The sequence below is a fragment of the Oxyura jamaicensis genome, chromosome 1 (genome assembly GCF_011077185.1).
Source record: "Oxyura jamaicensis isolate SHBP4307 breed ruddy duck chromosome 1, BPBGC_Ojam_1.0, whole genome shotgun sequence".
Taxonomy (NCBI): Eukaryota; Metazoa; Chordata; class Aves; order Anseriformes; family Anatidae; genus Oxyura; species Oxyura jamaicensis.
The window spans coordinates 80,797,346-80,932,192 of NC_048893.1; the positions used below are offsets into that span (position 1 = coordinate 80,797,346).

Sequence of the window (134,847 nt, forward strand, 5' to 3'; positions counted from 1 at the left end):
CTCCATCTCGTCCCCCAGATATCAATGTGGTCCTGCGAAAAGTGGTTTGCCTCCTGAAGCCCGATAAGGAGATCATCCACACGGGAGACCACATGGTCATCCGCACGATCACCTCCCTTCGGGACTACGTTATGGATTTCGACCTGGGAGTCCAGTTTGAGGAAGACCTGGGGCCTGTGGATGGACGCAAGTGCCAGGTGAGAAGCCCACGCAGGGCTGGATGAAGGCGGACTGGGGTGTGCTAGAGCTTGAGGGACTTGTCTAGCTTTTGGGTCACAAACAAGGTGAGAGCCCAGGTCAGAGCTGGCCTGCCCCAGCAGGTCCAGGAGTTACTGGTTCTATGAGTAAATCACAGCAAAGGGGATGAGCACCGTACAGCCAAAGACCCAGTACTTTGGGGTCCAGATGATCTCTTGGAATAAAGCCCTTAAAAAGACAGAAACTCAGCCCACTTGTCAGCACTCAGTTACCAGTGGGAGGCAGAGGGCCATCCATTCCCTACAAAGCGTCAGTCCTAAGGACTACCAGAGTGCCAAACTCCTACCATCAGTCCTAAGGAGCTACCAAAAAGACACCAGATCCGGGATTGCATTTGAAAACATGTCTGACGGGAACAGTCGATGTCACCGCTGGAAATCTGTATTGTCAGGTCCTGCTTTTGTTGGGACCGTGCCTTCCTCCTTTTTTTTTTTTTTTTTTCCAGACAACCGTGTCCTGGGAGGGTGATCAGCTGGTGTGCGAGCAGCTAGGAGAGAAGAGGAACCGGGGCTGGAGGCACTGGCTGGAGGGGGACCGGCTGCATCTGGTGAGGAGGCAGCGGCGGTGGGCGCACTAAGTGCAGGTGCTGGGGGCCCTGGGCGAGCCTGCGCGGCCTCCTTCCAGCTCCTCCCGGGCGCCAGCAGCGGCTCCGCGGGAGCAATGACCACCTCCCATAAACATCCGCCTGCAGGGTTCAAAAGTTGACGGCCGTGCCCCTTCCCAGCCCGCGGGATGACCCGGAGGGGGGGCGGGCAGGGCCGCAGCCTGAGCTCCGTCCCCTCCTTTTCCCCCCCCAGCGCATGACGGCCGAGGACGAAGTCTGCGTTCAGGTCTTCCAGAAAGTGAAGTGAAGAGGATGCCCGGGCCGGACCTTGGCTCTCGAGTGCGAACCGCGGCGGATTAAAGCAGCAAAACACGGCGGGAGCCAGCCGAGCCATGCGTGGCGACCTCCTTCCTTCTGCGGGGCCCCGCGGGAGGGACGGGGCGGGACGGGACGGGACGGGACGGGACCGGGGGGGGGGGGGCCGGGGCCGGCGGTCACGGCGGGGCCAAGCCCGCGGGAGGGGAGGGGGAGGCGGCGAGGCTGGGGGGAGATGGGCTGGCGGGGGCACGGAGGCTCCTTTCAGAATAAGAGCCAGGAGGGAGGGAGGGAAGGAGGAAAGGAGGGAGGGAGGGAGGGAAGGAGGGAGCGGGGCGGGGGCCGCCCCGCCGCCCGGCACTGCGAGTCCCCGGCGGGCGGCTGCGGGCACTTGGTGCTGCCGATCCCGTTCCGGCCCCTCGCAGCCCCCCCTTGTTCCCCTCCTGCCTCCCCCGGCCGAAGCAGCGCCCAGGCAGCCCCCGGTCCCCCTGCGGGAAGCGGCTGTGGTGCCCCGAGGCAGCGAAGATGGCTGAGGCTGCCTCTGCTTGCGGACATCACGTTTTTTCTCAGGGTACCAGGGCCTTCAAGCTATAAAAGAGAAATGGGGCATCGACGGCAAGGATGTTGGTGTGAATTCCAAGGTCTGGAGCAAGGGGGACTAGTCCCGTGTTCACCATGTTCGAGGCACTCTTGAGAAAGTCCATAGGGGGAGGGAGGATCAGACTGACTGCCAGGTGTAAGAAACCACTGCCTCGAGTCCCAGTACTCCTGGCTTTCCTTGCACTGCCCCCCTTGGCTCTCATATCTCCACAGCCCCTCTCTGCATTCAGAGACCAAGGGAGAGAATCAAAGGAGGTGAGGTCCCCTGTAAAGAGGGACCAGTGCCAGATACAGAGGTGTCCTTTAGTGAGGACAACTGATGGGATGTACAAAGACAGGGAAAAAAAATCACATACCCACATGTATAGAATCACAGAATCATTAAGGTTGGAAAAGACCTTCAAGATCATCTGAACCAACCATCACCCTACTACCAATGTCACCCAAAAGCCCTCGGGGAGTTATTTCTGAAAGAAACTTGTGGCTTCCTCCAAACAAAAGATTGAAATGTTCACTTGTGGTGGTTTTGCTCGGGTGGGCGGCTGAGCTCCACCACAACCGCTCTCTCACTCCCCCTCCTCAAAGAGGAAGAGGGAGAAAATACGATGAAAGGTGCTCAAGGGTTGAGATAAGGATGAGGAGATCGTGCAGTAATTATCGTGACGGGCAAAATAGACTCAGCAAAATAGGGAGACACTAAGATTTATTGCCTATTACTAACAAGCTAGAAAAGCGAGAAACAAAGGAAATAAACTAAAAGCACCTTCCCCCCATCCACCCTCTTCCACCTCCTACCCCCAAGCAGCACAGGGGAATGGGGGTCAGTCTATAGCAATTCTCCACTGCTCCTTCTCGGTCACTCTCATCCCCTGTGCTGTGGGGTCCCTCCCACGGGATGCAGTCCTTGCTGAACTGAGCCTGCGTGGGCTTCCCACAGGCAGCAGCTCTTCAAAAACTGCTCCAGATATGGGTCTGTACTACAGGGTCCATCCCTCGGGAGCAAACTGCTCCAACCTGGGTCCCCCACGGGCAGCAGCTCCTGCCAGGTCACCTGCTCCTGCGTGGGCTCCTCTCCACGGGCTGCAGGTCCGGCCCGGAATCTGCTCCGGCAGGGGTCTTCCACAGGCCACAGTCTCCGTCGGTGCAGGTCCACCTGCTCCACCGTGGTCTCCTCCATGGGCTGCAGCGTGGAACCCTGCTCCACCGTGGTACTCCATGGGCTGCAGGGGGACATCCTGCTTCACCATGGGCCTCACCACAGGCCGCAGGGGACTTCTGCTCCGGTGCCTGGAGCACCTCTCCCCCTCCTTCTTCATTGACCTTGGCGCCTGCAAGGCTGTTCCTCACTCCTCTCACTCTCCCAGCTGCTGTGTGGCGCAGCGTGTTTTTTTTCCCTGTCTTAAATCTGCTCTCACAGAGGCACAAACAGCATCACTTACTGGTTCAGCTCTGGTCAGCAGTGGGGCCCTTACCTAACATGGGGCAGCTTCAAGATCCTTCTCACAGAAGCCACCCCTATGGCCCCCTGCTACCAAAACCTTGCCATGTAAACCCACTACAGCACTACTCAGAAATACATAGCTACTGACACTGACACTGAGGAAATGCCTTTTTTTTTTTTTTCTTTCTTTCTCCAACAGCTTACCTAAAAACTAGTATTTTAGAAAGAGCTTTTTTTTCTTTTTTCTTTTTTTTTCAGGGAAATTAAAACATGACTGTGATGAGAAAAGGATTGCTTAAGAACATGCAGTAATGCAAGGTGTCAGGGAGCTGCAGCTTTGCCTGCAGGTGTTGACCTCTGGCTCTTCAAGGTAGTCTCTGAGGACATCCCAGGCAGAAGCACCCTGTCAGTATCCACAGTGCAAGGGTGCCACAGGTTGGGACACAATCAAACACAACAGGCAATCATAGCCAGGCCATCCAGGATGTCATTCGTCTGCTCCATGCACGCCTCCATGACACATCATTCCTTCTATCATCAGGATCCTCTGTGTTATCTTTGTTGCATTGTGAGCTCCCAAGAGCCAGGGCTTTGACTGCCAGTGACGGAAGCTGGTTGAACTGCTGCCCTCTTCCCACTCCTACATACAAGGAGTCTTTCCTAGCTGATTCTGATCCTCAACACCAAGCTCACTTCACCACATCCAAACATATCCTCCAGGCTGTGCAATCAACAGCTAACTTCAGACTCTGCACCAAAAGCTGGCCAAACCAGGCATGTCTATGGGGCATGTACCTCACTGCTCCAGATAGACACATCTTAGGCTATACACCCGTGCTTTACCAGCTGAACTTCTCTCCTCATACCCCAGATGGTGTCACTGGGGTGGGGGGCAGCAAACACATGGGCTATTTGCAATGAAAGTGCCACCAGGAACTCCTAGTAGTGCCCCTTGGATATAAGATTCCTGTCAAGAACACACTGAAACGATCAGCTTCCTTAAAAATGATCCTAAACCACTTCTGTCCATCCATCCTTTGCACGTGGACACCCTCTTCCCACCAGTGACCTGCTGGTAACACATCTCTCAGTAGTTTCTGGTGCTTCCCAGGTTCTTTCCAGATACGGTGGTCTCAGAGTAAAAGCTTCCCTCCTGGTGGGACAGTAAGCCACAAGAACCTGCTCTACTGCAGCACAACAGTGAGGCTGCCCTAGAGTGTTCATCAGGCAGGGGAAATATCTGGAAATCAGGAAGTACCAAAGTAATGTCCCCTGCTTAATCTTAATTCTGATGTGTGAGGCCATGCGCTATTGCAGGAGCACCAATTACATGTTTATTTGCTCTTTTCCAGATAATAATTCAAAGACATTTTGATGAACACGTTTTCGAGTCTTCAGTACACTTCCATAAATATCCTGGGGAAAAAAATAATAATAATAATAATAATAAATAAAAATCTTCATTCTTTTTAACACTATTTTCAGATCCATATTCAACATGTTTTTGTAGCTGAGGATTATTTCCTATAATTTCAAAGCAAGAATGTCTTTAACTTCTCTGTATCCATAATTCTAAGGGAAAACACTAGAATGGTGTTTTACCTGTTACACCAAAATCTGAAAGCCATGAAATTTTAAAATCCATGAAGTTGGTGGCACACAGTACAGGGCTTGGGCACTGTCCTGTTAAAAGCCTGAAATATGTTTGTAAATTGCTATCATTTCTCATTCCCTCATTAAATAATGAAGGCCTTATCTATCTTGTTTCTCCTAAAAATGCTTCAGGCTTTTGCAGAACATGCAGCAAAGAGGCCTTGAAAAATAACTTGTTATCAGAACGTTTATAATTCTACAGGTCTGTTCATTTCTATTAATACCTATTCAGCTCAAAAGCCTGAAGTTTCTTGCTTTCCCTGAAGAAGCTCCCAGTTCCCATCACAAAATAATAATAAAAATAATAAATGAAGTGCTCTTCAGCAAACCAGAGCAGAGAAGACTTGACTTTTTGATGGTTTGATTTTTTAAAATTTAAATTAAACAAATAGTACTGTAATTCTGTAATTTCTGGACTTCTTCCTATACCAGAAGACTTCCAAGAAGGAGTGGGAGAGGATATAGGATGACATCTTTAAGAGCAAACTAACTCTCAATAGCTGCTAGAATGCAGATAGAGTCATGGCCAAAGGTCTCCGGTAATCATTTTTTCTGCCTTTTCCTGTAGAAGGGAAAGATGGCATCTTCTTGGCTGGGAGTTAACAGCCCCCAAAAGCACTCTGCATGTTTCCCAGGTCGGTGTCCGCACCGGAGCTGCAGCAATTCAGCAGCAGAGGGCAGCAGGCGCCAGGATAAGAGAGCCTCGTCCAGGCCAGGCTGTGTGCCTTCCGACTTTTCTCTTCCCACCCTCTGCCTCTTCCCACCTCTGGCGGGGCGAAGGGCTTCCAGCCGATCGGAGCTCCGGCTCGGACAGCAGGCAGGACGGGAGAGGTGTGGGCACCGCGGAGGAGCGCATGGAGATGTGAGTGTGGCCAGCTTGGGAAGGGGGACACACGGTGACATCGTTCCGGGAGGGAGCTGGATGATTAGGCTGTTCCAGGAAGGAGGGTCAGAAAGGCTAAACACATGCTCGCTAGCCCTCCATTAAAACTTGGCTAGCATGTAGGGGTTAGGATCGTCCTGGCTGGTCTTTTCATGAGGTCTGAGCAAGGAGTGTGTTTTGGAGGAGCACTGGTAGTCCTGCTCTCCAGAGAGGGAGAGGGAAGGTCTGCAGGCTGAGAAAAAAGATGAAAGCCAACTTCTGAAGAAGGGGGGCTCAGACATGACCGGGTAGTATTGCTCCTTAGCAAACTGAGCTTTAGATCTTCAGACCCTGACAAAGTTAACTGGGCAAAGACTCAAAGCTGTATATCAATAATCAGAAATGACCCACTGGCCCAGAGCCAAGGGGAACCACACTTGGAACCCAGCCCCATGACTGGGAAATGACTGAGAAACAGCCATTGCTCAGGGAAATCACCTACGTTTCTTCAAACTGCTTCTTGGGCTGATGAATCTCTTTGGCTTGGATCACACAGCCTAGCTGGAATTAAGTGCTGTTGTCTTCGTTTCAGTGGTTCTGCTCGGTCCTGAGTGATCCAAGCCAAAAGCTGGACCTGCAGCTAGGCCTCCCATGTTTTTGCATTCTGCAAGACAGTGTGCAAGTCACTTGTGAAGTCTCCCCTGATTTCAGATGACTGAGTTTTGTGCTATGTCATAATTTAGTTGCCATGTTCACAGGCACATTCCTTCGCTCCTGTGGGCCATCCTCTCTTTTGGAGTGACCAGTTCCAGTCCAGTGCCAAGAAAACTTTTTGGGGAAATCAGATCCCCAGGTTATCCCAAGCCATACCCCAACAATAACATCAGCAGCTGGGATATCATCGTCCCAAAAGGCTATGTGGTGAAGCTGACCTTCAGATATTTTGACCTGGAGCCGTCTGAGTCCTGCTTCTATGACTATGTTAAGGTATGTGGATAGATCCCTGGGCCAGTGGGGAGCTAGAAGTGGGAGTCTAGTGACCCCTGCATGAAACCACTGCTCATTCACAAGGCCTCCTCTCATGCTTCCCACAGAAGGAAGGAGCTAAAGGTGGTAACAGGGGAAGGAGGCAAGCTATGGCTGGGTAACAGTGATGCATGGAGCAAATTGGCAACTGGCAAGTTGTGGCTGGGTGATAGTGATGCATGGAGCAGACTCTTTTGAGGCTACAGAGATTTCCCCTTAACCCTGACAGATCAAAGCAGACAAGAAGAACTTGGGCCGATATTGTGGACAGCTGGGGTCAACCACAGGCAATCACCCGGGAAGAAAGGAGTTTGTATCTCAGGGAAACAGAATGCATCTGGAGTTTCACTCTGATTTCTCCAATGAAGACAACGGCACAGTCATTCCCTACAGAGGCTTCCTTGCCTATTACCAAGCTGTGGGTGAGTAGGAGATGTCTTATCATGCCTATGTTGGTCCTACTAATTTCCCTCCTTGACAGTCAAATCAAGAGAAGGCTTGAGCAAGGATATGGATCTCTGTGTCCTTTCAGTGTCCATGCGGACAGCTTTGACACTTCCCCTCCTTATCCCAGCATCTCTTATCTCTTCAGATCTTGATGAATGTGATCCTAACAATGCTGCTGAGGACAGTGGGGGGCCTCGGTGTCAGCACATTTGCCACAACTATATGGGTGGCTACTTCTGTTCTTGCCGGCCTGGCTACCAGCTCCAAAGGGACCACCGCTCTTGCAAAGGTAAACCGAAAGCTTCAAAGATCAGATGGGCTAAGGAGGGTCCCAGGGCAGGACCCGTTCATCCAGGAAGGGTGGGAGAAGTGTCTTGGGGCACAATTAACAGGGCAACAGGTGGTACAGCCCCACATTGTTACCTCTGCTTTCTTCTACCCCAGTGGAGTGCAGCAGTGAGTTGTATACAGAGGCATCTGGGTACCTGAGCAGCCCCGAGTATCCCCATCCCTATCCTGAAGACCTCCGATGTAACTACAGCATCCGCCTGGAAAAAGGCCTGTCTATCATCCTGAAGTTCCTGAAACCCTTTGAGATTGATGACCACCAGCAAGTTCACTGTCCTTACGATCAGCTCAAGGTACTGGTCATTAGCAAACCCACCTTCCAGCCCTGATGCCAGGCCTGGGCAGGAACTGTGAGGACACCACTACTGGCACAAGAAATTTAGAACCAATAGAAGAAGAATGCCCCATAACAAGAAACTAATCTGTTCCCTTGTCCCTCCCTCAGCTCTCTTAATTGCCATTGTCCTGAGATCAAGAGGCCCTGGGTCACAGGTTCCTGTGAATGGAGCCAAAAATATCACCCTTCTTCCAGTTTTATCTTCCTTTGCTTTAGTCTCAGGATTCAAAGGGCTCTGATTCCCACATAAAGGAGAAGCAGAGACTGAGGTAGGCCAGTCCTTTGTTCTGATCTGACAGTGCAGACATCAACAAAGATGAGTCAGACGGCCAGCCCCGTCCAGCATCACGGGCACTTTGGCAAACTTGGTCTGGACTGAGAGAGGGGAACCAGAGCAAAGGTGTGTATGTTTCTGTCCCTGTGATATGTGTCTTCACCACCAGATCCAAGCACGAGGGAGAGAGATTGGTGAATTCTGTGGCAAGGAGTCACCCGGCAGCATTGAAACCAAAAGCAATGAGGTGGACATACTCTTCCTCACCGATGAGTCAGGGTTCAGCCGTGGCTGGAAGATCCACTACACCTCAGAGAGTAAGATGTTCTTCCCCAAAGGCTACGACAGCCTATGTACAGCATTTGTTAATACCCACTCACCTCATCCCATTTTCTAACAGAAATACAGTGCCCACAGCCTGTCCCACTGGATCAGTTTACTGTCATCAGAGACATGCAGCCTGTGTATCGGTATCAGGACTATTTCATCGTCAGCTGCAAGACTGGCTATAACCTAATGAAGGTGAGACCCCCTTCTCCACTCCCTTCAGCCATTTCCTGGCATCTCTTCAGTCTGTGCAAGTCTTTAACTTCCAGTAAAATTTTCTCTGGAGATTTCACTCCTGGCAATCTTTCGGTTTCTGTTTTCCCTTGCCTATTCAGTTTTTTTTGTTGTTTGTTTTTGTTTTTTCTCCAGTGCTTTCTCTTTTCCTAGCCCCCTTCTTTGTGCATTTACTTTCTCACAAAGAGGCAAGCTCTGGTAGATGAAAGAACAAAGATCCCAGGAAATACTGGTAAGCAAGAGTCTCTCTTTGGAAGGATATGAAATGAAACTGGAAGCAGAAAATGCTGCCTGCCTTCCTACCGTTCCTAATGCCAGGACTGGGTAGCACCCCAGACTTGTCACGTTTTTATGGTTGCTGGCTGCTTTTACCTTGGCTTACTATGAATAATTTGTAGCCTGTGGCAAACAGGATGGAGAAAAGGCAGCAAAGGGAGAGGCCAGCAACTAGAGTGGAGTGCTGCAGGGAAACTGTTGGACAGCTATGGAAGATGGATAGATAGGATAATATATCTATGTGGAGAAGGGAATATAAGGCTCTGCACATCCAGCAATGCTTTTTTTTTTTTTTTTTTCTCTTCCATGCAGGGCCGCCAGAAACTGCTGTCTTTCACTGCTGTCTGCCAGGCTGATGGAACATGGCATCAATCCATGCCCCGCTGCGAAAGTGAGTGAGCTGGGAACTGGGATACTGCCCCTTGCTGTGTTATTCTCCCAAGTACAGGGGGAGTTCAGCCTCAATGACACAATTTGTCTTCAGACAGAGACCCATTCTGATTGGAAGGACCTGTGAAGTTCGTCTAGTCCACTATTAACTTTTGTTACACCTCCTGCTTGCAAAAACTTAAATGTTTTCCCTCCCTTACAAAAAAGCATAACATAACACAAAATAAGTCCATGCAATGTTATAACATTTAAAAGCTAAAGATCCCAGTTTGGGATCCGTTTCGGAAAAGCCACTCTCTGCCCCCTGTACTAACTTCGTACCTATGTACCATTCTTCATATTATGGCCACAATCCAAGTCAAGCCTAAACCTGCAGGTATTAAGTCTGTCTATTTCATCTATTATTTTTTTTTTTTTTGTAGTTGTGAAATGTGACAATCCTGCAGAATTGACCAATGGGGTATTCACCTATGTTAACAAACCTGCAAACAACAACTACCAGTCAGTGATCGAGTACCAGTGCAATGAGCCATATTACCACATTGTCACCAGAGGAGGAGGTGGTGAGTCCCAGTCCCACACAAATACTGAAATATGTTTATGAAAAGCCTGCCCATACATCCAGTTAGAATTGTCCTAATCTCTGCTCCCCAGGTTTAGGGCTCTTGATTTCCTCCTGCGAACCTCTCCAACCTTTGCTTGGCTCTGCAGCATAGGTCCTAAGGCTTGCTGTCTCAGCCCGTTCCTACCCCACTTCATTCCCAGAGACCTTTGCATCCCCCCTCCAGGCTCTTGTTAACTTTCGAGGAAGGTCTTAGTCATGATTCTCATAATAGCCACCTATAGTCATGATTTATTTTTCTCTGTTGGATTTCATTCTTTCACTGAAATTTGAGGTAATCAATAATACGCTGAAACTTGATCACAGAAGTCCAAGTTGCTACAGATGCAAATAAATAAACTCCACTCCACTGTAATGCTGTTTACTCTCTTTGGAAAATTGTCCAACAGTAGAGATATCTAGGGACTAAATAACATGCATGCAGAAAAATCTATTTTTATGTAGCATGTCAGGAAAGTTAAGGCAACATTCAAAACCATTCACTTACCTTCTTTTTGCACCTGAGACATGATTTGATGACACAGGAGCTTAGGTTACAAGAAAAGTATAAAAAGTTCATGATTTCCTCACCCTGACTTCTCATGTAGCCTCCACACACACACACACAAAATAAGTAAATTTTTAACCTGATGCAGTTCCTGGATGTGGTTGCCAGCACAGACTCACAAACAGTTGTGCAGCATGCCTCAGAGAGCTGCACACTGGCATTGGGGACAGGATCAAGCAGCTAAGTGGTGCTTTAATTTGGTACTAATGTTGAATTTGATTATTTTTGCATCTGAGTTTAACTCCTTACTATAGAGTCAGAGCTCCATCTGAACAGGAGCAAGTAAATAACAGCCCTAGCACATGTAAAATTCTGAGAGAAAGTGATTGTGGTTTAACCAATTTTCAAAAAGAGCAGCAAAGAGTTTCTTAAAAACATTTAATACAGTAAACATTATATAAATGGCATATAAACCATTTTTAGTCACCAACACAAACTTTCTAAGAAAAGCAATAATTTTGGAGTTTGTGGAATTTGCTTTGAGAGATGACCTGCAAGTTAGCTGACCTGCAGTATTGCCTCAGAAGTAGCTACTGATTGTGTACAGTAACAGATTAATCTTTTTCCTGGTTCTGGAACAAAACACTCTATCCTACTCTCTTGCAAACAGCAGCAACCAGAGACTTGAATCTGATATCCACGTCTCTACTTCTTCTCTCCCTTCTTTGGGCTAGATAAGGTCAAACAGTGCTCCATAAGCATGTGAAGTTCACTCAGCTGTCTTTTTAGGCATTTCTTCTCTAGAAGTGGTGCCTGAATTTTCCTGTTTTTCACTTGGAAACGAGGTGCTTCAAGATACACAAGCTCTTCCATATGGACACGTTTCAGACTATGGCACAGGCAGCTTTTCCTGGGAAAGGGTGCCTCTGGGACTTTAGGGCTGAGTGGGACACCTTGGAGAGAGGAACCCCTTCGTTCTTCCCATCCTGTGCCTACAGGCCTGGGTCTCATTCACTCCTGTCTCATCCTACAGGCAGGTTCACCTGCTCTCCTGAGGGAACCTGGGTGGATCAAGCTGGCCAGGCGAGGATTCCTGTCTGCTTGCCAGGTTAGTAAAAAACTATGATTTTTGACTGGTGTTTACTAGTCCATACTTATCATCAATACCAAGCAGGGACAACATGCAGGGAAGAGAGTGCAGATAATGTTGTCACTGAGGAAGGACAGGGAAATTCATCCAGGGAGGCAAAAGTAAGGTGATGTGGAACAGTGATGGGGTAGGAAGGAGAGAGACAAGCCAGGACAACAAAGGGTATCATGATCTCCTTGCCTTTCTCCACAGTGTGTGGGAAGCCAGTCAATCCTGTTGCTGAAATCCAGCGGATCTTGGGCGGCAAGCAAGCAAACAGAGGCAGTTTCCCTTGGCAGGCTCTGACTGGCATCCATGGACGTGGAGGTGGAGCACTCCTGGGCGATCGCTGGATCTTGACTGCTGCCCACACCATCTTACCCAAAGCATCAGGAGGAAACAGTATAAGCCTAGACCAGCTAGCAGAGGAGGCTAACGTTTTCCTCGGCCACACGGACGTAGAAGAGCTCCACAAGATGGGTAACCACCCTGTGCGTAGGATCTTTATCCATCCAGATTACAACCCTAAAGATGAGCACAACTTCAACGGGGACATAGCACTGCTGGAGCTGAAGCACCCGGTAACCCTGGGCCCTGCAGTACTGCCCATCTGTCTCCCAGATACTACCAACACCACTTTCTACATGGATGGGCACATGGGCTATGTCAGCGGCTTTGGTGTGGAAAAAAACTTCCTTTCAAATCATTTGAAGTATGTGAACCTACCAGCTGTTTCCCGGGAGAAGTGCCAGAGCTGGCTGGATAGTAAGAGTGGACGGATGCCTATGGTTTTCTCTGAGAATATGTTCTGTGCTGGCTTCCTCACAGTCAAACGGGATACCTGCCAGGGGGATAGTGGGAGTGCCTTTACAGTGTTAGACTCGGGAAGTGGACGCTGGGTGGCTACGGGTATTGTTTCTTGGGGTATCGGCTGTGCCCAAGGTTATGGCTTCTACACCAAGATCCTCAACTATGTGGACTGGATCAAAGGGATAATAAGGGAGGATAGGCTCTAAATATTTCTGTGTAGCTGAAGAATCACTCTTATCCTATAGATTTTCAGACACAGCAAATCATATCCAAAGCTTTCAATGATGTCCTAAAGGCTTTTCAAACACAGAGACCATGTAACCTTCATCATGAGCACTTCTGAAAGCCACCGTATTGTTTGATGAATTCTTGGTGGCACTGTCAAAAGATACCAAAGGTTCTGTCCCATTAGCAGTTTGTGGGTGTTCTAGTTCTTCCAAAGACAATCTTATTGTTGGATGGAGTATAGTATCAGAAATCTCATGACAGCATACATGCTATTGTGTGAAGTGCTGACAATATCATCAGACTACTGCAGTCTACATTTGTAGTCCCCATTGTGTGGGAAGTTTGCAGTGCAGCAAACCTTCTTGAAGGCTGTGGTACTTTGTGCTGAGTACAGTATGTATATGCCCATTGGCATCAATAAGATTCTATGAATATTAAAATAATTGCTGGAGAAACCAGGTGTGTTATGTTTTTCTGTCTTTGCTTTTAACAACTACTAAATATTCCCCATACCTGAGAGCAACTGATGGACTTTATCTGTATAGGGACTGCTCTATCTACCACTAAGGTGATTCCAGCTCTGCAAAGGGAAGTGGCAGTTGCTCACCTCTCACAAAGCTACCATTATCTTACCCAGTCTGAAACTCTAGATGGCTCCAAGGGAGGCAAAAGTCATCTGTCCAATGACACGTTCAAAAGGCAAGGAATACAACAATCAGTCTTGTGGATAAAAGATCCCGGGAACATCTCCTGATCAGAATTTGCCAATCTTTGTTTATGCTATATGAAGTAAAGCTCTGACTGCAGGACAGTAGCTCTAAACCAATTTTGACTCAGAGAGATGTGTCTACTGTTGTGGGTATTCTCTGCAGTTGTGTTTAACTAGTTTTGTTACTGCAGAACAACCTACCTTTTTATTGTGACAGAAGAACTCTGGGTGTGAGGTCATAGTTGCCTTCTTGCTCAGTTTTCTGTGAGATCCAGCTCCAGATCTTCTCCAGTGTCAGGATTTCTCATTTGCTTTTAAGATAATATACCCTGGGGAGTGATCTGTGAAATTCACACCTTATATAAATCCACCTGTGATCTCCAGGAGTCAGTACTTTGTTGATTTTGACATTTGTATGGGCAAGAGGGAACAAGCACATGTAAACGTAAGGTGTCCAGTTGCACAGGAGCAATGGATAAAACCCAGTCACTGGGGGCAGAAGGGAGACGGAGGCATATGCAGCTGGGGCTATTCCATATTCCAGAAACAGAGAATTTCTGGGATGGTTGGTGAGTTCAAGTGACAAAAACATCAAAATACTCAACACTTCAGTCCATGTAAAAATTGGGAAAAAATATGAGAAACCATCTTAAGAATCTCCTGCTTTGCAATAGGCTAGGAAAATTTGGGATCTGAGGCATGGAAAATATACAATTTGCCCCAAGTCCCTGTAAAAACTGTGACTCTCCTAGGAATAGCAATCCCAGCTAAATAGGTTTCTTTCCTGTTTCCTGCTCCTGGATCATTCAACCACACTTCTTTTTCTCTTCTCATCTGCTCTCCTGAATTGATTTCAGCAGTTTGTCTTCTTGTCCTTTTCCAAAAAGATTGGAGTTAATCAGTGGGCTAGGGAATAATCATGCAATGTTGCTTGCCTGAGTAGTTTTGTGGTCGTAGAAGCTAAGAAAATGAAGCTAAGAAAACCTTAGAAGCTAAGAAAACCTTATATTGAAGGTCACTTTTTCAGAGCTTCTACTGGATTAATTTTTCCTGTATTGTACATTATTGGGCTATTTCTTAGGCTACTATTAGGCGCAGAACCTTTCCCTAACCCCCAGCCTGAACCTCCCCTGTCCCAGCTCCATGCCATTCCCTCGGGTCCTGTCGCTGTCCCCAGAGAGCAGAGCTCAGCACCTGCCCCTCCGCTCCCCTCGTGAGGGAGCTGCAGGCTGCCATGAGGCCTCCCCTCGGCCTGCTCTGAACAAACCAAGGAACCTCAGCCACTATTCATATGTCTTCCCCTCTAGACCCTTCACCATCTTTGTTGCCCTCCTTTGGACACTTTCAGAGGACACTGTTAATTCGTGTTCAACTTGCCATCAACCAGAACCCCCAACATGGGCTAAGATTGCAGCCTGAATTGTCCAGGATGGACAATTCCCTTTTGTGCTCCAAAAGATGAAAGCTGAGATGAGCCCACCCACCTAGCAACATGGATAAATGTCTATAAAACTTCATACTAGATTAAAGTTGGCACATACAGATATACAAATAAAAAGCAATCAACATCCTGTAGGTCAAAGGATTGTGGTAAAGGATACTTGGTTAAAAACCCAACAAAATAACATTTTGCTTGTTACACATATTAAGAAATTTAAGGTGTCTGACTTGAATGTAAGAGTCTATATCAAGTATCACAAGAGTTGCACACATCCTCCTCACTATTTCCTAGACTCATAAAAATTTAGGCTGGAAGACAAGGTCTCCAATCCAGTCCTGTGCTGACAGTAAGAACAACTTCAGAGCTTCAGGGCCTTGCCTGGGCAAGTTCTGAAGATATCCAGGGACAGAGATTCCCCAGTCTTTTGTAGTACTTGTTCCAGTTGAATGAACTTTCAAGATCTTACGCTTAGCTTGATTCAGGAGTCTGAAGTCCTTGTTGCTGGTAATGGTTGGTCAATGAGCTGCAACCAGCTCAGAAGAACTTCATAAAGACTCAGGTAGAGAAGTAAGGTAGCAGAAATAACAGCTTGACAAAAGCTGTCAACATGTTGGTTCAATATGTGACTGGACTCTTGATTTAGGGAGTTGCAATGAGAAATAGGTCTAGATTGAGAAGAAGACAATACACACATGGGAAGCAAATTTGGTCATTCTTTAATGCTGTTAGATATTCTGAACAATACAGGAAATAAAGAAATCAGAAACCAGACTTTGAACCTACCCTGGAAACCAACAATTATTCTCTCTCATCTTCATTGTAATCTCCCTGTCAGGCAGGGCATGAGTAGTTCTTCTCCAAGTGGGAAAAACTGGATAGTAGAAATGAGAGGAAGCAGAAGAAGGAGGCTCCTTATGCAGAATAGCATCTTCATGTTATGTTACTATGAGTGGAAGAAGTAAGAGAAATTCCTTTCCCAGTCACGATGACAGTGGGGAAAACCAATACAAATTCCTGACTCTCCACTCAGCATAGACAGAATGAGTTGTCTTGTTATACACAAAAAGTGAACAGGATTGTAGCCAGACTTCCTACCAGAACAGGTAACCATCACATTTAGGAAGTGTGACTGTGCTAAAGGGAGAAAGAGCTAATCCTGTAAAGGTTCTGCATTCTCATGCTTACTCATGGTCTCTGTAATCCAATCCAGGTAACGTACTACCTTGGTGTAGAGACCAAAAGTGCCACATCTTGGTCCCCAGGAGATCAGCCCAGCCACATAGTACCGGCTACTATCAAGAGGATCTTGGATGGAGTAGGCTCCACCACTGTCCCCCTTACAGCTGTCCTTGTCACCACCAGCACAGATCATGTTGTCAGTGAATCGGTAAGCACTGGAATCAGCAGGGCCCTCTGGTTTCACAGAACGGCACTTGTCCATGTCCACCACAGGAATCTGAGCCTTCCAAAGATAAATAGGTAGTCTTCCTCTCTCTTTCTGTCCCCAGCCAGCAATATAGCCTAGAGTCCCTTTTTGTAGCTCATATTCAGGTGATTTACCAGGAAGACAGAGGGGTGAGATGTTTGGGCCCATCTTCACAGGATTCTTCAGCTTCACTAGTGCAATATCATTATCAAAATCGGTCCTGTGGGAGTCTCTGGACTGCTTCTTCCAGCCTGGATGGATGAATGAAGCCTCTGCAATCAGCTGCTGGGCATCCCGGTACAAAGACTCTCTACCAACATTGATTACACCAACAAACATGTCAGGCTTATCAAATCCCTCCAGCACATGAGCTGCAGTCATCACCCATCTTTCAGAAATGAGCACACCAGCTCCTCTTGGGTATTCAAAATACACCTGCCAGGGAAAGTTGCCCAATTCTGCACGGGTGCCTCCAAAAATCTTTGCTGTCTCTCGGACGGGATTACTGGGCACCCCACAGACTAGAAGGAAAAGGAAAAGAGAGGAACCAGATGAGAGAATTAGCAGTTACAAATAGGTTTTCTTTGGCACTACTAAAAAGCCCGTAGTCTCCTCCTTCCTCTGTCTTCTAAATTATTCTGATGCTGAGTAGCCTTGTTTATATTCTATGTCATAGAATTTGCAACAAGCATGTACAGAGAAATTCAAGAAATTTCAAGGAAAAATCCTATCAACCTTCAATTTAGGCTGAAAATGCTCGTTCTCAAATTCTTGTTCTGGAAAGTCAAATATTCACACTGTTGTCAAACAGCAAGTGTTGGGTATGCCAAAGCTCACACTTTCATTGCACTCTACTTAGCACTTTTACTTTGCTGAGTTACATTCCATAGGTATAGGTAAATATTCTTCAAATATTAGAAAAAAAAAAATTGTTCAAGTTCTTAGAGCTATGACACTACTATTTAAAATGATTTTTTTTTGGGGGGGGGAACTACAGATAGTCTCAGTTTAAGTGCTCAGATTTGTTATTGAAGCTTTACCATTTTCTCTCCATTCTTTTAGTGTGTAAAATCTTAAGCAAAGGGTCAAAGGAGATCCTATCTGTGAGTCTTGTTGGTGCAGAGGTGCTCTGTGCCTTTTGAGTAAAATGTTCTATAAGGTCTTGCAGAATGTGAGCATGAGGGTAAGTATAAGGCTGATCATTCTTACATAACTAGGAAACTGATTGCTTTACACATCTGCTGATTTACATTGAACCCTTAGTCATATTGACAGAGATTAAGGAATTATAGCTGGTAGGTAGCTTCCAACTTAAATGAAGAAGGGACCTCTCAATGTCTCTAGTTTAACCCCGTGCTCATCCCTAACTGCCATTACCCCACCATTCCATCTGTAAACCAGGTTGCTCGGGGGGGTTGCCAGTTGCCTTGTGAGCATCTCCAACGATGGTGATTACCCAGCTTCTCTGGCCAACAGTTCTGGTGCTTTGGGGGAACATTTTTCCTTAAATACAGTCAAAATTTACTTCATTGCAATTTGTGCTCATTGCCACCTATATCACTGTGTCTTTCTAAGGACACTATTATATGTATCACTAGATTGCCTTATATCATTGTGTCCATCTAAGAAAAGTCTGTCTGCACACTCTTTGTAGCCCCCTCTTAAGTTGTAAGTTCCCTGAGTTTCATTTTTCAATTTGTCTTTTGCACTGTGCACTGTCATAGTCCAAGTCATCTTCAGCTGAGTCTTGTACTTTAAAATGCCCATGAGGTTTTGGGGGTTTGGAGTAGCAAAAACGCATCACATACAACTAGCAGTACGGATGCTGCCTCCTCTAAGATTGGTTGATAAACTGAACAGTGTCCAGAATATATAAGATATTAAATCATCTTTATGAGCTGGAAGTTAAGCCCCAGCCATAACTACCAGCAGTCAGGAGCCGTAGTACCCATGCACTTTCCTCCTCAATTTCCCTCATGTGCACAAAGAGAGGATGAGAAAGTCCTGGATAGGGATATTGCGTTAAGTACTCAGACCTACTGAGTGCTGCTAAATACTGAAGGACATATGCTCTTTTAAGCATTTAGGCTTCAAGTGAGAGCATTGTAAGTCTTTTCCTTGTAGTGCTGCATCATTAGTGCCCAGTGGACAGCTGAACACAGGAAGGGTTTGAAGAGAAGCTACAGCTCTCAGTGTAGCTTAGAAATGACTGAAGAAAGAAAGGTCTGACATTGTCGGACATCTCTTTTGACCCCTAAACCTTTTTGATACCTTCAAAACTGTAAGAGATCTAAAGCACTGAACAACTTGAGAATGTGCACAATTGAAGGAGGAAAAACTCTTGCAGGAACAGAAAAATGAACAAAGTAGTGGTCTTCACATATTACATGCGTATATGCACAGGTTTTGGTAGTACCTGCAACACATTTTGGTAGCTCTGTTCCCATTTCTTCATGGATCCATTGTCCACTGGCTGAGCATTCATACACCACTTGGAAAACACAAGAAAAAAGTGCAAAAATTGAGATGAAGAGAGGGTAAACACTGTTACTGTCTAAGATGATGTATTAACCTTCTCAACTCCAAAGAAAGCACAGCTTGGTAAGCATTGCTGAGATCTCTCTAGAAGCTGACAACCCCACCAGGGTGCTTCTGTCCCTGTTTTGGAGAGACCTCATCTAATATGCTTCTTAAGTCCTTTCTTTCTCCCCCAGAAATGTGTGGCAAAAATCTCCATGGTTCATACACCAGGCAAATGGAGATAGGACTTGCTAATAGATCTAAGGTCAACAGCCCAACCACAGACATTATGACAGCGTATTGAACACAAAGGCAAAACAAAACTACTGCCTGCAACCCCACACCAATAAGAATCTTTGTCCAGTCTTGACCTGATGGGATATAATCCCAGTCCCATGGCAATGCCAGTACTATTTCTTACACCTTTCACCAAATAAATTTGTTTATGTAGCAGACACAATACGTACCTTCCCCTTCGTTTTTTAGGGTATAATAAGGTGTATCACAGTGATACCGGACAGCAGCTTTGTACAGAGGCTCATGAATTTTGGAGATGTATTCAACTTGTCCATTTTCAATAGGAAGTGGTTCACCACAGTTCACAGCTGTAGAGAAGTAAAACAAATGATCAAAGACAAATGAAGGGGCATTTCACCCAACAATCTGATTATTCTGTAGTATGGGGAACTACTCAGCTCCTCTGGTCCCTGTATGGTCATCCATGCTTACTTCCTCTGTTCTTTCAGCATGCTTACATTGCAGTCTTTCACTGTCCTACTAGTGTGGAGATGTGCCTAGCGCCTAAAGACTCCATTTCAGTCTGCTTCCTACAATACAGAGAGAATTCACTTACGAACACAGCTGAAATGAGAGTTGCTCCATTCACCATTGTCCTGACAGCTGGAGTGAAAAGTCCTGAGGCTGTCTTGTTTCTAGGGAAAAGAGTATGACCTATGTAAGTAACCGGCCATGAAATATACCTGAAATGGACACTTCAGAGAAGGGTCTTCAGAACGCTGCAGTGGCTGGAAGAAGTTTCCACTTTCTACAGGTGTGGCAAAACCTTTGAGTACCAAAGGTGCCCAGGACACCTGATGGGAAATGGCAGCAGGAAGCTGCTGAGAAGGGCAAAGAGGGTATGTGTTTTTTTGTGTAACTTACCACTACAATTTCATAGCCTTCTACACAGGTCACCTTTACACTGTCCTGGAAGGTATACCTGTCCTTCTTTGGGTCAAGAACAGAGTTGGAGATGACACTCGGGGGACAGGTTATGGCTTTGAAAAGACAAGAAGAAATCAATGATTAAATGGTTCAAGATTTACTCTCCTTCAGTTCCCAACTTCTTTCCTCCCAGTGCTTATCTGTTATCTATATATAGTGCTTATCTATAGTGTTCTCCCTAGTTAACAGACATCCTCAGTTTAGTTAAGAGCTTCTTAGCTCTGACTAGCAAACCCAGCACCTGTGAACATGTTAACATGATGTTGTACCACGAATCTGATCTGGAGCAAGGTCTCCCTAACTCAACAGCAGAAGGAATACTTTCCCAGGTGTTTACTCACGATCTGAATAGTAGCGTATTTTCCAGCCTTTATGCTGTACTGCCTGGTCCGTCTGGAAGATTATGTCAAGAATGTTGTTCCTAGTCTTGATTTCAGAAGGGCCTGGGAATTTGCTGCCACAATAGGGACCAAAACGCTTTTCTCCAGAGACAAGCTGGGAAAATAACAAACAAGAATAAATGAAAAAATACCAAACGTATTCTCAAGAACTTCAAAAGGCAGCGTAGATGAAATTAAAGTTAAGCAGAGCGTCTTCTAAATATAAGGACATTGAGACCCAGAGCATCCTGTCTCCCACCCTAAACCTACCGTTAAGCTGTCATGGCAACTCCCTTTTGAGTCAGCTGGCTCCACATCAAAGTCCTCACTGCGTATGGTCAATGCCACAAAGTAGCCTGGCCTCAGAGCCACTCGGTACTTGCACCGCGAGTTCTCTGGGTACTGATTGGGATAGTTTGGGCTGGCAATCTCCCCTGATGACTCAGTGAAGACATTTCCACTGCAGTTCACTAAGGAAGAAACACACTGAGGACTCAGAAAGGAAATAGTTCACCTATGAAGCAGACAAGCTTTCCTTCTTTCACTGCTTCTCCAATCTACCCAGTCACCTGCATTAACCACATCTTAACACGGCATCTTTCCAAGAAACTGAACACCAGGGCAGCTCCCTATCCAGTTAGCCAGGGACCTTAAGTTCTAGTGGACTGAGCTAACTTCCCTTCCTGTCAATCCTTTGGAAGACAACTTCTTGGTGTTCTGAATACTACCGAACAGCTTCAGCATATCATTAATTTTGCTCAGTCTTGCATAATTTATTTTAATATCCTCTATTTCTCCCTCCGTTTTTTTTTGTTGTTGTTGTTTTTTAACCTTCCATCTGTGATTTAGGCTCTCTTCTCTCTTGTGCAGGTTCTCATTTTATACCCCTTTCAACATGTCACATTTGTGACTTTGCAATTTTTTGACTTGAGCCAACGAGCACCTTGGCCATTTTTGTATCTTCTTTGAACTACCCTGCTTTGTCAGGAATTAAAAGATTCACAGATAGCAGTATGCTAAGAAGGGTTGCCATCACAGACTTTAGAGAATGTCATTTAATAGTTTCTTGATTCTCTTGATACAAAAAAAAAAAAAAAAAAAAAAAGTTAAGAATATGTTAATAGAAATTCACAAAGTCTACCTCCAGTTCAGATTTGCATTGGGATGTTCTTTTCTTTAAAATATACCTGTCATGACTGGTTGAGAAGGTTGATACAGAACATCTTCCAAGTACAATATCTCACTTGGCCTAAGCTAACTTGCTGTTGGCCACAGTTCATGTAGATCACTCACCTCCACATGTTTTCTTATCCTCATAGAGGAAATACTCTGGTGGGCAGGTGCAGAAGTAACCTCCAATATAATTATTACAGTAATGACTACAAGGTTCCTCCACAAAATCCGTACACTCATCCAAGTCTGCAAGTATGAAAAGAAAGGATGTCAGCCAATGTTAGTAAAATGGGAGCTAAGGGCAGAGGGAAGGTGAGAAAGTGAAGCAAACAATAGTGACCAACAAGAAAAATGGATCTCTAAGGCAGCACTTAGACTGGCCATATTGGAAAGCAGTCTTGCCTGCTTGGATTTCTTTTAAATAAGGCACTCCTGTAAGGAACCCCTTCTGACAGTTTTCCTCCTCCTCCTAGTCCTAGACACTAGAGAGGTTCAGAGGATTCTGTTTTAACCTTACCCACTGCAACATAGTAGGCTGCAAAACCAGTGAAATGCTCCTCATTGGAAAAGTCTGACTGGAAGGTCACAGTCAGGGTGTTATAAGGGACATGGAATTCCTCCACAATCAAGGAGCCAGGGACACGGGGTTTCTTTCGCCCACAAAGCACACCTTCAACATGGCCACTAGACAGGATCTGTGGAAGAATGCAGAGAGACCTTATCTTGTTACTGGAATATGTGTAATTACCAGTGCTTGAGTCTTTCAGCTTATAAGCAGCTAGCTGTAGGCTTCTAAATTGCATGCATTTGCCACAACATTCATGTAGATATCCCAGGGCACAGTGATGTCACACAGTTAGCAGAAGGGTCCAAAACTACTGTGTAATCCACAGATCTGGCCAAGGTTGGAAGACAGGCAGACAGCATTCAACTGAACAGAGTCCCTAGAGAACAAGTTTTGTGCTATTTGAAAGACGCTTGGGGTGTGCTCCCTATAACTGACTTCACAGCTCTGAAATACCTGTCTTCATTTTCCAGATACAAATTAAGCCAGAGAATTCTTTAACGGCCTTTCCTCAGGCCTACTTTTACAAAAGAAAATTGAACACTTTGTTTCAAAACCCTTCACTGGCAGGCTGCAGAGCATCCTAACAGGTACATTGGTTTGTTGCAAATGATATGTTATTGCATCTCCCAGCAGAGCCCATTCATCCTGCAGTCCCACCTTGGTCCTTCTCCAATGTCTCTTCCTGGTGCTGCACCTGATCTTATTGCCCCTTTTCAAACTTAGCTATTGCAGCTGGGATGGTTTTGTTTTTGTCTTTTTGTGTGGAAATGGCTATGTTTTGTGTCCTGTAGAACAACATGGAGCAGGCACAGCGGAGCTCTAAGTTTTAAGAAAACTGTGGTGCACAGATTGTGGAAACAGGCCACTGCACTTTGAGTACCCATTATCCATACGCAGATCTCATGATTGTTTTTAACTTCAGTCATTCCCAATAAATACCCTCTTGCACTGAATTGTCTAGGTTTACTCATGGACTTATTCTGAATAATTTCATGGACAGAAAATCAGTGCCCTTTCTACAAAAATTGGCATTGTCATGGGCTTTCATAGCTATGGCTCACTGACCTTGCAATAGGGAGGTGTCAGTGGAAAAACATGGCGATGGTGACATAGACAGAACACTCAGAAGGCAGACAATGCTCATGTAGTTAGGAAGCAAACTCAAGTCAATTTAGGGGTGGCTAGTGCACAAATATTCAGTCATTTAGGCTTCTTTGGGCACACATCGGGAAGGATATATTTCTTCTTCCAGCCCTGAGCTTTGTACACAGCTTTGCTGATGTATGCTATACCTCACCTTCTTGTCTTTTTCTCACTTGATGAGAATAGGGACAGTACCTTCACAGAGTCGTATTCACAGTTCTGAGATGGTTCGAGATCCATATGTGTGAAATAAAGGTGAATGCCATATCCTGGAGGGACTTCGATTTCCCAAGATTCCTGCAGATCATTTGGATACACCTGAGGATAATTGGGTGACAAGATCTCACCATACATGGAGGCTGCATCAGCCCAGACAGGGAGACAGAAGAAGATAAGGTACCTGAGAAAAGAGGAAGATGATATTGTAGAAGTCTTCGTCTGCATATGAACACAGTCCCTAATGAAAAGGCTAGTCTTTGGCTGCATGTAGCATGCAGCATGGCTCCTGGCTTTGGAGTTTTAACGACCAGTGCTGTGAGTGTGTAGGGTTTATCTTTCTCCTGTAGCCTTTCAAACAGGACTACATTCTCCATCCTGCTCTCTGCTCCTCTCCAGCTCTAGAGGAGCTAGTAATGCTGCATAAATTGAACATAAGGGCCTTAAACGCTATCTATACCGTACTTCACTACCTTGTTCTGGAAGCTACATGGGCTACAGACACATTCAGATTTGAGAATCAGTACAATACTACAGGAGAATCACCTAATTTATAAAATTAAATTATTAATAAAACTGAGTTCCCTGTGAAGATTCAGTAACTCACCACATCTGGAAAAAGCTGATCTTCCTTTCTGAAAATTTTCAGGAATTGGACTTTGGAGTTATGGTCTGGGACAAAAAAACAGTGTGATTGATTAACGTTGCCTGTGCTTCTGTGTGTCTGCTAGGCAGGTCAAAGGCCCTAACACCCCAGCTTGCAGAGAATTCACCAATGATTTGCCTCAAAAGCACATTTATATCACTGCTCTTTCATGCATACAGCAACCCCAAGCTTCAAGGAGGGATGCGAGGCTCAGTGCTGACCAAATAGAGCAGGTATCTCCAGCTTGTTCCTCACTGGTACTCACCTTCTCCCCTTACGTTCATCAGTGTTTCCAAAGATCATGTAGGTGTACAGCAAACTGACAGAAAGCACCTCCCCCCGCGAAGTACCCAATTCGTTCTCCCCAGCACCCCAAAAATTATGCTAAGACCCTGGGCATGGGGGAAGCATGCACTGCCCCTTCTAGCTGTCAGCAGCACTCAGGAATATTTTCCTTTCCCGTTTCTAATGCTTGCAATATTTACCTTCTCGCCCTAGTTCGTGTCTGTTTTTCTTCTCTCGTGCCTTCTCTCTTTCTCTCTTTCTTTTTTTCTTCCTGTTCACACCCTCCAAAAGGATCCAAGCCTGTCGTCTGGGTGAGAGAGCCGTAATCTGCAACAGCGCAGCACCCCCTAGCAGCAGGACGTGGCTTCCAGTTTTCTGTGTGAGATGCGATGCGGGGAAAAAAGCTTGCCGGCTTTCGGCAGAAAGGGGAATTTCCAAAACAAGTTAGTTGCACAACCTCGTTGGCTCAGGCTACGTGGGGGCGTGCACCGATTTGGTCTATATTACGGATTTTCGGGGAAATCAGATGACTTTGGGGAAAAAAAAAGGAGTTGAACGGAGTTTTTGTCTGCCTCCCCTCTCTTCCTCTTCCCCCTCCCCTTTTTGAAAGTTATGAACAAAATTCAAGGGGTGTAGCAAAAGGAAAGACCACTTGAGCACATGAGAACACGCCTGATGCTTTTGCATGGGAAAAAAAAAAAAAAAAAAAAAAAAAAAAAAAAGTTTAATCACCCATCCCGGAGACCACCTCGCTGTAATCCACTCTGGGACTGCAACCTCGTGGCCACAGGGCTGCTGCCATTGTTCCTCATCTTATGCTTGAGACCCATTTGGGGGGGGATAAAAAATAAATAAATAAATAAAAACAGTGGCCCTTCAATATTGTGCCTCTCTGAGGCTACCAACAGGAGTTAGGATGCATTGCTTGGCTATTTATTTATTATGGCCTCACACGTATAAGAACTTTACTAAGAACACCTAACCATCTCTTTATAACTGTTTACCAAGTGAATTTCATGTAAAAACAACTGTTCATCAGACTGAGCCCTGGAGCAAGTTAGATCTAAGACTTTTAAGGAAAGGAGATTCACAATTTGTGCCAGGTAGAACCCTTAAATCAGCCAACGATCAGAAACCAAGCCAAGACCAAAATACCACTGTGCAAGCTGAAAGACCTGTCAGTAATACTCTAGAAATCCCCTCCTCCTCACAAACCAGCTACATTGGGACAGGACTATAAATGAATGTGTAAAACTCCATTACACACTCTATACTTTACAAGCAGCACATCGTGCTCCAGAGCTTGTTTTGGCCAAGAGAAAAAAAAAAAAAATCAAGTTTCAACAGGCCATGGGTAAAGTGTGCTAGCAAAGCTCATGTGAAAGACTCCTTTATATTGTCAAGGGAGAGAAACACCTACAGATGAATCATAATTGACTTCATTGTAGTCAGCAAAAAGGTTTTACTTGAATAACGTGCCTAATCTGTTTTCTTTGTCAAACTGAGAATAGGTAGAGAAAGAAAATAATTTGTCATCTCACCTCTGATGTCTCTTGGGATCATATCATGATGTTTCTAACTGGAGTTTTGAGAAGGGGGAAAACAATGATGAAAGACACACAACAAATATCAGGGAGACATTTTCTCCTCTGAACTGGGCAAAGACACCGCCAGTGACTCTTCAAGTCACAATGTCATTTTAAAATGGCATGGCAGAAGTAAAACAAATGAGTGCTGATATATTTTGCATGTTATTTAACCACAAGGGAATTGTATATTTTCATAAGAACCTGACTCAACCGGTCTGTAGCAGTGGTAAATTGATTTGTGTGTGAGTATTAATAATTCTTAGAAAGCCAAATACCTATTAAAAAGAAAAAAGATTGTTAAAGTTAGTTAAATAAAACGGCAGCTGCACTTTGTATGGGTAGATGTCTTTATAATGCTAACTATTTATGCAGAAGAGCAGTGATATTGATGTATATATTTAAATTGAATAAACATAGAGCATTTGTTTGCGTTTGCCTTGGTCTGCATTGTTGTAACAATTCATAAGATGAAACAGCTAGGTAATACATTTTACAGTTCACTGAAACTATGTCAGAAACTACATTAAATAATAGTTTAAAAGAAGCAAAATCATAAAATTGAGGTCAATAAATGATGCTATGAAGGTTGCCAATGCACTGTGATTCTGCTCTGAGGCACATGCATTCTTTTAAATTCCTAAATTACATGACCACATACTACTTTTCCCAAAGTGCTGCTGCTTCCTTCATTGTGCAAGACAAACCTTTTCTGAAGATGAGTCAGAGCTGTGCAGCTATAACTTTCCTGCCAGCAGATGCTCTGAAGAGTAGGAATGTTCATGTTTTCCTAAAATTACTGTCTCAAACAGGCTTGAACTGGCTTGTTCACCACCACTGCCCCCCCAGGAAGGCTGGAGGAAAATAAATAAATAAATAAATAAATAAAGTTTTTCCCGATTTCTTAAGAAAAGCCACATTTTTTTCCATTTGCAATCACTGGGTCAGTACATAAAACAGAGGGAGTAAATATTAAAAGCGAACACCTAACATTAATTAGGTGAAATCCATCAGCTGGGAGCCAAGGATACGCCAGTCCCCGAGACGGGCCAGCCCCGCGAGAGGGCAGCAGAGACCGCCGGGTGCATCCCCGGCTGGGCACAGCTGCTCCGAAGACCGGAACGCCGTCGATGGAAACGAATTTGCAGAAGCTTCAGCAGCTACATGGCTTTATCAACGACTGAGCTTACGTGAACTTGAGGTTTGACGCTGGTGCCAGTGTAGCGTCATGAAATCGCTATATATTTTCAGGTTTTTTTAGGTTACATTTCCTCCTCCCAAGTGCAGCGGTGCCTTGACTATTAAAAGTAATAATAATAATGAAAAATAATGGCACTCGTTGTGATCTGAGTCTCGAAATCCGCTACTATGCTCTGCCCCAAAGTGGTTATCTAGCATTTAATCTAAACAGGTCAAATGTAGTTAGTTTCAAGCAACTAAAAACAGAACTTTCCAGCGGAAACTGTTAGGCAATCTCAGGAGCAGATGCTGCTTCTGAAACCCTTCTGTGACAACAGCAAATTGCAGAAACAAGTCTAAATCTCACCACACATATAGCTAACTGAATACAAGCCTATTTAAACACTAGAGTGATTTCTTTTTATTTTGCAAAGAGTGGACATCTCAAATAAGTTACTCTGTGCACTAAAGGCGTGTTTCATAAGTTTGTTTCCCAAGCTACTTCAAGAACATGAAGGACCTAGACCAGAAGTTTCTCCAGCCCAGTACACAATGCCTTAATGCTCCTTCTGTTTGCAATTGCAGGCCAGAGTTGTAGATGGACTGACAGAAAACTTCAGGACAACACCGGTGGAGAGTGACTGCAGTCCAGAGCCATTTTTGCTGGCTGCAGATGTGGCCTCCAAAACCAGAAGGAGCAGCTTGCCCTTCTAAAAGCAGGGGTTTGCATCTGCCGGGAACAAGAGTTCTGTCTGGTCAGGAGATGCAGTTTTGTGTGCAGAAAGCTAAACTCACCATTGCAAGCCCAACTGGTACGCCCAGCAGAGTACAAGTGGCCCAAGGGAAGGTAAGGCATGCCACAGAAACAGTGGCATCGTTGGTGCCGAGTTACAGCCTGACCTCCATAGCGAGGCCATTGCCACAGAATCTGCAATAATCCTCCGTGTATGATCTCTGTTTTTATGGAAAGGGGATGAAAAGGAGCAAGGAAAAGGAAGGAATGAGGAAAAGGGAAGGATGAGGGGAGGGGAAGAGAGAGATAGGGATTGAAGGATGGAGTTTAAAGGGCTAACAAATGGTTATCTTTCCCTGGGATATTCTCCCATTTTCAGCTATATAAAGCTTAAAGACTCACTGAGCCAGAAGTCATATTTGCATCTTACTGTTTACATGTCCTCAGTGGGTCTTTCTTACATGAATGTTCTCATCACTTTTTAACTCATTCATGGACTTTTAATGACTTGATAATAGCAATCCCTTATTGGTCAACAGTACAGTCAAGAAGGATGGAAACTTTAAGAGGTTATAACCCCAGAAATGTTGAATCTGTAGGATAATTTAATTTTATCAAACATTGGAGGAACTTTGCTTATGGAGTGGATTCATTCAGCAGTGATGCCAGCAGGCCCTCCTCTCCAATTTGTCTCTCCATTTTCATGAAACTTCTACAAACACAGCAGTTTGAGATGCACATTCCTTGTCAAATATGACCAGGGGTGGGACAGAGTCAGCATGTCTACAAAGACCTCATTGACTTGAGAAACCAGTCTAAAAACCATAAACGTGCAATTAAACAGTCAGTTCCTGGACTTCGCAAAATGTTTGGCTAACAGTGACCAGGTAGAGTGAACAAATACGGTAGCCCGTTTGTAAACTCGAAATTTGTAAACCCAAATAGGCTACCCAGGAGTTTCTAAACACCTGCTGACCCTCCTGACCTGCTGCTCCACACCTTATGCTGCCTTCAAGGGACTTATGGAAGCCAGGGTCAAGATTTTCCCTTCTTCACACGCTTTCTTACTGCACTGATTACTCTTCATTTCCATTTTTCTCACCTTCTGTCAGCTTCAGAGTCTTGTTGAGGTGTCTTCTGTACGTCTCCGAGGCTGAAGACTTCCCAGTCTCTCTAAGCACCTGTTCTGCTGAACCACTCTTCAGTCCAACCAGAATTTCCCGTGTGGCAGTTTGAAGGCATTGCATCTCAGTTTCACTGTGGACGCCTGAAGGGAGTCTGGCTCTAAGTTCCTTGTGTTTACAAGACATCATGTCTTTTGTCTCAGGCCCACGGCATTATTTTTTCTTGAACTTTGTGAGGTTTCTGTTAAACCATTACTTCATTCTTTGCATTCCTTATCTGTGCTAGTTTCCGCGCTCTCACTAACTTCTGCTGTGCTGCCCGTTCTTTGGGGAAAATTGCTCTCTTTCATTATTCTTCCTCTTCTGGGCCTCTACCTTTGCCACTGTGGTGCAAAGAAAGGAAGACACGAGGGGGGGAAAATATGTATTTTTAAAGTGAAACCCTGGTGGAACAGGTGGAGCAGAATGGTTATTCCCTTCCACATGGCACAGATAAAGCTGTATCGGGACGGCTGTGCCCATTATGGGCCCTACAGTGCAAGAGGGCTGGCAGCAAACTGGCCACCGCCCAGCAGAGGACCAGTGAAGCAGTCAGGGGACTGGAGCATATGACAGGACATGGCAGGACTGCAGTGCATGGCCTGTGTACGATACATGATACATGATACGAGGAGGCGCCCAGCCTGCCCTACAAAGCACACGAGCACGTCGCCTGCTGCTCCCCCTCCCAGCCGGGCCTGGCGAGGAGCAGGACCCAACGGGCTGGCTGCTGAGGGGCTGGTGGTCGTGGGGATGGAGACAGGCTCTGCCCCTGAAACAACGGGCCTGCCCCTGGCCCTGCCCCTGCCCCTGGCCCTGGCCCTGTTCCTGGCCCGGCCCCCGCCCCGGCCCCCCCCCCCCCCCGGACCGTTGGCCCCGCTCCGCGCGCAGCGTGCCCGCCAGTAACCCCGCGGCCGCCTCACCCCGCCCCCTCCCCGCCCTGCTCTCTCCTGTCCCGCCGCAGCCAATGGGGAGGCGCGCTCCGCCCCTCCCGCCCCGCCCCCCCGCGGGCCGAGCCCCGCCCCGGAGCCGCGCCGTCCAATCACCGCCCGGCGGGGACATCCCCGCGGCGCCTCCCACCCGCGGGGTAACCTTTGCCTTAGTGAGCGCGGGGCCCCGCCCCGCCGCCACCGGCCGGCCAATCGCCGCGCGCCGCGGGGGCGTGGCCGCGCGGGGCGCAGCCAATGGGCGGCGAGCGGCACACGGGAGCGGTGCGGGGGCCGCGGTGGCTTGGTGCCGCTGCCGGGTTCCAGGAGCAACCGGCCGGCGGGGCGGCCGGCGGGGAACATGGCGGCGGCGGGCTGGGGCCTGGCCCAGCTGGCGGAGGCCTTGGGCTCGTCGGAGCAGGCGCTGCGCCTCATCCTCTCCATCCTCATGGGTAAGGGCGGGCGGCCGGGAGGGGCCTCCGGGGGGCGACGGGGCCGGGGTCGGCGCCGGTTGGAGCCGCGCCCGCGTCGGGGCCGGGCCGTGGGCACATCGCGGCGGGAGCTGCCCGCCGGGGCGAGCGGAGCCCTGCCGCCTCGGTGGCCGCGAGGGCTGGCGTGGTGCCCCGTGCCCCACCTGCGGCCGGGAGGGCAGCGAAGCGCACCGCTCCTCGCGCTTACCGGTGTGGGGTCAGAAGTCGCACGTGAAACGGGCGAGGCGGGGGCCGGGGCTGGGGTGTGGGCTGCCGGCCGCTGGGGGGGGGCGTCGCGGCTCCCAGCGCAGCCGTTCAGGTGTGCGTGTGCACGCCGTCGGCGTAAATTTCTGGGAATGCCCGTGAAACCGCTTCCAAAAAATGATAATTGGCGGCGTGGTCATCCAGCAGAAAGGCGGCGAGAGCTTTTCTCCGAGCCTGAGAAGTGTCCGCGAGCCTGTGGCGCCCACGGCGTGAGCTGTCCAAATACAGCGGTTTGTGCTAACTAAAGGCACGCGCTTTAAAAGAAGAGTCACTTCATTTCATAACCGTGGTCTAGACCGGACTCACCTATGCTTGATTTAATTCACCGTGTAAACGAACTGAAACATCCTGTACATCGGCGGTAGGTACAACAGGCGGAACTCAACTCAGACTTTAGTTAAACCAAACATCTATTATTTATTTTTTTTTAAATAAAGTAATAGGAAACACATATAGGACATGCATATAGGTCAGCGTGAGTTAATGTAGCAGCTCTCCACATCTGTCTCTGGCACTTTAATTACGAGCTGATTCAATTTACTTGCCTGGCAGAAACCTAAACCAGAAAAAGCAGACGGGTTACTACTGGGCTAGTCAACTGAACCAAACAAGGGACTAGTCCAACGAGAACAGATGCAGAATAGGTGTTGGGAAGTGTGTGTGGAGGCAGATGCACGCTGTAGAGTGATGCATTTGTAGCATGTGCACTGAACGTGTTCTCAGTGTCTTCTCACTTTTGGAAGCAGTAAGCTAGAATGTGACATCAGGGGGCTCTGTTTTCTGCTTGGTGTCCCACGGGTAAACAAAATCTCTTACCGCTTTGAAACGAACAGCAGTAATTACCATCTTAATGGTAAGAAGAGATGCCCGCTGCAGTCAATAGATTGAGCCCAAGATTTGTGGGCATCACTGGAAATGTTCCATGCGCAGTTGCATCAAGTCTCAGAGAGTCTTTCTAATTTGCATTAAAAGTCTTGGGATGGGGAGCTGGGAGCCCCCTCGCGTCTCTTTTCCCTGCGTACCCAAAACGATTACCAAACAAGAGTCTAGAGTTGCACATCTCCCTCTCCTTTCTCCCTGCCTCAGTGTCTCATAATTGCATTCAACTGAAGACATAACTTCAGACAGAAGGCTTAAGGGCATGCAAAACAGCCTAGCCCATGGATTGGTACTCATGCAAGTCAGGTAGGCAGTCAGGCAGAGAGGACTGGCTCCAGCTTTGCCACTTAATGGATAGGTAGTAAAGCATTACACTACTATATTCAGAGTGCCAAGCACCACCCTAGAGCAGCGTGAGAGTGAGAAGAGTTCCTGAACCTGTCACGAGCCTTTCTTTTAATGCCAATTTCATTGCAGCTTAGCTTACAGCCCTTTTATTGTGACTTACGGCTTTAAGCCTCTTGGTAATGAAACTGGCACTGGTGACCACTTCATAGGAGGGGGCAAAAATGAAATGCATTTCAAAAAGCTGGAAATTGTGTTGGAACAGGCAAAGCTCTGCTTTTTCTTGATTTCCTCCATTTCAGGTGTGTGCACGGATTCAGGAAGAAAGTTATTTTTATTGCCTGCAGCTAATACTTTGCAGATCTGCAAAGGACTTTGCAACTTCTTACATTCATTTCCAAAGAAAGCTGAATTGTCTTTGAAAACATATTCTGAATGGACTCCCGTGATTCACAATAAGAGTATTCACTTAGGTGTGATCTGAAATAGCCAAAAGATGTCAATTAAAACTTTTAAAAATCTATACCTATTGGGGAAAAAAAAATAATAAAAATAAATAAAGACAGGACAGAATGAGAAGGAGGAAGGAAGAGCAAAAGAGAACAAAAATTTGGGTAGCCCTAAAGGGCAGGACACTTTCTCAGCAGACAAATGGAGATTGTAACAGCACGTTGCTGAGTAAACTACAGGGATTTTAGTCAAAGCACTGTATGTAAATCAGAGGCACCTTTTTTACGTCATACACATTTGAAACAAAGACTAAAACTAGAATGGGGTCCATTCTTTAGGCTGTACAGGATGAAAAACAAATTTCAGACTTAGTCTGTAAAAAAGAGTACGATCCCAAAGAACTGAAGGTGCTGCTCTGGCCATACAACCACACAGCATCTTGCAAGCTACCTGGCACATTCTGCTGCCTCACATGGAGGGGGGCCAACATACTGTTTGCAATCCTGAACCAGAACTGACCTGCTGATCAACCCAGACCTGCCAAGAACAGTACTGGGGAAAGGTTTCCTAATCTACACACATAGCAGTGACCTGCAGAAATCAAGATTTTTCTACAGGCGCCAGAAATCAGCAGCTTTGCTTGCAAGCAGGTCTAATCTCCTCATCTTCCACCTCTCACCAATTTTTGACGTCCTCTGCTTCTGCCTGCTTCTATGAATCCTGAAGATTTTTAGTCTCATCGATACTTCTGTGGGTCGTTCGTAGCTGACGTAACTTATCCCAGATCAAGTCCCCAGCTGGTCAGCCAAGCAAGAACCTTACTGAAGGGGAAGCAAACAGCTGGCTTCAACGTGTAAAAGCCAGCACCATCCCATCGTGGGTGCTGAAATTTATTCTGTCGGAGTATACTCTCGCCCTGCCTTTGCAGTGCAGTTTCATTTTAAAGGAATCCTGTTCACGTGATTAGCGGTAGTTCTGCTGTGTACACACTGAAGCATCACAAGTGGACGTCAAAAGTACGCTCCAGTGCTGGATTAAACTACTCATGAAAACGCACTCATTGTTAAACAAGATGTGTGATTTTTGCAGTATTATAGGCAAAAAAGAGAACACCTCTGAAGTCAAAATACTAGGAACAGCTTACTTTTGAACGCGCCTTTTTCCCATTGTCCCCTTCCTTTTAGTTTTGGCGTTCTTACAGGAAAATTGAGACAATTGGTCTGCTCAGTTTTAACTAAGGTGGAGTTAACAGATCAGCAAAGGGGAAAAAATTGAAAAAAAAAAAAAGTATCCTCTAAAGTCTTGAAGATGAAATGGAGTTAGGACTTACCATAGAGAGAAAGGGAAATAAAAGGAGCGGACAAAAATGTTTCTGGCTTTCTTATTGGCAGCTTCATTTCTGGAAAAAAAGTTGGGCATCTTAATCACATATTCTACAACACAACAAACTTAACAATGCCGTTCTTGCTTGTAATTAGTCCTCCTGCCTAATCCAGCCTCTTGATCGTTTACTTTGTTTGCTCAATTATGTTTGTAGATAACCTGGATGTTGCGCAGCAATCCATTACTTTCCCAAATGCCTGTGGCAAAGAAGCTGTTTCATTCCTGCTCCAGGGTTCTCTTAACCATAGATTGTCCTCTTGTTCCTTTTTTTTTAATAGAAAGAAAGAAAGAATAGAGGAATTTATCATCACAGGCATGTCTTGGCTAACTTGTCACATTTACATCAATTGCTAATTCTCTGCTATAAAAAGTCTACCTGGAGGCAAAAATCATCTCTGTGTGCAGGCAGCTTTTCAACCCCGTGTTGCACAGAAAAGGAGAATTACCTTGGACCAGAAGGTCACCTTCTGTTTTCTCCAGGAGTATTCCAGCTGGTTTCCTGCCTCAGTCATCTCTGCCTGAAAAAAGCCATGAACAATGAATTTGGCAGGCTGGGAGCTGGTACTCGGGATCTCTCGACAGCGAGGAGCAGGGATTCTATTCCTGTTGTTTCTGAAGGGCAAACGAAAAGCTGCGCGGCGTCCTGAATCTGAGACATCTGACAGCAAGCTTTCCACATGGCAGCAGCAACTTCAAAAACGGCTCTCTGGCTTTTCCTGTGCTAATTCGTGCTCTTTCAAGGATGCTGTGGTGGGGAGGGAATACTGCCATTGTGTCAGTGGGAATAACTGATTATTTAATGGCTGGTTTGGGAGTGCTCCGAAATACGCAGACCACAATGGAACGTCCATTGACATTCAGTGTCCGCTGCCTCGTGCGAGTTAAAGTTAGTATCTGCAGCGTGGAACTGGTGCTGTTGTAAAACCGAGAAAACGATCCGCGTGCAGCAAAGCTGCAAAGTCCAGAGTGCCAGCAGGTTGCTCTGGTTATCAGAAGAATGTGGGCTGACCTTGTGACTTTTGGCCTGGAACAGCGCCCACGTAGTCCAGGACTGAACTTTAAGAGTGGAGCTTTCTTGAAACCTACACCCTATGCGTATCAGTCGCTCTCCGTTTCCAAAGGCCCGTAATTTTTATTTTTCTTTGGAGCAACATTACTCAAACCATGATACCATTTCCCATGTGGAGTTAAAGAGGAGTAAGTGTGACAAGTGAGACAGTTTGTGCTTTGTTTTGTTTGTTCGCTTGTATTAAACGGTAGGAACACTAGCTGAGGTTGAGAAAAAATGGATAACGTTTCTGGCTTTTAGAAACTGGAGGTACGTTATGGTGTTTAATTTTGTCTATAGAGATGGATGGAGCCCCCAAAAAAACATTTTTTTCAAATTAAAATTGAGTAGTTAGCAGATTGCACTGATTTTTGAGAGAGAAAACATTTTAAACCCGTATGTGTCAGTGAACAGCAATAAATTGTACTTTGTCTATATTTCTGATGTGATTTTTCTCCCTCTTTGCTCAAAAGGGGAAAACATTTCTCCGTGGTAAACTTCAGTATTTTAACTTTCATTCTAAAGCAAGGGTAATGCTTCTTAATTTTTTTACCACTTTCCGTTTTACAAAGCTGTGGGCGGTTTTTAATATATTTATCAGACTTCAGCTAGTATCTGTCCCAGGAAAATTGAATGAGGAAAAAGACTCCACCTATATGCTTCTGAGTATGAGGCTGATAGGCAGTACCTTATCTGTTTTTAGTCGTGTGAATCGTTCTAGTTGTTTGAATTACTCTTGTATCTCAGAGAGCCTACGTGACTAACTCTTTGATGATTACCTCTTTCCTCCTCAGCTGGCATTCAGGGATCGTGGAGGAGCGTGCCTCAGACTAGTGCTGAAGGGTGAATGCCATGGTGGAGGGGAGTCAGGGCTGGAGCAGGACAAAAATAGCTGGTCACCCTGGGACATGGGAATAAGGGGTGAAAGAGGTGAGAAGGGAAACAGGTACTAAGAGCAGAGAGTCTAGAAAGGCTGAGAACTGGGGAAATAGGCAAATGGGGGGGGGGGAGGGGGAAGAGGGAAAAGGAAGCTCTGGGTAAGGCATGGGAATTTGGAGCTGTTTTGGCAGAAGGGAAGAGGAAGACTGAATGAGCATCCAGGAGCAAGGTTGCCAGGGTCTGTGGGCAAAGAGTTGTGGAATGTGGAGACTGGACAGTCATTCAGCTCGATAAAGAGTCTGCAGAGTGGAAACTGGTGCAGGACACAAAAGGAGGAAGGAACAGGAAAAAAAAAAAAAAAAGGAGGAAAGGAGGACCGAAAGAGAGATGGCAAGAGGCTGAGGAAATGGGGAAAAGCAGTTTAGTTTCAGGAAGAAACAGGTATACATTTGGGCTCGGTAGAGCATGCTGCCCTCTAGGATCTAGAAGAAGCCCCAGAGTCCCAAACGCTGTAATTCCCTCCCAGCAGATTTGGGGGAGAAGGGAAGGACCATAAAATGTCTCTAGTTACGGCCTGCCAGCCCATTAGCACTGACAGACTGCAGTATGTATACTTGACATAACATGACAGAGTTTCTCTTTTCCTCTTATAGTAATGACTAGTTTGGGCCTTGCCCATTGGAAAGCTTCCATCCATCAAACACTGCTCAGCAAAGCCTGCATTTCATCACCTTTTATTATTGCTGCATATAAAACAGGACTACCTACTGCTGCTATTACTCCATTAGCTCAGGTAGCAGACAGCTGTCCACTGCTACAGACTTCAGCGCGGCTAATAAGCAGCGTGGGTGCCAGTATTGTGCAAGGTCGCTCCTTTTATTTTTTTGGTAGGACAGATTTTGTTTTGTTGAACACAAGCTTGCAAAGTAAAGCAATCCTACGCCATGAAATGCCAGAATTAAGGTTGCTTCTGCTATTCCAGCTCAGCTCCCTTACACACACACACCTTCAGAAACACTAACTGCATGAATAGACTTCAGATACTCATGAGATGGACAACACTTGCTGCATCAATACGTATTAAAACATAATATACTTATTGTCTAATGCGGCAATGTTTATTGCATGCTTCATGAACCTCACCTAAACCCTTAAACAACAGAATTTAATTTACTTATGGGATTCTGTGGGGCACTTCTCACCAACCTACCAGAGTGCTTCACAAATGTTTACTTCTCTCTGGAGCCACAGATGAATAATCCGTAGGCATTCCTAAATTGGGTCAGGATCTAACGTGCAGAAAATGCAAGGAAAAAAAAACTCCTTCCACTTTGCTGCTCACCATGAAATGCTTCTAATTTTTTTACAAAGTGCTACATGCATAGTCCCAGTGGATTTTAGTTACAGCTTTGTGTGCCTAGTACTTAACAAATCAGATGCAAAACAGAAGTGGGAGAGTCAGAAAAAAATAATAGACTACTGGAGGTCACTTGGGGAGCACTGGGCTTAAAGTTACTCAGCTCCTTGAGGGGGGAGCAGGGGTTGAATTTTGCAGGACAGTGTGATGTTCTAAACTATAAAATTTCCTTCTTTTTTTTTTTTATGTCTTCTTACTATAGTCACTGTGAATTTATAAATGAGTCAGAGTAGTCCACTGAAGTCTGATTCATGTATTTCAGCATTACCCATCCTCATGTATTCACTAATCCTGGAATTTCTTACACTTCAACACAAACTGTGATATAACAATGTTCCTGTTAAAGTATTCTGTATATCTTACTGAGTAAGTCATCTGGCATTTATTCCCTGAGATGGAAATAAAGTATCAGGAACGTATACTGTGACCTGTATGGATGATGTATCTCTGTAAAGTACACGTTCCTAATAACATGCTCAGCGAAGTTATAATCTGGACCGTTACAAACATTGCTGCTTGTCTACGCTAATTTACGACTCTTCCATCTTTTTCCCCCTTCTCCTCAGGGTATCCTTTTGCCTTGTTCCAGCGCTATTTCCTCTTCCAGAAGGAGACCTACCTCATTCATCTCTACAATGCGTTGACAGGACTCTCAATTGCATACTTCAATTTTGGTAAGATGAGCTTGGGAAGAGAGAGCTACCAGTCCCAGGGCTGGCTGCCTTTTGCAGGACTTGTAATGGGAAAATGTCATTTCTGCCTCATCCCTCTCACTCGCGTTCTCTCTCTCTCCACAGGGATGCAGTTCTTTCATTCCCTGCTATGTGTTCTAATCCAGTTCCTCATCCTGAGACTTATGGGCCGCACCATCACTGCTGTCTTCACCACGTTCCTCTTTCAGATGGTAAAATTCCCTTTCTTACTGCATCCGTTTGTAGAAGAGAGCCCTCTGTTCAGTTTTGCGCTTCCCAGTAGTGAATGTTGGTGGAAGAGTGGAAACAGATCAAAAACAGCTGGAGGAATTAGTTTAAGTAACGCAAACAATGGTTTCTTTCAGACATACCTTATGGCTGGGTATTACTTCACAGCCACAGAGCATTACGACATCAAGTGGACAATGCCACACTGTGTCTTGACTCTCAAATTGATTGGTGAGTTGATACCTCCTTCCTATCTTTTGGACTGTGCAAGCCATGGCTCAGGTAAAAGAGGGCTGCCCGCTCAGTCCATCATAGGTCTTCAAATGGTTGTTTCTCGCCTCCAGGTCTGGCCATCGATTACTATGATGGAGGAAAAGATCTGGTGAGTAAAACACCACTTCTCCTTCACTCCTCCTTCCTTCTTCTTTGCTGTTCCAGTGGTCTAGAGGTCAGAAAATCAGGTTTAAAGGATATAAGTTATTAAGCTGCATCCATTGTTTGGTAAAAGCCATAGCTGAGAGGGAGAGCATCTGTGAGAATCTGAGGGCACTGAATTCCAGAGTGGAAAGAGATAATTTGGAACAGTGGGAGTAGTGACTACAGATGGACAAAAGTTGTTTCAGCACTGAATTGTGTCAGAATACTATTCTGCCCCCTTCCAAATTCCCCAACATCTCCTCCTTCCATATCTCTTGCTTTAGATCCCTGATCCCTAGTGCTCTGTCTCGTGGGTAGTATTCCTTTAACTTGCAGAGCATCAGCAGTAGACTTCAGTTTCCCTCTTCCTTTCTTTTGTCTAGTCATATCACATCCTTGTGGATGGTTGCTCTTCACCATTTGTTAGGACCCTGTTATTAGGGCAGATGAAATGGTGAGAGAAGTCACACAGTACAAGGTGTGGGAAAGGACAGAACACTTGTTAGAGTTTCTCAATCCTACTTCAAGTATCTGTGCTCCCCACCTTCTGTTTGGAGCCTGACCCAATGTTCAGCATCCATGCAGTCACTAATGACTGCAGGAAAAAAAGGGTCATCTGAAAATTTCCTAAGCTGAAGTTTCACGTATTTAATGGCAATGAATTCTTGCATCAAGAGGTGGGAACTGTAGGACGGTAAGGTCTTGGTACATGCCATTTCAATAAGGGACTGGAAAAGGGTCAGATACAGTGTTTTTTACTATGTCTGCTGTGCTGGAGGGGATGCACATTAATAGATCTCTTCCTTGTTTTGAGCTTTTAGGGGAATGTGTGCAACTGGTCTCAACTATTGGATCTTTTGGGTAATTAGAGGGGGCTGAGAGTAGAGAGGGGTGGGGAGAGGAAAGAACAATGAAGTACAAAGCCATATACATGGGGAATAAGAACTTAGGCTGAGAACATAACATCCAGAGCTAGTAGGAGATCCCCTAGGATGATGTTAATGCCACTCCCTTTGGTGCAGGAGTTCCTGACCCCTGAACAGCGGCGATTTGCTGTCCGGGGAGTTCCTACCTTGTTGGAAGTCTCAGGATTCTCCTATTTCTATGGTGCCTTCATGGTGGGACCTCAGTTTTCCATGACAGACTACCAGAAACTGGCAAGGGGTGAGATGACTGACGTTCAAGGCCAGAGACCCAATAGGTAATGAGAGCCCCTTAGTCGCTTGCTTTCCTAAGATCCCAGAACGCTGAATCCTCCATGTGCTCCCTGCAGCAGAGTGCCTTCTTACCTGGACACTGAAGTACTGTGACCAAAACTGATTTATGAAAGAATGCAGTCATTCAAAAGTTGCTCATAAGCTCTGCATGATGTCCTAGCATTGTTCCAGCATGTTCTAGCATGTATGTCAACAACCATTTGACATGTTTAGTACAGACTCAGTCCTGACCTGGCAACATTAGCATCCCATCTTACAAATGGAGGCATCTGCTGCAGTGGAATATGGCGACTCCCTATCACTATCTCCCCAAACTCCTCATCTCCACTTCTGTTATGCAAGTTATGAGTTTGAAGGTCTCTTTCCAGGCCTTTTCTTTGACCTTCATATTTTTCTTTCTCAGTTTTGTACCTGCTCTCAAGCGCCTCAGTTTGGGTCTCTTCTTTCTAGTGACCTATACTTTGTCAAGCCCGTACATCTCTGATGAATACCTCATCTCAGATGCTTACATGGTATGTATATATTTGACAGTTCTGGCGTGTGGAAGATTCTACTTCTTTGGAGGGAACTCGATCTACAAAAGTAGAGGAAGGAATTTATTTTTTAGGTTTGCTTCAGTTTAGAAAGGAGATAAGCCAGCAGCTAGTGAAATGCCTTCCCACAACTGAGTTGGCTTTGTTGCCTGTCCTGTGAATTCGATTTGATGCAGAACAGGAATGTGTTATGCTGAACTGAACCAAATAGAAACTTTTACAAATAGAAAATTCATCTCAGATGTTACAGTTGTTTTTGGAATCGTAACATACATATTTTGTCACTTTTAAATAACCATCTGTTTAACAATTGCATGCAAAGAGCTCTGGCAGAGTAACTTGCAAGGCATTTTAAAAATTGAAGGTTTATCTTGTAGACTTTGTAATGCGAGCTATCCTTGAGCACAGATCAGATTTAAAAGAACAACTAGATTTGTTTTTCTCAACAGTGTTATTTTGCAGCAGCACATTCTGCAGATTGACTTACTTGAATTAGAAACTTACCAAAATCTTTGAGGTTCTTTGAAAACTAACAAGCAGTTCCTGCCTGCAGATTATCTGTGTTTTTTCTGTCGGTATGAATAAATGAGTGTATCAATGCCAGCAATGATTATGCTAATCCCGGAGTATTCCCAAAGTATTTATTTCAGTGCAGCCAAATACTATCAAAGAAAATAAAATCATATATGAATCCACAAAATTCAGTAGCCTGGCAGTCCAGCCATTATCGTAGTCTCAACATATAGATCAGGTTAAAATGAAAAACAGTGTTGAGATCTCATCTACCCTGTCTCATTATAGCCAATAAACTCACTTATTTTGTTTCACTCTTATCCCTGCAGGAGAAGCCTTTCTGGTTCCGTTGCGGCTATATATTGATCTGGGGAAAAATTATACTCTACAAATACGTAACCTGCTGGCTTGTTACGGTGAGTCAAGTCTTTCCAGAAATAAGACAAATGAACAGATGTAGCGTCTTTGAAGCCTACATAGTACAGTCTTGGTCTTAGCAATAAATTGAAATAATCCAAATATCTAGAGATCAGTGCAGATCACAGAATGATTTTGGTTGGAAGGGACCTTTAAATATCATTTAGTTCCAAAGCCCCTGCAATGCACAGGGACATCTTTCACTAGATCAAGTTGCTCGCATCAGTGTAGTTGCTGTAAGTTAGCAGCTTACAGCAGGCATCAGGCTTTTAATCCATTTTCTCCATCTGCAGTGGCACTCTCCACTAAGCACAGAGTCAGAACTACCCCTCACCCAAAAATAAATAAATATTTTTTCCTCATCTTTCTTCTGTGTCTTTTTCTGTAGGAGGGTGTCTGCATCCTTGTGGGCCTGGGGTACAATGGCAAGGACCAGAACGGAAAGCCCATGTGGGATGCCTGTGCCAACATGAAGGTCTGGCTGTATGAGACAACACCTTTGTTCACAGGGACCATTGCTTCTTTCAACATCAACACCAACGCTTGGGTGGCCCGGTGAGCAGGAGAAACTTCTGCTTCTGAAATGTCAATAACATCTGTGTCAAGAGAACCAAGATCCTAGGCTGAGAAGGGAGTACTAGATGCTATTTTTCAGTTCTTACACTATGCCTTTGATGTTTTGCTACTGGCTGCTGTCCTGTTTGGAACAGGCTACTGCGTTGGATAGATTGTTTTGATCCAAGCTAAAAGGGCAGTTCCTTAACATAGGCACAAAGTTGAAGATGGTAGAAGCCGGAGGGCAGAGTTTAGAATGGAACTACAGTGAGACCACAGGGATATATGCAAAGGCCTATGTGCCCCTGGGCCTTGCATCTCTGACGTGGTGAGGGAAGGGCAGACAATAAACTAGAAGCACTCTCAGTTTGTTTCTTCTCTGCTCTAGCTACATCTTCAAGCGTCTGAAGTTCCTGGGGAACAAACTGCTGTCACAGGCACTGGCCCTGTTCTTCCTGGCCATTTGGCATGGACTGCACTCTGGCTACCTGGTGTGCTTCCAAATGGAGTTGCTTATAGTCATCGTTGAGAGACAGGTGCGCTTTGTCTGACCTACCAGAATGGGGTCGTCTGCATTAGCCTTTTCCCTTGAGTCTACTACACTGAAAGCTTTATTATCTGCTCACTTTGAAATTGGTGTTCACACACGGTACTGTTCTGTTCTCAAGGGTTCACTAGGTTGATGGCTTCTGTATGGGCTAGTCATAAGTTTCCTGTCAGCTTCTATGGTAAAAGTGGAGAACTTGGCACATGAGTAGAGGAGGGCAACCGCAGTGCTCGGCAGCTGGAAAGGCTGGAAGACAAGCACACAAGCCAAATACATCCACTCAATCTCCCACTAGTGAGAGAACAATATTCTGTATTTAAATCCTTTTCATAGATTATCTGAGTTGGAAGGGACCCACAAGGATCATTGAGTCCAACCCCTGGGTCCCCAAAGGACCACTCAATAAAATCAGACCATGTGTCTGAGAGCGTTGTGCAAACGCTTCTTGAACTCCGTCAGGCTCAGTACCACAACCACTTCCCTGGGGAGTCTGTTCCAGTGCCCAACCACCCTCTCAGTGAAGAACCCGTTCTTGATATCCAGCCTCTTTTCTGATTAAAGCTTCAAGCAGGTTACCACTTAATTACCTTTTTAGACTGACTGTTCACTAAGATTAATTTAACACAGCTAGATAGATGCTTTGGCTGCAGAGCATGCATATACCCATAGGACATCCAACTGAGAAAAAGCTTTCTTTTTCAAATTAGGTCATCAACCTCATTCGGGACAGCCCTCTCTTAAGCACTTTGGCCTCCATCACTGCCTTGCAGCCTCTTTTCTACGTGCTACAACAGGCTAACCACTGGATGTTTATGGGTTACTCTCTGGTGCCATTCTGCCTTTTCACGTGGGACAAATGGATGAAGGTATTTACGAGCCATAAACAGACAATCCACACAACCAACTTGTTTTCCTTGCCTTTCTTATTCTTCGTTCAACTCTGCTTGCTGATTCTTAACCATGCCTCTCTTTACAGGTGTACAAGTCTATTTATTTCCTTGGCCATGTGTTGTTCTTCACCTTATTATTGGTGTTGCCTTATATTCGCAAGTTAATTGTGCCACGAAAAGAAAAGCTAAAAAAAGCAGAGTAACAGCCAAAAGGTAAGGCTATTCTATGTGTAGGGACATGTGGTAGGAATCCCACCCTTAGACTAAGAGGTGAAGTGGTGCAGCAGTGTTACAGCCCAAGGTGAAAGGGGAATGTAGGAACAAATGAAACAAGTCTAACAGCTCTTTCTTTTCCAGATTGTACCACCTGTGCATTTGTAGGAGTTAATTTCACACTCCAGAAGCAAAGCATCACCTGCCAAGTTTGCTGTGTTGAAGTATAACTTTTTTCAACGCGAGGAGGGGGAAAGAGAAAGCACAGGGTCAGAGACCCAAAAGGAGGGGAATGGAGTCGGTCTCGTTCCAGAGCCTCCAACTTCTGTATGTTGCCTTATCTCTCTGCCGCCCTCCAATGGACACTCTCGTCTCCCTGCTGATACCAGATGATTGTAAGACACTCAACGCAGGCACTATGTTGGAATGGAGCCACCTTCTGACTTTTCTACGTTTGTCATCCAAGATAAAAAGTTGCTCCTGTTCTTTTTTTTCAAATCCGCTTCAGCTCCTTTCCTCTTGGGTACATCAGTGGGGGAGTTTAAAACCGTCACGCTGCAGAGCGAGAGCTGCGGTTCCATGAGGAATTGGGGCTGGGCCCCTGCTGTAAGCAAATCCAGCCTATTTCTGAAACATGAAGTACAGTACACAAACACTCTTATCAAAAGTTACCTTTAATAGGAAAAAGGGTTGCTAGGGCAGTTGATTTAAAGTCACATTGTCCCAGAAGCCACAAGGACAAAAGTGAAACCTTTTCCCTTCCAGGAGTCCAAAGTTGCACCAGGCCCACACAGAAGTAAAAAACCCTCTCCAAAATCTGGAGTCACTGTATAGTAGTCCACCATGACAGCAGTAGAGGCAGGAGCTCATACCACTCCCCAGACTTCCTCAAAGGCAGTAGTAATTTTAGCACATGTCAAGGCAGCAGAGAGAGGATAGTTGCTGATAGAAATCATCTTTTCTGTATAGTCAACCTTGACCTGGGAGAAAATAGGAGAGTACGTATTTATCTGTGTATCAAACCACATCTTATCACTTAGTCCCATCTACTCCCATTGCTCAGAGAGGCACACCATTGCTCCTACATGCCTGTGCTTCACCCAAGACTTGACATGGCCACAAGAAAGCACAGCAGGACAACTGCTTGCCCTCACTATTCCCCCTCTCTCCAGGGGTAACAAAACCACAAGCGTTAAATGAGTTGGACAATTTCTTGCCTGGCCTGCCTCAGAAAAGGGGCTAGGGGAGGGAAAAATGCCCAGACAGAAGATAGAGTAGGATAAACACTGAAGTCTATTCTAACAAAGATTTCTCCAACCCCAAGTAAAGAATACATGCACGTACCGAACCATGGGCAAAAGCTCCCACAACAATAGTTACTGGCTCCGCTGTAGGAACCAGTTCACGCAGGTCTGTCACATTTGGAACTGCAAAAGAGGTACCTATCTTCATACAGCCCACAGGGAGATGGTCACTGATTGGATTTTTAATCACCTAGATGATTAAAAGACAGAATGGGTCATGAGTGTAAGGGTGAGAGACCCTGTCGCCTATTTAAGTGCACTGTATAAGCAATGCACTTACACTACAGCAAATACGTTACTAGCTGCAAAGAAGGAACGTTGCACCATTACCCATAAGCAGTCCCAGAGTGTTTACCTTCAACAGCTTTTGAGGCCCATCAGCTGCTCGGACACTGAGCTTATGCAGCAACTGAACTGACAAGAGAAGAATGTTAGTTAAGCAACGTGTTCTCTGGCTGGAAGAATCCTATAAATCCTATACTCTACCTAGTGATGACAGCTAGAGAAGCAGTTCCCCATGTCTACTAAAGTAGTCTGATCCAAGTTTTATTTCTATAAGATCCAAAAAACACTGATGAGGGAGTTGTTTTGCCCATAACAGTCTCATGCAGGTAACTCCCCACTACGCTAAAGAACATATATTTGAAATATGCATCTAGAAACTCACAAAAGAGATGTTTTGTTTTCTTCTCTCATTTTTCCATTTTCTATATTGTTGCAATTTTTTGACTCTTCACGAAGAGTTGTTTCCATTCCTAACCGCCTTCCTGGATTATTTTGTGGCTGACAGAAAGCTTGGAATCACCTACCCATAAGGCCACAAAACCGATCAAAAGTTCTTGGGATCCTGGTCTGAGGATTGACCTCAATTAAGACATTCTTCTGGGTATGGATGTAAACCTGCAGAAGACCAGCCCGATTCAGGGGGCTATCCATGAGCATCAGGAGACTCTGGAAAAAAAATAAATAAATAAATGGGCAGTAGTTGAATCAGAGGAAGTGCAAGAAAGGCATCTTGGAAAAGTTTAGGTTTAGAATCCGTGAATGTAGAAGTGAGCAATGCTGAGGCAGGGAAGATACTATCTAGCTATACAAATTACTGCTGTAAAAACATAATTCCACGCACCAAGTTACAGAAGTTATTAAAGGTAAGCACAGTAAGGCCAAATCCACCCCTCATGCAAGTCCGCAGGCTGACCCCCCAGGCCCCAGGGGCCGCTTCCCCAGACACCTCGCTGCGCACAGCCCAGGCGGGCACACCGCAGGACGAGGCCCCCCTCGGTACCTGGTGGGTGATGTCGGGCCGCACCTCCCCGGGGTCCCGGCCGCTCCGCAGCAGCATCGCCTTGTGCTTGTCGCAGTTGAGGAGCTCGAACGTCTTCCCCACCTGCGGGGAGGCAAAGCACAGACGCACGCACCGGGCACCGCCAGCACAGCGGGACGAGGCACGGCGCCCGCCCTCACCTTCACGGTCTCCAGGCTCGCCCCCTCCAGCACCACCAGCAGCCGCCGCTGCCCCCGAGCCCGCTTGGCCGCCGGCGAGGCCTCCTCGGCCCCCTCAGCCGCCTCCCCGCGTGTCCCGCCGGCCGCCGCCATTTTGTGGCCGCCGCCCGGCGCCGCGCCGCCAGCGGCCCCGCCCCGCCGCCCTCGGTCCCCGCCCCGGGGCTGCCGCGGCCAAGATGGCGCCCGGAAGCGCCGCCGCCATCCCCCTCCGGCCTGCCCCGGTTCCGGAGGGGCGGGCGGGGGCGGCGCTCGGCGGCGGCACCTTCCGCTGTCCTTCGCGGCGGGGCGCGCGGCGCGGCCATGGCGCAGAACCTGAAGGACCTGGCGGGGCGGCTGCCGGCCGGGCCGCGCGGCGTCGGCACCGCCCTCAAGCTGCTGCTGGGCGCGGGCGCCCTGGCTTACGGCGTCCGCGAGTCCGTCTTCATCGGTGAGTGCCCGCCGGGCCGCTGAGCCCCGGCCCCGGCCCGCGCCGCGCTGACCGCGCTGCTCCCTTCTCCCCGCAGTGGAAGGCGGGCAGCGGGCCATCTTCTTCAACCGCATCGGCGGCGTGCAGCAGGACACCATCCTGGCCGAGGGGCTGCACTTCAGGTAGGGCACGGCTCCCCCCGCGCCGAGCGCGGCCCCCCGGGCGCGGCCCCCCGCGGCCCGGCCCGCCTGACGGGGCGCCCCCACTCCGCACCTCGCAGGATCCCCTGGTTCCAGTACCCCATCATCTACGACATCCGGGCCCGGCCGCGCAAGATTTCCTCCCCCACCGGCTCCAAAGGTAAGAACGGCTCCACGGGACGCATGTGAGGGCCCGGTGGCACCCAAGTGCTGCTAGGGGCCGAGGCTGGCACGCCAGCCCCACTCACGTCTTTACCTTTCTCCTCCACAGACCTGCAGATGGTGAACATCTCGCTGCGCGTCCTCACCCGCCCCAACGCCGCGGAGCTGCCCAGCATGTACCAGCGCCTGGGCCTGGACTACGAGGAGCGAGTCCTGCCCTCCATCGTTAACGAAGTGCTCAAGAGCGTGGTAGCCAAGTTCAACGCTTCGCAGCTCATCACTCAGAGAGCTCAGGTGACTCTTCCCGAGCAGGCTTTTACCCACGCTACAAAGGGATTTTTAAACCGTGCATGCAGGTGAAGGATAAATATATTAGATTGGTAGCAAATACATCCAAAAGGGAAAGGACGTGAATCTGTGTACCGATTACAGTTCAATTTTGGTACAAACGCTGAGGCTGTATCACCAGCCTCAGCAAAGAAAATTGTATTCATGATATATAGAGTGCAAAACTGCACCATAACGTAATACTGGGGGAGAGAGAGCTGACTTACATCACAGTACACATGTAACAGTAAAATTGGCTTTAAAAAAAATGATCTGGTCCTTCGTGGGTATCAGAAGAGCTGTCAGAGCAAATCAAACATTTTAAAAGGATCTGAAAAGAGAAATGGATGAACAGTTAAAAGAGTTGTAAACACTCAGTTATAGATGCTACAGAAGAGGGAAAAACATTTCTGCTTACAAAAAAATAGAGGGTAATCTGGGGGAGAGGGTGTTCAAAACTATAGAAATAATTCATTTTCAAAAGCCTATGCCTGAAACTTTATGTTCTGATAATTTAATTGCCAGGGATTCTGAGAATATCTGTCACCTATTCCAGATGAGGGAGAGAGAAGTTGCTGATCTTCTTTTAAAAGGCTTTAGAGGAGATCCTACGTGAGACTGCTAAAGAGGATAAGTTGTCGGAAAGATGAAGGACAAAGCACCTCTTAACTTGTTTCAGATCCATGACAAAAATACCAGAGAATAGCCATGAGTGTTTATTTTATTTATTTATTTATTTATTTATTTATTTATTGGGTGAGAATTCATTCATAACTTCAGGGTTTTGTCCTCTGCCATGTGGTCTCTGCATTGAGGAAAAGCTTTATTTTTTTTCATCTTGTATAAGGAGAATTAATGGAATGAATAATAAAAAAAATAAAGTCTGCAAATAATTTAGACATTGTGAAGTAAAGCAAAGAATAGGTAAATCTGAAACTCCTGAACAAACTAAATTGAATTGTATTCTTGTCATATTTCCAGCATTAGTGTAAAGTGATACGTATGGAAGTAGTTGATAATCAGAAGAAAATAAAGTGACTTTACATAGTTACACGCTTGCAATTCACGCAGTGAAGGGTTCTGTCATCATTTTAGAATTCAGCTCAGAAACAGCTGCAGTAAAAATAAAAGCAAATACTAGATGAGTCAAAGGTGAGATACCATAGCAATAAGTTTTAGTTAAATCATTATTTCGTGCAGGATTTATCAGCCTATCTGAAAATCTAAGGAGATAGTCAAATTCCAAACAGTGGCAAATTCAAGATGGAGAAGGAAATACTTATTGCCAAAACATGGATGAGAACGTGGAACTACACAGCATAGGATGGGAAAACAAAAAAAAAAAAACACTTTCAAGTTTTTTTTCCAATATTAATTCTATAGTATGTTTAAATAATAATTATAAATAAGCTGTGATTTGGCTTTGAAAGCGTTATAGCTGTGAATATGCAGTTATTTAGAAGCGACAGGTTCATAGAACAGGCATTAATGTCCACGTTTCAAGCTTTGTTTTAGGGAACGTCTCTCAGGTGCAGTGTGAATGAACTGTGAAGAGCAGTTGTACTTTGGTTTTGTAGTGCACAGGAAGGGAGAAACAGCCTGTGTGTGGAACTCTTTCTGCTATACTTGTGTTTCAGGTGTCTCTGCTCATCAGGCGAGAACTGACGGAGAGAGCCAAGGATTTCAGCCTCATCCTTGATGACGTGGCTATCACAGAGTTGAGTTTCAGTCGTGAATACACGGCGGCTGTGGAAGCTAAGCAAGTGGGTGAGTTCGATTTATGCCTGGAAAGGGTGGGTTGCTTTTGCCTTTGTATTGAGTTTTTAAACAAGGTAGCGAATTTCAGTTAGCATGTCACTGCTCTTGCATTGATACAACTACAGCCTTGCAAATCTCAGCTTCCTTAACAATGCAGCTAGCTAGGTTATTTCACTAGTATTATCAAAAAACTTTGGGCTGTAGCTCGTGGAATAGGTCAGTGGCGGGACTGTGTTCCCAGAGCTGTAGGATTCCTTGTCAGGGTGTGACTACCCTTTACTCTACGGGGAGGGTCTGGTTGCTGTTGGGTTTACTAAAGAAAAAAGTGTATGCGTGTGTATATATACACACATTTCTTACTTGTGAATATAGCCCTAGAATGCTGTCAGTTCTTTTGGAAGCATGACCTCCCCAGGCCTCAGATACAGAACACTGGTAGAAAGTTCAGGAGATGGGATCTGCTTCGAATGCTTTTGTCCGTTCCCTCTGTAGCCCAGCAGGAGGCACAGCGCGCACAGTTCCTCGTGGAGAAGGCCAAGCAGGAGCAGAAGCAGAAGATTGTTCAGGCTGAAGGGGAAGCTACAGCTGCTAAGATGATATCCTCTTTTGGGGTATTCTGTGGGATGTGTCTTGTGAGCTTGGCAATCCTGAGAATCTGTTGTATTGGGTTCATGTTTAGCAGACTGATGAGATGATAGCTTCAAATAGGTCGCTATTTGTTTTTTGTTTTTCTCCCTACAGTTGATTGGAATGGTATTTACCTGAGGTTACAGCTCAGAGCAGAGTAGACAATGAGCCTTCACTCCCTGTTGTAAGGTTTAACTTCTTTTAGCTGCATGTGACCATAACCCTGTTGTTCTTCATTTGGGAATGACGCTACCCAAGAGGCTCAAGTTACTGGAATAGCGACTGCATTTTTTTCCTCCAAGATACTTGTTGATATAGCATAGGAGGAATTTACAGAATGCAGGGGGCTTCTCTTAGCAGTTTTTTCCTTAACTTTTGCTCTCCTGTACCTCGGTGAAGCTCTGAGCAGGAATCCAGGCTACATCAAGCTACGTAAGATACGAGCTGCTCAAAACATTTCAAAAACGGTAAGTGGTGGGGCATAGAATGTCCATCTTCCTTTTGCAGTCATTCTGCTGTCCTCCCAGCGCAGTGGCCACATGGGCAAATTTAAGGTGAATGTGACCTGCCCTGTACTGATCTTTATTCCTGCCAAGCCCTTCTCTGCTCAGATAGAGCTACAGATTTAGTTGGCAGTGATCAGCACTTCAGTGTGGTGATAAGAGTTTGCGTTCCATATGACAAGGCCAGATCCAAATCGGATCCCATCACATACACCCAGCTGCAGCCACCAAATGCTCCTGGTTTCCTGCACGCTGAGAAAAGGGGACAGATAAGCATGGACTCAAAAGTCTGTGATAAGGAGACACAATACGAGCACTTCCTTTAAAAAGTCTGACAGCATTGGGATGGGAAGTCAGGGCATGCAGTGGATACCACAGAAGGAAGGGATGCTGTCAGAGGGACCTGGAGAAGCTTGAGCATTGGGCCCATGCGAACCTAATGAGAACCTCTTCTCTGCGGAAGAGAAGGCTCCAGAGGGGACCTCACTGAGAGCTTTCAGTACTTAAAGGGGACTTACACAAAAGACGGAGAGTGACTCTGCTCAGTCAGATAACGACAGGACAAAGGGTTTGGTTTTAAACCAAAAGAGGGGAGATTTAGAGTAGAGGTTAGGAGGAAACTTCTCTCAGGGGGTGGTGAGGCACTGGAACAGGTTGCCCAGAGAAGCTGTGGATGCCCCTTCCCTGGAGATGTTCAAGAGCAGGTTGGACAAGGCCCTGAGCAACCTGATCTAATGGGTGGCATCCTTGCCCATGGCAGCGGGGTTGGAACCGGGTGATATTTGGGGTCCCTTCCAACCCAAGCTATTCTATAACATTGTATCATTGTTTTGGGGAACTAAGATCTTAAGTGCATACAAAGAGACTGCTATATGTAGAGGGAGTGAGAGATTCTTTCTAATACTGTTCTTCCTTATGTATTTATACTCTTTTATACCACCTCTGTTTTGCAGATTGCTGGTTCACAAAACCGTGTGTATCTCACAGCAGATAACTTGGTACTGAACCTGCAGGATGAGGGCTTTACCAGGTAAAGGGGACAGTTGGGGGTGGATTTACCTGCACCTTACCTGTGAAGCTGGTCTTCCAACTGGAGCTCTCTCAGTATCTTTCCTCTAAGAGGAGCCTGATGCTGGAGGACAGACAAGTAGGGTGCAGTCCTGCTTATTGCAGAAGTTCATTTTTTTTTCAGTCTGATTGATTTACTTGTTTTGTTTTTTCTTTCCTTGCCCCCTCGACCCTTACTGCATCTCCTGGCACAGAGGAAGGTAAGACGCTGAACTTTGTTTTAATCCTTTTGCTAGTACTTGGAAAAAGGGTGTTGATGATTGCCTGGGGTGTTCCTTGGGCCTTTCCAGCTATCAGGAGCTTATTCTATCTGTCTCGGTTCCTGTTTGTGATGTGAAGCTTGAAGCCTTTCCTTGCAGGGGCCACACAAACATCTACATCAAGTAGGAGATGCTCAGTAATTGGAGCTGTTTGTGTGTCCCATGTGACCTTGCATGGGGAAGGCAGGAGCAGTATCCTGAGGAGTGTCCTCTGGCCTGTCTTCCACGTACAGGGCAGTCTGCATTTATGGCAAAGGACTCAGCAAAAGTAGTTAGATGTCTGTAGGAGTTTGTGTTGATTTGGGGGCAATGGTCTCTTGGAAAATGCTCTTGTTATTCTCTAAAAGCTTTCCAGTGCTGGAAAAACTCATTCCCTGCTTTCAGAGCTGGACAGAGTTTGGTGGCTTTTGTCTAATCTGTCCATGTTTACTGGATAATGGAGTGCCAGCTGAGTTTATAGGATGTGGCTAAAAAGCTTAGAATGAAGAAAGGAAATCAGAGCTGTTTTCTGTCTTTCTTCCCCGTGGCACCTCTGATCTTCCTTGCCCCTGTTTGACCAGATTCTGTCTTATTCACCCCAGCAGACTTCAGGGGCTTTGAAAAAAGGACTTGAAAGTTGTCCTTTTGGACAACTTGTTTGGGTGAGACACCCCGTAGCCCCAAATCTGTAGTAAGGGTCTGACTTTGCTTGTGCTTTCTGGACTCATGACTCGCTTTTTTCTTTCAGTGACAGTCTCCTACTCAAACAAGGGAAGAAATGAAAGAACTAAAGCCTCCTAGAACTGTCGGTGCTGACCAGTAGAAGATAAGAGACGAGTGAGGAGCTTTGAACTTCCTGCACTAGCATTGTTTGCCCTCACTTTGAAATTGTTAAACCAGTAACTAGACTTAGTTCCCATGCCCCAGCTCCATCCGTGGTGATCCAGTTGTGGGACTGGGCTCTACCACAAAGTACCTGTAATCCCCTCTTCACCTCACTAGTTAAATCTGGGGAGGGGGCAGAGGGGGGTTACTGGTACTAACCCATGCAGATACAGTAATTCACCTCTGATTTTCATTAATCGTCGGATTTCTGTAGGGTAAAATTAGACCAGTTTTTTACTTTTTTTGGCCAAGTGAGGGTGTTCTGCCATCAGCGTGAGACCTTCTTCTAGTAATATTGGTTTCTATTTCACTGTCAGTCCCAAGACTGAATTCAGGATAATGTCATTCATTGGGTGCCTGTCGCTGCTGGAATATCTCTGTCACTGTGTGCTCAGTGATTCTCTCAAACATTTATAAAAATTAAAAGCCTCAAAATTTATACTGTGTGCAAGTGTGCTTAGTTCCCGAAAAAGAGGTTATTTTCCATTAGGGGAAAATGGAGTAGAGCTTTTCTTTGGTTGCAGACACCTTACCAGTTCTTAGGCAGGTACGTCGCCTTGCAGGCTCATTGGCCGTTTCCACTGAATTACAAGCTACGTGGGTCGGAGCTCAAGGTAATGTCTCATTTATTCTCTTTTTCTCCCCATTCACACATCTGGATTTGCGCTCTACGCTGAGAGGAAAGAATATGGTCCTAGGATCACTGCACCAAAGCCAGGGAAAATTACAGCTAGGTTTCTCAAGCGCTCACTACGGTCTGGTGTCAGGTGAGAGTGATTGATTATTACATTCCCTAAATGCCATTATCTTCATCCACAGGGACTAGATGTGTCTCAGACCAGAAGAAATTCTCTCTCCCACATTTGCAGGCATTCTTGGTCTGAGTCCCAGGCAGGGACAGAGCTCTTCTACCTATCAGTTCTAACCAGATTCTAGGCCAGGCCACCTCACCAATCTTTAATTATCAAGTGCCCACAGATCAAGCAGTGCCTGTAAATTAAAGATTCCCCAGCATGCCTGTTACCTAGTCCAACTGCCCCTTTTTGCAGATAAAGCCATGGCTTTATCCAAGCCCAGAGTTCTCCCACATGTTTTCTAGCTACAGCCCATGGAACGGGGCCTAGCTTTAACTGGCATGACCGTTAAAAGCCATGCTGAGGCTCATTGCCACCACCAAAGGCAGGCTACAGTACTTCGGAACGCACCAGCCTTCACAGATTCGTAGAAAATGGTGGTGGGAAGGGGCCTCGGGAGGACTTTAGTCCAGGTTTCTGCTGGAAACTTGCCAGCAGATCACATGAGCTGTGACTTTGTCCACTCAAGTACTGAAAACCATCAAGATCAGAGTGTCTGCTCTGACCTTCTGTTTGAATGGTGCCTGATGAGCATATTGGTGTTCAACCTGAGCCTCCCAGGCTGCAGTTTGGAGCCATTGCCTCTGGTTCTACTGTGTGCCACTATCTTCAGCTTCGTGAGGCTCCTCCGTTTAGTTGAAAATGAGAGCAGCTTACTCCTCAGCCTACTCTTTACCAGACTAAACAAGCCAGCTCCCTTAACGCCTTGTAGGCAACTGGCTCTCATCTGTGAAACCAGGGTGTGGCCGTGCTCTGGTCTGTAAAGATGAAATTTCAGTTCGACCAAGCAATGCCTAGGAAGGAGCATTCAGCTTCCCTGTTTGCTGAAGCAGCCCTTACGGTTTAGCTGCCAGCTCAGCTGGATACCAGCTGGCTAACTAATGATCTGGGGACGTGAAGACAACTTTTCCAAATACCAAAATATAAGTGCAAAAGTCTGTGCCTGAGTTTCTCACAGCTGACCTTCAGTGACGAGACTTAACCCGATGTCTATAAACACTCAAGTCTCATCTCACAGTTAAGACGCCACCATACGGGTGCCAGAACTGATGAAAACTAAGCCAGCGCTGTTGTAAGTCTGCAGGACTGTAAATGAAACCAGGAGAACAGCAATACTCCAATTCTAGAGAAAAGTTTCAGGTCAGTGTTCAAACAAATACACTTTTATTTACAAACACAAGTGAAAACATGGCCATCACATCAAATTCTGGCATATTTACAGGATCAAAGAGAAAAGGTTGGGGGGTACAGGGTCAGGATAAAGAAAATAGGAAGTTGCCTGTTGAATTATAGAGAGGCGAAGCTGAAACAGGCCCAAAATGCCTTATTTTAAAAGATGAGGCTTCAGGGAACACCAAACAGGCTAAACTCTTTAACTCACAATGGCAGGTAGAGATGTAGCTCCTGTAAAGCTCTTCCATAGCTCCTCAAGGAAAGGAACTGCTGAAGCAGAGGTGAGTTTAGGTGCCAGTGTGCACACACCAAGGGAAAGAAGGGGTGTGTTTTTGTTTTTTTTTTTCCCTGTTAATGAATGCTGAAGGACAATGAGAGAGTTCATAGGCCTGTGTGGGCAAGGAACAGTGAAGTCAGCTGAGCTGGAAAGCAGCCTGGTTCAGAGCACTGAAAGATGGCATGGAAGAAAGGGGGAAGGCCTAGTTCCAGTCCGTGAGATGGGAATGTGAGACAGGCCAGCCTGGATCCAACCTCCAGTTCTGCACTCCATGTTCAAAACCTGCTTATTTATGCTTATTTTTTCTTTACTGAGCCTTTCAGCTTCTTGTCTGAGGAGAGCTGTTTCCGTACTTTCTCCTCCTTTTTGCCCAAGTTCTCATAAACTGTTGACTCCTCTTTCTGCCTGCTAGACCACGAAAAAACGGGAAAAATTGAGCAGAAAAGAAAAGCCACCAAACCAGCAGTGAGAGCATTGCCAGAGGCAGACATAGATCGGCCTCTGCTTCAGGTCAGCACTTACTTGGAGGATTTTCTTGAGGCCTTGGCATGCACGTTCTTCATTGCAGGCGGGTAGGCAATATTCCCATACTCAGACTCATTGTGCTTGCTTTTCTGAGACTACAGGAGAGAAGATGCAAGCTGAGAAGAGTACAGTCTGGGAAAAGCATGCGAGGCATCATGCTAAGATCTCAGTGGACGGTTTTGGCTGAAGTCCTCAGGCTCAGTGCATTCTGCCCACCCCAGCCCAGAGGAACACACGTGTTCTTGTGTAGGAGTGAAGAGCGGGGCAACAAATTTCTGGAGGCACTGACATGCCTCAGTGTGATGTGTTTTGGCTAAAGAGTACTAAACAGCTGCAAGGTAGTGAATGTTTAAGGCTTAGGGCTTGGGCTCGGAGCCCACGCCATGCTGGGCTTCAACTCATGGGACAGGAGAGTCTGCTTTCTCACCTGGATAACCTCCAGCTTTTTCTTGGTTGTCTCTATGAACTGGCAGATGGCCATGTAGATGAACTTGTACTGGGCCTCTGTCTGCACCATCCCCGAGCGCTGGGACCTCACCATCTGGATGGTCTTCTGGATGTCAATGTCACAGTCCAGTCCTAGCAAGGAGCACCAGAAAAGCTTTGCACGTGTTTGCTGACCCCACCCCCCAATTCTGCACCAAAAGCAGTCACAGTGGAGCTCAGTCAAGAAGTTTTTAACTCCCTTAACCCCTCTATGGACCTCCCACCCCACCTTCCTGCTTAGCATCTTCCAAGACACTTTGAGGTCCTCTTACCCTTGGTGGAGATTGTTTCCACTATCATATCAATGACGATGATAGTCCCCGTGCGGCCAATCCCAGCACTGCAAGGAGAGGACAAGCAGAGATCAGAGCTGCCTGTACACCAATACCTACGTCCACCCAGCTGAGCACAGACCAAGGTCCTGACACAAAATGCAGCTGTTTCTGGGGGAGCTGTTTCATGCAGCACTTGTAGCAGCTGTTCACTGGTGCCACAAAAGAGTCAAGGATTCAACAGGCAGCAAAGTTTGGTTTGGGGACATCCAAGATGAGAGAGGGTTGGCATGTGCTTCCCTCACACGTCCTAGGGAACAGCTGGTGCAGCAGGACAGAGACTTTATGCCTCCACCCCTTCCCTATGAAAGGATGGAGAATGCTTCAAACCCTAGCTTCTGTACCAACCTGCAATGCACCAGAATAGGCCCAGCAGCTGGGATGCTCTCCTGCTTCTGGTTTATCTGGTCGAGGAAGCTCAGCACTCCTCCTGGCTCACTGGGGACACCGTGGTCAGGCCAGCTCAGGTACTGGTAGTGCCAGATCTCACGCACAGCATCACCCTGATAATAAAAACACCCCACTGGCAAAACTGCAACCCAGACACAACCCTGGCCTCTGTCCCAAAGAGAGCTAGGTTTTAAGCCAAAGTTTTGTGCACCCCTTGGTGATTCCACCAGTGGCCCAGCCCAAAACAGGTGGGAACAACAACCCTGGAATGATGCAAGAGCAGCACCACCACAGCACCCAGCAGTTCCCAGCCTTAGCCATACATTACACCCACAGGCTCCTTGGCAGTCCCCAGCCAGGCACACTCACGTCATTCTTCGGACACACGCAGAGGTGGCGGAGTTTGTATTCCAGTGCATCGTGCTCCCCAGTGTTCTCCACAAGGTAGGGACCATATTCTTTTGTGCTGCCCACCTCTGGCCAGTAGGGCACGCATTTATTCTGTGTAGAGAGAGGGGAGGTTGAAGACAGGCAAAAGGCAGGAAAGGGAAGGAAAACAGTCGTGGCTGAAGGGGAAAAGAGGGCAGCTCCAACACCTGCAAACAGCTACTTACCCGCCCTTTTTCTACCTCCCGCGTGGTCATCACAATAATGCGTGTGTTCTCCTGCCACACCATTTGCCAGAAGTCATTGACTGTGGCATCCAGGCAGCCCTGGCTAGCAATGTAGGTCTTGGTGCACTCGTCTGGGCTGATCAGATTGTTCTGAGGGTGAACAGGGGAAGGTCAGGAGGGCTGCAGGAGTTGGCAGGCTTTCCCCCCCACCTTGGACATATAGCCATCTTTCAAAAGCCTCACCTTGACGTAGTTGGCATTGATGTAGTCAGATCCAGGGATATTTGGGTCCCTTCCTTGGAGGATGACTCTAGAGTGATCAACTAGGGGTGCAGCAAAAGAATAAACAGAGTTATGGGATACTTGGTGCCCAGTGACATGAAGCTCCTTCACTGCCCCATGCCACCTCATTCACAATACCCAGTGCACACAGTATGGGTATATTTTCATACCCATTTCATATATTTACGTATTTTCAACTCCTTCTCTGAGGTCAGACCAGTTTTAACCTGTGTTTCCGTTTCTCTCCCCCCCTCATGACAGACCATAACATAAGCTAGTCTGCTGCAAACTTCCCTCCTTCCTTCCTTCCAGGTCATGAAAATTTTTTGACCTCTTACCAGCTCTTAAATTCTCAGTTTAAGGGCCTCATAATCATAATGCAGACCTCATAATCCACTCTGGAAGACAGAGCAGGCCGAGACAGGGCCAGAGATGACTTGGACAACTCCCCTGTCTCTGTCTACTTGTTTGTTGACTTCTTTTTTATTATTATTACTTTTTTTTTTTTTTTTTTACAGCAGAGGGGCAGGACTCACAGGGCAAGATGTTCTTGTATCGGTTCTTGCTCTTGTTTTCAGGTCTCTGGCCCTCATGACGGTCAAACAGCTGCTTGGCTTCCTGTTTTTGCAGGCTCTGAAAACAGGAGAAAGTGATGGCAAAGTCACAACATATGACGGAGAAGGTGGACACTTAAAGGAAGGGTGACAACTCTTAGGACACATGGGTATGCTTGTGGGGGAGCAGAGAAGTGAAAAGTAAACCTAGACTTGAGAAGTCCAAGTTTCGTGCCCTTACTGTCTTGGTGACTAGTTCTTCTATCCATGAAAAAGTACATTTCTGCCTCAGTGGGTTAAATCACTTAAAGATGGCACTTATACCCCTCCCACACCCCGCCCCCGAGGAACAGGATCCAAATAGACTTCTTTCAGAGATAAATCAACATGGATTTACAAGAATTCCTGGGAAGTTTGTGTCCAGAAAGAAATCAGGGATGATGGATAACGAGGTGGTGCACAGGAACTCCCCCCAGATTTCCCCAGAGTAATTTTCCCAGCAGTTTCTTACATCAAATTCCTCCCAGAATCCAGCCTTGGATGTTTCTTCAGATACACTCTTCTTGTTCAGTTCTTGCACTCTGTTCTCGATGTCAGCAGCATTCACCCTTGTAGCATAGTAGGGCTGGGGACAGGAAAACACAACGGGTTGGCATGAGAGAGATGCTGCTGGAGTTCAAAGTCTCCTTCGTGTGCTATGGAGAAGAGAGACACAGAGCAGAAACAAACAGCAAGGATCCCTCCAAAGGATCCCTGAGAAAAAGAGGAGTCAGGATCTACCTGCTTCAGGTATACAAAGGAGCCAGACACTTCCTCAATTCCAGTCTTCTTGAAGTGTTCCACCAGATCTGCCAAGCTGTCAAACTTCTCAGCACCTCCAACTGTATAACGTCCATTCTAAACGGAGGAAGAACGTGTTAGGTCCCATAGCATTCCTACAGGCAGAGCTGATAATGCTCCGGAAAAAGGTGACGCTGAGGTGCAGAGTCACAGGCACCACTTTGTGGAAAAACAAGGAGCTCAAATGGCAGTTTGCCCTGAGAGCACTAAATTTTGTAACGTGGTGAGCTGACTCCTCCTCAGCGGATGGGAGCCTGGAGAAGTTATATTCCCTTCAGCTCTCCTTTAGTTAGCTGCTTTCTGTCCTTAAAATCTCCCTCTGTTCCCCATGTCGTTTCACATGAAAGAGAGAACCTGTGACAGTGAGATGCAACGTCCTCCAGACTAAGTCTGGAGACCCTGCAGTTGCTCCTTCCTTCTCCAAGAGCTTTTGATAAACTCATCATCAGGCCGTGAATCCTCCTGTCTCTTTCACCAAAGACTCCCCGTGACAGAGCCCTCAGACACAGCTACTCCCGCTTCCCTCCACATCTGGACACCCAGCACAGCCAACAGCCACCCAGTCCTGGGTGAGGACATAGGGAACCTGCAGGGTGACAGCACTTCAATCCAAATTCATAAACACTGGTAATCAAGCTGACAGGTTTTTTTTGTTCGTTCATTTGTTTTTTTTTTTGAGGATGTGATCAGCAGAGATACGTAGAGGCCACTTCTACTCCCCTTTCCTTTAGCTCTCCCGCCTGCTCACCTCACACATGATTTTGACGTGGGTGACTTTGAGACGGGCCCCGGAGGCACTGCTTGCCCCAGCTGGTGGAGCATCAGACCCGGGTTTGAGTTGGTCGGTCAGGACAGACAAGACAAAATCCCCAGGCTTGCTGAGGCTCTCCCGCACCAAGAAGGTCCAAGGTGTGGCTTTGACCTGGAGAAGTGACTCAGCTGCAGCACCTGACAGATGCCCATGGTACCATCTAGAAAAATAAAATAAAATAAAAATAGGGGAAGGTCAGAAGAGAGGTGGAGATAGAAGTGGAATGAATGCCAGGAGCCGCCGGGAGCCCACATTCTGCTTCTGGTACTTTTCACTGTTGTTGATCCACGTGCACGTTCATGCCCTCGCTGCAGACTGAGGCATTCTCTGCCCTACTGCAGGGCCGGCTCAGGGCTCAGAGGGACACAAACATGGTGCAAATGGCACAGCTAATGCCAAGCCCCTTCACACATGTGAAGGTCTCAGGGAGGTGCGCGCCTGCCTGGTGGGATCTGGCAGCACACCGGGGTCAAGGTGCACTGCTCCCGCTGCCCCCACCTGCTGCTGTAGGCTCTGCTGGGTCTGGACCCGTCTCAGCCTTGGTGCTCCTGTCTGAAAGCCATGCTCACCGCGGCTCTGTCCTGTTTCCACAAAGCTCCCCTGGCAGCTGCAGCCACAGCCATTTGGGCCATCTCCCCTGGTGAGCAGCATTTCAAAAGCAGGTAGCTCTTGCATCAGACCGACTTGCAACGCCTCTTCCTGCTGCTGCTCACTTCAGGTACTGCAGAAATCACCAGGCGTACCAGTACATCGCTGCACACGCTGCAGTCAAGGCCGGGCAGATGCTTAGATGAGCCACGGTAGCAGGTTTGCTGCTGTGGTATGATGAATTTTGAATTGTTACAGCTCCTCTGCTACCTATTCCCAGGAAGTAAAATCTAGCTCAGGAGGCCATGCCACAGTCACAGAAACAGCTGGGCATTCACTCACCCGTGCTCTAGACTCAGCTAAGTCCTGCATCCAGCCACAGCAACCCATTCCTCTACGCAACCTCTAGGAATCATTTTGAGGGCAAGATGTGGCAGGCAATTATCGTGTCTCAGCACTGGCCGGCTTTAATTTCTGTTCATCTTCACCTCGTGCACTGCAAGAAGCAGCTGGTGACTTCATGGCACGGCAACTACCCGTTTCCGACCCTCTTCCCAAAGAAGCATGCAGTCACCGTCCGCCAGTGCTGAGATGTCCCCTGGGGAACGTTTGGTTCCCCTCCTGCCCAGGAAAGAAGTCTCCGGGACCCCCCTGCCCACGTAGGAAGGAGTCAGCGGGTCCTGTCCCCCCCTCCTCCCCCCCAGCAGAGCCCAGCTCTTCAGAGCCACGTGATGGAAAATCACTTGGGGAGAGAGTGAGAGGAGCTTTCGTAAGAGCCTGGTTGGGGGGGGGGGGGGGGGGGGAGAAGTTTCCAACCGCAGGGGAGGAAGAGAGGAAACTGCAGGGCCACGGCGCAACGGCCTCGAGTGGAGAGGACGGCCAGTACGCAGACACTGCCCGCTTTGCACCGCTGCCCCGGAGCACACCGGGGTGTACCCAGGCACGTCCCGCACGGCGTGGGTGTCCCCTGCTCCCCAGGTGCACCAGGAGGACCTGCCTGCTCCCCACCCAGAGCCTGCCCCCGCCCCAGGGCACAGCACGACTGCTCCCCAGGCTGCGTCAGGGAGGCTGAAAGCACAGCACAAGGGCAAAACCACCTGATTTGATTTAACTTGGTGTCAGAGATGTATGCAAAGCAGGGACAGGAAGGAGGCTGAGCAGGCCAGGAATAGCAGGTGAGCGTGGCCCCGCTCAGCCACATGTGTCAGCCAGGCCTGGGATGAGCAAGGAGGTTTGGGGCTCCCACACACCATGCCACCCTGCGTACCGCTGTGGATACGACTTACACCACAACCATTGCTTTTTGTGAACACTGCGTAAACAGCGAAGGCAACAAGAAACCAAAGGTATAAATAGAGCCCTATCAGGTCTGCTGTGATGGGATGAGGCACGTCCAGCTGCTGGTGGGGACGTTGTCGCTGGGGAAGCACAGGAGGATACGGGAGCCAGGAGACACTTTTTGCAGGGTGCCCTCTGGGGCTGCGGGCAAGGCAGAGAGAAGGCCACGGAGCATGGAGGAGGTCTCATCACAGACATACCAGAAGCTTTGCTTTCTCCATACCTCTCTGTAGTGGGGTCAGAGCAGTTGAGAGGGTATCGCAGGTCGATGATGGTTCCATCTTTGTCCTGCAGCGAGCCCTGTTGCTGTGTATAGTATTCCACCAGTTCTGACAAGGTGGCAAACTTCTCCCCTCCATACAGGTCATAGAAATCCCCGGTATTCTGGATGCGGATGTGGGTTACCTGGTCACCAACCCTGGGGAATGATGCACAGAGTAGTCCAGTGAGGCAGTTGGATAAGAGGCAGAAAATGTGAAGCCTCTGCCTGCATCACCTCCTGCCACGGAACCATGGTAAACCGTCCCAGTGGAAGGAGATGATTGGGAAAAGAAGCTCCTGAGGCAACTTAAGTGAGGGTCCAGAAGGTACTGGGAAGCTCAGATTCTTTTACAGCATAGAGAGAAGTCAAAGGAATAATGAGATGGTGAAGGAGAGACCCCAGGACTCATGAGGACCTAAGCATTCTACACATGCAAACCTGGAAAGACAGAGGTTGGGGTCCAGGTTACCTACCGAACTGAAAGGGAAAAATCCCCCTGATTTTTCCGACTGGGTCTGGCTAGAAAGCTCCCATGGACACCTCGTCCCTTCAGTAAGGCTTCAGCTTCCAGCCCACTCAGGTCACGATGAAACCACCTAGCAGAGGAGATGGAAACAGAACCAAGTAAATGAAAAATCGCAGGCACTGTTGTGGAGACATGCAGTGAAGAATGGTCCCCAGTCAGCATCCCTAGAGATACCTATTGCAGGTGACAACCAGCAACAGCACGAAGGATTCCTTCGTGCCCGTTACCCCCCACAGCCTATGAAAGGTTTCCATCGAGATACAGCTACCAAGATCATCCCCTCCGAGCTGCCCTACTTTGCTGGTTCCCCTCCCCATGCACACATTTCTCAGACCCTCTTACCTCACCATTGTGGAGGGAAGAAGAAGAGGAGGCCAAGTGGCTACCACCAAAGCAACTCAGAAAACACAGAGGAAAAATCTCTTTGCACTGGTGAGAAAAGGGAAGTCGGAGGTCCGCGATGGAGCACCCGACACCAAGCTCTTTCTGCGCCTTTTGGGAGCTGGCCATGTATCACTCCTGGTGTCTACTGTTAGTCCATTCGGCCCCTCTCCATCACCCCGTTCCTTGATGTGCGCCTTGATCTCGCGGCCCTCTGCGCACTGCTGCAGGGCACGGGCAGGAGCAGCCCAGCACACAGCTGGGCACGCGCAGCTCCAGGAACAGGAAGCGCTCTGAGCCATCAGCTCCCCAGCCCCAAGCTGCTTTGCACACACTTCTGCTTCTCCTTTTGCGTCTTTCCTCCCCAGCCCCCCTGTTATTCTTGGGTCCTTGCTTTTTTTTTTTTTTTTTCACATCAGTTTTGACTCTACCAGTGTTTCTAAGGTCCCAGCCATGGTCACAAAATTCAGTTCTGCGAGCCCTCTCTCTGTTCCCCTTCTTTTCCAAGAGGTCAATAAGAAGCATGAGTGTTTCTTACCCTTGAATCCTTACAGTGTGCCGGGGGGGGCCACGGCTGCCTAAGGTGACCCCCACATCTGCAAGGCTGAAGCAGGCAGCGCAGGCCGGCTCGCATTCAGCAACGAAGCGCCCTACGAGTTACGGCCGCGCAGACACGCAGCTCGGTTCTGCTGGGCCGCCCTCAGCTACGTAGCCGAAACCTCTGTGGCCCTGCTCGCTGATGAACTCTCTTGGCAGACAAATATCCCGTGTGCTCTGTACAGCCACAGAGGGAAGCTGTGCAACCCCAGGCGTGCAGGCTGTGAGAGGCCCAGGCTAGCACTCTAAGCGCAGCAGGAGCATCCTGACAACAGCCTGCCTGGAGGATGCAGCCGTGAGAGAAGCACTGGTAGCTCCAAAGGGCGGGAGGGGCAGGTGTTGAAGCTGCCCAGGGAAGCAGGCAGAGAGCAGGATGATGAAATATAGCCTGTGGTGGGCCCACACAGCATCAAGAGAGCTTAGCCTAGGACCTTCGAGATCCCAGCACAGCACAGCGAGGACAAAGCTGTAAATCTGTACACCCAGATAGAAAGAAAGAAAAGTGACCATTTCCAGTTAACTAGCCACTTCCAGCTACAGCCCGTGACTACCCTTTTCCATAGCACTGATTTTGAAGTCCACATTTCTTAGGAATGAATGGGAGCGATGCAACAGCCACAGAGGGCAATCCAGCTGGCCAAGGAGCCTGACTTCCTTGGAACCATCTCAGCTACCCTGTGTGGTAGCTAAGACGCGTGGTGTGGGCAGCAAGGACAGCAAGAGACTTGCTCATTTGAGCTTGTTGCAGACTTCCCTACGCACCACCAGACTGGGAAATCCTGCAAATAGCTGATCTGTCTGCTAGTAGTGGCCAAGACATACAGAAACTAACAGCGAAGGGAAGTGCAGGAGACACGAACAGAGAAACTAAACTTCATTGCTAGAAAGACTGCGCAGGCAGCTACAATGCCTTCCTTCGAAATGCTTCCAGTTTCACACAGATGACAAGCTGGGATGTGGTGAGCTGCAGGAATCCAGCTGTATTGACTTAAAACTGATATACATATATATATATATATTTAAAAATAAAAAAAAAAATGAGACTTTAAAGGCACAGAAACCTGCAACTCAAAGAAACCAATTTTACACAAAGAACGGGCTACACCTAAATCAGAGCCACTGACATAGAAAACTGGCACAGAAAACAAGTATTGTTTAGTGATTAGACAGAAACTTTTGGGCAAAAGTCCCCAAAGGGAATTCCTGCTATATCAGATATAATCTGATTGGATATTATTGTTATATATTGGATAATATATACCCCAGCCTGTACATATACCAGGTGCGGAATCCAGCACTTGCTGTTGTTAAATTTCACGTTGTTGTTGATAGCCCAGCCCTCTAATTTGTCCAGATCTCTCTGCCTCTCTACCCTCAAGGGAGTCGACAGCTCCTCCTAATTTAGTGTCACCTGCAAACCTACTTTGTATTCATTCAAATCCCCCGTCCAGATCATTTGTAAGAACATTGAAGAGAACTGGTTCCAAAATGGAGCTGTGGGGAACCCCGCTAGCAACTGGCTACCCAGCTAATTGTACCCCATTAACTGTAACCCTTTGAGCCTGACCTGTCAGCCAGTCGTTCACCAGCTGTACTCTGTGTTTTTCTATCGGTATTCTGGACATTTTGTCCAAAAGGATACTCTGAGGGACGGTATCAAAGGCATTTGCTGAAATCCAAAAGGATTACATCTACTGGCTTCCCTTGGCCAACTAGACCAAAGACACCAAGGTAACTAATTAAAAACTACCAAAGAGAATTTCCAGCTGGTAAGGTAGGGAAATATCGCAGTAGAGAAACAATTGCTTGGTATCTTCCAGGTTGATTTATGGAATGGTCAGAGCATGCAACGACAGACTTCGTAATATAATTAACAGGTCAAGAGATTTGAGGCTGCTCTTATGATGTTGTTTGGCTTTTAGTACAACACAGATGGTAGAACCTCATCATGTAAATTCTTTGTGGAGCAAAGCCACAGCTAGTAAATGAACATGTTTAGAAGGGAGGATAAACAAGGTGGCTAATTAAGAGGTACATGCATCTGGACTGCTGTAAAAAGGACACCAAGAAACAGGCACGGTCCAGCACAGGGCCATTAAGGCAGCGAGGAGCTCAGAGGCTGAGAGCTAGGTTTGTTCAGCCTAGAGAAAAGATGGTTAATAAGGGATTTAAATAGCAGTCTAAGAATATCTAAAAGGAGAGTGGAGGTTTTAGAGATGATGGAGCCAAATTCTGCTCTGTGGGTCACAGCAAGAGGAAAAGAGGCAACAGGCCTAACTTGCAGACAGGGAAATTCTGATCAGGTATCAGGAAAAACGGCACATACACAAGGGGTGGCTCAGCAACTGCCACGCGTGTCCAGAGAGGCTGAAGAATCTCCACTGCCTAAAATGTGCTAGACTAACCTGAAAAAGGCTCAGAGCAACCTGATCTGTCTCACTTTTGAGACAGCTCTACTGTGAGCAGGTGCTTGGACTAAGCCATCTAGAGATTAAAATGGTTGTCCAAGGAAGAGTAGGAGGAGAGGTTATGCACAGAGGTCATCGTCATCGTCAACCCGCCCTCTCATGCTCCCTAAACTTCTATTTGCAGCTACCATAGTCAACTCTCAAGTCCATAAGAAACTGAGCAATGAGTTCCACTGTTAAGACTCGGGACCAACACCTCCTTTGGCTTGCTTATAACCTGTTTCCTGCCCATTTTTATTAACACACAGTTGTTGTAAAAATAATAATAATAAAAAACATCAATGACCAACTCCTAATTCATACTCACTCCACCCAAGCTGCTCACGATTTTACAGATCTCTAACTTCTATATCTTTCCTCAGCTGTTTCCCAAGCTGAAGAAGCCAACCCTATTTTAGATGGCCTCCATACAGAACTATCCCATGCTTCTGATCATTTATGTTGTCCTTCTTTGAGATGTTTCCAACTCTGTTTTATTGTTTTGGAGATGAGGGCAAAAGGTGACCCAAAACTGCCCAGTGTTCAAAACACTGCTGAGACATAAGCATACAAAGACACCGTGATGATTTCTGCCATCGTTCACCACAACCATGCATAAAGCAAACATTTGCATGGACTTGATGATGACAGTCTTGCTCCAGGGAGGTTACAAGTAGTTCACAGATGTTTTACATGTAAATTTTGAGCTATTTTTCTCCATGAGAGCAAACTATGCCTGACAAATTTGGTGGCCTTCTACAATGGGGTTATGGCATTGTTGGATAAAGGAAGAGCAACTCATGTCATCTGCTTGACCTTGTGCAAAGCGTTTGACGCTGTTTGCCACAACACCTTCATCTCTAGATTGGAGAGACATTGATTTGACAGATGGACCACTTGGCGGATAAGGAATTGGCGGGATGGCATAGCATAGAATTGCTTGGTTGGAAGGGACCTTCAAAGATCATCTAACCTAACTGCCTGAATTATTCAGGGCTAACCAAAAGTTAAAGCATATTTCTGAGGGCATTTTGCAAACATCTCTTGAACAATGACAAGCACAGGGCATCAGCCACCTCGCAAGGAAGCCTGTGCCAGTGTTTGTCCACCCTCACAATAAAGAATTTTTTCCTTATGTCTAGTCTGAACCTCCTCTGGTGAAATTTCATGCCACTTCTGTGCATCTTGTCATCAGTCACCAGGAAGATAAATAAGACCATCACCTCCCCTTCAACTTACTCTCCTCAGGAAGTCATAGAGAGCAAGGATAGTTGCAGTCAAAGAGTTGTGGTCAATGGCTCAATGTCCAGGTGGAGACCAGTGATGAGTGGCATTTCCCAGGGAATGGTACTGGGACCAGTGCTGTTTAACATCTTTGTCCATGTTGGCAACATGGACAGTGGGATCGAGCGCACCCTCGGCAAGTTTGGCAATGACACCATGCTGAGTGGTGGCAGTCAACATGCTGGAGAGATGGGATGCCATCCAGAGAGAACTGGACTGGCTTGAGAGATGGGCCTGTGCAAAACTCATGAAGTTCAACAAGGCCAGTTTCAAGATCCTACACCTGGGTTGAAGCAATCCCGAGCACAAATACAGGCCTGGCAATGAGTGGATTGAGAGCAGCCCTGCAGAGAAGGACTTGGGGGTATTGGTGGATAAAAAGCTTGAAATGAGATTATCAGGGGGCTGGGGCACCTCTCCTATGAAGGCAAGCTGAGAAAGTTGGATTAGTTCAGTCTAGAGAAGAGACTACTCCAGGGAGACCTTATAGCAGCCTTCCAATACCTAAAGGGGGCCTGCAAGAAAGATGGGCAGAGACTCTACCACTGCACATAGTGTATACGATGAAGAGTAACAATTTTAAAATGAAAGCAGGTAAATTTAGATGAGACATTAGGAAGAAATTCTTTAATATGAGGGTGGTGAGGCACTGGAACAGGTTGCCCAGAGAAGCTGTGGATGTCCCATCCATGGAAGTATTCAAGTCCAGGCTGGATGGGGCTTTGGGCAACCTGGTCTAGTGGGAGGTGTCCACGCCCACAGCAGGGGCATTGGCATTAGATGATCTTTAAGGTCCCTTCCAACCTAAACCATTCTATGAACAGTGTTTTACATATGCCTGTATTGAATTTCATCTCCTGACCTGTTGCCTGCCCGTTGACTATCATAAGGTCCTTCTGCAATTATTCAGTCAGCTCCTACCCTACTATCCTGACTAACTTTTCTAACCATGGTTAATTTTTTCACCTCACTATTCAAGCTCTATTTGGTCATTTGGAAATATGCTGAACAGTGCACAGTTCAGGTCAGACCCGTACATGTCACCACTGATAACTTCCCTTTGCTGTAAAGACTGAACATTTATTCCCACCTTCCATTTCCTATTTTCAACAAATTATTCACTCAAGAAAAGTGTCAGCTTCTCTCTAATACCATAACTTCAGCTTTGTTTAGACTTACGTGAGAAAATCTTGTCAAATTCTGTTTTGGAAAGACAGACCTCCCTTGTCCGCAAGCTGGCTAAGTTCCTCAAAATATCTAGTTCTGCAAGACAGGATTTGCCTTCACAAAAGCAGATGTTTTTTCCTTCTTTGATATCATAGTCATTGCTTTCTCTGTTACCTCTTGCCCAGATACTGACTTAACTGGGTTGTTCTACTCTCACGTTTGGGGGAACGTCACCTGTGCCAGAGCAGCTCAGGTCTTAGTGTTAGTGTAAAGCTGCTGCTAGTGAGCGGCCGTACGGACCATCGCCCTGTGGCCTGCCCAAGCCATATGCTCCGTCAGGCCATGGGACCACAGGACAAACAGATTCTACCCACAGACTAATGAGAATCCCCTCTCCTTACACCACGTCACTACAGCCCCCAGGGCAGAGCACCTGTTTGTACCAATGGCAAAGTTTTTCCTGTCCTGCTGTTCCATGAAGGACTATAAAGACTGTAGCAAAACAAAAATCACCAGGATTAAAATCGCCACCCACCTGGCCTCCCTCTGTACTAAAGCATTCTGAGGTGCTGCAGCTTCAGGGCTCGCAGAATAACTGCGGTGAACTGGGCACCACAAACTGCTCTTTCCTTATCAAAGCGAGGATGAGCAACAGTAACAGCTATAACAATCTAAAACACTAAAGCTCCGGTCCTCCAGCTCTCTGTTTGCAGTTCTTATCCCTTCTGTGCTCAATTCCTACTCTCAGCACTTTATTTTTTCCCTCCAGCTCTGTTTTCTTGCTTTAACTAGCACACACAGCACTCACCCGCAGGATGGCATCAGGGCCGTGACTCGCAGATCCCCACTGGTGGGCAATTAACAGCAGCTGGTGGAGGAAGAACCACAGCCCTTAGCCAGGGCGTCCTGCCGAAAAAAAAGAAAGCAAGACGGGAAGTAGCAGGGGTGAGCTCACACCCTCACAGCACGGCTGGATGCTCACGGCAGCTAATTCCCAGGCTCGGGAAGGAGCAGCTGACAGTGCATCCTGTGACTCACCTGTGTCTGGTCCGCACAGGCACAGTCCTGAACTCCGCCTGTTCCTGGGCAGACTGAAGAAGGTGGTAGCTCCAGGCTAGGTAAAGCGTAGGCCTCGGCCAGCGGGCTTAATTTTCACCTATTTGCAAAACACTTCCTGGGCTGTAGTTAATAAATAATTAGCGGGGTGGGGGATGGCCAAAACCAAGCTGGGAGATGCAGGTAGAGACGGAAGGGACTGAGTTCTCTTCCTGCCTCCTATCCGCTAAGTTCACGCCCTCACTGGCTACATTCCTACATGGTTTGTAACCAAAAGGCACAGAGTGCAAAACCCAGCACAGCTCACACCTGACTCGCAGCCCCCCTGCGCTCCCAGGCCTGGCTTCCTCACCACCAGCCCTTCCCAAAGACGGCAGCACCTCCAAGGGCAACAGGCACAGAAGCCAGGCAGCTACCAACGACCAGGCACATCTGATGCCCCTTCATCTGGGAGGTGGAAATACAGAAAACTTCACGGGGGGAGAACCTGCTCCTCTGCATCTCCCTCTCTTCATTCCCAGAAAATGCAGCGCAGTGACACATTGTCCGTGTTGTTCTAATTCAGGCCGCTGCCAAAAGGGGCAAGCCCAGCCTTCCCTCCGCTGCCAGTCCTTGCAGTGTCCTGCTGCTATTTTTATCGTTAGGTCTGACACCTTTGTTCACACATTCAGACGGAAAGCAACAAGGCAGCCACAGAAGTTTCTGGTAGGAGCATGTAAGAGAGTTCACGGTACTGACCTGCTGGTGACAGTGGTCTGGTTGCAACCACTTGCTGAGCAGCACCACGTTACATTCGGGATCGCATTACCTGGTATGTTTCAAAGAGCACATTTGTAAGTGCTCGCTGGTGCAGAGAGATTTCGGCAAATTAGAGGGCTGGGCTATCAACAACCATAAGAAATTTAACAACAGCAAGTGCTGGGTTCTGCAGCTGGGATGAGGCAGTGGCTATACATATGGACTGGGGGAGGAGAGGCTGGAGATCAGCCCCACAGAAAGGGATCTGAGGTTTTGGTCAACAAGATGAGATGAATCAAGCGTGCCCTGGCAGCCAAAAGGGCTAACTGCACCCTGGGGTACATCAGGCACGGCATTGCTAGCTGGCCGAGGGAAGTGATGGTGCAGCTCTGCGCTAGTGCAGCCTCACCCTGAGTGCTGTATTCAGCTTCGGGTGCCACAACAGAGGAAGGACATAAAACTATCAGAGCGTCCAAAGCAGGGCTATGAAGATGGGAAAGCGTCTGGAGGGCAAGACGCATGAGTAAGGGCTGAGGTCCCTGGGTTTGCTCAGCCCCAAGCAGAGCAGGCCGAGGGGAGGCCTCATGGCGGCCTGCAGCTCCCTCACGAGGGGAGCAGAGGGGCAGGCGCTGAGCTCTGCTCTCTGGGGACAGCGACAGGACCCGAGGGAACGGCATGGAGCTGGGACAGGGGAGGGTCAGGCTGGGTGCTAGGGAAAGGTTCTGCACTGAGAGGACAGTCAGGCACTGTAACAAGCTCCCTAGCCAGGGCAGCGAGCACAGCAGCAAGCCTGTTGGTGTTCAAGAAGCGCTTGGACAACACATGGTTTGATTTTTGGGTGGTCCTCTGTGTTGGACTCAGTGATCCTTGTGGGTCCCTTCCAACTCAGGATATTCTGATTCTAGATGAGGCTTAGCATCTCTTAAACGATGTTAAAAAAGTCAGTCACTTAGACACCAAGCCTTGTGCTTTCATGCTGAGGATTGCAGTAGCAGTTACATTTGCATAGCTTGGTACACACCAGCCCCTTGTGATGGTACCTCAGCTTTCATCAGATGAAACATCAGATGTGAAGTGGGCATCACTCTAACTCCCCTGCATCAGGGAGAAGGATTTGTACCCGAGGATCAGCTCATGTCTGATCATAAATCACTAAGGACGTTTTCAAGACGTTCTTTATTCACAAACAGACCAACGCACACACACAACAAACCCAATTGCTTTTGGATCAACACCTCCCTCGTTCAACCTCTCCATGTCTCAGGGCTGACGGGCCAGCAGCGCAGGCAGCCCCCGGCCACGCGAAGACGGCTCCGCTCGGAGCGCCGCAGACCACCAGGGCCGGCGGAGCTCTGGGTTTCACGAGGTGGCCACTCCGCCGGTGCCGGCGCCGTGCGGGGGCAGCGTCATGGGTGGCAGGAACATGGCCTTGAGCTTGCCGGACATGCTGGCGATCTCCGGGTCCTGCGACTCGTAGGACTTGATCAGCCGGGCGAACTTGAGGACCCCTGCAAAGGGAGCGGCTGGGCAGCGGGCGCAGCGCAGGGCTGATCCCAGCGGGGAGCACAGCACCCACCTTCGCCGTCGCTGCTGAAGCCGTAGGCTTTGATCACGTCCTGCTGGATCTGCGTGGCCACGGGCAGCAGGAACTGCAGCATCTTGCCCATGTCGTTGCACGCGTTGTCCCGGGCCTCGTCCATGCGCTGCGCGTTCTCGGGCGCCCCGAACGCCTTGATCACCTCGGCCAGCACCACTGCGGGCACACGCACGCCTCAGCGCCGGCCCCGCCGCGGGACCCGGGCCGGTCGCAGCCCTCCCCCGCCTCACCCTTGGCCTGCTCGGCGCTCAGCGGCGCGGCCGGGCCCTGTGCGGAGGCCGCCATCTTGCCCGCCCGTCCCCCTCAACGCCACGCCGCCTTGCGCATGCGCGGCCCCGCCCTGTCATTGCACCGCCAGGGGCGGCTTCCCGCGCGCGGGAAACCTGCTGGACAAATACTAAAAGAGCTGAAATCACTGCGCGGGGGCTGCCGCCGCGCCCTGCCCACATCGGGCCCACCCCCCGCCAGGTCACGGTGAGAGAGAGTTTCTTGTGGGATGTCCCCCAAGCTGCTCCCCGTGCTCTCCCCCGTGCCTGGCACCGCTCGGTCCCCACCGCAGCGGCCGCAGCTCCGCGCAACGAGGCCCCTCCGCGCAGCGCCGGCCGTATGCAAATCCCGCGCTTCCGATTGGCGCAGCGGCGGCGGGTGTGTTGAGGCGAGCTCCGCGATTGGCGGGAGCGGGGCGATGGGGCGTGGCTTCACACGGCCCCGCCCCCAGCAGCGGGCAGGCGCGGGCTGGTGGCACCGGGGGACCCGCGGTCCCTGGGGGGGAGGGGCTGGGGGGGCACTGCTGGCCCCCGGCTGCGATAAATGAACACAACGGAGGCTGTTTCCGGAAGGGTTTTTCTTTTGGTTTTGTTTTTTTGTTTGTTTTTTTTTTGCTCATTTCTTTGCCTTTTTAAGAGCTTCATATATATATTTTTATATATAAATTATTAGAGTGTGGGGGGGGGGGGGGCGTGGGCTCGGGAGTGCGCAGGGGTTGTGGTGTTGCGGGTGTGTTTCCACAGCTGTGCTGCCGGTTGGTTTTCTCCTTCCGTTTAATGGATAAGTAAATATATATATATATATATATACGGGGGCCGGTCGGGTTATACAACCGTGAGGTCGGACACGCACGCGGGGGCAAGGGGAGGGGGGGGGTCACAAGTTGCTACATAAAACTGCCACGTCTATAACAGGATGTGCATGACTTAAAGTACACCGAGGAGAAGGGGGGCGAGGGGCAAGGGGGCCGCCGCGGCCCCGGGGTGGGACGGTCCCGGGGTGCGACCACGCGGCCCCCATCGGCGCTCCCGGTGGGGCTGGCAGGGTACGGAGGTGGTGGCTGCTTGACGAGTCCGGCGGTGCTTCGCACCTCGTGGCCGCGTCCGTCCCCGCGAGGTGTGGGAAGGCGGCCTACACCTTGCAGGCAAGTCTCATGGTGCTTTGCACCCAGCTGGCCGGGACCCAGGCCTTGGCACCAGGCAAGAGAAGCCGTTTTTGAAGGGGTCCAGTAATGCCGTGTTTGCATCTGAAGGGATCTCGGAGATTCGGAAGCCACACTAGAAAAGTTCCGCCTTGTTTCTCTGTATCACTAAGCAGTATCTTACATCTAAAGTGTGTGTGGGGGGGAGGTGTCTTGAAAAAAGGCTCTGCTGGGTTTTGCATCGTGAAGTCCTGCAATGCTCTGCGCTTTTTACTTAACTGTTCCCTCAAAACAAAGGATGGAGCTGCCGCAATCTGAATTCACACCAGTCTTTGTCTTTTGGGGCTCTTTACGACGTTGGTTTCAGTCACTTCAGAGCCATGCTGAAATCATGTGCCAATCATTTCATGCCTGTCACTGGTGTTTCGATCCCTCCCTGTTTTCTTTTCTCCACTTTCTGCTCCCAGGATGCCATCCTCCACTTTCGTCCCATCCTCTTGCAGTCTGCTGCAAGGTAGGATCAAGATGTGTAACTCCGCAGCTTCCCCTCCCCCAGGATTTGGTTGATTGATTGCTCCTCTTCAGAGAAAGACATGAGGATGCCGTGTTGACAGTAGGAGTCCATTTAAAGGGGTTTGTCACTTTCTTTCTTCAGGTGACTAGGATAAAGACGAACAAGGCGATTATGAGAGAGAAGACACAAGGATAAAAGATTTAGTATTGTGCACTGCCTTTTGCTAGCCTACTCTTGCATGACAGTGCAGATTTGGAAAGCCCTGCAAATCCTTCACCTAAGAGCTGCTACCCAAAACAAAATACTGCATTTCTCTCCCAACATGCTTCCCTGTGCACTCGTGAAAGCCTCGTCTTGGCAAAAGCACGCAGCCCTTGTGAATGTTTGGTATTTTGGCACGGGTATCAGTTAGTCACAACTGCATTACCGAGTGTGAAACATGCTGGTTTCCCCCCCTGCTGAGGACAGGAGGTGAAAACCCACAACAACCTCTGGCCAACAGCGACCTCCCCTACGGGGCTGAGCCCCATAGCAAGCAATCCCTGCACCCAGCATGTGGCCACGCTGGAGCCACCCACAGGGAAAGGTGCCCCTGACCCCACCACTTCTGCCCTCCTGAGGCCAAGGCTGGCCAGCATTAGCATGTGAGCAAAGAGCGTCCTGCGAGCGGGTCCGTGCACCTGTAGTAATCCTCCTGCGTGGGGAGCGGCACTCCGTGCAGAGGGTGGTGGGCGTGAAGCCACTGCTGCTGCTCCAGAGCCAGGCGCTGCAGCTCAGCTGACTGTGCGTGCATGGCCTGGAGCTGGTGTGCTGCTGACATGGGCGCAGAGAGAGACCCCGGCAGGTCCCTGTAGGGTGCAGCTGCAACCACAGACAAACGAGAGAACAAATAAGTTAAAGTAACAGCTCCGTCCTTGCCTATAGTCCCACAGCTCAGTCCAGGCTCTATGGCACTTACTCTTCCCGTCCTGCCAACAAGCAGGAATTGCTCATCCCCTGATACTGCAGGCCTGTCCTATGCCACGCCAGAGCTTTGTCTCTCTATAATAAACCTTTGTTGGGTCTTGCAACCCCCTTGCAACCACCCTGACCCTTGGAGCTCTGCTGAGGCTCTTCAAAGGAGACCAGCAGACCCCACGAGCACTCTTACCGAAAAGCTGGTGGCGCAGCACTTCGTTCTCATGTAGGGGGTGCGGGAGAAGAGGGTTGGGGATGGTTCCAGCTGGGTACGGTATCCGAGTGAGGTGCGATCCCGAGGCAAGCGGGTCAATAAGAGGGTGAACAGAGGCTGAGGCTGGGAAGAAAAGACATCAGAAGCTAATGGTCCCATGCTTAAGTCACACAGGGAAGGGCACAACAATGAAACAGATAGGGAGATGGTCGTTTTGTGCTGGGGATGGAATGACTTCAACGCCAGGCAATGCAGTAACATCTTCTGCCTGCACTGAATTTCACACGAAGCAGTCTGGCACAGCTCTGTCCCCAGTCTCCTCAGGGAGAAGTACTGCTCCTTAGAGCCAATTCTGCAAGGACCTGCAAGTCTGCACCCAAAAGCAAGATACTATTTTATAAGGAAACTGATCTTTCCAGTATTTTGGACTCGCTGCCAGGCCATTACTTTGTACCTGTTGCTGTCTCTGAGTACTTGTGGACGATTAGCATGGGTGTCTGTGACTCAGCTAGCAGATCCCACTGACATCTCACAGTGCCTCAGCAGGCACAGCACTCTTTTTCTATTATGTTGTAGTCTGGACTTTGCTTCCATGAGATTTGCATCACTAAACTGCTTTTACCTTGCTGTCCTGTAGGATGAGGAAATGGGACTACACCTCAGTTCTGAGGTTGGTGTCTTTGGTGGGAGGGGAGTGCAGATGAGGCCAAATGACCACGAGGCTGACCTTTTCTGCCTGAAGAGGTGGATCTGGGGCCCTCAAAGTCTTGTGTCAGCAGAATGTGGGCTTTGCCAGGACAGAGGGAAGGAGTACAAGGGGGGGGCAGTGTAGTGGGTTTACATGGCAAGGTTTTGCTAGCAGGGGGCCACAGGGGTGGCTTCTGTGAGAAGGATCTCGAAGCTGCCCCATGTTTGGTAAGGGCCCCACTGCTGACCAGAGCTGAGCCAGTAAGTGATGCTGTTTGTGCCTCTGTGAGAGCAGATTTAAGACAGGGAAAAAAAACGCTGCACCACACAGCAGCTGGGAGAGTGAGAGGAGTGAGGAACAGCCTTGCAGGTGCCAAGGTCACTGAAGAAGGAGGGGGAGAGGTGCTCCAGACGCCGGAGCAGAAGTCCCCTGCGGCCTGTGGTGAGGCCCATGGTGAAGCAGGATGTCCCCCTGCAGCCCATGGAGTACCGCGGTGGAGCAGGGTTCCACGCTGCAGCCCGTGGAGGAGACCACGGTGGAGCAGGTGGACCTGCACCGACGGAGACTGCGGCCTGTGGAAGACCCCTGCTGGAGCAGATTCCAGGCCAGAGCTGCAGCCCGTGGAGAGGAGACCACGCAGGAGCAGGTGACCTGGCAGGAGCTGCTGCCCGTGGGGGACCCAGGTTGGAGCAGTTTGCTCCCGAGGGATGGACCCCATGGTACGGACCCGTATCTGGAGCAGTTCTTGAAGAGCTGCTGCCTGTGGGAAGCCCACGCTGGATCAGTTCATCAAGGACTGCATCCCGTGGGAGGGACCCCACAGCACAGGGGATGAGAGTGACCGAGAAGGAGCGGCAGAGAAGCACTATAACCCGACCATAACCCCCATTCCCCTGTTCCCCTGAACCGCTTGGGGGGAGGAGGTGGAAGAGGGTGGATGGGGGGAAGGTGCTTTTAGTTTCTTTCCTTTGTTTCTCGCTTTTCTAGCTCGTTAGTAATAGGCAATAAATCTTACTGTCTCCCTATGCTGAGTCTGTTTTGCCCATCACGATAATTACTGTGCGATCCCCTCATCCTTATCTCAACCCTTGAGCCCCTTCCATCGTATTTTCTCCCCGTTCCTCTTTGAGGAGGAGGAGTGAGAGAGCGGTTGTGGTGGAGCTCGGCCGCCCACCCGAGTCAAACCACCAGAGGCAGCAGGAAGCGGAGCACTGCTTTGCGCAGTCCTTACCTGCATGTATGGCATCCTGCTGGTGGAGGTGGAGGTGGGAGTGGATGTGGGAATGCTGATGGTGATGAGGTGTCACATTGAGCATCTGCAGCCGGGCCAGAGGGTCGTTGCTGAGAGCAGCCACCCGCTCGGCATGCTGGCGCTCGGCCGCCAAGCGCTCGGCGTAGGACATGTCGGGGCGCAGGGTCGGGCCGGCTGCCAGCGCCAGCCTCTCCCGCTCCAAGTGGCCCAACCCTGGGTGGAAGGGAAAGGCAGGATGAAGGCCGGGGGCGGTCTGCAGACTCAGCCCGCCGTGGCGTGGGAATGGATCCATGGCAGCAGCCGGCACGGCATGGAGCTGCTCCAGCTCGGCTGGCTTGACTTCAAACCCAGGCTTGAGGCGCTCGCGCAGGTCGCGGTCCCTCAGGTCTCGCTCGCGGGCTTCCCTCTCCCTCAGCTCTCGCTCCCGCGTGGCCGGGTCGCTGCTGTAGATGGCCGGCACGTTGTAGCCCAGCAGGCCCGGGTCGACAGCGCCCAGCGGCACGTAGAAAGGGTGGTTGCGGTTGCTGGGAGACATGACGTGGGGCCGGGCGTATTCGCTGAGCGTGCGGAGCGCCGGGGTGTCGGGGCCCAGGTAGGGCGGCACAGTCGCCACGGCACTGCCCTGCTCAAAGGAGGGGCGGTGGGGGACAGGCCCGAGGGACGAGCACTCAACTGGCCGACCCTCCTGGGCCATCTTCTGCAAGACAGCAGAGAAACAACGTCAGGGTCCCAGTGGGGAGCCACCAAGGGCATCCTCGAGCACTGGCTGCGCCCCGCCACACCTACCACGCTCCTCTCCAGCTCCCGCTCCTTCTCCCGCTCCCGTTCCTTCTCTCGCTCCCGTTCCCGCTCCCGCTCCTTCTCTTCCCGCGCCTTCTGCTCGGCCTCTCTCCGCACTTTCTCCACCAAGTCCGCCCTTTTCTTGGCCAGCTTGGAGCCGTCCAGGGGTACGAAGTACAGGTCTGTGCGGGAGCAGGAGTTGAAGCCGCGGTCCAGGTGCTTGTTGAACCTGGGAATGAGAAGGGAAGCGTGTCGGTTCGGCAGGGGGACAGGGCACGGGGACGGGGACGGGGACCCCGCTGCCCCCACCTGGCCGACTGGCTGGCATGACTTGGCACGTCCACCACCTTGGGGGGTGGCGAGGGGCTGCGAGCGGGCGGCACGGGGCTCTCAGGGGGCTCGTACTCCTCCGACGGCTCCTGCTTGATCTGGGCAGCACTGAGCGGCAGCGGGGGTGGCGGGGGGGCTGGGGCAGCCATGCTCCCCGCCAGCGGTGGGCCAGGTGGGGCTGGCGAGGGGGCTTTGTAGCCGCCAGCCACGGGGGAGGAGGCCACACGGTAGCCCGGAGGGGTCGCTGCCCGGAAAGGGGCAGCCGAGGAGGCTGGGGGCGAGCCTGGCTTGTAGGGCGCTGGGGGCTGGAAGGTGGGGACAGGGGAAGCCGCCCGCTTCCCATATGGGGCCACGGCCGAGGGGGGCACCGGGGGTGAGATGGTCTTGTAGGGGGCCGTGGAGGGGGAGGCCATGGTGGCGATGACAGTGGAGAGGGTGGTGGCCGCAGAGGTGACTGGAGGGCCAGCCCCGTGGGCTGGGGAGGGGGGTGGTGGTGGGGGGAAGGTGTAGGTGGCAGGACTCTGCCCCTGGGGGTGAGTGCACATGGCGGGGTAGCTTCCCTGGGAAGAGGTGGAGGAAGAGGAGGAAGAGGAGGAGGAGGAAGAGGAAGAAGAGGAGGAGGAGGAGGAAGGGGCAGTGGCAGAGGGAGCCTGGCTGTAAGTGGCCTGGCTGTGGGGAGGGTAGAGGCGCAGCCCATACGTGGCATGAGAAGGGTGATGGCTGTTGGACTCTAGGGCATGGGCATAGCCCCCCGAGGACTGTGGGGGGGCTGCTGCTGCTGCTGGGGAGACCCCCCCGCCACTCCCATGGCCATGGTGGTGCTGCTGGGGCGGCTGCTGGTGATGGGGAGACTGACTGGGGAAGGAGGCAGCGGGGTGGGAGCTGGCATTGCCCAGGGGACGGCTGTAGGGGGGTGGACCCTGGCTCCAGACGGGCTGGGAGGGCAGGGAGGGCTGGGTGTACTTGGGGGGCTGGCTGGACACCGAGAGGCCGCTGGGTGGGGGGAAGGAGTGCCCGTAGGAGGCCGTGTAACTGGGCAGGGGCTGGGCTGGGGAGGGCTGGGGGTACTGGGCAGAGGAGCTGGAGGTTGGCAGAGGTGGAGGGGCGTAGGGGTAGCGTGAGGGGGCCAGGGGCTGCGCCTTGTCCTGCCCCATGCCGTGGGGGGACGGGAGGTGCCCGCTCAGAGCCTGCCCCGCCATCCCCGGGGAGCTGGAGGCGGCCCCCACGTTGTTGAGCGGGCGCAGGGCCGGCGGGGGTGGCAGGTTGGCGGAGACGTGGGGGAAGGAAGGCGCGGAGGCCGGGGGGGCAGCCGGAGGGTTGACTGGGGACGTCTTTTGAGGGGGCAGCCCCCCAACCACCGATGCCAGTGAGATAGGGGTGGTGGGCGGCGGGTTGTGCTTGGTGCCAAGGGTCTGCTCGCGACCCCCTGATGCTGAGAGCCCCCCTGCGCCACTGGCAATTTTGGCCCCAACCTGAACTACGTTGGCCGTGGGATAGAGAGGAGCGTGGGTAGAGGAGGAAGAAGAGGAGGAGGAGGAGGAAGAAGAGGAGGAGGAGGGGGTGGCAGAAGAGGCTGCAACTGCAGAAGAGGAGGTGGGTGTCTGTGGGGCTTGAGCCTGGAAAATTCGGGAGGCCTGGCCCTCCAGCTGGGAGTGGTAGGGGCCCACAGGGGGGCCCTGGGGGTGGACCTCGCCTGGGAGACCAAAGCCAGGCTCAGGTGGACGGGCCAGGTTGTCGGGAGGGGGGGCAACTGGAGGGCTCTGGGGGAAGAGCGGAGGGTGGTGGTAGGAGTGAGACGGTCCCTGGGACAGCACGGAGGAGGAGTCGGAGTCATTCTCCACACTGCCAGGGCTGTAGACACTGGGCGAGGTGCTCCTGTTATCCTGGTCGATGTCCCGGGGGTCGCTGCTCATCTCATCGTTGAAGCTGTGGCCATCGAGGCTGTCAACATCGGAAGGGGATGGAGGACAGGGTAACTCCTGAAGCAGAAAGAGGAAGGAGAAGTTATGCGGTCTCCCAGACCACACACAACACTTCTAACTCTGACCTTCATCTGCTAGCCCTGGGACTAAAAAAAGCACACGGACAGACGGAGACTTCATCTGGTAAGGTATAAAAAGCTCCAGACCTCCTGCCTCTCCCCAGAGCAGCAGCTCCAGTGCTCTCAGGTACTTCATGAGTACCACACACCTGGGGAGGAGGTGATGCGTGTCTTGCATTCAGAGGTGCAGGTAACTGTTACAGGTGAGGCTGAGAATTAATGCATAGGAAAGGTCCCAGCACCCCTGGGAACGGGCATTTGGCCAAGGCACAGCCCAGCGCTACCAGCAGGTGGCACAAAGCAGCACACACGAACAGCAAGGGGAAGTAGCGCCACCAGCACAGCCCCTAGACCCACAGTGGATCTTCTTCACGCAGGGCTTTCCTCATCACCTCCCTTCCTCAGCAAGGAGACCTGTTCCCCCTTCCCCCCGAGCATGTCCTCTCTCTGCCTCACTCCTTACCAGCACTTCCGTGCTTCCAGTTCCCTGCTCATCCCCACCACCTCTCCCCACCACCTCTTTCTCGAGACAATTAAAAAATATTGATTAAGGAGTTTACTTGGGTAATGAACAAGCACCATCCTTGAGCCTCAGGGCTTACAAGAGGGGCTAAATTGAAAAAAAAATAAGATCAGCCTTGAGCTGAACAGTGGGAAATCACAAAGGTGTAACTGTAGTGGCTTAATTATGATTAATTATTTAATTTGGTGGCTTTTCTGCAGCCAGCCACATGTCACTTAGGCTCTGCCTGTGTAAGACCTGTAGAGCAAAACCTGAGGTGCCAGGGCTCCCCAGCAGCCAGAAGCTCAAGCTAGGCGGGTGTGAGCAGCACAGGCAGGGCCCAGTAGGTGCCAGTAACCACTGCAGTCAGAACTCACCTCGGTTTTGGTCTTTTTGGGAGCATTGCTGTCCTCCCCCTCGCTCTCCGAGATCTCTTCCGTTCGTCCTTGCTTGCTGCCTTTGGGGGTGCAGGATTCCTCCACCCGGCCTTTCTGTAAGGGAGAGAAGGGGAACAGGGAGGTGGGAGGGCCACAGGAAAACTGCCCACCCTGCCAGGGCTTCCCAGCCTGCAGCAGCAGAGACACAGCCACCGCCACGCCTGTGTTGTAGGGCTTAGCAGACAGTGGGACATGGACAGTAGGATGTCATAGTGAGCCAGAGAAAGGCAAAAACCGGTATTAAAAAGGGCAGGTGAGACTGAAAACTGGTTTGTTGGAAAGTGCAGGGTGCAGAGGATAAAAGAAGGGCTCCCAACCATTCCAGGCAGCTAATCCAGCATGGGTTGCGCAGTAGATCCCATGTGGTCCATATGGCTGGATCCCCCCCACGCTCACCTACTAGCTTATACTACCTTTGTCGCTTGTCGGGACTTCTCAGCTTTGCCATCGCTGCTGGAGGTGCTGACGCCACCGGGGGAAGCTCGACCCCGTGACCTGAGCTCCTCTCGGGGCCCTGGAGTCTCTTTCTTCCGTCCACTCCGCATTGACATCTAGAGAGGGATGATCAGATCAGCCCTGCTTTGCACCTCACTCCACTCCTGCTGTCTCCTGGCCTCCCAAAGCCCTGGCCCCTTGGCCCCAGCACTCCACCACACCAAACTCATGGTCACTATCTTTGCTGTGAGCCTCAGTCCCACCCCACTGCTCCTGCTGGGTTCCAGCTCCCTCCCCATCCCATGTACCGAGTCCTTGTTCTGTCGGGTCTTCATTCTTTTGGGTGCGGGACCCCCATTCTCCTTGGCCCGGTTTGATGAAAACATAAATTTTTATTGCTCCGCAGCTCCCTTCTGCTCGTCCTGGGGAGACTGAGATGGGAAACACCAAGTCTTCTGGAACAGAGGGCTCACACCAGCAACACAACAAGATCCTGGTGTGTACTGAAAGGCAGACAAGGAGATGGGAGGGGAGAAAGCGTGAGTATACTGTGGGACATCCTTTTGTGGTTTGTTATAGAAGTATGGCAAAATGATTACTGTTTCTTTTGTTATTATTCACAGATGCAAGGATCTTTAGCAAGAATGCAATAAACTTTCCCATCAGTAGGGGAAAAGATTTGGCTGCTGTCATCTCTGATTTCCAATTTCTAGGATTGATACACACAATGCAAGGCAGCTGTGATGCAACAATAATTTTTTGGAGGAAGCAGGGAGGAATGGTTATCAGTATGTTGATTTTTCCCTGAAAACATTTTAGCATTTCCATTTCCTTCTTTATTTGATCTTAAAAGAGACAGATGATAAAAAAATAAAATAGGAGAATGCTTTAAAAAGATCCTAATGGCTATTTTTCTAACTTCAGAAGTCCCTTTTTGCACTCGTCGTCAGTGCAGTAAGTTACACTATCCCTAACTGGCCATGTGCTGTCATTAGCTAACTCTGCGTAATGAGCCCCCAAAGGTCTTTGCTGCAAAGAGTATTTATTGTACAGCCCTGGCCTCCCCAGAGCATACGCACATGCACACATGTACCAGCACGTTATGCAGAAAATGTGACGAGTCCTGCTCATGCTGTTCAGTGTCCAAAGTACACAAATAAGTGCAAGAATATGCATTTAGCTTCGGCTTTGTGTGATGCAAAGAGAATCAACACTGTTTAGGCTGGAGCATCTCCTCAAGCCTCCTTCCTCCCCATACAGTGGGCTGTTTCTCTGTGAACCAGAAATGCACAGCACACCCTTGCACTTTGCAGCAGCAGGAAGATTTCCAAGCTCCCTCTGAATAAGCTTGCAGATTTGTGCTGTGTCCTGAAAGCACAGATATTTCGACATTCAATACCTCATTAAAAGATGTTTAGATGTAGAGCTTAGTGATATGGTTTAGTGGAGGACTTGTTAGTGTTATGTCAGAGGTTGGACTAGATGATCTTGAAGGTCTCTTCCAACCTAGATGATTCTGTGATTCTATGATGCCACACAGTTCCTAGTTCAGAGTATGAAAGCACCATGATTGTGTTAGCCTGGGAACTGGGCTGAGGTGTTTCAGTACTGCTGCTGCCGAAGCTAGTCTGCATGCCTCCAGCTCAGGACCCTTTGCATTGCCCCACACTGCAAAGGCGGAACCACAGAGACTATCCTCAGCCTGTTGTATGAGCTCCCCTACCCAGCATCTGGGATGGACAATCTGCAAGACGATGAAATGTGTCCCATGGATGAGGCATCAAGAGACCATACCCACATCTTTTGGGTTATATGCCCTGCTCTGGAAGCCAGTGCTGGAGTCTGGATGCATTTCTTTCAATAGGGAGCTGAACCCAGGGATCAAAGGAAAGGCATGGGATGGGAAAGCCCCTGATGCTGCTGCGCAGCCCTGCTGCTGTAAAGTAATTACCCTGACCTGCCTCTTACGGGGTTCCTCATTTTCCCTGGCCAGCACTGAGAGGCACTCATACAGAAGGTACTTGGGAAGAACATGGGGTTGTTTGTTTTAATTTCATTAATATTTTATTTGCCCCTCACCATGAAAGCCACAGGGGACTCATCCACACAACGATTCATTAGCTTAGACCCCTTCTTTAATAGAAAAAGAGTTCACATTGGTTGAAAACTGACCAAGTGGAGAAAGAGCACTCTCCTGATCCCTGTGAACCGACATCTTTCGAAGCCTTGCTTTTCTGACATAATTCGGTCTTTGGGTTGCTAATTCAGCCAGTTACACTGATGCTATACCCTGCTCTAGATAAGCATCTAGAATTAACATTTCTGACATGAAACAAGCACGGTAAGGTGACCCTAGCTGAAGACAACCTCAGCGCACGCCATGTTGGCAGCCTGCTGGTACCGGCTCGGCTCCGACTGAATGCACAGCACTAGCAACAGCGTATTACTGACACCTTGCTGCTCTTTATTTCACATTCAGCAGCGGTGCCACTCGCAGCTCCCACTCTGGGCATTGTAATGGGGTGCAGAGGTCTCACTTCGGCTTTCCAGTAGCTCCATAACAACAATGATGGTCTTCTGTCCAGAGAAGTAAATCAGAGAAATAATATGCAGGCAACCACTTACTGTAACTTCCCTTTTTAAAGGAAATACCAACCCAGGATTTCTCAGCTGCCACATACACAGTACCAAACAAAGCCTGAAGCAAACAGGTACATTTCAGCAGACAATAATTAATCACCGGGGCAGAAGTTTCTGCTACTTAGAGGGTTAAGGCTTTTCTAAAGCAGAATTGACCCATGCGTTATTTGGCGCAGCATAGCATCAGCTGTGTCAGAGGTCAGCGCAGAGGATCACAGCGCTGCTTCTAATCTGAACGTGTGTGAAATAAAAGCAGTATGAGCCCTGACAATTAATAAAGTGGCAAAACCTGGGTTACACCTAACTCTTCCCATTACAGAAGATCCCTCTAAATGCCTCATGAGTTCTTACTGCTCTGTGGTTTTGGAAAGGAAGTATTTGGCAGTGGTGCTGCCCAAATGGATAACCTTTTCCTGGCCTCGTGAAGCCCTTTATAGGTTTGATTGAGTTACGAGGCACTGCGAATTGCTATTTTCTGTTTGTGTTTCACATAACCCAGCTCAGTCTGGCACTCTGCCAAGGCCCCTCCATATTCTCCTGCAAGCCCTGGTACAGCCTCCTGCACGCTCAACAGGCATCCCCCATGTGTCATCCAAAATGGATCCCACGCCTCCTCCCCGCCAGCTCCAGATGGTTCTTTTCCCCAGGTGGACTGGCCAGATCAGGGGCTGCTCTGCTCTTGTGGGACCCGACAAACGCTGCCCTTCGCAGGCTGCAGTGCAGAGTGCCTCTTTGCAGGTAGCAAAGCTGGAATCGGGTCCAGCTCTAACGGGACAGACTTGAGTTTTACCTACTTAAATGTACGCCTCTCTTCTTTCTTAGAAAGTTGGAGGAATGTTTGTCCTTGGTTCAGTATAGCATTTACACATTAGATTGCGGTTCTGAGAAAATAAATGTTTATAGATGGCAGCAGAAGCAGAGGAAAGGGAAACAGTACCAGTCTGTCTAGGATGGTGTTTAGGGGCATATGGGTATTGCCTGTTTGTCATCTACCACCCCAGCCAAGCAGGGAGGCAATTTCAAGCGAGACAAGGAAGGCTGGGAGATGCCCCCAGGATCCACCCGGGGCTGAAGGGCTTTGTCACTCTGGCTGGTGCCCAACAGAAGGGTCAGCTCCAGCACAGGCAGCCCAGCTGTGGGGCTCCAGTCTGCTTGAGAACGTTAAATGCCAGCTGAGGTCCAGCTAGTCCTGCCTGGCTGTAATGGCAGGAGAAGGGAGGGCTGAAGGCTCCCAGTATTCACACCACTTAAGAAAAAGAGCTACCACAATGGTTACTTTATCAGCTTAACAAAATTAATCTGATCTTTTAGCAGAATTAAACTGATTCTCCTCTGCAATTCATTAGCTCCATGTTCACATCCCTGTTTTATTCTCCCTCCTTCTCCAAAGGGACAGGTCATCACTGGAGGGAGGGTGGTGAAATGAACACAGCTGCTTTGTAACACGTTGCAGATGCTGACAACTGTCCTGAAAGTAAGATGGAATGATATCCAATGGATCCTTCATGGCAGGTAAAGACCCCTCAGAAGTGAATGCCCGCTGGAGCAGGATAGCCAGGGGACATGCACTTGAGGGTGGGAAGTCAATAGCTGACCGACCCATCTTACACTGCCCAGTGAATAGTGATCCCAGGCAACACATTTGTAATGCCTGTCCCCATTTCCCTTATCTATAAAATGAGGAGAGGATTCTCAGATTTAATTGGGGTTAATAACTGAGTACTACCTTGAAAATATAAAGTTTTATCTACAGTACTGCAGTTAGACATCCTGACGTATGACATTTCTGAATGGCTAATTACCTGACTTCATGCTCAAACCCTGGTGTTTCGGCGTAGGGCACACAGGTGAGAGGGAAGGGAAAAGGTGCTGTGTTCAGTGTTAGATAGCAATAAATGAGTAGGTCAGGGTTCAGGTTGCATGCCACAGTCTTGTTGTCAATCCTTTGATATGTACGCTAAGCATGACTGTACTGTAAAAGTGAAAATGTTTGTTTGAATTAACAGATGAGGATGCCAAAATGGTAGAATACCAAGATGGCAGTGGGCAAATGCTTGTGGCTATCTTCGTTGTGATTATTCCCATGACTTGCACTTTTTTATTTCTATTTTTTTATGCAGTAACTTCTGTTATGAAGAAGAATGTTTATGTGACATTGCATGAAAGGTAGTTACCGATGCAGAAATTTTTCCATCTCCTACAGAGTAATTACAACACCTGGTTGCAGGGGCTGTGAACTCAGGCTGGAGAGCAGATTAGTGAAGGAGTAACATGGCAGACCTGGACAAACAATCATACCCCAGTTAAAATTCTTGTCCAGTATGTGAACTTTAACCTCATCCCTCTCTTCAACATTACTGTGAAACTGGGGGATCCATCTTGAGCCGAGGCTGAAGGCAGTGAGCTAGTTTACAGCTTTCCCCATCCAAACTGCCAGGAGTTTTGTACCAAATCAACTATGCTTTTCCCTGACCCTCTCCTCCAGCCTCTCTGCCCATTGCCAGCCCCCACCTCCTGCTGCACGCTTTCACAGCTGCCTGTACCTCCCTGCACGCCCAGGACACCGCGATGCTCATCAGGGCAGGCAGCAGCCTGAGCTATGGTCAACCACAGCCAACACGCCAAGTGTGGTCTGCCCCTGTAGGAGACTCCTGCACGCCTGCACCCCAGGATCCATGAGCTGGGAGGGCCATGCCCAGAGCAACTCAACGCCACACACAGGATGGGAGCATCACACCACCTCTGCAGAGAGGCATGGCAGCACCGTGTTGCATGGAAAATGTAGACCGAAATGCCATGCAACCACCGCCTGCGACGGACGTGGAAACTGCTGTTAGTGCTCAGAGATCAGTGTTCATTAATTCTGTATAGAAACAGAGATGGTTTTCAATTTTTGTCATCTTCTGTAAATAAATCAGTTTTATGTTAACAATGTACTGGAATTTCATTGCATTCTTCTAGGTAAACTAAATTCACCAAAATATCACGTAAAATGGGTCACTATGAAATCTTTTAAAACAAACTTAGCCAGTACATATAAATGTGAATTTTCAGAAACTTCATTCTGTTCCAAAGGTTAAATTACACATATTTTAATACACAATGTGAGTGAACACTCTGGGGTTCAGATCTACCTACGTATGTCTAAAATAATACCTCCCATACAAAGCTGGAGCTCAACCTCAGCCAACAGGTTTGGCCCTTGTGTTTCATAACAACAGTGCTTGTTGACAAATTCACTTGTCACGCCACTGTAAAATAGTAAATGAAAATTAAAATGCTCCCGTTTCAAGAAATGATGCCAGATAAGAAGTGCTAAAAGATAAACATTCACAGTGCCTCCAGCCTAAGGAGATAAAGCCAGTTTACTTTTTATTAAGTCTACATTAATAATTTCTTTTCTTAATCCTGCGCAACCATGAGGTGTTAAAATGTTAGTCTGAGTATGAAAGCTGTAATTCTGGAAATTCCATTCAATGAAAAGCGTATCTGAGAATAAAAAATATTTTCTGATGAGCAGAGTGTAATAGATTAAAACAATTAGAGCTAGAGCGAGGTAATAAATAATAAAAACATTCATGCATTTAACAATAGCTTAATTTACAGTATAGAAGAGGGTATTAATTTTTGCAAAAGCAACTGAAAATAAAATTTGATTCACTAAATGAAGGTTGGATGTACTAAAGAAGGTTACATTAATCGTAAAATGATTCCTGAGGGCACACTAAAATGACTGTAAGTATGCAACAGATTTACTTTAAAATCTCAGTAGAATTATACAGCCTCCCCAGAGAAGGGACTCTGGATCACTTGGAGATACAGGCTGGCAGAGGCCAGTGGAGGACCACAAAATGCAACACTAGAAGTGGGATGGAGGCCAGCACATGACTCAGAGAAAGGACACACAACACTCTCTATGTTAATTATTTTAGGAAGTGTAGCACCTTCTGTATTTGCAATGCCTGAGTAAACCTTATCTCTGGAACTGTTTAAGGGCCTACTGTAACACATAACCTCCTGCTCTCTCTACATAAATTTCCCTTTACTAAGGAATGCAAAGTAAATCACTCAAAGACATTGGAGGCCAGCTGCCCAGACAGAGAAGATTTCAGGTGGAAGGGACCTCTGCAGGCCTCTACCCCAAACCCCTGCTCACAGATGGGATGGGCTGGCACCACATCTAGCTGGGGGTGCTCAGGGCTTTCTCCAGGCAAAGAGTGCAGCTTCCCCAGCTGACCTGGGACACCCATTCCAGCGCTGAAATACCCTTGGAGGCAGGGGAAGGGGTTCCTTACATTCAGCTATAAATTCCTTGTTGTAGCTTATGACCATGGCTCCACATACCGTAGTTCCAGATTGCTGGTAGGTAGAAGTTATACATCTGTTGACCTATCATGGTTCCAGACTTCTGCTGCAAGTCTTTAATGAGGGAGATTGCTCATAACTTAGAAGCTGCAGGACATAGCTAAGAACACAGCCATACCATCCATCCAACCCTTCTGGAACAGGCCAATGAATGTCAAGCATGGTCACTCCTTTCTGCAAAGACAAACATTGTTCTGAAGCTGGAAGAGGGCGGTCCAGGCCAGGATATGACTCTCTGCTCAGACCCTCAGTCCTAGGCAAACTAGTCAGCATGGAGAAGAGCCAGAGAAAAGCTCAGGAGCCGAAAGGATCAAACTCTGTAAATGGATTTGAATGAATGAAGTGCTGAAAGTATCAGGATAGATGGAAGAAAGGATGAGAGCTGACTGCGGAGAACTGTAGAAGGATTGAGGCTGAGAGGAGACCTCATCACAGTCTACAACTTCCTCGTAAGGGGGTGTCGAGAGACAGGAGACCTTTTCTCCATTAACACTAGTGACAGGACCCGCGGGAATGGGGTTAAGCTGAGGCAGGGGAAATTTAGGCTTGACATCAGGAGGGGGTTCTTCACAGAGAGGGTGGTTGCACACTGGAACAGGCTCCCCAGGGAAGTTGTCACTGCACCGAGCCTGTCTGAATTTAAGAAGAGATTGGACTGTGCACTTAGTCACATGGTCTGAACTTTTGGGTAGACCTGTGCGGTGTCAAGAGTTGGACTTGATGATCCTTAAGGGTCCCTTCCAACTCAGGATATTCTATGATTCTATGATTCTATGATTTTCCAGGAGGAGTGACTGGGCAAATAAATGGCATGTGAACTTCCATCTAGGCAAATATAAAGCAATGTACATAGAGAAAAAAATGCCATCTCCACCAGTGCCACTCACGAGTGATACCCTGGGGGTATGAGAGGCAGATCCATGAAAATGTCACCTTGGCATTCAGCAGCCATTGAGAAAGGAAACTACATGGTAGAAATTCCTGAGAAATGAACTGAAAACAAAACAGAGAATGCCATTGGGCACTTACATAAACCCATGGCTTGCTCACACCTTGAAACATGCATGCAGTTCTGCTCTTTCCACGGAAACTAGAAAGGGCAATGAAAAGGCATGACTGAGTGAGGTAGACTGAGGGAGCTAAACATCTTTATCCAGGAAAAAGGATACCGAGAATGGGATCAAGGTTTGTAAAGCCGTATGTGAAAAGTAGAGGCTGGTTATGAAATATACACCGTCTTTTCCATTACAAAAACTGAGGACCATTAAATAATGCTACAAAGTTCAAAACAGAAAGAGATTGTTCTTCTTGAAATGAATGGTTGACTGCATAATTTCTCAAAGGACATTGTGAGTGCCTTACGTTTGCATGGACTCAAGGGGAGACTGGAGAGTTTCATGCAAGAGGGAATAACTGAAAATGGCTGGAAGCTGTAGGAGTATCACAGGAAAATAGCATATAAACTTGCCTTCACTTACACTTTTTCCTAGGTATTTGACAGTGACCACTGCTGGAGCAGTGGGCTCTGGATGAGGCGGTCATTGGTATTTTTTTAAAAAGTTCATTAGCAGTAAGAGCTAAGTGATACACTGAGCAGAAGCAACAAGCACTTCCGCCACAAGAACTTCTGCTCATTAGTAGGGAATGCCAAAGAGGAGATGGATTTATTAATCACAGGAGAGCTATGGGGAACATTGTTACTTTGAAGGCATCAGACAAGTATTATCAAGCAGTGAGCAAAAAAGTATTAATGCCAAGAGGCACTGGACTTGTAAGACATCTCCTGGTAGCCCACGCAGTCCTTTGGTCACCCAGCGCCAGGAAATATTAAAGTGGATTACAGAAGGTACAGAAAGCAGTTTCTAGAATGCTGAGGGACACAAAGAGTCTCTCTGTTATGTAGAAGACCTAAAAATACATTAATTTATTAACAGAACAATATAAAAGCAGAGGTGATGTAATTACTGTCTGCAGAACAACAAAAATTAAATGCAAGGTAGTTAGAAGGGGTACTTAAGCTAAGGGAGAAGGTTGGTATAAGAACAAATGGGTCTGAAAAAAAAAACAAAGACAATTTTAAGATGGAAGTTAGAAGACTCTCAGACATTTGGTGAAGCTCTGAAACAGCTTTCCTTAGAGCGTAACAAAGGTAAAATAAAATCTTTAACAAATACACATTTTTGATTCTCTGTTTCTAGAGTTCGTGACCAACAATGAAACCAAAGTGACAGCCATTTGTGCAAAGGCCAGGGCACTGAACAGGAAGAAGACGGACAGATGATACAGAAGGAAGGGAGAGAACTAGGACCAAGGAGGTGGGCACACAAAGAGTTGTATAGCAGGCCTGAGACAATGCTAAGCTTTGAGTCACTCCACTCCTTTGCTTGGGATCCCACAGCTTGTCCTTGGTCTACAGAACTAGCCAAGTGAGATGATCCTGCCCTCACTGTAGGGCTGAGAGAAGGGAAACCCAAGAGTGTGTCACAGGAATGTTTACAAGGGGAAAGATCTCGGGAAGTCTCCACCCAAGCCCCCTGTTCATAGCAAAATGCAAAGCTACGTGAGGTTGTCATGAACATCTCAGAGAAGAGCTTCCACGCCCCCCCTGGGAACCTGTGCAAGCACTGAACAACCCCTGGGAGGGAAGTGGAGATTTTTGTCTGACGTATATCACCAAGTTCATGGTGAACAATGGCTTTGGTTCTTATGATTTTATAAAATCACAAAACATGATGATTATGGCTGAGTCAGGGTCATGATACAACAACATACTTGAAATCACAAACATCTAGAACTCTCCCTGATCCCAAAAGAATTTAAAGCAACCGATTCGTGCCAAAATGCTGCCATCTACAGATACATAATCTGCCTTACAGAATCACAGATGCAGGCCTCCACCTTTCAAGTGGCCAACTGAACCTGTAGGCATGGTCTTTACCAGATTAAGCCCAGACTGGACTGCCAAGGGAAAAGGCACGATGGCAAGTGAAACCACTGCCCAAGTTATTTTGAATGCCTTGGGTAATCTCTGTAAAGCAGCACTTGACAACCTGTGGGCTGAAACTTGGTGTACTGCTATGGCATAGCATGACCTGTCCTGTCAAAAAGACCTTGTACGTGGATCCACTGCCAAAAAGTTAGTACCCCAAGGCTCACCACTGAGAGACAACACAGGTCGTGGTAGCTGGTGAAGGCATCGGCTGAACAAAGCTTGCAGAAACATGGATAAAGTTTACGTGTGGTGCTGAGGCAAGTTATACAGTAAATGATGGAATGGAAACTCTGGCACAGACCTGTTGGCATTACTGTGGCAATGAGGTTGCACCAAAGACAAGCATTTTAATTATGGAAGAGTTTTACATGAAGAACAGAAGAACGTAGAATGCTTTCAAGGATGAAGTCTCCAGGATAAACAGAAACACTGAAAAGGCCTTGTAATTAACAACTGATAGTAAAATGAACACAAGTTCCCAGCACAAGACTTCTAAGGGAGCCGTTCCTGAATGAATGATATCCACCGGTGCATAAATACAGGAATACTCTTCAAGAACCAGAATACAGAGATGATTTTTACCTGACTATACACAGGATTGGCGGGACCATTATGGGAGTAAGTGTGCGCAGTTTTAGCCTGCATACTTCAGAAAGGATGCTGACAAATTGAAAACTTCCTAAAAAGAACAATAAGGAAGATATGAGGTCTGATATCTCCACTTCCTCTTTACAATAAGAGCTTTAAGAAGCTCAATATATTTAGCTTATCAGAAAAAAGGTTAAAAGGTGATAACCATGGCCTAGGAGTATTACAAAGGAAGAAGATTTCTGATAGTAGAGGGCTCTTTAATCTACAAGCCAAAGACTCCAAATCCAATGGATAGGAGCTGAAGCTAGGCAAATTCCACACAGAAATAGCGGAAAATATGAAAAGAGGGATAGACTAATCACTTGAAAAACTGGCATAGGGATCTATAACACTGGAAGTCTTTAATGAAGGTTGTTGTTTTTTTTTTTTTCTCCTCTAAAATAAGTTCCAACATTTTTTTGAAAAAAACTCCGGTTGACATTCCCTGCCTTGTGCTGTGTAGGGGAGAGGACCAGCCAACTAACCAGAACAGGTTTTTAAATGCTAAAATCATTAAAAGCCATGGAGAGGTTGAGCAGGGGCTAGTCCTGGGTGAAACTGTACTTTGAAAGCAACAGTTGAACAACATCTAAGGAAAGCCTGACGATAATCATGATTGGATAAACCACTGTTCATAGAGAGTGGACTGTTTTAACGAGGCTGGCAAACTGAATAATTCTGAGGAAAATCACTTCATTGGTTGCACTGCCTGAAAGAAAAACAGTCATGTATCCAATATGCTATCCTATAGATATGCTTTACATCCAATACACTATCCTACAGATACGCTTTATATCCAATACACTACACTATATATATTCTAGTTAAAATTTAATATGCATCATGATGCATATCTTCTGTGATATGTTACATATACTGCTATATAGATGTGACATATATACACACACAAATATCTACGAATATATGTGTGTGTGCATCAGTATATACGACCAACTGCACAAAGAAAGATATGAAGGTTGTTCAAACGTAACCTTCACTTAAATGATCTATAACACAGAGAAACCTTGTGGAAGAAACAGGGTATCACCAAGTGCCTTGTAAGGCAGCTAATTGCATGACTAAAATTTTCCAGCTAAACTGATCTATGATGAACAATGTCACCAGGGCAAGAGACATGAAGATTGAAAGCAACCAGTTACCCTTCCCTCAGCAAAGCCCAGCCAGAACATCATTGGCTGAAATTGCTCAGAGAAGATATTGCAGTTACCCTTTGGTTTGTAGGTGCAAATACTGCCACAACAATCAATCAAACATTGATATTTTTATGGGAGACAATAACAAGTCTGTGTTTGCTGCCACAACAGATACCAAAAACAGATTGTAAGAAATTTCTGTGGGAGCATCATCAGAACTGGAAGAATGGCAATGCTTCTGAAGGGGTCATTTCCTCACAATATTGACTTGTGTGAAACTTTTAGCATATGCCAAAATCCTCTTCCTCAAGAGCTCTAAGCCCAAATTACCCACCCAGACTAAAGAAAAGGTAAAGCTCAAACTACTTGAGCTGGAAACATCCCCTTCCACTGCGTCATTCTCCACGCACTTCACATGGAGGATATGGGCTGTAGGCCCACAACTGCCCGCCACGCGACTGGAAGGACAAGAAGATTCCTTCGTTGTTCACCATGACACAAAGAACAATGGGACATGTACCTGAGCAACCTGGCAACATGTACATGTCGGGGGGCCACCGCAGCTTCAGTAACTGAGGCAAGGCATTGAAATGGAGCACCTCATGTTCAAGTTGACCCCACCTGGAGTGCTGTGTTCAGCTCTGGGGCCCCCAGCACAAGATGATCAAGTGTCTGGAGCACCCCTCCTACAAAGACAGGCTGAGGGAGTTGGGGTCGTTCAGCCTGAAGGTGAGAAAGCTCTGGGGAGACCTTCCAATACCTAAAGGGGGCCTACAAGAAAGAGGAGGGACTCTTTGTCAGGAAGTGTAGCGATAGGACAAGAAGTAATGGCTTTAAGCTAAAATTGGGTAGGTTTAGATTAGATATAAGGGGGAAATTATTTTCTATGAGGGTGGTGAAACACTGAAACGGCTTGTCCAGAGAAGCTATGGATGCCCCATCCCTGGAAGTGTCCAAGGCCAGGCTGGATGAGGCTTTGCGCAACCTGTTGAAGTGGATGGTGTCCCTGCCCATGGCAGGGGGGGTGGCATTAGGTGATCTCTAAGGTCTGTTTCAACCCAAACCATTCTATGATTCTATGGTAAGTTAAAACATTCACTGTGACCAGGCTCGGGCAGTGATCTCATGAACTAATTCTGCAGAGAATACACACCCAAGGTGTAGCTCACACAGTAGCTGAGACAATGACTTTTTCAGAGTCATTAACACAATGACTTTTTCACTTTTAAACATACTCTGAACTTGTGTTACTTTCTCCTTAGGATTACCAGCCCTTAAGAAATTTATAAAGCATTACTGTTCTGTACTTCAATAGCAACAATCCCCAGGAAGTAAAGATGGAAGAGATGAACTGATAAATGCAGGAAATATAGTTGATACTTCCATAGCAACTCCTAATGGAGGAAGAAGGAAGTCAAGAAAATCCACCAGAGACAAGAAAATGGTTTATTTGTCCAAAAGAGAACACTGCTGGGACAGGAAAAAAAAAAAAAAAAAAAAAAAAACAGAACTGGGAAAGATACAGACTGACAAAGGAGGGAAACAGATTCTCATAAGAAAAGGCAGGTACCAAAGGAAAAAACGACAACAACAACAACAACAACAACAAAAAACAATTGGGTAAATGTGCAAGTAGATATTTAAGGAGGGGCAGTGTTGAATAAATGCTCAGACAGATTGCAGAGACTGCATTTGCAAAGGTATTACAACCCAGATCCAGCAAATAAATAATCCTTCCCTACACAGCTCCGAATTCCATGGTGGCTGCTCCCCTGGATTCCACCTCCATCCACCAGAAAAATGCTGACGAACGTGAGAAAGATCAAGTAGGAACCAGGAAAGCATATATATGGACTGACAGAGGATGAACTTTGGGAAGAACAAAACCTGCCTCATCCATTCCAGCTGCAAATAAAGGCTCACCATCTTGAAATGTACTGATCAGGTTGCTCTTTAGCATACAGATTCTGCTATGCTACAGTTCCTTGCACGCCCAGTTTTATTTTGGAATACAAGTATGCCCACATGAAAACTTGTTTGTGATTCCTTCTGCAGACAAACGCAAAGGTGAGAATGCAAGAACCTTTCAGAAGTATCCAAGGGGTATAAAATCTGGGGCAGGAGGGTAAATTCATATGAAAAGACAAAGGCAGGCCACTGCAGCAGGTTATACCTGTTGCTCTCCTTCATTAGAATTCACTGCACATTTAATTTTCAAATGTTTGAAAGGGTTTTATTGTTTCCAGCATGAAACACGGTACCATAAATTCACTTCTTCACAGCCATACCTGAAATGCTTCACCATGAATCACAATTAGAAAAGTCTGTTTTGAAAGACCATGCTACTCCCAAGGAATTGGGAAAATGCACAAACAATCGGTTATGCAGTCACCAACAACAAACATAAAAACAACCTGGCCAAGAGCATGGAAAGACAGATGAAATTCATTCCGACAAACAATTTGACCATTCACATTTACAAGTGTCCCATCCATGGGCAATGAATGATCTTGGAGCTTCAGCCCCTCCACTCCCTCAAGGGTGCATGTACAGCAATGGCAGTGGTGCACTACACCCTGGAGCTTAGAAGCAAGGAGGGTCTAGCTTTCAACTCAAAAAACTGTGGGATTTTTATTCATGCAACTGAGGTAACCATTTGGCTGATGTGCTGACATGGACACGTTCCTTGGGGGAAGTCAGGACTGAACTCTGAACTGAACTGCATACAGGATGAAGGATGTATAACCACGCTCCACCATTCCAGTGGACGCAAAATGAATGGCATATCTAACTCATCCTCTGCTCTCTTGCTGTACACCTTAAAGTAATGGCCTACGACTCTCACCTCACTTTTTCAGTGCTAGAAAGCACCGAGGTTCCCATGCAATCCACCCAGTACCACGGCCCAGGAGAGATAATAAAAACAGACTTGAATGGCTGGCTGGATAGGGAGATGCTGTTCACCAAGAGCCACAGCACTGCCAAGCAGACTGTGCAAACAAAAGCCACACATGCCAGTCAGTAGCCACACTGGCAACCAACTCATTGCAGAAGTCACGGCAGCCACAGCGCAGCACTGAGAGACATGCAAATGAAGACACTGCCTCCTTCAAAAGCAACTTCAGAAACGTAATGTGGCTATCGACAGATCTCAATTGCAAGCAAAAAGCAACACACAAAGTGATGCCACAGTGACCAAATGGCTGCCACTTAACAGCACAGCGGCCACTTGGCAAAATACAGCTGGGCAACAGCCACCAGAGCTTCACAAACCAGCAACCTCCCAACGCCAGCAGAGCGGAACGGCTCAATGGCACAGCCAGAAGGACAGCACGGGAAATACAGAAGACACTTCTCCCAGAGCCCTGAATTGCAACTGAACGGGCAACTCAACGCACCGGAGGGATCCCAAACGCCACTGCGATGCCACCCGCTCGGACCAGCCTCGCCTGCTCCCTGGTCCCCATGCTTTTCCCTGAGAGTTTCAGAGGAGAAGGCAGCGGGTCCCCAGGCGGAGGATGGCATGACCGGGGGGAATCCTATCAGCGCACGCCTAAGGATCAGGGAGGGAGTAGACACACTCCACAGCACAGATTCCCCCCTCAGACCCCAGTGCAAGCACTATGTCCAAGCGGTATTGCTGCCTGCTCCCCAGCTGCACCTGGGCGCGAGGGGACAATACGCGGCTCTCCCGGCGGAGGGAATTTCGCCGAGATTCTTCGGAGCTGGCAGCAGCGGAGCTTGCCCAGGAGGCAGCGAGTGGGCTGACTCCCTTCCAGCATTGTTTCATTTTCATTCCCGCACCGTGCTGGGCCGCAAACCCCCAAACTCCGGCGTCTCCTCCCGCTGCCCGCACCCACCGCCCCGGGGGCACCGGCGGCCCCGGCCCCCTCCGAACTTTCTGCGGCAGGGAACGGAGGGAAGGGGGGGGCTCGGCGGGGGGTGTCCCCGCCCCGGGACCCCCGCGGTGGGCACGGAGCTCCCCCCGCCCCCCCCGGCGCCGCTCCGGAGGCGAGGCCGGCCAAGGAAAACAAGCCCCGGGCTGGGGCCGGGGCCGGGGCCGGGCAGCGCCCCCCGGTGATTTACGATCGTTCCCGGCGCCGTGCGAGGGACGAGTCCCGGCGGGGAGCGGGCTGCGGCCGCCGCCCCCCACGGAGCCACCGCGCCCCGGGGCGCCCCGGAACCGTCGCCGCCCGCCGCCCGCATCCACGGCGGGGCAGCGCCACGGGCTGACCGCCCTGCCGCCCCCCAACTTAGCCGCTGGCCCCCCGAATCGCCGTGCGGAGGGAGGGAAGGGGGGACCGGGGGAGGGGGGCCCGGGGACACCCGCGGAGGAACGCAGCGAGCGGGGGGAGAATGACAAGCGGCGCGGGAGTGGCCGTGAGCGGGCGAGGGACTCACCGGCGGCTCCGGAGGGGAGGTCGAATGAAGGGAGGAATGGAGGAGGAGAGGAGCGGGGGGAAGGGATTTAAACGCTGCTCCCCCCCCCTTTTCTTTCTTTTTTTTTTTTTTTTTATCCTCCCTCCTCCTCCTTCTCCGCGCTCCCTCGCTCTCTCTCCTGCCTCCGGAACAACGGCTGGGGCGCAGGGGCAGCGGCTCCGAGGGGGTGCGGCGGAGCTCGGCGGCGGCTCCCCCCCGCCCCCAAGCCCCGCGGCTCTGTCGCCCCCCGTCCCGCAGCCCGCTCTCAGGCGCTGCCGCCCGCGCCCCGCCGCCCTCCCATCGCTCCGCTCCGCTCCGTCCCTTGGCCACCTCCCATTTCCGAAGAGCCCAGAACCAGCCCCCCCCCCCCCCCCCCCCCCCCCCCGGGCCCCCCCGGCCCCCTCCCCCCCCCCCCCCCCCCCCCCCCGCGGCCCGCCCCCGCGGGGGGCCCGGGGGGGGGGGGGCCCCCCCGGGGGGGGGGGGGGGGCCCCCCCCCCCGGGGGGGGGCCCGGGGGGGGGGGGGGGGGGGGCAGCACGGGCAGCCCCGGGCGGGGCGAGGCAGGGCGAGGCGGGGCGGCCGCCATCAGCATGCGGCGCGGGCCGGGCTGGCTCGGCGCGGCCCCCCGCCCGGCGGCCTCCCATCCCCCGCCGGTTACCAGGCAACGGCACAAAGGGAGAGCCTCGTGTGGAGGCCGCCAGAGGCACCGGCGCCCCGCCACAGGGGAGGCCGCCGCCTCACGGCCCCGCACGTCCGTCTTCTTTTTTGGATTTCTCATTTATTTATTTATTTATTTTATTTATTTTATCCGTGAATAAAGCGAGGGGCGGCGTGGTGCTGAAGGAGCGGGCACGCGTGGGCCCCGCGGGAGCTCGGCGGCCCGCTGAGGGGCTTCAACCGGCCGGTGCTGCTGCTGCAGAAACGTGCCTTTAGGACCCGAAGGAGCGCTGCCGATAGTTGCTGCCACAAAGGGCTTAAATTCGCCCAGAATGCTAACAATCTGAGAAATTCTCTCTCCCCCCCCGCCATGCGTGGGCTCCTCGCTGTGTGAGGAAAATGGGCTGGCTGGCTGCTGCCGCTGCTCTCCCTTGTTCGCAAAGTTCAGGCTGGCTCCAGATGCGTATGGCCATTTTGGAAAAGTTGTGGTCAGATGGGGACGGGAACTGGGGAACAGGGAGCGGGTTCGGTTCGTTACCTGGCTGGTCAGCAGAGGAGCCAACCCAAGCACGGACTTTGGGTGAGCACACGCCAGGGGGAGGAAGCTAGGAGTGACAAAACGCTGCCCTTACCGACTGCTTTAGGATTCAAAACTAAGGCTGGTTGTATAAGCAAAAGCCAAGATACAGGCATGTGCATCCGCATGCTGGAACGAGAGGGACTTTGCATGCATGTGGGCAAGCCCTCTTAGTGCATTCTGGTAGCCTTCAAATATGCAGCCACAAAATATTTCCTCAGCAGGGCCTCCTGTCTCTCTCAGCGAACAGGCTGGATGGTGCTCTCTTGACGGGCATTTATTTAATACTTCTTATTGTCCATTATATGCCTCCAAGCATTATTTACTGTACAGCATCCAAACTCGGCACTGAATACAGATGTAATAATCTCCCCCTGGGTTTTTCTGTAGTGCTAATCGCCGCTGCACCCAAGCATTTTAAAAACATCCATAACAATGTCCCCGCAACATCTTTGCAAGCTAATGGCTCCCTATGCTTTTGTTCCACACCCTCTTCCCAGCGGTACTGTACCACTGCAGGGCATTCTTACTTCTGGACACAGCACTGCTCTTGGTGCCTCTTGCCCAGCACCAGCTCCACTGGCACACAGCACTCCGTTGCACAATATAAACATGCCTCCTGTCTCCAGTTGTCGTTCATTTTTTCATCTGTGCTTCTCCTCATCCTACCTCTTTGTCTTGACCCTTGCTGAGAGCCTCCACCCTGCCAGCAGTGATCCTCGGATTCTTTTCTTCACCGCTACTTTCTGTTTTCCCTACGTGGAAGAGAAGATTGAAGAAGCTATGGCTAACATTTGAAAAAGAAGAATAAAAGAAAAGATTTTGGGTCAGCAGTCTGAAACATTTCAGAGTATTGAGTATTTCACGGAGGTGTTACACCGACATGAATACACTTTCGATCCCAAACACAGGTGTAAGCATTAACTTCTCTAAGAAGTGTCTTGCCAAGGAGAGCTCTGGAAGACGAGAAATTATTATTGCTGTTGAGGTAGTCATGTCTGCAATTGTCACTGCTGTTTCAAACCGTCACCTTAGGAGCTCAACAGCCTTGCATCCCAAGCCGATAATGAGTGTGATCCTTGGAGGCCAAAGTGATGATTCAAGAAAGGAGGAAGATCTTGTCAGAATCCCTGCTTTGTGGACACTAAACACAAATATCCAAATCACTAAGGTAGCCTTTTGTCACCTGGGGAAAAGCTGCCGTGAAAGCTACAAAATGGGACAAACAATGGCGGTTATTGCTTCAGCATCTCCACATTTGATCTAAATAATCTTCTTGTATCAGTGACGGCAAGCTGCCTGGTGACCCCAAGTTTATTTGAAACACAAAGCCAAGCCCCAGAAAGTATTCACATCACCATCTTCCATAACTCTTTGCCTGAGATCTCAGCCATTGCCTGAGATCAAAATTTTAGCTTTAAAAAAAATCATTATCGAGATTTTAGTGTCCTTATTTACTTAAGAGGACAGGCAGACACCCCGAGACCTCATGAAAATTTTAGTAGGTTTAGCGCTGTTTCCAGAAGTTGCTGAAAGGTGGCCTGTCTCCTGTGACGCCTGCAATCTTAGTTTACGAAATGACGTCAGAGGTGATTCAAAAGAGAAACAGGACTGGGGGCAGGGTAACAAGTTGCATTCTGTGTAATCCTACCTTCTGAGGTCTTAACTGTGGACAAGAAGCAGCACCTCCATTAATAAGGCTGAGTTTTTCAGACAAAGGAACAAAAAATGGCAAGTGAGAGGATTGCCATGGGTGCTGTCGGTTCCCTAAGGCAACAAGCTATTTCCCCTCCTCATCTCAGAAACCCTCACAGCCAAACTGATGTAACACTACCCTTCCCTCTGATTCAGAGGGGTTAGAGCAAGTGGAAGATAGATAAGTGAAACATGCGTCCTTGCGTGGAGAGACCAAGGTGGCCTGGCTGGGGAACATGGGAAATAAAATGAATTGAAACTCACAGATTGAAGACCTTGGGCAAATCAAGAGCATTATTAGCCGTATGAGGATGGATACCTGACTTAGGGAGTCTGTGAGCCAGCTAGGAGGCTCAGCAAGTGGGCGTCAAGGTTGCCTGGGTGGAGCTGGTCCTCCCTTGGGGTGGGCAGGCAGGCCATGCAGCATCCGTGGGGCTCTTCAGCTGCATTCTTCCACTGTTTTCTGACTCTGCTGTGGGACAAAGGGTAACCTGAGGAACGAGAGGCACTGGCTGTGGTGTATCCTTCTTACAGAAATATAGTCGAGGGCAATGCTGATAAACTGGGGGGGGGCTGAAGTGGGACTGAGGAGGTTATAGCAAAGTCAGAGCCAAGGTCTCCTGACAGATGGACAGTGAAATGGTTTCAAAACTTGCAGGAAGGAAAATTTTAACTAGGTAAAGGTCAAACCTCCTCCCTGAGAGTGTTTCAGCATGGGCACAGGTGCCCAGAGGGGCTGGGGAATCTCCCCTTGGAGATGTTCAGGAACTGTCTGTGCAGCGTACTGAGCAGCCTGACCTACCCCTGGGGTCAGCCCTGCTTCACGGATTTGTTTGGCGTGGAGATGTCCAGACATCCCTTGCCACCTCAATCCTTCTATGAAACTGTGGTTCTAACATATGCAGAGCCTCATTTCCCTTTTTGACAGTCAGACACACAGCAAGTAGTAATATCCTTGATGAGAAGAATAATCAAGCAAGCCCTCTAGCCTGTGCTAGGCCTGGGGAAAGGCTTTCTGTCACACAGACCCCAGCCTCCTGCATTAAAGACGTTGGTTTTACAGAGTTTAATACCACTCCATCGTTCTGGAGAGAGACTAAACAAACACTGGAGAAATTCAGTTGCTCCACATCATTAAGGCTTCCCTGTGTACCCCACAACAACCCTCCTTCACTGACGTTTCCCCTTCCAGCTCCTTGACGGGCACACACACCGATTTACCACTGAATGATTCTGCAGGCTTCAGGGGGCTGGTGTTAAATTATCCCTTTAACAGCTAGACACGGCTCCGAAAACGCCATCTAAACAGAGTATGGTGTGAGAGTTAAAGCAAAACCAGCCCGACAAATGTGCAGGAGTAACGAAGTACTGGGGCATTTCTGTTACAAATCTCCGCCACCGAGGCAAAGGGAATGCGGTAGCTATCTTACGATGTGCTGGCTGAGAATAAATATTTGTAGTGACCGAAGTAAGATACCGGTCATGTATTCTTTATATACACTGTGCTGTCAGCGACAAACTCTTGATTTAGGAAAGCCAGCAAGGTGAGGCACTGCTGCGCTTCAACGCGTTCACTTCGGTGCTTCCACACGTCTTCCCTAAGGCAGGGAGGTGGCAATCCCTCACTGCCCACAGCTTTAACGAAATTATTCCCACAGTGCAGGGACACCTACACACGGATTCCCTGCTGCTACAGCGCTTGAATGGGCAATGCAGGCTGCCCGGCGGACTTCACTTCCTTCCCTGCACGAAAACGGGGAGGGAGGGAATTAGGGAGGCCGGGGGATGGGACGGGGAGGGGAGAAGCTCCGAAAAGCCAACCCCAAATCGCAGCCGGGCCCGCGGGCACCTCACGGGCCGGGCCGGGCCGCTCCCTTCCCCCGTGGCGGCGCTGGGACGCGGGGGCCCCCTAGGGGAGGGTGGGCGCCGGCGCGGGCTCGGCCTACCCCCGCCTACCTGCCCGGGGACCGCATTTTGAGGCGAGGCGAAGGCTCCGGCACGGGAAAATGGAGCTTTCCCCGCGGCCGTGCCCGAACTACAGCTCCCAGAAGGCAGCTGCGGGCCCGCCGCCTTTGCTGGCGGTTCCCGGGGCCCCGCTGGGCCGTCCACGCGTGTCCGTGGGGTGCGGGGTGGGATGCAGGCGTTGGGGAGTGGTGTGTGTTTGGGATGCGCTTCGGCTCCGCAGCTGGGGTGCTGCTCCCAGAGTCCGAGGGGGAGACTCCACGGAGATCGTGGGCGAGAGAGAGGTGGCCTGCAGCCAGGACACCGTTATTAATCACTGGGACACGAGCTGTTAATTGCTGGCGGGGCTTGTTCCACCTTAGTGGCGACCCTGCTGGATCCAGCCCTCTCTCAACTCCGTTCTCCTTCCCACCCTCTTTTCTATTGTGCCACAGCCTTTGTCTTCCCTCGATGAACCTACTCCTTTTCCTGCGCTGTTCAGGAAAGCATCAGCAGTGAAATGCCAGCGTTGGTTTTTAAGTGTTGGCTTTAAATTTTGAAGCCCACGCTGGGACACAGCCTCGGGGCTTGTTGAGCAGCCTGCTCTCCGTGAAAGACATGGCACACCAGTGGTCAGGCAGGGAACCTCCTGTAACGAAGGTGAGCAGGTTAGCAGGACTTGAGTGTGCCCAAGCACACAGAGGGGATGCCGACTGCTTTTTCTCTTCCCAAAACCTGCAGTTGCAGTTTACCCTCGCTAGATGTCAAGTGGGCAGCTGGCCTGCCCTGGGGTCTGTTGCATAAGCGCAGGACACAATTAAAACCCCTGCACAGCAGTTCTTCATGCACTGTGGTTTGGTGGGGGATTTTCACCCTCCCACCTGCCCTTCCCTTGATATTCCCCAGCTGGGTGCACGACAGACAAGTTTGGCTATGGGATGGCTGTGAAAGGAGCAGGGGAAGGGTACCTGGGCCCTGCCTTTCTCTTGCCCATCCCTTCTGCTTGCTTTAGTTACCTTTCTGCGTGATCCTCTTCTGCTCTGATGGCAAAATGCTCCCATTCCCCAGATACTGACATAGAGAGAGAAACATCAGGCCAAGCCAGGCATCTGAGGTGTGAAATACATTTTAATTGAGTTTAGGGTTCTGTCGTTTGTCTGTTGCTCTGCTGAGCATGGGCTGTCCAGAAGGTAAAGCAGACAGAGGTGGAGAAGAGGGTGAAGGAGTGCAAGAGGGATGGAAACAGAGAAGGTCAAGAGAAGCAAATGAGAGCATGTTTTTGTTGTTGTTGTTTGTTTTGTTTTATATGACTGTGTTTTAATATATCGCCCCACAGTACTATGCGCTGACCCACAAGACCTCACAGAGCCCGGAGACTGACAGCACACATACAGACAGCCAGTGACGGACAGTGGTGCGCTTCAACACCAAGCTGCTGGCAAGCACAGCTCAACACAGCACAGCACTCGGAGTGGAAGGAAGAGACGCTTGGGTCCCACCACGGCTCAGCACAAACACGCCTGGGGCACAATGATGCTGTAGGCCAGTACACATACACCTACACACATGCACGATGAGAGTGAGCCACTGGTGACACTCGTCCAAACACAGCTACAGGTGCGACACTTGTCCAAACACACCAGCCGACGCACATATGTTCACGGCACATACTTTGGTGTACAACGTAAACACACTGGGCAGCGCGCTCCCATAGTCTAATATGTGAACAGAGTGACTCAGACATGGCCCTGCACAAAAAATAAAAGACACAAAATGCCTAGATTCAGAAATGCTTATGACCCCAAAGCAAGGGACAAGGTGCAGACCTCTCTTTCATCCTTCACCTGGGTACATCTAGCCAGGGATACCTGAACTCATGCGGCTCTGAGGTGAGAGGAAACCAGGTGACAGAGGGGAAAGAAAGAGCAAAAAAGGAAGCAGTGGAGGGAAGGGGGATTCAGAGTCTGTGATGTGGGAAAGAGCAGCAGGGTGGCTGTGCCCTGGGGACAATGTTCAAAGAACACTTGGGTTGCGAAAATTGTGTCCAGCAAAACGTGCTTCATCGCCAAGCTCTTCCTCAATCCTGCAGGAGAGAGAGACAGCAAACATCAGGCCCTTGCTGTGAGAGAGCATCAGAGGCACCAGAGTGTTTGAGGGGTAGAGTGCATCAGTCAGGAAGCTGAAATGGGACAGAAGACCTCTGTTCCCACCCGCTGCTGGGGAGGGGGGGAGCACACCACCATGCCAAGGAAGAGGGAAGGAGGGAAGGAGTCTGCTCCAGAGATCTTCCCAGGTTCCTACTTTCACCTCTGTACCTTGTCTTATTACCATTTCCCCCTAAGCCCATCCTGCCCTTGGGCTTCCAGCTTCTCCCTCACCAATTAGTTATTCCTCATTCTCTCTTCCATGTTTCTGACCCTGGAGCCCCTTACCTCATGAGCTGGTTGTATTTAGCCAGGCGTTCGGACCTGCAGGGAGCACCCGTCTTTATCTGTAAAGCATTTCCCAAAACAAAACACTGTAAGACACAGTTATGACTTGCACCAGTTTCCCCATGAGGGGAGCAGGGGATGCTGTCTTCACACCTCTTCATTTTCCTCCCAGCCTGTGCATAGCCTGGGTTCCACCTACCTGCCCAGTGCACAGTCCTACAACCAGGTCAGCAATGAAAGTGTCTTCAGTCTCCCCAGACCGGTGACTCACCATCACACCCCAGCCATTCTCCTGGGCCAACTTGCAGCTGCAAGGAACAAGAAATGCAGTCAGTAGCTCCCACTTCTGTACCCACCACCTGCGTAGGGGGAGATCCAGGCACCCTCTCCTCCCACCCTCAGCATCCTCTCTGGTAGAGACACAGGTATATTCATCCAATGAATAGCATGACACCCTGCTGCGGTTCTTCCCCAACCCTTTCACAGAACAGCAGTGGCAGCAGGGTGGACTCACGCCTGGATGGCCTCCGTGACAGATCCAATCTGGTTGACTTTGAGCAGGAGGCAGTTGCAGGCCTTCTCTTCAACAGCTCGCTCAATGCGCTTGGGGTTTGTCACCGTCAGGTCGTCTCCCACTATCTGAATCCCAACATTGGCTGTGAACTTGGACCAGGCCTCCCAGTCATCTTGGTCAAAGGGATCCTCAATGGAGACCACTGAAGACACAACAGAAGAGACAAGAGTCAGAGCTTACCTTTCTCACCATCCCCAGAACATGAGAGAGATGCGCCTGTTATGTATGCGACACCAGTGCTGATTCCCTACTGCCAAGCAGAGCAACTCACCTGGATAATCACGTACAAAGCTTTGGTAAAGGTCACCAAGCTCATCTGCAGAAATGTAGCGGCTTGGGTCATCTGGGGACTTGAAGTCCAGGTCATATTTGCCATCCCGGTAGAACTCAGAGGCTGCCACATCCATACCGATGACAATTTTGTCTGTGTAGCCAGCCTTGTCGATAGCTTCCTTGAGGAGCTCCAGAGCTGGAAGGAGGAGAGTTGCATTCAGGAGAATCAGCTCACGCAGAGAGCTCTGACTTCCAGTAGGAACCTCCCCTAGGAAGATCCTGAGAGCAGGAGCCACTGAGAGTCTGATGGTGTGATGGAAGAGGGAGAAAGGAGCCCAGAGCACAGCAGAAACATGCCACAGGGCTGTGCATGCTGCATCCAAAAGGGATGAGCAAGAATTAAAATATAATACCACAGCTCAGTGACAAGTCATGGAGAGGCCTTGTAAAGGTATGAAAGATTTGTATGGAGAGGCTGTGAACAGATCAAGGTCACCCCAAGGAGGAGGAGCTTAGAAGCTATCCCCTAACACAGGAGGAGGTCGATGTCCTCAAGGCATCATACTTTGAACCAATGTTTGGAGAATGCTGTGAGCTGGGTGTAGAAAGGCCTTGTTCACAGCATTGCAGGCAGGGATACCCCATCTATGTGTGGCTCTCACCTTCACTGTTTTCCAGGATGTTGGGGGCAAAGCCTCCCTCGTCACCCACGTTGGTAGCATCCTTGCCATATTTCTCCTTGATGACACTCTTGAGGTTGTGATAGACTTCAGCCCCAATGCGCATGGCATCACGGAAACTTTCAGCGCCCACAGGCAGGATCATGAACTCCTGCATGGCCAATTTGTTGCCTGCATGGGAGCCTCCATTGATCACATTGAAAGCCTGGAAGAGTCCAGAAGAGAATCAGAGCAGAAGGAACCCGTCTTTGTACCGCCTAGACAAGGTTCTCAGATGGGTCACCATATCCATTCATAGCATAGTATATCCCACAGAATAACGTAACACATCAGCTGCAGAGCATCAGACCAAAGCCACATACAGCCCAGAATCCTCCTTCCAACAGTGGCTCAAAGCAAATGACAGGAGAGGACTTTCCTACCAGTTTCCCTCTGAGTTCTCCCAAGCTGTATGTGTTTATCTGTGCATTCAGCAATGATACATTTCTCTCTTCCAAGGCCTTTCTCCTTGACCCCAAGAAAATTTTAGCATCTACAATGCCCTTTGTGAAGGAGCTTCACAGGGCATCTACCCTTGTCTTGAACTGTACCCCAAAGGGTTCACATGATTCCTCTCTGGTTCTTGTGCTAACAGGGAGTGGTTGATCCTCAGTCAACCTCACCACGATGTCTGTGTCCTCAGCCCCTCTTTTCCATATTGAAACCTCCTAGTTTACATGGTCCTTCCCTTTACAAAAAAGCTGGTCCACGTCTTTGATCTGTCTCTTACCATTTAGTGAGTCTTTTCCCCTCTACCCTTGTGGTGATGGGGAGGGCGGAACCTTATGCACCACTCTAGGAACAGGCATTTTGTTCTTGAGTCCTTCCCTGACAAATCTCAGGCTTTAGCTTGCTTTCCCGACTACTGCAATGCATTCGGCTGATGTTTCAGTCCTGTATCCCTTCCTTCTCTACCTCCCAACACATTCTTTGAAGTTTCTTTTGAAGTTTCTGAATGTGGATGTCAAGGACAGAGTCTTACTGGCACAGGAAGGATGAGATCAGAGTTTCCAGCCAGGTCAGCAATATGCCGATACAGGGGGACATCCTTCTCTGCAGCTCCTGCCTTGCACACAGCCAGCGAAACTCCCAGGATAGCATTGGCACCAAACTTGGCTGTGGGCAGAACCAAGGAGTTAAGCTTCTCTAGTGCCTCCCTCCTGCCCCACAGGTGCCCTTGCCAGACCAGCCTTGGTCTTGCCCACTCCACTCCTCCCTCCGCCCACCTGTGGTCTTAAACTCCCATACCCAAATAAATAAAAAATTACATTTGTTCTCTGTGCCATCCATCTCAAGCATCAGATTGTCAATCTTGTCTTGATCTACAACAGAGAGGCCCTGCAAGAAAGAAAAAGCTCCTGAGAAGGGGAGGTTGAGAAGAGTTGTTGACTCTCCTGTGTGAGGAAGGAGATGCTGATGCAAAAGCTGGGGGGACATTGACCTTTTTTTGGCTTGTGGGGGAATACATACACACAAAGCTCTGGATATCAATGCCTTGGCATGTAGTCAGATTAGGTAATCAGGATGATGTTACTGCAGTGCAGTGTAGATGCACCTGCGTTGGACAAAGGATCAGCAGCAGCCCAGGCGAGGCTACACAGAACTCAGCTCACAGGACTCACTTGAGGATTTACCCAGCCTTTTGGCAGCTTCCAGGGAGCTTTGTGGTGCTATGGCTACACAGAAGCTTGGCAAAACAGTACATGCTCAACCCCAAGCAAGCGGATGTAAACTGGACGGAGCCGTGCCTGGGAAGGAGGTGGAGAGCAGGGTTAGGCCCAACACGGGGAGCCCTCCACCAGGCCACGCATTTCTCAGGGCTGAGGGGAGCTGGGCTCTCAGCCAGACCCCTCACAGGCTGCATGGGGTGCCATGGGTGGCATTAGCTCAGCTCTCTTCAGAGCAGGCTCCAGGTCTTTGGCTGTGAAGGGCTTACAGATGTGACACCACCCACCGCTCTGCAAGGCCGCAGGCTGTGCAGGGGGTGCTGCCACCTCTCGCAGGGGTATGGTCATCGCTCACCACACCGTGAGTGCTGCAGGAGAAGAAGGTGGGACAGAAGGGTGTGAGGTTGCAGACGTGTGGATGGTATTAAGTGCTTGAGGAGGAGCACATCTGAAAGAGGGAGAGAGCTCTACAGGGAGCACCGAGGGCATTAGTTAGGCCGTACAGATGCTGCAGTGGACCGGGTAGGGTTAAATCCTTTCTACTCAGAGAAAAGATCCCTGCGGACACATACAAGCATGGAGGGCAGGAGGGGTGTGCCCGGGTTCACAGAGAGCGTCACTGTGTCTGTCAACCCAGTGAGATGAAGAGAGGCAGAAACAAAGATCAGGTGGAAAGAGACGGAACAGAGTAAGCGTTCAACAAGGGAGAACAAAGAGAAATCCTTACAGAGCCCACGAGAGCTGGGGCGACAGTGCTGTTGATATGATCCACGGCCTGCAGGACCCCTAAAGAAAGGAATAGACAGAGAAAGAAAGAGAGAGAGAGAGGGTGAGGCAAAGAAGAGAATGAAGAGAGGGAGGGAGAGGACCAGTAGAGAGTCTGAGAGAGGGAGACAGTGAGGGAAGGTCGAGGCCTGATCTTTCACGTGACACTAAGCCTGTGCCTCCCAGGTCCCACGGAGGGCACATTACATTAGTGGATGAGCAGTACCCTCCGGTGGAGCCCCGTGAGCAGGCAGCCCCGGATACAGGGTGCAGAGCAGGCACCTCCCCACCTTTTCCAAGGAAACGTGACTTGTCGTTATCTCGTAGCTCCAGCGCTTCGTAGATACCAGTGGATGCACCGCTGGGGACCGCTGCTCGAAACATGCCTGAGGGAGAGCAAAACATATGCGTGAGTAGAGCAGAGGATGAGAAGGAGAGAAAGCTCTCATGCGTTCTGCTTCTGGTGAAAAGACACAGCAACCATGTATGCCAACAGCCCCACTGGCTGCATATGGCTGGTCTTGTCAGAGGTGGAACACCAGAGTAACAGAAAGAAATCCGGTGTTTCCAGACTGGGAAACCTGGATCTCAACCACTAAGAGGTCGGTCTTGTTCCCAGAACTACAAATAACATGCAGAAGTCTGGCTTTTCAGCCCTCGTCCTGGTACCCCTACCTGCACCCTTCCAGAGGCAGACTGACACACAGCTGCCAGACTGGGGCTGGATTTTTACCTCAGTGAAGAAAGAAGAGACTAGCTGGATGCCACTCACACTCCTCACACCTCTCATCCCACCTAGCTTTTGGCCCAATGCAGTTGCAGCTCTTCCATTTGAGACACATATATGCCTGCACAGAGATGTCAGGGACAAACCTTCCCACAACTTCATGAGCACGGCCATGGATGGACTTAGAAACTTGTAATGAGGCCCAGGAGAAAAAGCACAGCTGCAGGAGGGCATTGTGTGGATAGAACATAAATATATATATAAATATGTCTACGTTAATGAAACTAACCATCCCTGCCACTATCAGACACCTGGCCCAAGCCATCCACACAGCAGTCTGCTGCATATGTCTCACAGGGTCACCAGCAGGCACCAGAAGATTTGCCTCTTTCCCTGGGATGCTGTCTGCTGGAGATCACTGATCCCACCTGCTCTTGGCGAGGCTGCTGTGCAGACCCAGCCCTTCTGGCACGGGCAGGACTTACCTACACCTCTCATCCTCACCCGCTTACCTTTGTGCGTGTACAAGTCCACCTCAACAGTGGGGTTCCCACGGGAATCCAGGATCTCTCGGGCATGGATCCTCTCAACCGCCATGGTGACTCTGTGAGCAGGAGAGAAGACAATGCTCAGCTCTGAGCTGCTCTGAGAAGCCTCAGACTGTACTCAGGACCTGGTGCTCAGCCTTCTAAAGTCTAGGCAGCAAGAAGGATGCTCAGGGAAGAGCTATCTTAGGGGCTGGAGCTCAAACTCTAAGAAAATTTCGACTAGAGGGGAGATGTGAAAACTGCAATCCAGAGCCCAGCATATGGGAACCTACCCATATTTTGTCCAGGAGCTGATGCTCTGTTTCAGTCCATCCCACCCTACCTCAGACAACAAACAGGGAGCTCCCCACTCCTGCCCTGTGCAGCAGGTATGTGCCCCCCTTCCCAGGGCTTATGGTGGGGCAGCAGGCACCAAACACCAGAGAAGCCCAGGCAGCAGAGAGGGAGGGCTGAGCTGGCACAGCCCCAGCCTGGTGCCGGGGATCCCAGCACCTCACTTTTCCCCACGGGGGGTCAGGAGCATCCCCAGTGGGCCCAGGGGAGCCCGCGCTGTGCCTCTGCCTCTCCTCACCCCTCTGCAGGCCGCAGCAAGGGGAGCTGCCCCAGGAACGTGCCATCCCTCCGGGCACCGCTGCAGCCTGTGTGAGGGACTGGGCCGGCCGCACCGAGACCCGGCGGCCTGGGCAGCCATTTTGCGTGAGGATGCAGCGCCTGACACAAAGGAGGAACAGCTCCGAGGGCAGAGGGAGGGAAACATGGCTGGCCCCGTTGCTGGGGCTGCCCCCAGCTCATGGCCCCACCATGCCGGGCAGGATGCAGGAGGTGTCGCTGTCTGACGGGGGTGGGGGGTGAGGGTGAGGAAATCTGACATTTTGGATGCACCCGTTGAAACCTGAGGAGGAAAACAGGCGTGTGGGTGAGGATGGCCGTTTGGGAGAGCTTCTTTTGCTGGAATTTGCTCCCTAGGCTCTCCAGAATAGCTCTGTCCACCCCATCCCACCTTCCTATTCCCCCTAGACCGGCCTTGCACGTCTCCCCACTTCTCCCAACCAGCTGCAGGGCTTTGCAATGTCAGGGAGCAGGATCCTGCCAAATGTCTGTCGCTGCCACCCCCTGCCTTCACCAGGTTTTCTCCCCCTGGCTCCCCCAGATGATTCATTTAAAACTGAGTGGAGCTGGAACCACGTGAAGCCAGTGCAGGAGCCAGGCTGGCAGGGGGCAAGCATGGGGCAGCAGGTGTTTTTCTCAGCCAGAATCATGCCTTGGTCTGTGTGCATGGGCTATGGCCAGCACAGGAGCTCAGCCCATGTATGTGTGTTGGGGCTGCTGCAAAAGGGCATCGTGGCAGGGAGAGGAGCTAGGAAACAGGCTGGGAGAGCCAGGGGCAGCTCGTGATCCCATTGCCTCTGGTGCACGGAAATCACAGGGGTGTGAGGAAATCACACTGCTTTGAAGTTTCATCAAAAGCTTGCAGTGCTGGGGAGTTTCGGTGGGGGAAACCAGGACTCTCTGAAGCCTACGCAGGGGCCCTTCACGGTGTCCATCTGGGCTGGGATCCCCCTCAGCCGTGCTGGCAGCGCTCCTCACGCCATCTGGCACACACCGCAGGAACTTCCTCCGGAGCCGTGCCTGCGCAGCCGTGAGCTTCCTTCACAGCAGTGCCCTGGCTGTGCCCCAGCAGCCTCCGCAGGGGAGGGAGGACCAGCACCCTGTTAAAGTGACTTTTGGCACAGCGGGGGCCTGACGACAAGACCTGTGTCAGATGCAGTGTCCCTGTTTATGTGATCACGTCGCCCCTGTCACATCCCTCTGCATGCATCCACCTGCCCTATTGTGGGGCAGCTCCAAGGAAGCCAAATGACAACCTTGCTAGCCCCACTCCATCACTCGCTGCATCTCTTCTTCCCCTCCATTCTCTATACTCTTTGCTGCACTTCTGCTGCCTCCCCTTGTCCCCCCTGCTGTGTGCCCTCTGTCAAACAGTGCAAAGAACCACCCTAAAATCCCTGGCATCAGCTGCACTGTCCTGAAAGGAGGTCAGAGGCGGATAAGCTGGGATAAGGGATTGGGACAGAGCCATAGCTAGGAAACCGTTGACACAGTGAGGAGGAGAGGGCAGCCAAGCTGGAGGCAGGGCAGCCTCCCTTGAGCAGGAGCTGGGCAGGGCACCCTGGCATTGCACTGCTGCATCGCCTTCCCATGGGTGCTGCCTGAATGAAGCCCATGCTGCAGCAAGCCCCCTTCCCTGCCCAGCAGGCCAGCACTGCACATACCTCTCCCCCAAGCCACCACCACCACCACCAGTCCTGCGTGCTGGGGTCCCGGTGCTGCTTCGATTCCCCCGGGCTGGGCACTGCTCCCAGGAAGCCCGCACTGCTGCAGTGTCGTGGCTGATGCAGCTCTCTCCTGCTCGGCTGTCACCTCCTCTCCCTGCTGCCCCCCTCCCCCTGTGTGGTGTGGGGTTGTGATGATAAGAAAACATTTCCCCTCCTCCCTCCTCCTCCCAGGGACCAGGCTGCGCTCTTGTGTTTGTGTCAACACCTCGGGAGGCTGGGGGGCAGTCTGCTCTGAGGCTGGGTCCCTTCCCCAGCGGTACCCGAACTGAGCTCTGCCTCTCCCCACCACCGACCCCTTCCCCCCGGGTGAAGCTCCATCCCACAGCATCTCCCTGCAGTGCCCTTGGGAGCACCACCTACGGTTGCTGGTTGCCTCCCCCCCACCTCGAAATTGCCCAGATCCTTGCCGGGGGTAGGGAAGGAGGGAGTACCTGAAATTAAAATACGAAAGAAAAGTGAGAAGGCTGGGGGTGAGGAGAAATCGGTGGGAGGAGCAGGGGGAGGAAGTGAGGGGAGTTCAGTTGCTAATGCCGCTCAGCCGTGGTCCTTCTCTGCAGGGACCGGGTACATGTGGGGGTTTGGAGGGCACAGGGCGGGGGCACGGGCGTGCATGCAGTGAGGGGGGTGCTGGCCACGGGGAGACACTTACCTTCCTAGGGCGGGGGTGAACGAGAAATTGAGAAAGTGCTGGTAGAGAGGAGAGAGGATGGAGCTGAGGAGGGATGCAGGACCTCAAGGGGAGATGATGTGTCCTCTAAGCCAACGGCGGCGGCAGCAGCAGGATGGAGCCGCCCCTGATAGGGCCGGGACAGCAGCATGTGACCCAGAGCGGCGATGAGTCAGGATTTAGCAGAGCTTTGCAAACAGCACGTAGAGGATGGAGAGAGAAAGGCAGAGAGACAGACAGGGCACAGACAGAGACAGATGAGGGTGAGAGAGCCGGGGAATAGGAGTGGGTGGGCAGGATAAACGATTCCAGGCACTCCAGACTCATTAATTGTTTTTATTCAAATCAGAAAATCTTGTTGGATTTTTGGAGCCATAAATCAAAACACACAACTTGTAACTCTCCCCTTTCCCCCTTTCCCTCTTGGGCCCGCTTAGCATATATGCATGCAGTGACTGCAAAAACACTGCGGTAACTCAGGGCAGCACCCAGGACCAGGGTGGGTAACCCTCCTCCCTTCACCAGGGGCAAAATGAGGTGACACTCTGACACCGGCAGATCTTGCTTTGCCAGCCACACACGTGGGGGAAGGCATCTCCAAATCTTCACAGGAAACAGGTATTAAAACCCAGGGTCACTCAGTCATGTTACCCTGGAGAGATCCCTCCATCTCCTGAAGAAGGAAAAGAGATGTTAAATGCCTGACTAATTTTCCCCTTTCACCTCTCACTCGTGCTATTGGGGCCAGGAATGGCAAGCAGGTTGTGAAGCCCACTCTGTTGCAGGCTCCTCTGCCCTTGGGACTGACCTCCCTCATCTTTTTTGTCACGTAATCTAGAGGAGGAGTGGCTTATCAGCATGTCTGATCCTCTGTCATTACATACTTCTTACTCCACACCCCCTGCCCTGTGCCATTCTTACCTTTTCCTCTTCCTGCCTTTTCTGACGGATTTCATTTGCCTCTGCACGCTCATCTTGCTCGAACGATTCCTTGTCGAGGCGTTCCAGGTGTGGCAGCAGGACCAGGACCTCCAGCCGGTAATTGGGTTCATCGGAGCACGGATTGTCCAACAGCACCAGCGCCTGCAGCATGGGCAGCACCCGCAGTTTTGCCACTTCCTGAAAGGTGCTGATCCCATTGTTCCTGAAGAAAAGGGAGCACAGTGTGCAGTAGAAAGAGATATATGGAAGTAGAAAGGGCTCTTCAGAGCAGTAAGCTGACAAGACACAGCAAAACTTAACAGCATGATTGACCTGTGATCCAAGATCTAGATCTGTCTGGAGCTCCCCAAAGTGGGGGACAAAACCGACATCTCCTCTGGATTTCTCTGTGCTCAAACAGCCCGTTGAATTGTCTGATATTGCCATTTCCCTTTATGGAAAATGCCTGGAAGTAAAGGGCACTTGTGGTCAGGGCCAGTACACGAAGGAAAAGTATGAGGTGGGATCTGAGAGTGACGGGAGAGGTAGATCTTTTCTGAGAAGCTTGAAAAAGTCCTGGCTGTTACAGTGATGAATCTAGATAGCTGAGCTAGTTGAAGGCTGCAAAGTTCAACCCATTCAGCTTCCAGAGAAAACAGAAAACAACCTAAACGGGAGTACAGCCTGATGAAGGGGTCTCTAGTCCCGACACGAAGCAAGGAGGACCCACCGTAGATTGAGGTACTGCAGGCACTTCATGCTGCTACAGAATCCATCCAGGGTTTCCAGCCGGTTGTCCCGCAGGTGCAGAGTTGTCAGCTGCTCCAGCGCCTCAAGGCCCTCAAGGCTCCTGATGGCATTCTGGGCCTCAGCAGGGAGACGGGAAGAGAGCAGGAAAAAGAGGACCACACAGGAGAGGGAACAGCAGTTATTTCTGGTCTGTCAAGCTCTTTCTAGCCTTCAGACTCCCTACCACTCCTAAGCAGCCTTCTCTGAAGCTGGGCATCATACATACATAACAAAGGAGGAAAGAAGCCCACAGAAACCGCACTGGAAATTTTAGAGATAGAGGATGAACTACCTTGAGAATGTGACTGCAGCTCTAGGCTTGCACCTCTGTTTAGGATCTTTGATGCCTGTTAGACTGACAAAGTTAGATGGGAAGGGACCTTTGAGGTCTCTGTCCAGCACCCTGCTTAGAACCAGGCTAACTCCAAGGCTGTGCGAGGTTGCTCAGGGCCTTGCTTGAACGAGGTCTAAGTATTCAGGTCCAGGGACCAAGGTTGCTGAAAAAGAGTTTCCCATACCATCACTTGGTGACTGAGACAAAAAACACCCCAGATTAGACTTTTTTTTTTTTTTTTTTTCTTTTTTCCCCAGCACAGCCCCTATTTATGCAGGTGGAGGCGTGCCATGATTCAGATTCACCAGGGCATGTAGTACTGAGTCACCTACACCACTGACCGCACAGCACCCCCGTCCATGGCAGTGCCTAATCTGAGCCCCTAAGGCCTCAGACAGCAACTGTGTGGAAAGCACGGACCTGAGCATAGCACAAGTGTATTTAAAGCACCAATCATCAGCCCCTCTCAGTCACATAGTCCATGTAGTCCAGGGATCTTCCAAAGTCTGCCAAGAAGTCTCCCCTTCTAATCCTCTAGAACGAGAAGCAGGCTGCATGATCCTGGCAGAGGCTGCAGGGATCTAGGGGCTGTTGGTTGATTTAAGTGTTTCTTAGTATAGTAATTTATTAGCTGTCCAAAAGAACAGCTTCTTGCAACAAATCTGACAATTTTATGGCAGGAAGAATTTGTCTTCCCAGTTTAACATTCCCCATCACTGATGTCATTCACTTCACTGTGATCTGTTTTATGAGATAGGGAAACACAAAGTTCTTAATTTCAGCAATAGTTTCACAGCATATTTTTGGCTGGAAAAGACCGCTAGAGGCCTCCTGCCCAACCCCGGGCCAACAGCAGTGCTAGCATCAAAGCTGGATCAGGATGCTCATGGTGTTGTGCAGCCAAACTTGGGAAATCCTTGGCAAGTACAACATCCCCACCACATACTCCAGCCCAGAGCTGAGCAGACAATTGTGGCTTAGGGCTGCAGTCTCTAAGGATGCAGATACATGGACAGGAGACGGAGAGAGGTACCACCTGTCTTGGGAGAGTTAATTTTCTCCATAGTGGCTGGAATGGTGCCATGTTTAGGATTTAGGAGGAAAATAATGTTGATAACACACTGATGTTTTAGTTGTTGCTGAGCAGTGCTTGCAGAGTCAAGGACTTTTTACCTTCTCACACTGCCCTGCTAATGAGGAGCTGGGGGCGCACAAGAAGCAGGGACACATCCAGGATAGTTGACCCAAACTGGCCAAGGGGATATTCCATACCACAATGATGTCATGCTCAACAATAAAACTGGGGGGAGTTGAGAAGGGGGCACTGTTGATTGGGGTCTGGCTGGGCATTGGTCAGCTGGTGGTGAGCAATTGAATTGCTTATTTTGCATGTGCCTTCCCTTCCCTTCCCTTCCCTTCCCTTCCCTTCCCTACATAAAACTCTCTTTTATCTCAACCCACAAGTCTTTTTTTTCTCACAATTTTCTCCCCCAGTCCTACTGAGAGGCGGGTGAGTGAACAGCTATGTGCTGCTTAGCTGCCTGCTGGGCTAAACCACAACAGTGGCACTGTGCTCCGCTCCTTTCTCATACCCAGGCAGTGATACGGTCCATGCCCAAGTTTAATAAAAGGGGCACAGTCTGAACTGGTGGGATGGGAGAACAGTCCACTTTGGGAAATGACATTTTGTAGAAAAGGGGGACTGGAGTGGAAATTGGACAAGGGAGACCCTGAACCTGCTGGGCCAAGTTAAGAGGATAATTTGATGAGAAAAGAAGGAAAGACTGAAATTTAGTGAATGTAGTGTGAACAAATTAAAAAAGCCAGGATGGATTTGTAAATTTCACTTCAGAGGAAATCAGGATTTTGTGTGGGAATTAGCATGGGGAGCTCACAGACCACTGGTCTGTGAAATGAATAGCAACCTGCTGTCGCTCTCACTTTCTCCATTACATCAGTGTGAATAGTTTTAAAGGCTCTGGCCCTGCAAGCACTAACAGGAACAGGACAATGCAGGATGGATTTTTCCCCTTTTTTTCCTTAAATCAAAGTACATTTCAAATGACACCTTTAATTAAATGATCACATCATCACCTCACCTAATATACCAGTTCCTCACATAGATGTGATGCCACCATTTCATACGGAAAGCTATTACAATATGTTGCCCACGATTCGCTCTCCACTTCTTGTGTACCCAGCCTTGCTGTGGCTGGTCTTTGTCACCACTGCTGGACAATGAAGGGGAAGTAACACAGCCCTACTGGCAGCAGTGATCTGGAAGCTGATGCAGTTTGAAGCGCCACACGGTACACAGTCAGCTCCTGGTTTTCCAGCTAGTGGGTAGAACTCTGTGAATGCTAAGTTTCATTGGTAACTGTGTCATACATTAACCAAATTTGATTTAGTTCCTTTAAATTGGCCTTTGAATTCCTAACGGATGGATGCCTTGAACCCTGTCCTTGCGGCAGCAGCTTCATCTACCTATGGCTCCAGTAAATACCAAAATCTTTACACAGGAAGCAAAGCAGTACTGGAAGAGATCCCCCTCCAAAACAGTTTAGTAAGCAGGTGGACATGGGAGACAAATTCAGGCCCATAAGATTCCTGAGACATTAGTCAGTTGTTCTAGTTTTAATAATCATGTCTTGCAGTTTGCCTGCTTCAGATGTGTAGCTCGGGAATTCCTCAGCCATGTCAGGAACTTTCTTTAAATATAGATGCTGCTTTTCCTTCCCTCCAATCACCCACTAAAGTGACTGGTTTTGCTTAGAAATTGTATGTTGTATCTAGTGACTACTTATCCACTTCATCCCTTCTTCCAGCACCTGTAGTCCTAAGATCTAGTTTTTCCCCGGAAAATAGAAGGCAATCTCAGCGAGCAATCTCCTCAGTGCGTTCTGTCAGGGAGTATTGACAAAATGAAACCCTGTAGCTTTTGAAAACCTTTATCATCTTTAATTGCTTTTTCAGAGGTAATGACTCAGGACACCAACCTAGTCTTTGCAAGTTGTAGTAGTGTGCGATATATGGGAGTAAGCTAACATACTTGCTTCACTTGCGTCTCTAGGAGTAAATGTTCCCTGAGGCAATTGTTTATGATACAAGGAAATTGCTTCTTCTATCTTAGTTTCACTGTGATATTTAATCGGTTTCTTTTCTGGCAGCTGAAGATATATATGAATCATATCACTGTGCTGTTGTTAAACTCGTATTTGATCAGGCCCATCAGAAAGGAGGAAGAGGCATCACTTCCCCCTGTGCCGCCCAGAGCACACCACTGACCTCTGAGGTCCTGCAACACGTGGAGTGTGACTTTGCCTAACACTGCCAGGAAGAGAATACTGCTGTCCCTCAGGTGGCTGAGAAGGAAGAATGCAATGCACTGAGCATTGCCAAATTCCCTGCTCTCTGCAGAGCAATTACTGGTCAGTTGCTACTTCTTTTGCACTGTCTGAGCAGACATAATAGAAGGATCTACCCAAAAGGAGAGACATTTTTTTCTGTAGCTCTCTGAAATCTGTTCCTCTCAGGCTGTGAAGATTGAACTGTATGGGCTAGCATGTAAATTATGCTGCTTTGAAGGGGACAGTGTCTCCCCTCCTCCCACTGCCTGAATTTCCCAGGCTTTGCGGCATCTCACTCCCATTTCCCAAGCTAGCCGATCCCTTACCAGATAGAGGTTCTTGAGTTTGGGAAGATTGAAGCCTGCAGTGCTCTCTAGCTTGTTTCCTCGCAGCTCCAGGTTATGCAGGCTGAACAGCGCTTGACTCAGGCCCAGCGCTGTCTGGATTTTATTTCCTGAGTGCAGAGGAGGAAGAAACAATGAGAGAGTTAATCCCACTCAAAGTGAGCTTCCTATGTGCACAAGAGTAAAGAGAAGTGGTCTGTCTCACCTTTAAGGCTGAGGTTGGCTAAGCAGGGGTGAGTAATGCCTTCCATATCCTTGATGTGGTTGTGAGCAAAGCTGATGATCTGTAGGTAAGGCAGTTCCTGCATGCGGGCACTGGTAAGCAGATTCCCATCCACCTTCAGCCAAAGCAGGTGGGTTAGGCCGCTCAGTGGAGACAAATCTTGCAGCTTGTTCTCTGACAAATCCACATACCTCAGGTGAATGAAGCATTCAAGGAGGCTGATGTCTGTCAAGTCCCTATGGGAGAGAGGATGTGAATAAAACACCTCTCATATCCCCCCCTACTACCAGCTTCTCACCACACTGGGAAGGAGGGCTTCCTCCTCTCCCACTTCCCTGCTGTCCTAGGAAGCCTTGCTTGAAGGAGGAAAAAGGCAGGCAATGGGGACAGGCCAGATATGCTGTAAACAAGGCTGAATGCCAAGGAGTGGACCTGCGTTCCTGACACAGGGAGTACTTCTTCCCATTGAACTGTAGCTGTCAGGAGAGGGAAGAACCAGAGCAGAAAAGAGGATGAGCCTGGGGGATGGGTCTGTTAGGACAGCAGTGGCAACACCAAGGACTGCGAGTAAGGACTTTCCTACTGGGAAAAAAGCCAGTCCAGGCACCCATAGGGCTGGTCTTACTGAGGTCTGTTAGCTCTAGGATTATTTGGATGGGGCTGAGGCTCCAAGCTGCCCCAAAGCCATCATGGCACTGTGCTTACAAGTGCATATTTTAAAGTTTAGCAGTTAGCTGGAGTGGATATTTCTTAAAGTGTCTACGGAGAGCGTGCCCTGATCAGCTGCCCATAGAGACCACAGTCTAGGGCAACGGGTGGGCTCCTCTCACGCGGTGGGGACACCGGCACCAGCGTGTCCGGCTGCGGTGGAGGCTCAGGGCTGAGGGTGGAACAAGCACAGACTGGAAGCTGGGCAGCATGGTGAACATGCCCTGGAAACGCTCCCGCTGCTTGAGGCCAGTCACTGATGGCCTGTGGCTGCACCGAGGCGCGGGGAAGACAGCTTCTGCGGTGCGTCGGGCACTCACTTATACTTGGCTTCAAACTTGACGTAGGCGTGCGCCAGGCCGTTGCCGGTTTTGCAGAGGAGGGAGAGGCCCTCCTTCAGCATCTCCTCGGTCAGGGGGCACGGGACCAGCGCCTGGGGGACAGAGCACAGCGCAAACACCAGCAAATGGCGGCCAGCGGAGGTGAGGCCGGCTGCCCCTGCCAGCTCCAGCTCGGGGCCTCCCTCACCTGCTCTTCCTCCTCCTGCTCCGACAGCGCCTTCTCCTCCTTCCCCTCCTCCTCCTCCTCCTCCTCCTCCTCTTCCTGACGGAGGTGCTCCTCCTCGCTCAGTCCCTCCTCCTCCTCCTCCTCCATCTTCACGGCCCCCCGCTTCCAACCCGGAGGAGGCCGCACTGGGACCCCTGTCCCCGAGCGGCGGCCGCTGCGCTGCCATGGGAGCCGGGGGCGGGCGCGGCGCCTCCGCCATAGCAACCGTGCTGACCGACAGTGCCGGGCCTCGGCCCCGCTTTTCCCACATTTTCCCCTATTTTCCACACACAGCCCCGGCGAGTGCGTGCCGGAACCAGCGCCCCACTTCCCACAGCATCACGCAGAGCGCTGCTGTGCCCTGCTGGGCGATGCGAGCTACCTGTGGCTTCTTTCTTCGCCACCCCTCTGCTAAAAGCCCTCCTGCCTGACTCTCGTGGTTCGTGGTTCGTGCCCTAACTGCAGTGCCCTGTCATTTTCAGTCGTAAATCCCGTTTGGAAAGCTCAGGGCACGCCTCAGGTTTCTCCAGAATCACTTCGCGATCCCCCTCTATGCTCCCAGCCCTTCCTAGCTCAGCGACATCCACAGCTCACAGGAGCACATTCAGAGAGTCGAAGGACAATTTCGGTGGGAAGGGACCACCAGAGGCCACTCGCCCAGCCCCCTGCTCCAAACAGGGCCAGCCTCAGGGCTGCGGTGTGTGATGCTCACCCCATGGGCGAGCACCTGCAAGGCTGTGGGGCTGGGGAGCAAGCGCCGGCCGATGGTGCACAGCACCCCCGGAGCCAGGAGCTCTGCTCGCAGCTGATGGCTGCCCGTGTTTTGCAGTGAGCACCAAAGTCCAAGGCCCTACGCCCTTCCTGCACTTTGTCCCCTCGCAGACCCTGGGTAAAGTCCCTGCAGGGTCAGTGCCACGCTGGCTCTGCTGCTCAGCGTGTGCTGCTCGTGTGGCCAACGCATGACTGTCAGGCACGAGAGTCTCAGGCTCCTGCAGCTGATGCATCAGCTGCTGTTCCCGCTGCAGAGCACTCCTCTGTGCTCAGGGCCATGAGCAAGCTACCACCAGTGTCCCCTGCCTCATCCCTTCCTGTAGCTGCTTGACTCCCCAGTGCCGATCTCTTCCCCTGTGCTGCACTGGCCCCACCTGCGTTCACTCACTAGTCATTAACCCACACTTCATTTTTTATTTATTATTATTATTTTTACCATTATATCCCCTGCAAAACCAACCCACCATACTGAAAGCTTTCTAGCTGTCGCTTTTGTTTTCTAGGAGCTTTAGGGAGCCCTTCAGCGAATCCTTAGAGTCAGCGCAGGAAGAAAAGCAACGACATGCTTTTCCCCCCATTCCTCTCTCCTTTATGCTGAAGAATGGGCTGAAAGAAGTGATGTGTGTCTGTACGCACGTTTTATGTGAGTCTTACAATAGCAACATATGGTTTAGTTGTCTTCTTTCCAGATGACCAAAGACCTTTTTTAGACAAGACAAATTATACAAGGAAATTGAAATCTCTAAAAGAGAATTTTTATTCAGGGTATCCAAAAAAAAAAAAAAAAGTAAATCCCAAACTATACTGATCAGTAAGGAGGCACCCGTTAAGTGGTAAAAGCTCCTCTGTACACCAAGAAAGGAGCACAGAGACACGAGAGGGGGAGACAGAATAGTACCCTGGCTATTTATAGCTGTTGTCCCAGGGAAAGCCGCAGGGTCCAGGCATGGGTGCCTACCTATGGATGTGTTTGCTGGTGAACCTCCATCCTGTTCAGCCCGAGGGGCATGGGACAAGGCCGCCAGCACTGCCTGGGTTCATGTGAGTGCTCTGTCTGAGCTACCTGTGTGGCCATCCACATATGCAGGCACATATGTGATGTACAGGTGTGTTTCTGCTGGTGCCTACTGGGAATGAACGCTCAAGCCTGGCCTCTTCTTGGAGCTGGGGCTGCCTGCTTTGGGCTGTCACAGTACACTTTCCCCCTAGCAGCAACACGTTTAAGATCCAACTACTACAATTTTCAGTGAGGGTGAGGATCTGGCAGCATTTCCACTCGACAGAGCTGTGGTCCTTCCTGCCAGAAAGCATGCAAAAAGAAGAAAAACGAGATTGCTGCCGATGCAGAGATCATTGTCCACGACTTTATTCCTCATTAAATGTTTTTGTGTGCCTGTATTCTCCTGAAAACAGAGAGTGATGCTCAGCTCCCATCTGTTTTGTCTATGTAGGTCACTTTCCTGGGCTCTTGCCGAGCTGTTCTTCAGGCAGGGTTGGGCAGCAGCAGAGCTGACAGCGGAGCCGCAGCCTGAGGCTCGTCCTACGAGTGCCCCTGCACGCCGGCTGCTGGCAGCCTTCAGGCACAGTCCACGTCCCTGCAAGTCCCCACTGCTCTAATTGCGGCAGGGCCAAATTGAGGCCATGCCCCAACAGCCGCTCGGAAGCGCTTTGTTTGCAGAAGCCACAGATTTCAAGATTATTTTCCCTTTGAAACGTCCTTTTCTGCACACCCCTCCGGGCACCTAGAGCACGTAGCAGACATCTCCGTGCTGCAGTCCCAGCCTGCCGCTCCCGTCACCGCCAGGCGGCAGTCCCGGACAGCAGCCGGGCACCGGGGGGCGCTCCGGGACCGGCCGCAGCGCGGGGCCGCCGCATCCCTCCCCAGAGCCGCAGCTGGGGCTGCTCCAGGGGCGGCTGCTGCCCAGGGCCAGACCAGACAGCAGCAGCTACGGAGGACCTGCAGCACGGCAGAGCTCCTCGGCTGTTCTCCTCTGTCCTTTACCTGCTCAGGCTCGGACCACCCTCACCCCTGCTTCTCATTCATTGCTGGCAGGGCAATGCGCTCCAACAGCCGGAGCGTGAGGGGAGGAACGTGCCAGGACCACAAGTACTGCAGAATGGAAAGCATGAGGTGGGAAGGATCTGTCAGACATGCATTAACCGAGTCCCCCTTCCGCATGCCTGCTGTATAACAGCGCATTGCCTACAGACACCCAATGATGTACCGCCTCAGTCAAGCTCCTCCTCGTGAGGCACTTCCATTTTCATTGCCCTTTGCACTACCTAAAAAACTAGCTCTGGTCTTGCTTTCCTATCCCCCACCACGTGGCTGTAAGCAAAGTCTCAGCACAGGGCCTAAAAATTTCCTATGGGAAAAGATAGCTGCTCTGCTCCACATGTAACAGACAGCAGAGTCAATTTCCAGCTCTCACAGAGAAAGAGGCTCAAAACCAGCACTTTACCAGGCCAGCCCGGAAAGATCAGCTCCCTCGTGGGACAGCCAGGTGCTCCAGCACCTACTGGGATAGATGCACACAGAGCACCGCGGACCCAGAGGAAAGCTGCAATGGGAAAGACGAAAGGTGCTTTGGGGCATGCTCTAAGCAAGAGTTACAATGACAAAGTACGGGTTGAACCTGTGCAATGCCTATTGGAGCAATTTAATTTTAACAAGCAAACAACCAAACCACCAACCACAAAAACCCACAAGACAGAAAACCCAAACCATGTTACTCTCTTGCAGCCAGCTAGAAAAGCCAGAAGGAGAGAGAGCTCACCAGGAACAAGCTTGCCAGCGCTGTACACACGTCCTTAATCACTTCTGAATAAGATCCAGACACACCTTTTTATGTTTCCCTTTCATTTATTGTTCGGTATGGGACATAGGTGAGGTAAGGTGTCTCACAAAGGTCTAAGCTACCAGGCCCCTTGCTGATGGGCCTGAAGGATGCAGAACATGGTGGTTCCTTCTTCCTCCCCCAGTACTAGTGGCCATCTCTACCTGTAGCACTGCAGAAGGGGGAGGCAATGGCCAAGTTGACTGTGGGCTCTAACAGCTCCACAGAAAACCAAGACTTTTGCCAATTCAGAGACTGCTGAGACAGGCTCACACTAACAGGACTCCAACAAGGTGGTGGGGGTTAGCAGCACAGCTAGAACAATGACCGTGGTTGGGGGGGGAAAGCCTCAGAAGAGGCCTCTGTACTTAGACATGTGCAATGAAAGGTCCCTTCTTGCTTCTGTTTCTTGCTTTTAACCGTTAAGGGACTGCTCCTCATTGGCAGCGCTTCAGTGTTTTGCGTTGATAATATCCACAAACTCTGGCTTGAGAGAAGCTCCGCCAACAAGGAAGCCATCCACGTCATGCTGAGAGGCCAGCTCCTTGCAGTTGCTGCCAGTGACTGACCCTATGGAGGGAACAGTGTTTTAAGAGATGAGCAGAGAACAGTATTTTTAGCAGATGCAGACAGCCTGAAGCACTAAGAGTCAGTGCTTCATGCTCTGCCAATCTCCTATGTCCTCATTAGCAGAGCAGTGCTGTACAACTGCAGCAATAAGAAGAGAATCTAAGTGCCTGCTGCACTGGAAAGGGGCTTCAGACTCATTTACCTCCATAGATGATCCTAGTTGATTGAGCAACAGCATCAGACACATGGCTTTTGAGCCATCCCCTCAGCTTCTCATGAACTTCCTGAGCCTGCAATGGAACAGAACGAGTCTGACTGAGGACTGGACCATTCTGCATACAACTCCCTTCCAAAGAAGGAACTGTCTTGTTCCACCTCCCAGCAGGATCTCTGGGATAGGAAGGGTCAGTCAGCTGTTTTGTCAGCCACCTTTCCCCTGCTCATACCTGTTGGGGGGTTGCAGTTTTCCCAGTTCCAATAGCCCAAACCGGCTCGTAGGCAAGGACCACTTTACTCCAGTCCTTCACGTTATCTGGGGAGAAAGGAGAAGGCATAAGTAAGCACAGTACTTCATGCTGGGAAGGGTAGACCTGGCAAGCTTTCTGGAACATGCAGTCCTTTTATTAACATCATTGTTACTGTGTGAACACTGCAAGCCTTCCAGAAAGGCCAGGAACAGGCAGTTAAGGCCATAGTGGCCCTTTCCCATGTATGCAAATGGTAAAAAGACTATTTTATTTTCTTCCCTTACCAGCAATAGCCTTGGTCTGTTCAAAAACCACTTTCTCTGTTATGCCAGCTTCTCTCTCATCCAGCTTCTCTCCAATGCAGGCAATGACACCAAGGCCTTCAGCTAGAGCATGAGCCACCTTCTGCCCAATCAACTGGGAATGGAAGAGAAACAAGGCAAGTGACAGGCACACCTATTCCTGGTCCTGTCCTTCCACGAACTGCTCATCCCTCCAGCCTTCACAGACATATCTGATCTGTACCACCTCTCCATTCAACAGTCTCTCACCTCATCGGACTCTCCAAAAACATGCCTTCGCTCTGAGTGGCCCAGAATCACCCATGCAGCTCCAATATCTTTGATCATTGCTGGGCTGAGGAGAAAGGATTTGAGAGTATTAATTCGCATCTCTGGAAGCAACAAACTTTGCAGAGCCACGCTGGCTTTGCACTTCTCTTTGGGCTCACCTAATCTCTCCTGTGAAAGCACCCTTTGGCACCTTGTAACAGTTCTGTGCTGCAACTCCAATCTTTGCATCAAGCTTCTGACGGGCAAAGTCAAGGTAGATTGAAGGGGCTCCACAAACCACCTCTGGAAGGCAGAGAAAAAGGTCACTTTCAGGAAGAACTAGGGGCAGAAACTCCACCCAACCCGAGCATGAAGACCAGCCCTAAGAGGTCATCATTTCCTTCCCTAGCCTCTGCTGGGAAGGCTCAGCATGCATGACATTTGGGGGACCTGCTGCAGCATCAGAAAGCAGGAATATCTCTGCTATCTGATGCCTCGACAGCAGAGGAAACCCTTTCCAGCAGCCAGATAGGCGAGATCAGGCAGAGAGGCAGGCTGGTTCATGCAGGGTCCCTTGGAAACAGCCCAACCAAGAAACCGGGAAGGAATCCTGCCCTGCTGCAGAGGCTATGCTGAACCGGGGGAGAAAAGGGCAGCATCGGGTTACATCTGGGATTATAACCGGGCCAAGATCGAGGCAGGGCGAGCAGCATGGTGTGGGGGCACAGCCTGGGCGACCCCAGCTGAAATGCTGCACTCTGCGCCCCTTACCGGGGCTGGAGGGGGCCTCCTGGAGCGATAGCGGTGGGGACAGTTCTACGGATGGCCAAAGGCCCGCGGGGACAGGGCCTGGCGGGGCCGCCTCAGCGCCGTGAGGGAGCCCCGGCGGAGGCCGGGGAAGGAGGCCCGAGCCCGCCAAGGAGGCCGGGGCCCGGCTCCCCCCCGCCGCCCACGGTACCGGAGGGGCTGCGCTGCCCTTCAGCGTCCGGGATCCGGTGTCGCGGTATTTTTAGCCCGGCCGCGGGGTTACGTTTATTTATATTTAGGCCCCCCGCCGCCCTCTGACATTTCCCGGGGCTGCCGCGCGGTACGTGCGCGACGTGCGGCCGCGCCCTCACCGGTGTCGGCCGAGAGCTTGGCGCCGTTCAGCGTGTGGATCAGCTCGCCCAGGCTCTTCTTGTCGCCGTTCATCTTCCAGTTGCCCCCCACGAAGAACTTCCTGGGCGCCATGGCGGGAGGAGGAGGTGGCAGCACGGAGCCGGTACCGGGTACAACCGAAGGTCAGTGGCAGCACGCAGCCCGCGGCGGCCCCTTTTATAGCCCGGCGGCGGCCGAGGCCACGCCCCCTCCCCGAAGCCACGCCCCCACCGAGGCGAGGCGGGCTGAGGGCGGCGCGCGCCGAAGCCGTTGGTGGGAGGGTGGGGGGAGGGGCGGGGAGCCCCTTCAGCGTCCCCTCACGCCGCGGGGTCTCGTCCCCACGCCACACACAGAGCGAGGCGGCAAGCAGCGGGGGTTATTTCGGCTTTTATTTCGTCCCTCGTGTATTTTGGCATGTGCGGGGCACGCTACTCGTGGCCCCGGTTGCCTCCCGCACTGCTCGCCCCGTCAGGGAGGGCAGGCAGGCGGGAGGAGGCCCCCGGTACAAGCCGCACGTACACACAATTCCCCCTTTCCCCCTTTCAGGCAGCGAGGAGGTGGCGTCGTCCCACCAAGCAGCAAAGCACGAGGGCTGTGTGTGTCACAGGGTGGGGACAGTGAGGGCATTTCCTACACAAAATGATTATTTCCCCCCCCTCCCTCCCCCCAACCCCCTTCACTCACGTCCCCGGGGGCTCCGGCCCCCAGTCAGGGAACTCGTTTCCACCTTTGTCTCCGTGGGGAGAGCATGAAGGGAGGAGTGGGTAAGAGGAGATGGACCCTGCTCTTATCCTCACCGCCCCCACCACTGCCCCCCTCTGCCTTTAGCCCGCTTTCCCCCCTCCACACGCAGCAAGAGGATGTTCTAGCTGGGAATCCGCTGGTAGAAGTAGATGTAGCCCAGATCCTTCGGGGGCTTCTCAGAAGCACAGACTTTCTGGTCGTTGTAGATCACCCACCTGCAACAGGCAGAAGGGGGGAGCTCAGGGATGCTGCTGTGTGGCAAAGATGTGAGTCCCTGCTCGCTTCCCCCCCAGGACTTCTGAGGAAACAGTGCAGGACAATGATTTAAATAAAGCTTTACCACAAAGTCCCCTTATGCTGTCAAAATCCCTCTTACCTGCCATCTTTCTTGATGTGACAAACGTAGTGGCCGCACATAGTCGAAGTGCCCATGTGGCTGATGAAGGCAAACAGCTGATATTCTTGACAGGAAGAGGGAAAAGGGGAGTTATCAGAGAAGGAGGAAAGGCTTCACACCCTCAAAAACCCTCTCTCTAGGGAATTCCTGATGTGTGAGACCTGAAGGAAGCTCTCGTGGGTCTTAAAAATGGGACCCTGTCAAGTGTGACTGTGAGAGTTTGGTCTCAAGGCCAAACATGGAGGGAAATAGGAGATGGCACCTTCCATTCAGCCTTCTCTTTCCCAAGTGTTCATTTGGCTCAGGTATGTTGGATGGGTAATGGTGAGGATTCCACCTGCCTATGGTGTCCAGCTGCCATGCTACACTGGGATCAACTCTGCAAATGGACTGGAACTTGCTTTTAGAATAGCCTGGGGATCAGAAAGGCCTCCAGATAAGATAGGGAGAAAGGACAATCTTTCACTTGATGGCTCTTCCTTTGCCTCTCTCTTACCAGCTAGGTAATGCCTGGCCCGAAGGGTTTCAGCCCTACATTTGCCATCCTTCTATTCCTCCCAGCTCCCACCACCGAAGTAACCAGCTCAGTCTGTGGGAGCTGCTGCTGCTAAAACCTATGGATTTACCACATTAATTAGGGAGGATAAGGCCATGCTGAGTTTGCATCCCGAAACTGACATTCCTACTGCTTGGAACTCACTTCCAGGCCCATCGCGCACTTTGGGACCAACAGGGACAGATTCAGAGATGGAGTCTGCTGCTGAGCGTCCCTCTGAGATATCCATAGCAGCTTCCGCATCGAGGTCATCAATGTGACTAAAGATCCAATCCACAGCACGCTCCAGGCTGTTGTTCTGGAAGGCAAAGTCAAAGACCGTGAGCTTGCAGTTGCCTGTTCTTGAGAGCATCATTTCACCCTGATGTCACCCGTGACTCTCACCGTTGCTCTAAGCGCTTTCATAGCCTGGTCCCGGGAGAAGCCCATTGAGACAATGGTGGCCACGCTGTCTTCTGAAGGAGGGTCTGGACAAGCAATAGTTGACCCTGGTCCACTGGATCCCGGGAGAACTAATGGGTTAGCAAAATCTGCAGTGGAAAACAGAACACAGCCCAGAGTGGTTTGATCCCTCCAAAAGGGAGGCAGTCTGAGGTTCAAAGTACTTCAGATTTCCACTGCTGAAGTGGGTCAGGAAGTACAACGACCCAGATGCCATAAGCTTTGACGTGGCCATGTGGTCTCATACCTGGATCATCCATGTGCGACATGACCCAGTTCATGGCAGCCTCGACCCCACTGTTCCCTGTGTAATACACGGCTTTGCGGCAGGCGTCCATGGGAAAGCCCATCTCCACTAGCTGTATGATCACTGACTCATCCAGCATGGGGGCTGCGGGAAGACAGAGATGAGAGCCACCCACTCCCACCCAAGTCCTGCCTGCTCCATTTTGTGCAGTCCCACACCATCCCCCAAGCCACCACTTCCTGGCTTGGCTTCACGCAAGTTCTGGCTCTGCTCTCCTCATCCTTTACAAACTTTCTTCTTCAAAAGTGCAGTCTCACTTGCAGGTACTCCAGGGAACGAGGGGATTCACCTCATGAACTCAGCTGCACTGGCTCTTCCCTAGCCTTCAAGCCCTACCCTGTGCTGTGTTTTGTGAAAACAGAATACCTCTGCCAATTAAATCTTGCATAAACCTCAGCTCTGCCCCCTCTAATGCACCAGGCATGCCACATCCCAATCATCCGCAGTACAGGAATGGACAAACTCCCTTGCATAACAGGCACGCAAGGGAGGCAGCCGGCCTCCGCTGACAGAGGGACAGGAAAAAGTCTGAGCAAGTGGAAACCGCCAGGATTGGAGACAAGACAAGGAGAGCAAGGAAACGAGTCAGGCATCAGGAAAAGAGGAGGAGAATCACTAACATGTCGGAGAGGAGAAGTGAGGGGAGCAGAAGGAGTCGTCGTCCTCGTTGCCATAGAACCCCAGGCTACCTTTGGGCTCGTCTGGTGTCACCAGTGGGGGCGCGATGTCTGGCATTTCTTCTTCTCCATCTTGCAGCCCTGTTCCCTGCAGCGCAGAGATATCCAGCTCCTCTGGCATTTCAATGGAGACATCTGCAAGACACAGTGCTGCTCAGCCTGCCATAAGGCCGGACAGAGAAGACTCCATTGGGAGATCTAGAAGGGTAAGTCTGCCCCACTGGGGATACAACATGCTAGCCTGCAGCTCCTTTTGGGGGAGTTACTTTCCTTTTTGCAGTAACAACCACAATACCCATATATGACACCCAATACCTTATATGCTTTGTACTTCTTGTCCTTCTTACCAAGCTTTTTGGGCACCCAATCCAGACCAAAAGTGAATTTCTTGATCTGGATCACCAAATAATCTGGGAAAGAGGCGAACCGTGTTGTTCTGAAAGAGATCAACATCACAGCTAGTTTTTATACTTGGTCAGCAATGATTGAGGGCAGCTAGTTGATTCAAGAAATCGGTGAGTGGAGTGGAGGCATGTCCGAAGGCAGAGAAACAGAACTGTGCAGCTCTCCTATGCCGAGCTTACAGCTCCTCAAACGCATTTCTAAAGCAGATGCTCCGACCAAATGAGATGGAATGCAGCATTTACAAAATCTTGGGGGATAAGGAAAATATAGTATGTTCTCTATCTCTCGATCCTGCATTTTACAAGCTTCCTCAGATTTTAGTATTAATTGAAATAATTAAAGTCTAATCCTTAAGGAACGCAGTGGAAATAACATCTTTTATTAGACCGACAGGTAAAGCTGCTAAAAGTGACAAGCTTTCAAGTGCAAGAGCACTTCTTCAGATATTAAGTGGAAGCAGCAAATTTTACGCTAACAATGACTGAATTTGATTGAATGTTATTTAGTTAGACAATTTGAGGGAAAGGGCGTTTGGCATCTCTGAAACAGAGGGGAATGTTTGTGACGGGAGAAACAATAGTAAGAGAAACAGATACTTATTATCAGGGAATAATTGCAACATTGTAAAATTATCCTAAGCAATGGTATTTGTAAGAATGTAATTCTTACACAGTGTGTGAACACAATTCACTTTTTAAAAGCAAAACACTGTTATTTTTCAAAGTGATAGCTTACTGACTGATCATTTTTAGTAGCTATTGCTTAATAGTAGTATATTTGTTATAAAAACACATTCCATTCTATGGATTTACCGGATTCTTTGAGGACTACGCTGTCATTGCGGAAGAACAGTCAGTAGCATTGCAGAAGGAAGCTGCTTAAGTCTGTAAAGTTAGACTTCTGCACTACTGCACGTGCTGCTGACAGTAAGACAAATTAAAGCTGTTTTTTAAGCCCTGCTATTAGCATTTAAGTTAGCATCATTTAAAATAACTCAGGTGTCCGTTACACCCAGTGTTTCGCTCAAACTTTACCAGCTAAAAACTTCCCTTAGAGTTTGGAGACCACGCAGGACTGGTGCTGCCACTCTCTGTACTGATTTTAAAGCTAAATTTTGAATTTAGAATAAAAGCTGCCAGTTTTCAGGAATATCAAGGTGTTTTTGTAGCCTGTCAGGAATGGAAATCTGGTGACAGGCATTTCACTAGCACTGCTGTTGTGCCCACTGTAATCCTTCCAGGGCAAACACTCCAGCACTGATGAACTGGTTCGCTTCTGTTTTGATGTTCTACGGATACAGGACTTGGAGGACTGCAAAACTTTGGTAATGCTCCTTCCCCAAACAATGCAAAGAAGTTCCCAAAGATGTCATAGCCTAGCTAGTTGTACACACACATACACACACACTCACTTGAGAGCCACAGACTTGGCCTGTAAGGCTGTGCTCCAGAAATCATCCACCTGTTCTGGAGCTCCATAGGCCTCTAGGCAGGAGCTGAAAGGCACCTTGGCTCGCACCAGCTCAGGCAGTGGCTGCTTCTCCTCCTCTGCCTGCCGCTTCTTCTCCTCATATTCCAGTAGTTCATCTAGAGAATAAGGCATAGGAGACAAGGTCCACCTCTAGGTACTAACAAAATAACCAGTATAAGCTACACCCAGAGGCAGAATAATACATGTCCTAAAGAATGCAGCACAAAGTTGGCAACATCTTCTAGTGAGCACTGTTCTGCTGTTTTGCTGTTAAATCCTAGCCCAGCTTGAAGTGTAGGAGGGAAAGGCTCTAAAGGGCCATCACTGTGTCCTACCACCCCTGAAGAAATCAGCCCAATCCCACAAAAGCAGGTGAAGGATCTGGCTTCAGAAGTGGCAAACCAATAGCCTGAGGAAGTCCCTTTCCCATTTAAGGAGTTCTGTAAGAAATGCACAATATCCAACCATAGCGTTTGCTACTATTCTGACCTCAACACATTACTGACCTTTGTTGAGCGCAGCATCCATGGGCACAGGCAGCTGCATGATATAGTCCACACGCTGGGTATATTTCACCTTTTCTGTGGCCAGGCACTTCAGCTTTTCCTCCACCAGAAAACGAAAGACCTCATTAGGGTTCTCTGAGCTGCGGCAGTTCCTCTGAACATCGGAGAGATTAGGAGGGCAGATGTAACATCAGAATGATAAAAATAATTACCTACAACAGCAGCAGTTCCACACAGGACACAGCTAAAGAGCAATCATTTATTTATCTATCCAGTCCAGGGGAAAAGAGAGCAAACTGAAGCCATTTTCTGTACCCCAGGAGCACATACCATTCTGGCTCCTAAACATGACAATTTACATCTCCAGCTATGCCATTGCTTGGAGGAATCTCTTTGGAATTAGCCCAGAAAACCTGGCTAAACATCTCCTTCCTCTTCCACAGGTGCTACCTGCCCCTTTTCCCTAAGTTCTCTCCCTCGCTGCGCCAAATGCCAGCTTCTCACCTCTGCATCTCACCCCTCTCTTACAGCAGGAAAACAAAGCCAGGCTTTTCCAAAATCAGAGATACAAACTCAACCGTTACCTCCACCATGTTGATGAAGTGCAGAAAGAATTCCTGGGCATCCTGCTGTCGGTTAGTGGAAAACTCTGGGTGCCCCTTTCCAATGAGGGACTTGAACATGCGTGGAGCAATGCCATTTTGCACACCCTGCAAATAACAAGGTGGAAGAGGAAGGCGGTCATAATTTGCCAAGCATGTGTCGTGGCACGCAACACTCCACTCTTAGCCATGCTCTTCGAGTGACAGCGCCCTGGCACAAGCCCCACGGCATGTCTTCACAAACGGTTCTCCCTCTTCCCCCACGTCACGCACATCATGCGGGTACCGCACCCAGGTCTCACCTTCTGATCAGGCTGCTGTTCCCCTTCTGCAGAAACTGGCTTTGAATACTCCCCAGATAGCAGTCCGTGACCCAGTTTGGCTCTGGAATGATGAAGTCACTGTTAGCACCAACCTATCTTCTTCGATCCCTCACACTCGAGGAGCCACAACAACCCATCCAGCTTTAACACCGGCATGACTGTCAATGTCACAGAAATCAGCTTTCTCAGCTGCACCAGCCAAGATTGCCTTGTCTTGGTCTGCTCTCTCTGGTTCCATGAGACATCACCCACCGGAAAGTTACTAGGACTTCTGGGCATGAAACTCAGCTATTGTTTGCACCGTGGGGATAAGGGAACGGCTTCCTTTTCCCCGAAGAAGGGCTGCCAGTGCTGAGCCCTACAGCAGCTGTGTAACAGCCACACTATTCTGCAGCCTGACATGGGTAAAGTAGCAGTTATCTCACAGGCTGCACAGGAGACAACAGGGCACACTGAAATTGCCTGAGCCAGAAATAGCATTGCTGTGCGCAGACTGATCACATTTTCCCAAGGGAAAGGTTAAGAATAACTGCATGAGGCGCTTAATGCACAACAGTAACGTTCAATTTATTTCCTCCTATGCCCAGAACCTCCTTTTATTCCACCTCACTCCAATTCTTCCCCATCACTGTTGCTATTTGTCTGGAACCAAACCCTACCAATTCACCCCTTTGCCCAGGCAGAAATCCTTCCGTATCTTTCTCAATTCCCTCCTAAATGAACACCTCACCCCAGGCTATCCGAATTTAGAATCTTCCCTTACCTCTCGACTCTCTTCCACAAAAGCCACCTTCCATTCCTCCATCCCAAACCTCCACATACTGCTTTGCTGTTTTAGAGCAGATGTAGGAGAGAATCCATGTATTTAAAACGAAACACCCTCTGAAAGCTTGTGTTCCTTCTTCTGTATATTCTCCTGCTACTGCCTGCCTAAGATCTCTTGCAGGAAGCCTCCTTAAGCACATGTAAGTTATCCACTGAGAGGGAATTTTTCTAAATCTATGTATTTCTTTGCTCTTAGCCCCCCATTGCAGAAAGCAGGCAGTTCTTTGCTGTTACGCAGGTAGGATATGCCTACAAGAAATCCCCCCGTGGTAACAGATGGTACTGCGTTTCCCACGTGCTACATTTAAGAGCCTCTCACGAGCCTCTCATGAGCCCTGTTCTCTCCACCTAGGGCTATCAGCAGAACTTTCTTGGCACAGATCCTTATTGATCGCTGAGGATCAGCGTGTCTGGTGATGGACGTGGAAACAAAGAGGCAAGGCTTGAGGGAGAAACCTGCAGCAAAGCAGAGGAGACGCACCCAGGCAGCCTCGGCCTTCCTTCTCCCACCAAAAGTCTACGTACACTTGTGTGCTGAAGTCCTGGGTGGGGTCCGAAGGTGCGCTTTGGAATATCTTCTCCAGCTTGTCCACATACCTGCAAAACAAAACAGAGCGATCTGAAGGACGCGTGGATTCATCTAGTAAAGACACAGTTCTGAGTCTGGTTCTGCAACAGAAGCTCACAGCTCTAGGAGACTTTTGTACGGATCCCAGGGGATCCCGGGCCAATGGAAACGAGAGATTCAGCTCACTTACTTTCTCTGGAAGTCTGGGATACTGAACAGCACCTGCATCACAGAATTGAGGTAGCAACTGTTGCCCAGGTTACGGATACCAGTGTACCCAGGCCCAAAGAGGGGCTTGAGCTGCACACCAGACTCCTGGATGAGCTCCCACTCCCCAATGCGTTGATTCATGTCTATTTCCAGTTCTGTCATCGTCTTGTCTGTCTGTGGAGGGAAAGAACAGGAAAAAAAACTCTCAATGAAGACTCAAGTGAACGTCTGAGGTTTGAAAAGGGCAATACAGTAGAGAAACAGAAAGGGTTGAGTTAATCCTGTTTGATTAAATTAGAGGAGGAGGAAGATATAAAAATTCTTTTCAAATATTTGATTACCTGGGATAGAAGGAGGAATGCTAAGAAACATGAGAAAAATCTGAACTATCCCTAAAAGGGGCAAGGAAATCACTCACCAACAATAAATCTAGGGAGCAAAGCTAGGAGCCTGGGCACCTTCAAGCCTAGAGTACTGACACAGAACCATGAGGAAATAAACCTCAGAGGCATAGAAGGCAAAAAAGGCAATGGAAGAACACAGGCAGACCAGG

General features: G+C 49.4%; 13 protein-coding genes and 1 non-coding gene across 21 annotated transcripts in view; 4 read left to right on the forward strand and 10 right to left on the reverse strand.

Moving 5' to 3' along the window:
- Positions 1-7: 7 nt before the first annotated feature.
- Positions 8-1,191, forward strand: RBP5 (retinol binding protein 5). Its single transcript, XM_035313779.1, has 3 exons — positions 8-197; positions 704-805; positions 1,056-1,191. Exons 1-3 carry the CDS (start codon positions 93-95, stop codon positions 1,107-1,109), a joined length of 261 nt encoding a protein of 86 aa, XP_035169670.1. The 5' UTR covers positions 8-92; the 3' UTR covers positions 1,110-1,191.
- Positions 1,192-5,518: 4,327 nt separating this feature from the next.
- C1R (complement C1r) lies at positions 5,519-13,063 on the forward strand. 2 transcript variants are annotated; one of them, XM_035313716.1, is made up of 11 exons: positions 5,519-5,673; positions 6,432-6,660; positions 6,929-7,121; positions 7,292-7,435; positions 7,591-7,787; positions 8,275-8,422; positions 8,506-8,627; positions 9,255-9,333; positions 9,755-9,895; positions 11,475-11,549; positions 11,784-13,063. In XM_035313716.1, the coding sequence occupies exons 1-11, from the start codon at positions 5,666-5,668 to the stop codon at positions 12,584-12,586; spliced, it is 2,139 nt and encodes a 712-aa protein (XP_035169607.1). In that variant the 5' UTR covers positions 5,519-5,665; the 3' UTR covers positions 12,587-13,063. The 2 variants fall into 2 exon arrangements, with proteins under 2 accessions (XP_035169607.1, XP_035169613.1); XM_035313722.1 differs by having other exon boundaries at positions 5,528-5,673; positions 6,417-6,660.
- A 2,388-nt stretch (positions 13,064-15,451) lies between these two features.
- C1S (complement C1s) lies at positions 15,452-24,694 on the reverse strand. Its single transcript, XM_035313727.1, has 12 exons — positions 24,540-24,694; positions 24,016-24,080; positions 23,388-23,592; positions 21,999-22,176; positions 21,602-21,727; positions 20,579-20,778; positions 20,270-20,423; positions 19,866-19,981; positions 19,558-19,636; positions 19,172-19,309; positions 18,601-18,675; positions 15,452-16,705 (listed from the first exon to the last, which is right to left on the reverse strand). The coding sequence occupies exons 2-12, from the start codon at positions 24,018-24,020 to the stop codon at positions 15,909-15,911; spliced, it is 2,073 nt and encodes a 690-aa protein (XP_035169618.1). The 5' UTR covers positions 24,021-24,080; positions 24,540-24,694; the 3' UTR covers positions 15,452-15,908.
- A 5,059-nt stretch (positions 24,695-29,753) lies between these two features.
- LPCAT3 (lysophosphatidylcholine acyltransferase 3) lies at positions 29,754-43,781 on the forward strand. Its single transcript, XM_035315504.1, has 14 exons — positions 29,754-29,869; positions 30,104-30,378; positions 37,628-37,735; positions 37,859-37,965; positions 38,119-38,212; positions 38,326-38,363; positions 39,421-39,599; positions 40,019-40,127; positions 40,991-41,077; positions 41,467-41,633; positions 42,022-42,169; positions 42,888-43,046; positions 43,157-43,283; positions 43,428-43,781. Exons 1-13 carry the CDS (start codon positions 29,754-29,756, stop codon positions 43,271-43,273), a joined length of 1,704 nt encoding a protein of 567 aa, XP_035171395.1. The 3' UTR covers positions 43,274-43,283; positions 43,428-43,781.
- A 158-nt stretch (positions 43,782-43,939) lies between these two features.
- Positions 43,940-46,222, reverse strand: EMG1 (EMG1 N1-specific pseudouridine methyltransferase). Its single transcript, XM_035313768.1, has 6 exons — positions 46,052-46,222; positions 45,873-45,974; positions 45,397-45,538; positions 44,943-45,001; positions 44,628-44,777; positions 43,940-44,263 (listed from the first exon to the last, which is right to left on the reverse strand). Exons 1-6 carry the CDS (start codon positions 46,181-46,183, stop codon positions 44,150-44,152), a joined length of 699 nt encoding a protein of 232 aa, XP_035169659.1. The 5' UTR covers positions 46,184-46,222; the 3' UTR covers positions 43,940-44,149.
- Positions 46,223-46,345: 123 nt separating this feature from the next.
- Positions 46,346-52,704, forward strand: PHB2 (prohibitin 2). The gene is made up of 10 exons (XM_035313804.1): positions 46,346-46,517; positions 46,594-46,678; positions 46,777-46,856; positions 46,968-47,152; positions 48,823-48,952; positions 49,436-49,539; positions 49,960-50,037; positions 51,027-51,103; positions 51,336-51,341; positions 52,129-52,704. The coding sequence occupies exons 1-10, from the start codon at positions 46,391-46,393 to the stop codon at positions 52,160-52,162; spliced, it is 906 nt and encodes a 301-aa protein (XP_035169695.1). The 5' UTR covers positions 46,346-46,390; the 3' UTR covers positions 52,163-52,704.
- A 1,556-nt stretch (positions 52,705-54,260) lies between these two features.
- Positions 54,261-69,337, reverse strand: PTPN6 (protein tyrosine phosphatase non-receptor type 6). 3 transcript variants are annotated; one of them, XM_035313792.1, is made up of 16 exons: positions 69,032-69,333; positions 68,802-68,899; positions 62,065-62,187; positions 61,553-61,747; positions 59,341-59,563; positions 58,533-58,649; positions 58,264-58,377; positions 57,735-57,831; positions 57,160-57,239; positions 56,917-57,066; positions 56,672-56,803; positions 56,261-56,415; positions 55,853-55,920; positions 55,522-55,673; positions 55,092-55,189; positions 54,261-54,974 (listed from the first exon to the last, which is right to left on the reverse strand). In XM_035313792.1, the coding sequence occupies exons 2-16, from the start codon at positions 68,813-68,815 to the stop codon at positions 54,866-54,868; spliced, it is 1,827 nt and encodes a 608-aa protein (XP_035169683.1). In that variant the 5' UTR covers positions 68,816-68,899; positions 69,032-69,333; the 3' UTR covers positions 54,261-54,865. The 3 variants fall into 3 exon arrangements, with proteins under 3 accessions (XP_035169683.1, XP_035169677.1, XP_035169687.1); XM_035313786.1 differs by having other exon boundaries at positions 54,261-54,977; positions 69,032-69,329; XM_035313796.1 differs by lacking the exons at positions 54,261-54,974; positions 55,092-55,189 and adding an exon at positions 55,251-55,407 and having other exon boundaries at positions 55,492-55,673; positions 69,032-69,337.
- A 1,607-nt stretch (positions 69,338-70,944) lies between these two features.
- Positions 70,945-71,788, reverse strand: C1H12orf57 (chromosome 1 C12orf57 homolog). Of its 2 annotated transcripts, none has more exons than XM_035313902.1 (3): positions 71,680-71,788; positions 71,364-71,542; positions 70,945-71,295 (listed from the first exon to the last, which is right to left on the reverse strand). In XM_035313902.1, exons 2-3 carry the CDS (start codon positions 71,485-71,487, stop codon positions 71,147-71,149), a joined length of 273 nt encoding a protein of 90 aa, XP_035169793.1. In that variant the 5' UTR covers positions 71,488-71,542; positions 71,680-71,788; the 3' UTR covers positions 70,945-71,146. The 2 variants fall into 2 exon arrangements, with proteins under 2 accessions (XP_035169793.1, XP_035169786.1); XM_035313895.1 differs by having other exon boundaries at positions 71,364-71,540; positions 71,615-71,777.
- On the reverse strand, positions 71,744-71,802 carry LOC118160989. Its single transcript, XR_004747802.1, has one exon. It is a non-coding gene; the product is annotated as a U7 small nuclear RNA (small nuclear RNA).
- A 604-nt stretch (positions 71,803-72,406) lies between these two features.
- ATN1 (atrophin 1) lies at positions 72,407-97,215 on the reverse strand. Its single transcript, XM_035313815.1, has 10 exons — positions 97,125-97,215; positions 81,251-81,445; positions 80,921-81,058; positions 80,448-80,561; positions 77,507-79,506; positions 77,204-77,426; positions 76,397-77,114; positions 74,457-74,600; positions 73,987-74,167; positions 72,407-73,451 (listed from the first exon to the last, which is right to left on the reverse strand). The coding sequence occupies exons 2-10, from the start codon at positions 81,326-81,328 to the stop codon at positions 73,418-73,420; spliced, it is 3,630 nt and encodes a 1,209-aa protein (XP_035169706.1). The 5' UTR covers positions 81,329-81,445; positions 97,125-97,215; the 3' UTR covers positions 72,407-73,417.
- A 5,905-nt stretch (positions 97,216-103,120) lies between these two features.
- ENO2 (enolase 2) lies at positions 103,121-112,842 on the reverse strand. 2 transcript variants are annotated; one of them, XM_035313841.1, is made up of 12 exons: positions 112,701-112,842; positions 109,680-109,771; positions 108,731-108,826; positions 108,403-108,461; positions 107,277-107,346; positions 106,991-107,124; positions 105,952-106,174; positions 105,288-105,485; positions 104,957-105,158; positions 104,642-104,750; positions 104,443-104,501; positions 103,121-104,093 (listed from the first exon to the last, which is right to left on the reverse strand). In XM_035313841.1, the coding sequence occupies exons 2-12, from the start codon at positions 109,762-109,764 to the stop codon at positions 104,024-104,026; spliced, it is 1,305 nt and encodes a 434-aa protein (XP_035169732.1). In that variant the 5' UTR covers positions 109,765-109,771; positions 112,701-112,842; the 3' UTR covers positions 103,121-104,023. The 2 variants fall into 2 exon arrangements, with proteins under 2 accessions (XP_035169732.1, XP_035169739.1); XM_035313848.1 differs by lacking the exon at positions 108,403-108,461.
- Positions 112,843-113,034: 192 nt separating this feature from the next.
- LRRC23 (leucine rich repeat containing 23) lies at positions 113,035-121,268 on the reverse strand. 2 transcript variants are annotated; one of them, XM_035313873.1, is made up of 7 exons: positions 121,264-121,268; positions 119,705-119,817; positions 118,659-118,912; positions 118,436-118,563; positions 114,370-114,506; positions 113,640-113,862; positions 113,035-113,391 (listed from the first exon to the last, which is right to left on the reverse strand). In XM_035313873.1, exons 2-7 carry the CDS (start codon positions 119,785-119,787, stop codon positions 113,353-113,355), a joined length of 864 nt encoding a protein of 287 aa, XP_035169764.1. In that variant the 5' UTR covers positions 119,788-119,817; positions 121,264-121,268; the 3' UTR covers positions 113,035-113,352. The 2 variants fall into 2 exon arrangements, with proteins under 2 accessions (XP_035169764.1, XP_035169757.1); XM_035313866.1 differs by lacking the exon at positions 121,264-121,268 and adding an exon at positions 119,913-120,001.
- Positions 121,269-123,544: 2,276 nt separating this feature from the next.
- On the reverse strand, positions 123,545-126,412 carry TPI1 (triosephosphate isomerase 1). The gene is made up of 7 exons (XM_035313884.1): positions 126,245-126,412; positions 125,306-125,429; positions 125,127-125,211; positions 124,860-124,992; positions 124,555-124,640; positions 124,311-124,398; positions 123,545-124,108 (listed from the first exon to the last, which is right to left on the reverse strand). The coding sequence occupies exons 1-7, from the start codon at positions 126,354-126,356 to the stop codon at positions 123,990-123,992; spliced, it is 747 nt and encodes a 248-aa protein (XP_035169775.1). The 5' UTR covers positions 126,357-126,412; the 3' UTR covers positions 123,545-123,989.
- A 220-nt stretch (positions 126,413-126,632) lies between these two features.
- The window catches only part of USP5 (ubiquitin specific peptidase 5), a 13,463-nt gene continuing 5,248 nt past the window's right edge, over positions 126,633-134,847 (reverse strand). The window contains exons 8-20 of one of the 2 annotated variants that reach the window (XM_035313826.1): positions 134,275-134,468; positions 134,042-134,113; positions 132,671-132,752; positions 132,351-132,476; positions 131,767-131,920; positions 131,202-131,376; positions 129,733-129,821; positions 129,329-129,520; positions 128,649-128,792; positions 128,345-128,490; positions 128,105-128,258; positions 127,384-127,468; positions 126,633-127,222 (exon numbers count right to left, since the gene is read on the reverse strand). In XM_035313826.1, coding sequence (XP_035169717.1) covers positions 127,129-127,222; positions 127,384-127,468; positions 128,105-128,258; positions 128,345-128,490; positions 128,649-128,792; positions 129,329-129,520; positions 129,733-129,821; positions 131,202-131,376; positions 131,767-131,920; positions 132,351-132,476; positions 132,671-132,752; positions 134,042-134,113; positions 134,275-134,468 — 1,707 coding nt within the window. In that variant the 3' untranslated portion in view covers positions 126,633-127,128. The remainder of the gene's footprint in view (positions 127,223-127,383; positions 127,469-128,104; positions 128,259-128,344; positions 128,491-128,648; positions 128,793-129,328; positions 129,521-129,732; positions 129,822-131,201; positions 131,377-131,766; positions 131,921-132,350; positions 132,477-132,670; positions 132,753-134,041; positions 134,114-134,274; positions 134,469-134,847) is intronic. The other variant, XM_035313831.1, reaches the window with a different exon arrangement.

Excerpts from the sequence above, each read along its gene's own strand:
- RBP5 (XM_035313779.1), top strand. The coding sequence starts at position 93 with ATGGTCATCCGCACGATCACCTCCCTTCGGGACTACGTTATGGATTTC. Across the intron at positions 198-703 it reads TGGATGGACGCAAGTGCCAG|ACAACCGTGTCCTGGGAGGG; the intron begins GTGAGAAGCCCA and ends TTTTTTTTCCAG. Across the intron at positions 806-1,055 it reads AGGGGGACCGGCTGCATCTG|CGCATGACGGCCGAGGACGA; the intron begins GTGAGGAGGCAG and ends TTCCCCCCCCAG.
- C1R (XM_035313722.1), top strand. Across the intron at positions 6,661-6,928 it reads GCTTCTATGACTATGTTAAG|ATCAAAGCAGACAAGAAGAA; the intron begins GTATGTGGATAG and ends TAACCCTGACAG. Across the intron at positions 7,122-7,291 it reads TGCCTATTACCAAGCTGTGG|ATCTTGATGAATGTGATCCT; the intron begins GTGAGTAGGAGA and ends TTATCTCTTCAG.
- C1S (XM_035313727.1), bottom strand. Across the intron at positions 19,982-20,269 it reads AATACGCTACTATTCAGATC|CCATAACCTGTCCCCCGAGT; the intron begins GTGAGTAAACAC and ends GTCTTTTCAAAG. Across the intron at positions 19,310-19,557 it reads CTCTCATTTCAGCTGTGTTC|CTGTGAACTGTGGTGAACCA; the intron begins GTAAGTGAATTC and ends ACTTCTCTACAG.
- LPCAT3 (XM_035315504.1), top strand. The coding sequence starts at position 29,754 with ATGGAGACAGGCTCTGCCCCTGAAACAACGGGCCTGCCCCTGGCCCTG. Across the intron at positions 38,364-39,420 it reads ATGATGGAGGAAAAGATCTG|GAGTTCCTGACCCCTGAACA; the intron begins GTGAGTAAAACA and ends CCTTTGGTGCAG. Across the intron at positions 42,170-42,887 it reads TAGTCATCGTTGAGAGACAG|GTCATCAACCTCATTCGGGA; the intron begins GTGCGCTTTGTC and ends TTTTCAAATTAG.
- EMG1 (XM_035313768.1), bottom strand. The coding sequence starts at position 46,183 with ATGGCGGCGGCCGGCGGGACACGCGGGGAGGCGGCTGAGGGGGCCGAG. Across the intron at positions 45,975-46,051 it reads CGAGCCTGGAGACCGTGAAG|GTGGGGAAGACGTTCGAGCT; the intron begins GTGAGGGCGGGC and ends GCCTCCCCGCAG. Across the intron at positions 45,539-45,872 it reads GGCCCGACATCACCCACCAG|AGTCTCCTGATGCTCATGGA; the intron begins GTACCGAGGGGG and ends TTTTTTTTCCAG.
- PHB2 (XM_035313804.1), top strand. The coding sequence starts at position 46,391 with ATGGCGCAGAACCTGAAGGACCTGGCGGGGCGGCTGCCGGCCGGGCCG. Across the intron at positions 48,953-49,435 it reads TGTGGAAGCTAAGCAAGTGG|CCCAGCAGGAGGCACAGCGC; the intron begins GTGAGTTCGATT and ends TTCCCTCTGTAG. Across the intron at positions 50,038-51,026 it reads CTCAAAACATTTCAAAAACG|ATTGCTGGTTCACAAAACCG; the intron begins GTAAGTGGTGGG and ends TCTGTTTTGCAG.
- PTPN6 (XM_035313786.1), bottom strand. Across the intron at positions 57,240-57,734 it reads ATACAAGAACATCTTGCCCT|TTGATCACTCTAGAGTCATC; the intron begins GTGAGTCCTGCC and ends CTGCACCCCTAG. Across the intron at positions 55,674-55,852 it reads GGAAACAATCTCCACCAAGG|GACTGGACTGTGACATTGAC; the intron begins GTAAGAGGACCT and ends GCTCCTTGCTAG.
- C1H12orf57 (XM_035313895.1), bottom strand. The coding sequence starts at position 71,669 with ATGGCGGCCTCCGCACAGGGCCCGGCCGCGCCGCTGAGCGCCGAGCAG. Across the intron at positions 71,541-71,614 it reads GAGCGCCGAGCAGGCCAAGG|TGGTGCTGGCCGAGGTGATC; the intron begins GTGAGGCGGGGG and ends GTGTGCCCGCAG. Across the intron at positions 71,296-71,363 it reads CTTCAGCAGCGACGGCGAAG|GGGTCCTCAAGTTCGCCCGG; the intron begins GTGGGTGCTGTG and ends CTCCCTTTGCAG.
- ATN1 (XM_035313815.1), bottom strand. The coding sequence starts at position 81,328 with ATGTTTTCATCAAACCGGGCCAAGGAGAATGGGGGTCCCGCACCCAAA. Across the intron at positions 77,115-77,203 it reads GGGAGCTGGAGAGGAGCGTG|AAGATGGCCCAGGAGGGTCG; the intron begins GTAGGTGTGGCG and ends GCTGTCTTGCAG. Across the intron at positions 74,168-74,456 it reads GCTGCGCCACCAGCTTTTCG|CTGCACCCTACAGGGACCTG; the intron begins GTAAGAGTGCTC and ends CTGTGGTTGCAG.
- ENO2 (XM_035313841.1), bottom strand. The coding sequence starts at position 109,764 with ATGGCGGTTGAGAGGATCCATGCCCGAGAGATCCTGGATTCCCGTGGG. Across the intron at positions 107,125-107,276 it reads GGATGGCACAGAGAACAAAT|CCAAGTTTGGTGCCAATGCT; the intron begins GTAATTTTTTAT and ends TTCTGCCCACAG. Across the intron at positions 104,502-104,641 it reads TAGGACTGTGCACTGGGCAG|ATAAAGACGGGTGCTCCCTG; the intron begins GTAGGTGGAACC and ends AATGCTTTACAG.
- LRRC23 (XM_035313873.1), bottom strand. The coding sequence starts at position 119,787 with ATGCTGAAGGAGGGCCTCTCCCTCCTCTGCAAAACCGGCAACGGCCTG. Across the intron at positions 114,507-118,435 it reads AACTCAAGAACCTCTATCTG|GCCCAGAATGCCATCAGGAG; the intron begins GTAAGGGATCGG and ends CTCCCTGCTGAG. Across the intron at positions 113,863-114,369 it reads CTGCAGTACCTCAATCTACG|GAACAATGGGATCAGCACCT; the intron begins GTGGGTCCTCCT and ends CCTTTTCTTCAG.
- TPI1 (XM_035313884.1), bottom strand. The coding sequence starts at position 126,356 with ATGGCGCCCAGGAAGTTCTTCGTGGGGGGCAACTGGAAGATGAACGGC. Across the intron at positions 124,641-124,859 it reads ACAGACCAAGGCTATTGCTG|ATAACGTGAAGGACTGGAGT; the intron begins GTAAGGGAAGAA and ends CTTTCTCCCCAG. Across the intron at positions 124,399-124,554 it reads AAACTGCAACCCCCCAACAG|GCTCAGGAAGTTCATGAGAA; the intron begins GTATGAGCAGGG and ends GTTCCATTGCAG.